This window comes from Ambystoma mexicanum, chromosome 7q, assembly GCF_040938575.1.
Source record: "Ambystoma mexicanum isolate Mex_15411 chromosome 7q, UKY_AmexF1_1, whole genome shotgun sequence".
Lineage (NCBI taxonomy): Eukaryota > Metazoa > Chordata > Amphibia > Caudata > Ambystomatidae > Ambystoma > Ambystoma mexicanum.
In genome coordinates this window covers 699,681,836-699,826,014 of record NC_090941.1, presented here as the reverse complement: position 1 = coordinate 699,826,014, position 144,179 = coordinate 699,681,836, and positions in this window count along the sequence as shown.

The window sequence follows — 144,179 nt, the reverse complement described above, 5'->3', positions numbered from 1 at the left end:
CAGTTAGAAATGTCTGTGGTACAGTAGAGGGGATGTGATTGTACATGCAATCTGGTAGTAAGTGAGTAGAATCGATTCATATGTGCCAGAGGATTTGGTGCATTGATTGCAGACAGGGTGGTCATGCCAGATGGGTGGAGTATGCATTATGATGTATTTGGCCATCCATGATCACATCATCACATGACATTATGACATCATCAGGACAGCGTCTCTGTGTCCACAAAAGTGTGCCATGGGACCATGGACATTGGCACCTGGCTACTTACAACGTTACATCAACTCCTACTCCTCCCAGTTAAGTAAACATTGCAGAGGCAGCATTTAAACTAGGTAGATTTGCATGTCAAATGACATTTCTACTAATAGATGCGATAAGCATGCATTCTAACTTAATGGTTACCTTCATTCAGCTTAGAATGTAGGAGGTCCTTAAGATGGATTAATGCCTGGCTGGGAGTTGCGGGGGGGGGTGATTTGCAGCCTCCCAGCGAATGAAGCGGTAGAACCCCCACTCCGTGCCTCCTTGGAAGCGGGAGGCCACCATTTTCCCTGCCAGAAATGAAGTTAGTGTGCCCACGCTCCCTTTCCCCTCTTTCACACCACCTCCTGACCTCAATTTCCACATTTCCTGGCCACCCGCATCCCTCCCCACTTACCTTGCATTCCTCCACCCCTCGCCGCCACGGGAAACAATGTGTTCCCAGCGCATCTTCTTCCTGGCAATGGCAGCCATCTTGGTTTGCAGATTCTTTTCAAGTTGAGCAATGACAAGCACACCGTTTCTCAACTTGAAATAAATCTATTAGAATCCCAGTACAACACACCGGGATACTAATAGCAATTAGCCCTTTGCTGGGGTGGAGGGCATCACTAGAGCAGGTAATGCCCCAGGGCTAACTTTAAAGCACTTACTGCGCTTGGGCTTCTAACTTACCCCCGGGTCATTACCTTACCCGGTAATGCTCGGGATCTGTTGCTTAAATCTGAAGAACTCTTTGGAGGAAAATAAATCATTGTATTTGGCAATTTCCTACAGTTAACCCCTGTCAAATGCCAATCTGTTTTGCAAACATTAGGTCAGAAGAATGTTGTACAACACTTGAAAGTATAGGGAATATAAAACTCGACGAATACCGTTCACTACAGAGAACAATGCCCCAGTCAAGAGACCCTAACTATGATCAAATACTGAAGAGCATCAGAATTGGAGTATGCACCTTCTGAGAAAGCTTTCAAAGATATTTTATTTTGGAAAAATGGAATAAAAGCACAAAATTCAAGAAACATGTCAAACATCGCATTATTCCTGTATCGGAAGAATACCATGAAAAGTTAAAATGACCACCATAATATCTATCTTTGGTCACACTATGACCCACTTAGAATGGGTTTGTTCTACTTCAGCGACAGTCCCAGTGCAAAATCATTGGAAGACTCCATCTGGCGACAAAATGGATTTTGAAGCGAAAATGCTAAAAAATCCTAGACACGTATATTTAATCCATTTTGTTGTTCATCTTTGATCAAATCGAAGCATGTCTTTTTAACCCTTGTCAGCAATGTGTCGTGACATAAATATACATGTATGCAAGTTAATGAAAATGAATACACACCATAGGATAACAATTCAATGAACACTTAATAAATAAGCCATTCCATTAGTACTATTCATTTATATAAAATGCAGATCCATCCAAAGCATAGAATCAAATCTTCACTCATGTCTACACAAGGGTAAAATTCTAAAATCTAAAATTCGCATTTATTTTTCAGCTGCTTTCCTTGTTTGTAACGCAGAAAACGTTTTACTGCTATATCTGGGATCTGCAATGAAAACATCAGATCCAACTTGCACTGGGACAAAATAGAATAAAATGCCTCACAGCTCCGTAAATCATGTGGCAAAAGGGACATGAACTTGTTAGATCTTTTTGTTTTTTCCACAGTGCCAAGGTTCGTCCTAGTTGTAGCAGGTTTAACCGAAAACATACTAAATTATATGTGTCCTGCGTTCTGGGAACTCAATTTAAGTACTGTCCTTTTGATCCATAGGCAGCGATTATAAAATATAATCTGTTGGCATGTTTGTCATTTCTTTCTCCTCGCATACATATTCTGAAGTTGATTAAGCCTTGAAAGAATGTTGTTCTTGACCTGCGTCACAAGCGTCCTTGGATTAAAATATGTGACATCAAGGTTAATTTCTTTGAGCGTCTTCTTTATACTATTAATTCAAGTTTTTTTTAACTGGATGGTCTTTTACCAAAATATTGTGCAATATGTGTGTTGTTAATTTAGCTGAAGGATTTGTCCAAACAGGATTCTGCATGGCTGTAGGTCTGAGTCTTAATTCATCAGCTATATAGCTCATTGTGTACAGCAAAAACAGGGGTGGACAGCGTCAGCGGTAGACGTAAGAAGCATTTCACAAAGTCCTCCCCTTTAGCTTGCAAATAATATGGTCCTCAAAGCCCCAAATCTCTGCTCCATTTAGAGCAGCCACTTTAGGATTCTCCGTATGTAGCCTCATCATTACTACAGTTGACTGGTTAAAGGTTTGTCATCTGCAGAGTATGTGAAGGGGGTTCCCAATGAGCCAAGGTGGTCAAATAGCAGTTTTATGTAGATATTTTAGAGGGTGGGGGAAATGAAGGAGCCTTGCGGGACACAACAGGAATTGGGAGTGGGGATGACAGCAGCATCATCTGTGAAGTCTCTGGATGTTCTGTTGTCAAGGAAGGAGGATATTCAACTGGCAGCTTCAGGGGGGAATCATGTGACCGAGGTCAGGTGGTGGCATAAAATCTTATGGGCAAAGAGGTTGAAGGCCCCTGGTAGGTTGAGGAGCAAGAGGAGGGTCAACTTTCCTGCATCAATAGCATTGTGAAGTTGTTTTTTTAGGTCGAGGAGGGCTGTTTCCGTCCTATGTCTTGGACAGAACCCAACCTGGAGAAAACTGAGAATGTGGTGTGTTTCCATAAATTTATGAATTTGGGTGTAGACACCTCTGTCAATAACTTTCAGGAGGAGAGGAACGGTGGTGGTAGGTCTGTAGTTGGTGTGGATGGTTGTGTCTAGTGAAAATGCTTTTAGCATTGGGGATGATCCAGGACTCTTTAAGACAGAGGGGGACAATGCCTGAGGCAAAGGAGGAGTTGACGATGACGGTGATCAGTGGGAGAAGAGGCTCTTAGCATTCTTTTTACCAGGGTAGCAGGGAAGATGTCCCATTTGAGCCCTTTCATGGGGTGGAGGGGGAAAATGGGAGATTCCAGTTCACAAAGGATGGTCAACAGATCTCAGGTGTTCGAGCAGCCTCTGCAATCCTTTTGTTGTAGGAGGTTGCTTTGGTCGCATGATTGGCTCGTTTGTATCTCAAAGATACGTCTCAGAAAACCAATTTGTTGGTGGAGGTAGGGTCCTTCTGCCAGGCAGCTTCTGCTGCTCGTTTTTTTTCACGTAATGCTTGGAGTTCTGCGAGCCAGGTGTAATTGTGCCTAGGATTTTTTGTTTTGCGCCGTTTGACAGGGGTGAGGTACTCAACAGCATTAGCTAACATGGAATTGTAATGCTCCACCAGAGAGTTGGTGTCATGGTGAGTATGTATATGGGATTTAAGCGGGGGAGAAAACGGTCACTAGTTAGGTTGCAGGAGCTATGTGCTAGGGTGAGGGTAAAGGGGTGAGAGTTTTGGTACATTTATTTGGGATGGAGACGGTGAATGTTCTACTGTGGTAGTCGGTCCATGGACAAGGTATGTTTGAGGGGATAGAAATATTGCAGTTGTGGTCCAGGAGCCAGTCCAAAGTACGGCTATGTGAGCGGGTATGGTTGAGGATACATGGAATGCAGCCAAGGGCAGATGTAGCTTTAGTGAGAAGTGAGACGTCTGTATCTAAGGGGTCATTGTATCCTAGATGAAAGTCTCCCAGGATGATGAGCTGAGTGGTGGGTTTGAGGTTGGCAGAAATTAATTGGGCAAGGTCATCTACGAAAGTAGCGGAAGTTCCGGGGGCTCAGTAGATGAGGTAAATGTTGATGGAAGAGTTGAGTGAGCAATTGAGTTTGGTGGAGATGGATTCGCAAAGTGGGATTGGAATGGTCGCAATAGAGCGAAGTCGAACGGAATTCTTCTAAAAGAAGGCTATTCTGCCTACCTTGCTAGAGGTCCTGTCTTCTTGGAGGATGACCTAACTGGAAGGTACCTTGATAGATAGTGCAGGGCCAGCTGAAATGTTGTGCCAGGTTTCAGTGATGGCCAGGATGTCAATGTTATTAGAGACTATAGGATCATGGATGTCGGGAGCGTGGGCAATAGTGTTGATCAGGATGAATAAGAATTAAGAAATTAGTGAAGGGCTGGGGGCAAACCAGTAAGAATTCGATATGACTGATTGTGTGACATGTGGGGATGTGGGTTGTTGGAGGAGCAGTGGGTAGAGGTCTGGTAACTCAGTAATGAATTACATGTTAGGGTAATGTGAGGGAGAGCCTCTGGTGGCTGGTGAATGAGTGCGGGTGTTAAGCTGGAAAAATCTGTCTAATCCTGTATGTGGCATAGTGGTTGTTGTATGGCATGCAGGGTGGCCTGCAAGTGTTGGCACTGGTAGGAGGGGGCTAGATTGGGGCGTTAGGTGCATGGAATTATCTTGCCCTTGGAGTAGTGTGGAGACTGGCATATGACCGGCAAGGTGGCCTTCGCCCTTCCTTCGCACTTCCTGTCTGGCACTTACACAATCTGAATACACCTTACCCAGTACGTTTGTTGTCTGTCTGTTCCTTGGTCTCCCCTTGCCCCCCCCCCCCCTAGCATTGTGCACCTGAATCACTTGTCATAGTGGCACATTATAAATGCACAATAGCCTGCTCATATCCCCTCCTAGCCTCACTGCTTGTCGCACACTTGCATTATAGCCAGATTGTCATGCCTGTACCACCCTCTCCTTCCCCTCCGTCCCTGCCCCCCCTACTTCCTGTTACACACTAGAATTAGCAGAAATGTTGTCAGGCCTAGTATGCTTATAATTATTGTATATCATTCTGAAATTACCAAGGCCTTATGAATGATTGTATCCCATGTACCCCTCCCGTCTTGGAGTGCTTTGAAGCACTCATTTTGTGTATACGTGCTTTACAAATAAACAATAAAATACAATACAATCTGGCTAGATGGATTGAAGTCTCTGTCTTTTCCAGTGGTATTGGGCCTGCCTTGGCTCTTGTTTCATAAACCACATATTAACTTGGAGACTAAAATGGTCATTTGTACTTCCACTCGCTGCACGACAACTTGTTGTCCACCCAAGTCCATTTCATCCTTGTCCTTGCTTCCACCTCCTCGGGAGGACACCTGCTCTCAGTGGGTATGTACCCTGCAGACCGTATCTACTGAATACCATGCCTACGCTGAACAGCAGGCATTCCTCTGCCTCCTCACCAGCCTTTTGAACGTTCTGTTGACCTTGTTCCCGATTCCGTCATACCTCATGGTATAATCTACTCACTAACACCCCTAGAGAGAGGGGTTCTCCAACAATAGATCAAAGATTGGCTGGACAAAGGTTATATTGCGCCTTCCAAGTACCCTGCTGGTTTTCCACTGTTTTTCATACAGAAGAATTGAACGACATCACCCGAAAGGACAGATACCCACTGCCTCTTATCCACGACAACCTGGAATCATTACATTCAGCCCACTTTTTACCAAACTGGACCTAAGAGGGGCCTACCACCTGGTGATGATAAAAGAAGGAGACAAATGGAAGACGGCCTTTAAGACTTCCTCTTTCTAAATCTGCCTGTCTCTACTCTTCGACCTTTACAACTCATCGAGAACAGAACTGCAAGACTTTTCCTTGGCCTCAAGCTGGGATCGTATCTCTCCAGCTCTGAAATCTCTGCACTGGCTCTCTGTGGCTGCAAGGATCAAATTCAAGACCCTGTGCATCGTCCACAATGCTTTCTGGTGCCTGGGACCACACTACCTCCAACTTTCTCTTCATAAACATGTTCCTTCTCTAGCTCTCCACCCATCCATCTCCAATTCTCTGAGGGTCAGATGCTTTTCCAAGCAGAGAAGGGGGGCAGATCTCTTTCCTTGACTAGGGCCTCCTTCTGGAACAGCCTCCCTGCTTCGCTCAAACTTCAGCAGAACCACCTCCGGTTCCGGAAGCAACTCAAGACCTTTCTTTTCTCTTCCGCTTTCTCTCTTCCTCTACCCTGCTAATGCCCCTGATAGTTCCGTACACTGGTCCCCTGACCACCCCTGAACTCAGGCCCAGGCTTCTGCATGTTCAGTTACCCTTGCAATGCCTCTGGGCACTTTTACTGACCCCGCCAGCCCCCCTTGACACTTCTCCCCTCTTCCACGCATTTCTGAATGACACAAGGCCTAGTGAGATCATTGTTTGTCCTCCTTCTGTTTCCCCTTCCTTGTCTTGTCGCGCCTAGAAACACTTGTGTACAGGCGCGTTATAAATGACTTACATCATATCATATCATATCATATATATTTTGGAAAAAATAAGCTCTGTTTTGCATTTGATAGATGGTGCTACAGGAGTTCGTTTCACTTTTTCCACGTGTTATATTTGGAACGCAATGGAGGTCATTTTGTAAAAAAGAAAAGGACTTGCAGGGGACGACCTACATTTGCACCGATGTGCTGCAGGGACCCCTCATGTAATTTATGTTGCTCTTAAATTGCAGAGTGAAACTAAAGGGTATAATGAAGCGCGCTTGCCTTCACTCCTCAATTTTATTCTCCGCTTTGAGTGATATAAAACACCACCAGCAAATATTCTTTGCAGGCATGATTTTTTAATGGATTCCAATGGAATCGGCCTGTTTATCAGGTCATGGTAATGTGATGTATATTCCATTGGAATCCTTTCGTGTTATGCGTGCATGAAAATCTCATGCAGGCGTAGAACAAAGTGCCCCCTCTAAGACCAGGGGTGGACTGGGAACTAAAAGAGGCCCTGGAAATTATTTTCAAAGTGGCCCCATGTTAGACATTTTGAGCAAGCACCAGCCCTTTCCAATAAGAACATCTCAGGAAAAGAGACCCATCAGGCAGCGAGTGGCCCGCCAGGAAATCTCTGGAATTCCCTGTATGCCAGTTCACCCCTGCCTGAAACGGAGGAGGAAAGGAAAGCGATCTCCGATGTCTGATTCGGTGCCCTCCCACGCCTCAGGCCAGCTGCAAATTGAGCAGGAGCGAAGAACAAAAGCGTAAAAGCAATTTTACGCTTTCATTTTCTGAACTGCACATTAGAAAATGAGCCCCCACGAGTGTATGCTAAATGTACACTCAAGCCTGTCTCTGTTTTTAAAGTCTTTCTTTTCCAGTTGACATATAAGACAATTCCCTTCTTTGAAATAAAAAAATAAATTCGCCTTTGTGGCCTTATAGCGATCAGACCCGTTTATGAGGGTGGACAGGGCTGGGGATGAATCATCAGCCACAAGGGCCGCCTCCATGTGTGTTTAGGCGTGTTGCTGCCCTGTCTGCTCCTGAATGCAGGGGTCATCGCTATAAGCACCCTGGGGCTTTTATCTGGGATGCTAAAAGGTGCTTACTATTCCCTTCCCTGGGAGTCCAGAAAGAGGCACCAAGGGCCTGTAATGAAGTAAAGCGGGCAAGTGGGGCTAGGAGGCGGAGCGGGCACAGGGTGGTGTGTAGACATTGGGCCTCATTACGAGGAGGGCAGCCACGGAATGAATGGTGGCGGTAAGGGACCGACACCATTCATTACGGGCCGCCCTATTACGACGTCTGCAGCGGGTCCCGCTCTGGAATGCCTGGTCAGACCAGGCGTCCTTGGCGGGACCCACTAGCATCCTCCCCATTCCCTTTGAGCCTCATGGGGGCTTAAATGGGAATGGGGATGTACCGGGTCCCGAGAATGGGAATTACCGGGCCCGCCAAAGTCGGCATGGCCCGGTAATTCCCTATTCCTTGAACCCGGACCCGGTACCCGGTATGGGGGTAGCCATGCTGCTAAAAGGCATGGCTACCTCCATACTCGTAATGAGGCCCATTAGGTCCAGAGAGGGGTCTCTGGCTGGTCGGTGGAGGGTCTGTGCAAGATGGCTAGAGAAAGAATAGGGCAAACCTGTGTGGATAGGTAAAGATTGCCAGGTAACAACACAGACCATTACTTGTGGATTCCGTCTGCGTCCCCAGGCTCCTGATTGGCCTGCGCCACTCCTCCAGGTGCTAATATTGAAATCATGCATCTATATCGTATAAGATGAGGTAAACAGAATCTTCACATATAAAGTCTGTAGAACAGATGATTCATGTAATAGGTGACTGGCTTCTCCCCACGGAGCTCTCTGCTTATTGCATCCAGAAAACAGTGTGTCCTTCCCCTCACCCTTTGCCCTGTTATGTTCTGCCATCCTCACTCACGATTCAGTCATAAAACTGTTATCCTGCCTCCTTCAATCAGCATGCATTGCTTACCCCTGGCCCCAGACCTAATATGGCAGGTAGTGGTTTAAAAAAAGAAAAAGAAGAACAATTCAGACAGCCTTGATGTGAGAAAGCAATGAGAAGCAGTGTAATGGTTTGAGTTTGCCGGTATAGAAATAAGGGGCCGGTAACAACGTGTACCAGCACCTTTCTGGTCGACAAACTCCAAGTCTGCCGATACTGGCTGTGATCTACTGGCAGGCCTGACCTGCCGGTAGCCCCCTACTGACAGACAAGTGCCTCAATCACTGGCATCGCTATTATCAGTGCCGTTGATTGTGGCATCCCATAGCATGGACCGCAATGGAACTCCATGGAAATGGGGATTTCCTGTCATCTCCGTCACCTGTAATATCCTGGTAATACCGGGATATCGAGCGGCGGAGACGGTACGGTAGTCTCCCGGTATCCTGCTCAGGGGTGGACTAGGAACCAAAAGAGGCCCTGGAAATAATTTTCAAAGTGGCCCCATATTACACATTTTCAGCAAGCCCAAACCTTTTCCTATGGGGACATTTGGAAATACCACACAAAAGAGGCCCAGGGTGCAGAGGCCTACCGGGACATCTCCAGAGTTCCCTATAGGCCAGTCCACCCCTGATCCCGCTGGCATTACTGGCGGGATACTGGGGGACGTTTATTGAGCCCCTAAATGTTGATGGAAAAAAAAAATAAACCTAATTGGGGGTAATTTTGAAAAACTCGTAAATAGCACACAGGAGACCACCTACATTTGCACATACATGTTTTGAAGTCTCCTGCAAATATCATCACTTAAATCTCAGCATGAAAATAAAGAGCCAAATGAGGCGAAATCGACTTTAGTCTGCTCTCTGCTTCAAAGATATAAACTACAGCCTGCATATCCGCTTTGCAGATGGTGTTTTATAATTCACCTGCTCATTAGCAGGTGCTAATGTGAGCCTTATTTCCTTGAAAACCATTTATTTTACACCTGCATAAAAATCTCATGAAGGCATAACACAAACTGCTCACCTGAGACGTAGGATGACAGCAGAAAGGAGATGCAATCTCTGCTTTGCGGCCCTGCTCCCCCTCAGCATGGCTGTAAAATCGGCTGCAGTGGAAAATGAATGCGTAAAAGCAATTTTACGCTTTCACTTTCCGCACCTCTCCTTGGGAAAAGAGCCCCATAATTGAGCTCATATTGGAGTTCTGTGAGTATTAAGTGGAGGGGACCTGTTACGTTTACACTTTTGTGAAGGCAGGTTCCTTCTGCCCAATTGTCCATCTTTGAATGGCGGAGTGCAAATGTGGAGCATAAAAAGTGGTGTGCACGCTTGTACGCCACCCTTTTGCCTTTTGCTGTGCAAAATGAGTAAACGCCACAAGCCACTTAAGTTTAAATGCCAGGAAGTGTTTACAATGGATTCCTATGGAATCCACCTGCTACTTGCAGGTGTAAAAAGCAGGGGATTCATTCCATAGGAATTCACAGCATTTACGCCACCACCCAAATACATTGTTAAGGCTAGATTCTGGAGTTCTTGCATGGCGGAGAGGAAGAGCGAGGCAGAAGTGTAACTTATGATCCGCCCACCCTACAAATGTTTGAAAAGAGCTAGTTGCAAAAGTCTTACGCAGGACTTTTACGCATTTAATTAATGATATGAGCCAATGAAAATAAGGTCCAATGCATTTCGTTTCGAGAGTGCATTATGCATAGAAGGAGACATAAGAACTCGCGGAGGAAGCACACAGAAGAAATAACCAAAAGCAATGGAGAAACACTCTAGTGTTGGCTCTAAAAAGTGCAATTGATGCTCTTAAAGCTGGGTGTGATACAGGATTGGAGCTACCTTTATAGATGGTGCTAGAGATAAAAACCTCCCACAGCAAACATGAAGGCAGGGATTATACATTTGGAATCATTTTGGGAATCCCAGAGACTTGAAATATAGCCACCATATAAGTATACTTTCTGCAACATGAAAGCAGCATTAATTACCTCTTCCACACACTATTATTTTTCTGCAAAAGTTATACTTGTAAGGCCTTTTTGAGCAGTAGAGTTGCATTGGGTGCTCTTTCCCTGCAGCTAGACGGTAATAAGATTACACTGGTCTAGACATGTAATGCCCAAAAAGAAAAATGTGTGGATGAGAAATAACATCTTTTTTGTGGTGCAAGCACTTTGTGCAAAGTACACATATCATGCTCCAGTTCTGTTTTGTATCGTCAGTTGGCAGAGGGGGGGGGCTGCGCGGGAGCAGCCCATAACACCTGCTCTAAATTAGACATGGGAAGGAGATATGAGCAGCGACACTGAAAACCTGGTATCCTATTAGTTGGACACTCACGCCCTATATTTCAATTTAAAGTTTCTCACACGCGCGCGCACAGACACACACACACACTCTCTCCCTCCCTCTCTTTCGATCTATTTTTATTGGCTGCACTGTTGTCTCTTACATACAGCAGTGCTCGCGTCCCTTGTGTTGTCTGGATAGGGCAATCGGAGCAGAGCTATGATTATACACAGAGCACGATTTAAGAAGGAGCAGCGGTGGTAAACGGGCGGTGGCTTTGGCACTTGCTCCTCGGCAGACACATTTTCACCTCAGAGACCCTGATATGCAACAGTTCCTTGTGAGGTGTCGGAGTGGCTGGCATATGGCGAGGTGACCTGCAGCTAGTCCCTCCATGTATAGATGTCCGTCGCATACCGACCCCACCTGGGTCATGGGCTGGGATCAGGCCCTCCTCTTGTCTTCTCAGTGAAGACATTTCCAGTGACACGTTTTCATGTCTATCTCTATTTGGGATGTGAAAAACATTCAATAGAAAAGCTTGAGTCAAACATGAGAGTTTCTATTTGGAGCAGGAAAATGCTTCTACGGTTCCTCACAGGTGCCTGCCAGAATTGAACCTTCCTCCCCATTCCTGGTTTACACATAGAAGATCAGAAGCAGGAAGCATCCTGATCCCCTTGACTCACTCTATGAAAATGGAAGCCATTTTAGTAAAAGTTGCCATTTCCCCTCATCTTAGCCACCATACTTTGGTGGTTTATCGACCTCCTGTGATCTATTTGTTTTAATGTATCTCTGATTTAGAACTCAGATATCCGCACCTGATTATCACAGGCGAATTTAATCAACATGTTAACTTTTTTATTTTTGTATTTATTGTGCACTAGCCAATTTGACTTTTAACACATTTCAGCGAATAATAAAACAATATACAGTCCAATTATTTGTTTTACATATTCTGAATACAGTAGCGACAAGCATCCTAAGTAAAAAACAAGAAAACAAGAATTCAAATCACTAGTAACAATTCAATCTAAAACTAACTTCAGTTCCCTTAAACACCTTGCAACCTCAATTGATAACGCCGACTCATTCCCAGAAGATAGTCTATCCCAAAAATCCTCGGAATTGATATAGGACTCATCATGAACAAATCTACTAAAATGTCCAGCCCTAATACTCCAGGTCCCAGAGCAACTAGATAACAAATGCTTTATAGTCTGGAGTTTGTTACTAGGGAACCTATCACAGATAAGTAAAGTCACCCCTCCCTTATCTCTAATAGCTAGTAATTCTAAGGTGGGAAGTAAATTTAAACGAAATCTCAAGAAAGTTGACCTAAACCGAGGATTTGGGGACTTCTTTAAATAAGGCGGCAAGGTTGAAAGACATTTATCTAATACTGTCAGAGAGGCTGATCTTTTCGTTTTTCGCATATCATCAATAGTGTCTATCCAATCATTCAATTTCATTTTTTCTTTCACTTTTAAAGGGTTCTGTAAAAGGAACTCAGCATCGCAGTCACAGCCAGACAAGAGTTCTAAACATTTTTGTCCCAATCTACATAAGAAAACATTGTTCCCTAGTTGGTACTCAATAGCAGTTTCCTCAAATAAGGGAATCTTTGGAGGATCTAAGATTAGTCTGTAAAGAGTCAGCCACTTCCATTCTCGCCATGATCTAAGTAACGAGAGACCAAGTTCATAGCGCAAACTAACAATTGGAACACAATCTGGCAGACCTAAAGTGCGTTTCCAAGTCCTAGACTCTATTACACCCCAATCTATCTCCAAGGCTATATTGCTATAATCCAATCCATGAAGAATTATGGGAACTACCTTCCCTATGTAGAATCTTACAAGTGGGAGAATAGAGAATTTGCCAAATTTAGAATTGATTTTTTTCATCTGAGCACATAATTACTCTGTGTAGGAAAAGATCTTAATACAACTCCCAGATATGTTAATTCTGAAACAACCTCTACCGGACACTGATCCAACTTCCAAGCAAAATTCTTTACTATTTTGTTTGGTCTCTTGAAGAATAGGATCTTACATTTTGAAGGGTTAATATTTAGTACATTGCTCCTTGCATAGGATTCTAAAGTGGTTAGCAGTCATTGTAGCCCCACTCAGGAATAATCCAGGACTACTATGTCATCCGCATAAGCTAACCAATTTATTTTAATGTTACCAATATATGGAGATATTAAACCAATATCATGCATCCAATTAGTTAGATCCACCATAAAGAGGATGAAATGCAAACGAGCAAGTAAACAACCTTGTCGTACCCCTCTAGTTATCCTAATTGGATTAGAGAGTAAACCCGATCTACCTAATCTGACCCGCATATAGTTATTAGAATGCAACTCTCTTAATATAGAAAGTAAGCCAGAAGGGATTCCCCAGGCATCAAGTTTTTTTCAAAGTAAATTCCTATCGACCAAATCAAAAGCCTGGGAAAGGTCAATCCAGGCTCCAAAAAGGGTAGGGCCACCCTTGGTAAATGACTTTACAGCCAGGCAATTTAGAACAAGCCCATTCAATGAAGTAGATAGACCCTTCCTAAAACCAGATTGCTGCTTTGGGATAATTCCCTTTGTTTTAGACCAGGCTTCCAATTCCCCTAAAATGATGCCCCAAAAGATTTTACTATCTGCATCTAACAAAGAGATAGGGCAGTAATTAGAGGCCCGAGACCTATCACCCTTTTTGTAGATGGGTATGACTATGGAATGTTTCCAGGAGTCTGGAAATCTCTTCTGTATAATGACATTATCAAAGAGTATTTTTAGGACCTTCGCCCAGGTGATTGAATGCATTTTCAAAATCGAATTACTGAAACCATTCGGACCAGATGCTCTAGAGGCTGAAGATTTCTTAATTAACAATTCTACGTCCAGGACATGGAAATCCAAATCCCAATTAGGTGTTAGAATCTTCATCCCACATTCTGGGGCCTCAGAATCATAAACCTTGGTAAAATGATCAAGCCAGACCCCCCCCCTGAATTACTGAGTCCTGTTTCTAATGGTGAACTACCTCATTCATTCCCACCATTAACCAGAAGTTACGGGAATTCCTATGAGAGAGAGCAGAGAGCATTCTCTCAGCATCCTGCTGCAGCACCAGATGCTTATGGGCACAAAGCCAATTCCTATAGTTGTTCTTTAGCTTAACTACTTCTGCCTTATAGGCTTCCATACATAAACCTGAATTATTTAGGATAGATCTTTGATGCCTCATCTCGAGCTTTTGGGTACTGATTTGAACATTAAAAGAATGTTTATAGATCTTATGGGGTTTCCGTGAGACGGACTCCACTGGAGTCAAATCAGATAAAAAATTCATAGAGAGCACTGGCATGCACGACTCGGATAATTGCTGAAATGATAGATCACTCACCCTATTTCTCAGGTCCTCATTTAATAGTTGACCCCTTTTGGGAAACTTTCTAATTACAGTCCCAGCATTATTAATGAGGAGCTCTTGACCATAGTGGGGGACCTCCAAAGCACACTCATAGACTAGAGCCACCTTCAACATAGCATGGTCATCAATATTACCATCCCCAACAGTCAAACTACGACAACTCTCAAAAATATTTCTCGATGCAAAAAGATAATCAATCGTAGAGAAGGAAGAGCCTCTATGCCAGGTAGCAGAATTTGGGATGTCCTCCCTGATGTTACCATTTAGCATAAAAAGGTTCCAGTCCTTCATAAACTCTGACCATATTTTGCCATTAGTGGACTTCTGTTTAAGCTTTCCCGACCTAGGGTCCTGTGTAGAGATACATTGAGAATTTAGATCCCCGGCAATAAAGATGTCATCTGCGGGAATCGTAAGGAGCAATCCACTTAACCATCAGACAGTGCATGCAGAAACTCTTATAGCGGACAGGCATCATGATTCCAATATAGATTTACCACTATCCAATTAGAGCAATCTGAGGGACCTCTTCTTGACAGTGTCACTATTAGAATCCCCTGGAAACCGTCTGCAATAATAAAAGAGGATTTAAAAACGTCATTACTAGAGGCCACCAAGATACACCCCCTTGGTATACCTACCCCCGAACCCACGGCCAACTGCGGAAGAATAGAGAAACCATCTATACCCACCATGGAGGTTAACAATGTTTCTTGAAAAAAAAAAATCAAAAGATTCAAAAATATCAGACTTTCTGGGCTCCTCAGAGAAGGAGACATAACCTCTAGTATTCCATGATAAAACGTTAATCTGGGTTAAGACAAACTTGTGAAATAACTTCGGGGAGCATATCCCACACATTCAATTGAGTAACTGCAGGAACGACCTTAAATGTAGCTCCCCTAACTTGCTCTAGATTCACTGCCTGATGTAAGTGGGCAAAGACAGGTACCGGACAAGATAGAGAGAGCTTCAAACCCCTCTGATCCCAAGCCTCCTCTAATCAACATGTAAACAGTCCTGGGACTATAGCTGAGTAACAATTCTTTGAAGCTATGATCGACCTTGGCTTAATAGAATTAGTGTCAACCCTGGTGCACTTAGCCGATAATACACTGAATTTGGTTTTTGCCAGAAACTCCTTAGCCACTGTCTTCTCTCCCTTCCCTATTCTGTGGTGGGACCACTTTGTCCTCCCCTTCTTAATTCAGGCCCAGGTCACTCTGATCCCGGCTGAAGTAAAATACCAACGTTGCCATAATTGGAAAAACAATTCAAACACTGATATTATCTCCGGCATTCAGACTCACTGGCAAGCAGCTGATTCAATACGTTTTTCTACACTAACTAAAGTTTTTAGCAGTGTAGCTGACACCTTAGCCCCACTCACTCTTCGGAAGCTAAGAAGCGGTCCATCCTAGCCTTGTTCGCGGATGAGCTGAAGGCTCTACGAGCTAAAAACGGCAGGCCGAGCAAAAGTGGAGGAAAACCTACATTGCTGGTGCCAAGTTAGCTTTGTCCTCGATATTTAGCATTTAGCACCTGGCTATTCACTCAGCTAAAAGTACCTATTATACGGGTACAATTGAAAATGCTCTTAATCAACCTGGGGTATTATTCTCTATGATTTGTTCTCTTTCCTCCCTCCTAGACTCTGCCCCGCAGGCTGAACCTTCTGAGGCTTTCTGTGATGATCTGGACGCTTTCTTTATTGTTAAAGTTAATGTGATACGAGATAAGATTTGTTCATCTTGTGCTCCGGGACCGGCAACCGGCCCATAGAGTCTGGGTTAACCCAGAAGCACTGTAAGAAAAGATAGCAGCACCCTTGAGATGGATTGGGGTGTGGCTTAATACTCCAACACCAAATTAATAATGACAACTCGATGGTTTGGCAAAGGGAGTTTGTTTAATGACAAGTACAAAAAACGGGGAGTCTCATGAATATCCACAGATGTGTGATCTTCTCTCTCGCTTCACAACTGCTACAAACTTCATAAAACACATAACATTTATACTGAAAGCTCATCATCATTGACGTGTAACACTTAAAAGTTGGCATGCACTTCTATTGGTTCAGGAAAGGTAACTTTATTATAGGTGCTATATCTGTATATGGTAAAGGAGTAAAGGGATTGGATAAACACTGTGAAGTGAGACATCTAAACCCTACCTTCAAAATGGCTACTCTAGACGTCACTAAAAGTACGATGTCCCATTGGTTCTACTAACTATAGGACCCTAGATTACTTAGTCCATTATGATTGGGTTGGCACCAAATCCCACTTTGCCTAGCAGCACGCAGGATGGTCGACCGGGTGAAGGGTGCCCCTTAGCTTCCCGGCCTTCCTCCAATTATTGTTACAATCAATCATCACTTTAGTGGCCATGTGTCAATTATTTCAATGTGGTTGGCCTCGAGACTGCATCTTCTGCCTAGAAAAGCTCTGATATCTTTGCCTGGCCTGCTGCCATGCGTAGGTGTGAAGTCTTGCTTCTTCTCGCTCGGCTGGTCACGTGATTCAGGCACCCTGAATTTGCCTCTTCTTTATGTAATTTGTGTATTTGATTTTCGTTTCACCCACCACCTGCCTCCAGTTTCTAATCTTGATCTTTCTGAATCAGGATATTCTGTTCTTAGTTTCAATTAATTGTAGCTACTGTTCGTCTCTTCTACTGATACGACCTTGGCTTTTCTGGCACAAGGTGTCTCTGCTGAGTTTCGTTTCTGCCGTCTATTCTCGAGTTTGTTGAATACGAAGCTCTCCTCGTGTGGCCTTTAGTAACCTTTGGTTAATTCTGCTTCTTGTGAAAAGTGGAATTATACTTTTATAATGTGCTTCTTTTGAGGTAGATCTTTCTACTAAGCATAGCAAGCTGCATAGTTTTCTTACCTTTCTTGCGGTTCCAAGCATATGTACATGTGTAAACTGGTCGAATATCTTCATCATGCTCATGGCTTAAGCCTCTCACATTTGACATCGTCCTTTCATTCTAGGTTCACGATGTTCCTTGTTCATGGCGTTTCGTCTCTTTACGTCATTCTCTGGTCATCATTTCTTCTATATGTGAGTCAGTTCGGGTTCCCGTGTCGTCACCATTCGTCTTCCATTAAGATCTTTTTGGTTTCTCCAGGGACTGTACTTAGACAATCTTCATTTGTTTCATTTGTTGATATGGCTTTCTCAATGGTTACCTTACTGTCCATGGTTTCCTTTGTACTGGTACTTCAATAGGCATTGTTCTTCTGATGGGTACTGTACAGAGCCCCACTGCGTCTCTCTGCTGGTTTATTTGCTCATCATACGCTCACATATTTTGGCGTGAACGTTCCTGGTACTTCAAAATGGACGGTTGGAGTGTGGGCTGTACTTGGGCCCTCCTCAACACTCCCCCCTCTGGGCGATTCATCGACCACTTTCATCTTTTCCTTTGGATCCATCTTCTTTGGTTCTTTGGTATTCCCCTTCACTTCATCGCCTGGGTCCATTCTCTCATCATCTTCTGGGTCTATACATGATGGTTTGAAGAAATGTCTCTTTGGGGTCCATATCTTTATGACTCCTTTTAAACTTCCTGCTGTTCTCATGTGTTCGTCCTTGTTCCACGTCATCAGTTGACACTGTCCATTTGGGCTGCAGTAAACCCATCTTCCTACGTATTTTCTATGCTACTTTGGATATAGAAACTTTGTTCCTTCTAGTGCATGAATGCTGGCCTTCACAAAGTTTCTTATTTCTTCATCAGTCAGGTCTTTGGGCTTCCATCTTGGCTTGACATCAATCATGATCTTCATCCCTATGGCTTTTTTCAAAGTTTTCTGGCATTGAGAGATTATTATCTTGATAACACAGAATCCTAGTAATATAATCACTAGCAGGGCTCCGAGGAACTTGAATGCATCTGCCATCCATTGTGGACCCATGAGAATAGTGATACAAACCAACTGTCATCATCAACCTCTTCAGTTTCATCAATCATCTGATTCTGTAGTTTTGTCAGCATACCTATGGCCTCCGTTAGAGTTCTATTTTCTTCATCCTGAGATGGTATAAATGTGCAACATGATTCTCCAATTTTTGTACAAACACTTCCATCCATAGCTGTGATCATGTCAAGTACATATCTGTTCTGGATAGTCATCAGTTGGACTGCCCTTAACTCTTCTTTGATTGCGTTGAATCCCTTTATGGTTGTGTTGATGGTCTGCAGTAACTCCCATCTGGTTATCTGCAACCATTTTGCACTTGCTCCAACTTGAAATCTTGGCATGAAGATTGTCGTGAACACTGATGAGGTGAGGCTGAACAGCCTGTGTTCATATGGGATTGCATGAAAAGCTTCTTCTGATTTGGCAGAAAAGTAATTATCTCTCTTCATTCGATTCAGCAGTTCCACATATCTCTTCTTCCTCAGGTGAGCATCTGCTTTCGGGAAACTGTCAATGTTCAGGTCACTTTTCGGGATCACCAACGCTGGAATGTGACATTCACTATTGTGCATATACCTCCCCAGTTTCTTGGCAGTCTGATGTATGCTTTGGATCCAAATGCCCAATAATGGTCCATTATTACTGCAGTTCCATGCACCATTCCTGGAGCATCAAAAATTCATTCACAGTTCTGATTCTCTCCCATTTTTCTAGTGCCATGATTCCTGAAGCACAATTTTGAGCTTTCCAGTGGTACAATCTGCAAAGGTCCTCCTCCGTCTTTGACCCATGTCAGCAGCTTTGCAAGCTTTGGTCACAATTGTTTGCATAACCTTTGCACATTTTCAATTGCTTCTTTGCAGGCCTCAAGGACCATCCATGCTCTGCAAATCACTACTCCTTTCTCCCATTCATCTGGTGAAAGCACTGTTCCCCAAATCTGCATTTGGCCTCTGTTTTTCCAATTTTTAGCTTCTTCTGCAGTTTTTCCTTGGACGTTCATTTTTTGATTTGCTTCTCTTCTAATCTCCGCTCCTTTAACTCCAGGCTTCTCATATCTGATCACAATGTGTTTTGTCTTTCCACTGTTTCTTATCTTTATGTCCTGGACGTAATCGTCTGCATTTTGATCGGTTGCTTCAGTTGCCCATTTCAGTGAGACATCACTACCCATAAACTGGCCTCTGGTCTTGCACATTACCACATGTGAAAGACAGTGCACTGTCTGGACATCAATTTCTACAGCTATGAATATTTTGGACTTTCCCATTCTGTATGGTAGGAGTGCACAAACAAAACATTCCCCCTCTGAACTTCATCTTCCAACTTCTTTCCTGTGCTGGTACCAAATGTTGTTTCCCAAATGTGTTGTGCTGTCCAAGTAATCTTTTACTTCACTGTCTTCTCCGCGTATGCTTCTCTTGATTCTTAAAGTTTTCATGTAGTTTGCTACAACTATATCCCTGAATGCATCCGTATGGCTTCTTCTTGCTGGCAGATTCCCGGGTATCCTGATCCATGATGTAGATATCTTCATCTGTGCCAGTTAAGTGGAGGAAAGTCTGGCAATTCTTTCTATTTCCCCTTGCCTCTTCCTGGCTCTGGCTAATGATGGCCATATGGATATCAGCTGTGCTCGTGACATTTTCTTTGAGCTTGTCTTTGTCTCCATCATTGTAGTACCATAGGTGTTCATTAGTGTCACTTCTGTTGGTTTCTTCTCCAACTCCTCTTGTCTCTTCAGGAGTTCAGTTTTTTCCATTTGTCTTATCACCTCACTTGTATTGGAACTTCTCATAGTAGGCAGTCTCTTCTTCTCCCATGCTTCGGATTGTGGTTCTGCAGTCATTGACACTAGGCCTGGTGTGTGTGCATTCAATGTTTGTATGCGTGTGGTTGTCAGTAACCTTTTTACATTCATACTCTGCCGACCTTGTCTCCAGCTTTTCGATACGCTTGTTACCATAAGTGAGTGTGTGTCATTGTTAGTCACATCCATCTCGAGTTCATTCATTCCACCATCAGATCTTCTAGGGACAGGAATGACTATGTAAGGTCTGGGTGCCTTTGTGGGATTCCTGTGTGCATCATTAGGTGGGTGCACTGGAATTGAAACACTTTGTGCACCAATAAAAAATGCAGTTCTAATCGTCAGTGACAGTAAACCAATGAGGAATATAATACATAAATACATAATACCCCTGTAAGTCAATCTACAACATTTACTTCCAGAAACGTACGGACGTCTCTCCTCCCGAGGGAGGACGAGATTGCTGCTCTGGATCCCCATCTCGATCATCCGTTTAAAATTTGCTAACTTTTAATACAACTTCTAACCAATGTTATCTTTGGATTCTGTTTGTGAGTTGCAGGAACTAAACAATTGTCCCCCTTTTGTCTGAACAATGAATTGCCTATTATCTCTGGATACAGTTCTCTTGCTAGGCTATGGGAATTGTCCAATTCAGGCAATAATCCAGTAGGTCTCTTTACTGTGCATGTTCAAAATATATTAGCTCGCAGTCTGTGTCTCTAATTTGCTTCATTCCCGAAGACATGCTGTGTCCTTCTCAGTGTAATAAAAGTGAAATCTCTTGCACGACTCTCTCGATCGGTCCCTCGGCCGAAAGTTTTAAATCTTCTCAAATAGTTCTGCTGATGATTTGAAAGTTTGACTGTGTAGAATTAGCTGGTTCACTGATGAATGTGAGGACGTCAACATCGACAGGTCTACCAACAAGTTCTGGGAATTGCTCGATTAGGCGAAATAAAACATTACTTGCCAACCTGCTGTCTTCTGGTGAAATGGACATTTGTCCTGCCTTTGCTGAAGTTTAGAACTGTTGCTCTCACTCACTGTGAACACTGTGTACAATTTCGGTGCGCGTGGAGAGCAACTTTCATAACTATTCCATTTAGGATTATACTCAAACTTTCTGTATTTGCTGGATCCCGAAGAAATGTCAATACGTCTATAAGTTCTTCCAATAAGATCTGGACAGTCTTCAATTAGGCGAAAGAACAGTATGTTGATAAGCCTATTTGCTTCTTCCTCCGCTTGGGACATTTGCTTTTACCTCGATGTATTCCGGAAGTAGGAGGAACTGTTCAGCAATTACAGTAAGCAGCCTCCTTATAGTCTTTTCGTTTTCAGGATCTTGAAGAAAGTCAGTGATACTGGTGAGCCTCCCCACCAGTGACAGGTACGATCTTAGCACTAGATCGAAATATGTCAGTACATCTTTGGTGATGTCGCTACTGTGGGACACCATAAGTGACTCCGAACAAGGTCTTTGTGTGGGAAGAATCTCGATACTGTATTTTCTTCCAATTTATGTGTCCTCGAACAAAATTTGACACATTCTTTTCTAATCAAGGCTTCAGTGTGCCTTAGTTCTTCACCCTGCAACTGGAATGAAAAGAGTGTCTGTTTGTTTCTGAGGAATGTCCAAAATGAAGCCACAATTTTTGCACAATAGTTCTTTGTCTTTTCTTTGCTGCTGCTCATGCGTCCTTCTTCCTCGTCATAGATCTCGTCTGCACGTGCTGTGTTTCTTCCCCATCGTCCGTAGTCTTTTCACAGTGGGGTGCAGGCAGGGGGCCTTCTCTGATGTATGGTTTGATGTCACCCAAAAAGATCTAAGCTCTTCTTCCTTGTAGTTCCACTGCAGAGGGAGCGCAGTCTTCCACTGTAAAGGGACCATTAAACCTTGGCTCGTCCCACTTCTTTCTCGTGTGCTTCCTTACCAGGATGGTGTCTCCAGGTAAGAATGGTGGAAGACGTAGTCCTTGAGCTGTGTCTGAAGTAGTATCTCCTTCTGTGTTCTGTGCTGCCCTGTACCCTTTTTCTGTCGTCGCTGCAGCTGGCCTGAAATTACAGTAAGACAAGATGTCATGCAATTCAAGTAATTTTGCATTTCAGACTCTAAGATTTCTCTCATTGGCTGGGCATCACATCTGGCTCTGTCTCAAGGTGTCAGGGGAGTGCGCATTCTTCTTCCTGTGACTTATCTGTGCGGCGTAAAATGATGGTCAGAACCGGGTTGGTTTCTGAGTGCATACAGTGCCAAAGGAAGGCAGTGTAACCATCCCTTTCTTAGAGTAAGCTTCAACTTGGCTATCATCTCCTTTGATAAACTGTTGAGCTTCTCACATATCCCATTACCTTGCGGGTGATACGCCAATGAGAACTTGTGCTTTATACCAAGCAACAAGCTAATCCGTTCGAAAACTTCATTTACAAAGTGAGTCCCATTATCTGATCTCATGACTTCACATACTCCCCACATGGGAAATACCTCTCTCACTAGAAATTTGGGCGCACAGGTAGAGTCTGGGTGTGTACATGGACCTGCTTCTATCTATCTAGAGAATGGATACACCACAACAATTAAATACCTGTACCCGTTACATACTTGAATCATATCGACGTAATCGACATGCAAGTGCTGAAAAGGTCCATTGGCCCTTGGGATGACTCCTCTAATTACTTTCAGTGTGTACCCAGCCGTGAACTATTGGCAAATTATACAGTTCACCGTAGGAAATGTGACATGCTCCGCTAAGTTCAGTATGAACCAGTCCTCAGCGAGCGTTGTCGCTAGATTCTCTTTTGTCATGTGCGCTGGATAGTGTAACTGCTCCAGTGCTATTTTTAACAGGGCTATAGGCATTCCTGGCTGTCTTGTCACCACAAGCTTTTGGAAGGGTTTAAAGAACACCTTTGCCGCTTCCAGAGGTTTTTCTCCTCCTGTGGTGCCTCCCCTTGGAGTTCCATTAACTGTCTTTGTCCCATATTATTGTAGTTCTCAGGCTCAGACCCAGCTCATTTTCAGGCTACCCTTGGCCTCCTCCTCTCATTCCCTCATCTCTGGCTGTCTGTCTGATATCCAGGAGTGGTGTGCTGCCAATGACCTCTGCCTTAATGCCAGTAAGACTGAGATTTTACTCATTGGCACACTCACTCACTCCTTCCCTGCAGCTCTCTGGCCGGCCTCTCTAGGCCCTCTTCCTGCTCCCACCTGCAAGCCTACAAACCTTGGGGTCATTTTCAACTCCACACTCTCCTTCTCTCCTCACATCTCTGATGTCTCTAAGAAGTCACACTATCAGCTACACCTCCTCAGAGGTATTCTTCCTTTCCTCTCCTTCTCCCAGAAGCTCACCATCTCCAGAGCCCTGGTTCTCTCTAGGCTGACTATTGTAACAGCCTCTATCTAAATCTGCCTGCCTCGACTCTCCGCCCTCTGCAACATATCCAGAACAGGACTGTAAGACTTGTCCTTGGCCTCAAGCCCAGGGATCATATCTCTCCAGGACTGAAATCTCTGCACTGGCTCCCAGTGGCTGCGAGGATTAAGTTCAAAACCTCTGCATTGTCCACAGGCCGTCTGGGGCCACAATACCTTCAACTCTCTCTTCCCAAATATCTTCCTTCTCGAGCTCTTCGCTCATCTGCCTCCAACTCCCTCAGGGTCAGTCGCTTCTCAAAGGAACGAGTTGGTGGTAGATCTCTCTCTTCAGCAGGGGCTTCCTTCTGGAACAGCCTTCCTGCCTCCCTGAAACTTGAGGAGAACCATCTCTGGTTCCGGAAGCACCTCAAAACCCTCCTCTTTGCTTCTGCTTTCTCTCCCCCTGTCCCCTGCTGAATTCCTGGTTGAAACTGCACCTAACCAAGAATTCACCCTGGCCACCTTTTTCTGATCTTGGGCCCAGGCACCGTCAATTGCACACCTGCACTACCTCCCTGGCAACCCCCAGGGTTATTTATTCTACTATCCCATGTACTGCACTTTCCCCTCTCCCTTCACCCATGCACTTTTCCCTTTCCCCCTTCCCATGCACTTGCGCAATCTGAATGACACCTTGCCTAGTAGGATTGCTGTCTGTCTTCCCTCTGTTGCCCTCCCTTGCCTCGTCATACCTCGAAACACTTGTGTATAGGAACGTTATAAATGCCATATCATATCATATCATATTATATTACTCTGTGCGACAATCATTTTTTCATGTACATTTGTGACTTCTACATCCATGATCATATCGTTCTTGGATGCCATACGCTTGGCTTCTGTGTCTGCTGCTTGATTTCCACGTGAGATAAAATCTGTCCCTTTCGTGTGGGAGGGGCATTTCACAACCGCTATGCCCACTGCAAGCTGTAGTGCCTTAATCAACCTGTCCAAGAAAGCTGCATGCTGCACTGGCGTGCCATCCGCTTGGAGGTAGCCCCTCCTTTTCCAGCGCGCTAAGCATGTATGCACTGTCAATGTCACATAGGCATAGTCACTGTACACTGTTACTTCCTGATCTCTGTGATTCTCAATCCCGAGTATCAACGCTAATAATTCTGCAGCCTGTGCTGAATAATGAGATGGTAATTGTGCACTAAGAAGCACTCGAAATTCTCCATTTGCTGTGTATTTTATTACAGCAGCGCCTGTATATCTTTGTCCATCGATTTTATCGATTCTCGAGGAACCGTCAACAAAGACAATTTCTCCTTCTGCCAATGCATTTTCTTTCACTCTAGGAATCTCATCATAGAATTCTTCATAATTTGTACAGTCATGTATTGGCTCTCCTTCAGTAACTGGCTCTGCTATAAACATAGCTGGGTTCACTACCTTGCATCAGACTATTTTAATTGATGGATTCGATATAATTACTTCATAAGCAAAAGCTCTCTGAGATGTCAATGTGCCTTTCGGTTTCTCTAGGATAGCAAATAGCGAGTGCTCGACATACAATGTCATTGAGCATCCCATCACAATGGTTGTAGGCTTCTTGATGGCGAACACCGCGGCAGCTAAACTTTGTTCTCAAGGGAAAGGACCTCTCATCACTGGGTCTAAATTTCCACTATAATATGCCAGGGACTTGTACCCCAATGTGGTTCTCTGTGTGAGCACTGCCGTCATAATGCTGGCATTTGTGTGTGAAAACAGGTAAAATTCCTCTGCATAATTGGGAATACCTAAAACTGGTGCCATGCAAATGGCTCTCTTGAGTTCAGAAAATCTTTCCTCCATGGTCTCAGACCATTCAATCTTTTCTTTCGTCACCTGTGCCTTCTTTAGGGCCTGTAGCAATGGCTTGGTATATGAGCTGAAGTTGAAGAACCATGCCCTGACATAATTGCAAAGGCCTAAAAAACTCTGCATCTGTTTTATCGTGTGTGGCTTAGACGTGTGCAATATGGCTTCAGCCCTTTCTGGGGTAACCCTTTTCCCCTCATGTTAGATCAACTGACCTATGTTTATAACTTCTTGTTGACAATATTGTAATGTCTCTTTGTCAACCTTATATCCTTTTTCAGCCAATGTAGTTAATAGCTGAACAGAATCATGTCTGCATCTTTCCTCTGTCGTGCTGAAAATTAAGATGACATCCACGTATTGTAAGACAACACTTTCTAATGCAATATTGCTTAAGTCCATCTGCAGGACTCTGTCAAAAATAGGAGACTCACAGTACCCCTGAGTTAGTCTCGTGCTTTTCAGACGCATTTGTCTGAACATAAATGACGTCAGATCTTGCGAGTCTCGGTGCAATGGGATTGAGAAAAAGGCATTTTTCAAGTCAATCACTGTGAAATATTTTGCCTCAACAGCTATATTACATAGAATTGTAGCCGGGTTAGGTACTAAAGGGAACTCGGCTTCAACAATATCATTTATCGGTCTCAGATCTTGGATTAGCCTCCAAGACCCTCCCATCGATTTTTTGATAGGGTAAACTGCAGTATTGCATGCAGACTCTGATGTCACTAAAATGCCCTGCTCCATCATAGCTGAAATTGTTTTAAAAATTCCTTCATCTGCCTCCCTCGACATGGGTTAATGTTGTGCTTTTGGAAGAATTGCTCCTGACTTCAGTTACATTTTTACTTCTCCGACTCCTTTCAATAACCCTACGTCATAGGGGCCTGTGGTACACACTGAGACAGGCACCTGGGCCATGTCATCCTCAAAATATTCAGGACAGTTCTGTGCCAACATCATTCTCTGAGCACTTCTCTTTTGATCATTTTCACCCAAAAAAGTGAGGTTCACCTCAACTGCTGTTTCTCCCCCATCTGCTTGCTCGTCAAACAGATTGTCATTAGTGACGTCAGTCAATCTGTACCCTTCTTCAATGGCGATAACTGTGCACCATTGTCGGCCTTCATCGTCAGACCCATCAATCAAAGCCATTTTCCCTTGTATCACAGCTGTGTGTATCATTAAGGGAAATACTTGTCCCTCTTCCTCATGCATAGGTATTCTTGGCCTAAGTAGAAATTCATCTGGAGTCCTCATGGTTTTCTCAGCAAGTCCTGGCAGCCCTGCCATTAGACCACATATTTTATACGCAAATATTTCGGGCTCTTATGGTATAGCCCTCATAGCTGTGTGTCCTGCGTATGCTCTAATCATTTCGCATATGTTCAAATAGTGCATTCCTGCAGTTGAACATACTATGCCCTCCGTGAATGAGATTGTCATGTTTAACTTCGTCATTAGATCTCGACCCAAAATGTTTACTGGGGTTTGCCGGAAATATAATAAAGGTACATTCATATCACTTTCTCCTATAGTAACTGGAAGTGCATCTGTAAAAGGAACATGACTTGTAGCTCCAGTGAAACTCTGAGTATTTATAGCAACGCCGGAAAAGGAAAACCTACCTTCACGTATACACGAATGTGTTGCACCGATGTCAACTAAGAAAAAATCTTCTTTATCCCCTATAAAGACATCCACCCTTGGTTCGTGGTGAGGCTCTGGTGTCACTGATAGGATAGAACACATCAGGGTTGCCAGTCAGCTGTCCTTGTCCATATATAAATTTGTCCCACCTTGCGCGAATGGCCTTCCCCCATCACAAGTGTTACTCCTCATTCCAGGGTTTGCAGCCTGTCCTGCACTTACTGTCTGTGACAGTTGCATAGGTGACTATTGAGACTGTCCTTGTGGAAAACTCATTGAATTCTGAGGTTGCAAGCTTTGCTGTGCTCTTGGAGTTTGTTGTTGCACTGTCTGATTCATGCAACTCCATTTCCTCACTGCTGTAAAAACACAGGCGGATTCACCATACCTGTTCTTGTTCCTTGGTCGTTGTGCATCATGCCCTGATTTCTGCATGTGCGTACTAGATGCCCTGTCATGCCACACAACCAACCTAATGGCGGTGGTCTGATTATTTGCCCATTTGACATATCTTGATTGCCATTTTGCATGTTTTGAAAACCTCCTTGATTATTCTGAAAACCTCCCTGATTGCTCTGCCATCCTCTTCCCTAAATCCTCTTCCCTTCGGGTAAAACCCCGTATTGCCCTGATTATTCTGCTGTGGATTATTGGCTAGCGGCATGTCCGACCCATCTGTGCTAGTTATCATTGCCCCTTCAAGGGCGTATTTTGACAATTTCTTCTGCACTAATTTTGCCTCTTCACCCTTTCATGCAGCTTCTTTTTTGTGATTCTTTTCTTGCAGTGGCCTACAATAGTGTGCAATGGTCAGCTACATTTCCGACCACGGTTTAGCCTCGATTCCTAACAATTTCTTGAGCTGTTTCTGTACCGGCTCTGGCAGCCCTTGGCATAATATATGATAGAACACGGGTATAGATTTCCCCCCAAGATTCCCGAGTCTCGAGTACCCACGCGTCTTGAAAATTCTGGATGTAATTCAAAGGGTCCTCGGACTCCTTCCTTTTACGTGTCATTATAGCTCCCCTGTCAGATGTATCTGGATATAGCAATCGTAATGCTTTCCATACTGCGGCTATGCAATTGTTAAATGGAGCTCTGTTGTGCGCGGTATTAACTGTGGTCACGCCAGGGTACCCAGCATGTGTCCACACGTCGTCTGCTCTATCACCAAGTATGGTGATTAAAAGACCCTGCATATCCCCTATAGCTAACGTGTTCCCTCCTGTCATTTTTTCTAGCTCATGTATCCATTTTCCAGCTCTTGATGTCAACATTGGAAGCTTATTTTTCATGTTTTCCCAATCCATGTGTGGCCATGGAATATACTGTGGTCTTGTTCCACATTTCTCGAGCAACGGAAATTGGGACGCATAGTCGTCTCTCTCTTCTCTCATTGTTCTATTGCAGGAGTGATGTTCCCGCATTGCCGCCTACTGGGCAATGTCCTTAGCCGGCTCACATAGGGTGATGGAGACCCCACCCTCTGACCATGAGATACTTCTTCGCGTCGGTCTGACGGTGGAGACCCACTAGAATCTAACCACCTTATCCCTTTTTCTCCTGAGAATTGCTTTTCACATCTTCTCTCTTCCTCCTTTTCCTCATGCTCCTCTCGTTCAGCATCAGACATGGTCTGTGCCCAACTTGTGCACCTTCTTGCATCTTCTTTGTTCCTACTGATTTCCAACCTATCTAGGGACAGTTCTCTATTTCCACTACTTCAGGAGACATCCTCAGTATCGTAAAGCTGAGTGCTCTCTAGGTGCTTGTCTTCCCCCTCCCCTTGGGGTACTTGTTCTAACCCCATTTCATCATATATTCTATCGATCGTCTCTCCGATGCTTCTGGTGTCGAAGTCATCCTCAATATTTGCCCTAGACGTGCCTGGTACTGAATCGTACTCAGGAAAGAATTCTTCTATATCTTCCCAGTCTACTACTTGCTCAGGTTTTTTAACCTCCCTTTCCAGATATTCAAGATCGCGTGCTCTTTGCCTTCGCTTATGTTCTACATCGTCATCGAATTCTCTGCAGTTTCTCGCTTCCTCTCTGACTCTTTCTTTGCATCTCTTCGTTAATTTGCCCTTTGAATTTCCTCATGCCTTCGTCTCTTTATTTTTTCTCCCGTATCCTTAATTCTTCCTCTATCCTTCGTTGCTCTTGATCATTGACTGCTCTCTGTTTACAATCGCGTTGCCTTTCTTGCTCTTCGCGATATAACTGCTCTCATCTCTGCCTATCTTTTTTCCTTATTCTTTCAATACCTGGTATGCACAGGGACGTCACTCAGCCTGTTCTGACCTCTTATGACCTCGAACCCTTCCCTGAGTCTACTCGACTGGGGACTGGGCCTGAAACACAGGATTGGTAGAGTTTAACTCCCTATTGTCTCTGTGTGCTTGAACCCCTTCTTCCCCGGGATCCAACCCTTCCCTTTGATCCACAGCTCACCTTGTTTTCTTGGAAAGTGTGCTCTCCATCCTGCTTTCAGCACAGGGGTGCGTTGATTGATGCAGGCTCGTTGCTGCCTAGTTACTTCACTGGCAAGAGTCCGACAGGTAAGTATAATGAGTCTTTTGAACAGTTCTCTAACTTCGTTCCTTTCCTTTCTTAGATGATGGCCGGCATCCGGGAATGGCGACGTGCTGCTGAGATGAGTAGCGCTGAAGGTGAGTGAGAGCGCGATGCGACCCTTTCATATTTTTATTGAACTGAGTTCTTTTTCTGTGTCTTTTAGGTGCTGCAACGTTTTCAGCGTGGATGCCGGTTATGAAGAAGAAATGCAGTGAGTAAGCGCGGTATGCAGCGCCTCTAGATGTCTCCACGCTAACCTGGAGTGTCTTTTCCCTCTTGCAGATGGATGAGAAGTTCCGGAGACAGAGTTTCCCCACAGCGGCTGGGATTCAGGTAAGCGTTTGAAGCTTGTACAGTCTTTAAAAATAAGCAAAGATTTGCTGAATGCTTACTAATGCCTTTTTTCTGTTCTTTTCCCTTTTCCTTAGGAAGCGGCATGCCGGGATGGGAATGACACCATCGAAGATGCCTGCAGAACAGAAGAAGCGATGAATGATGGGCAGAAGCGCTGCAAGGTAAGGCTGTTCCTAACAGTGTTCTAGTTCTTGTAGGAGCTGAGCGCAGAAGAAAGATGCTGGCCTACTGGAGACGGATCTGAACACGGTGAGTGTCACGCTGCAGGTGCAGAAAACACAAAGCATGTTTCTCAGCCTGGGTGTGGCTTAAATAGTCTCTGGGTATCCCAGGTGTCTCTGGGCTGAACCACACCAACAAGACTAGACTGCACATGCAGTTCTGGGAATGTGGGGGCATCTATCTTGTCCCCATCAATGCACTACAAGTCCAATCCCCAATGTTATCCTATGGGAGTGAGTGAGTCTGGTGCCTCAAGTGCCAAGTCTGACTCCAAGTGGGTCTTTGGAGGGATGGAGAGGCCCTTGAGGGCCATGTAGGTGATCGAGGCCTGGCTCCAGCCTGACATCTTGGAGGGCTGGGGACATGAGGGGTAGGAATCATGACAGTCATCTAGCTTCTCTTTTTGTTTCACATCATCTATTCCTTTACCATCGAGTTTCAATAAAATCTGACCTCTCATCCATTTGTTTTGTGCGAATGCTATCTCATCAGTTTTATCCTCATTTCGTTTCCATCGGGACTTTGGAGGTGATATCTCTATTTTTTTCTTTGTCTGGATTTTCGTCGCTACTTTGCGTAGGTGACTCATATGCCGGGTTGCTATACCCTGTGGCTGCTATAAGTTCTCTCAGTGGGTTTAACCCTTCGTCCTTACTGTCTTCAATTTTCATTTCAGACGGGGCAGGTGGTGCTGTGGGCGCCTCATCCCCCTCTGTGCATACATTAAGTATCCAATCTACTGGCGGCTCCTCCTCCTTATCCTGTTGGTACATTTTCCATACTTTTCGTTATTTAAACAATTCCAACAATATGAGCGAGAAAATGTTATATCTTCTATTTTACTCAACAAACCTCAGGTTGTATTCTTCAATATTTTAAGTATCCAATCGCGTAATTTTTATGCTAGTTCCTCGAAGATAATGTCATCCTATGATGTCACAACAAATAACACGTAAGACAGACGTTCACAGACTAGACAAACTCCAGCTGGTTACACAGACCTCTGCCTCTGATATTTACCCCAACATGGAGTTTTAACTCATCCCTTTCATGGGCGTCTTTAAATGCTGTGGTGACCTATTTATTCCTCTTTATTCAGGACTCTGGATGCAAGTTTCTTCTAGCCGCTATATTAAAGCGTAGGAATAAGGCAAATCCTCTCTCTTCTCAGGTGTCCTCCCTGGTATCCTCTCTCTTCTCGGTGTCCTCCACGGTATCCTCTTTTCTGACTTTTAATCACCTTTTCAGTCACTATTTCCTTCCCTATACATCTATATACATTCTACTATACTTCTGACTATATTTTGTTTTCCTGTCTCCCTCCGTTACCTTTCCCTTACTTATTCTAAGGCATGCACTTTTTGCCGAAGCGCTTAGTCTTTTTCACTCACCGTTCGCATATTTCCTCTCTGGATGCTCAGGATCACCGCCTTCGTCACTGCCTCTCCTGCCGTTCGCCCGCTCAGCTGCCCGTAGGAATGGGAAGGGGCTACATGGGGAACACAGGTCCCTTCAGACCTCTGTCTGCAGATTATATTTTTATTCTAACCACTGTCTACAGGGAGCTTCACGGTCTACTAAGCCGGATGGCAAAGGACTCATGGACCTCTCTCTTCTCGGGTGTCCTCCCCAGTATCCTCTCTCTTCTCAGGTGTCCTCCCCGGTATCCTCTTTTACTACTTTTAATCACCTTTTAAGTCACTATTTCCTTCCCCATATATCTATGTACATTCTACTCTACATCTAACTATATTTTGTTTTCCTGCCTCCCTCCGTTACCTTTGCCTTACTTGTTCTAAGGCATGCACTTTTTGCCGAAGCGCTTAGTCTTTTTCACTCACCGTTCGCATATTTCCTCTCTGGATGCTCAGGATCACCGCCTTCGTCACTGCCTCTCCTGCCGTTCGCCCGCTCAGCTGCCCGTAGGAATGGGAAGGGGTTACATGGGGAACACAGGTCCCTTCAGACCTCTGTCTGCAGATTATATTTTTATTCTAACCACTGTCTACAGGGAGCTTCACGGTCTACTCAGCTGGATGGCAAAGGACTCATGGACCTCTCTCTTCTCGGGTGTCCTTCCCAGTATCCTCTCTCTTCTCAGGTGTCCTCCCCGGTATCCTCTTTTACTACTTAAATCACCTTTTAAGTCACTATTTCCTTCCCCATATATCTATGTACATTCTACTCTACTTTTAACTATATTTTGTTTTCCTGCCTCTCTCCGTTACCTTTTCCTTACTTGTTCTAAGGCATGCACTTTTTGCCGAAGCGCTTAATCTTTTTCACTCACCGTTCGCATATTTCCTCTCTGGATGCTCAGGATCACTGCCTTCGTCACCGCCTCTCCTGCCGTTCGCCCGCTCAGCTGCCCGTAGGAGTGGAAAGGGGTTGCATGGGGAACACAGGTCCCTTCAGTCCTCTGTCTGCAGATTACATTTTTTATTCTAAGCACTGTCTACAGAGAGCTACACGGTCTACTCAGCCAGATGGCAAAGGACTTGTGATATGGCCGAGGACCTAGAGTTACTTTATGTCAACGGTCAATGGGTGTCTTATTCTAATCAATAATTGATAAACCATCCAATCTCTGCTACCAAGTGTGCTCCGTGACCCCCAACCAGCCCATAGAGTCTGGGTTTTCCGTGAAGCACTTTAAGACAAGATAGCAGCACCCTTGATATCGATGGGGGTGCAGATTAATGCTCCAACACCAAATCAATAATGACAACTGGACGGTTTGGCACAGGGAGTCTGTTCAATGACAAGTACAAAAAACAGGGAGTCTCATGAATATCAGTGGATGCGTGATCTTCTCTCTCGCTTCACAACTCCAACGAACTTCATAAAACACATAAATGTATACTGAAAACTCATCATCATTGACGTGTAACGCTTAAAAATTGGCATGCAATTCTATTGGTTCAGGAAAGGTAACTTTAATATAGGCACTATGGTATATATATGGTAACGGAGGCACTATGGTATATATATGGTAACGGAGTAAAGGGATTGGATAAACACTGCCAGGTGGGACATCTAAGCCCTAGCTTCAAAATGGCTACTGTCGACACCACTAAAAGTATGCCGTCCCTTTGGTTCTACTAACTATAGGACCCTAGCTTACTTGGTCCACTATGATTGGGTTGGCACCAAACCCCACACATACTTTTCCACTTTGCCTAGCAGCACGCAGAATGGTCGGCCAGGTGCAGGGTGCCCCTTAGCTCCCCGGCCTTCTTCCAAGTATTGTTACAATCAATCATCACTTTAGTGGCCATGTTTCAATTATTTCACTGTGGTTGGCATCGAGACTCCATCTTCTGTCTGGAAAAGCTCTGATATCTTCACCTGGCCTGCTGCCATGTGTAGGTGTGAAGTCTCGCTTCTTCTTGCTCAGCTGATCACGTGATTCAGACACCATGAATTTGCCTCTTTTTTATGTAGTTCGTGTACTTGATTTTCGTTTCACCCAACACTTGCCTCCAGTTTCTTATCTTGTCCTTTCTGAAGAAGGATATTCTGTTCTTAGTTTCAATTAATTGTAGCTACTGTTCGTCTGTTCTACTGATACGACCTTGGCACGAGGTGCCTCTGCTGAGTTTTGTTTCTGCCGTCTATTCTCGATTTGTTGAATACGAAGCTCTCCTCGTGTGGCCTTTAGTAACCTTTGGTTAATTCTGCTTCTTGTGCAAAGTGGAAGTATACTTATATAACGTGCTTCTTTTGAGGTAGATTATGTATAGTGGCACTTGCCACACTATCTTCCTACTAAGCATAACAAGCTGCATGGTTTTCTTAGCTTTCTTGCGCTTCCAAGCATATGTGTAAACTGGTCGAATATCTTCATCATGCTCATGGCTTAAGCCTCTTACATTTGACATTGTCCTTTCATTCTAGGTTCACGATGTTCCTTGTTCATGGCGTTTCGTCTCTTTACGGCATTCTCTGGTCATCATTTCTCCTAAATGTGAGTCAGTTCAGGTTCTCGTGTCGTCACCATTCGTCTTCCATTAAGACCTTTTTGGTTTCTCAGGGACTGTACTTAGACGATCTTCATTTTGTTTCATTTGTTGATATGGCTTTCTCAATGGGTACCTTACTGTCCATGGTTTCCTTGGTACTGGGACTTCAATAGGCATTGTTCTTCTGATGGGTACTGGACAGGCCCCACTGCGGCTCTCTGCTGGCTTATTTGCTCATCATACATCACATATTTCGGTGTGAACGTTCCTGGTACTTCAAAATGGACGGTTGAAGTGCAGGCTGTACTTGGGACCTCCTCTACAATCTGCTTTTCCTACCCCTGAGCAACAAACTTTGCCAGCGGTTTTGGATCACATCTGGTCGTCTTTTCCCACCTTTTCAGTTGAGGAGGTAGAGCGTGCAGTTAGTAAACTTAAATCTGCTTCCCCCTCTGATACTATTCCCCAGAGAAGTTGAAAGATATCGCCCCGCACATATCTAGATGGCTGACAGAGGCGGTTAACAACTCCTGCCGATCCGGCTCAATTGCGCCAGAGCTTAAGCAGGCGGTTGTTATCCCACTCTTGAAGAAGCCCTCATTAGATCCCACAACCTGGCAAATTTTAGACCCATTTCTCTACTCCCATTTTGCATGAAATGAATGGTATCTCTTGTATCTCCTCTGCTTACGTCTTTTCTTGTGTTTTCTTCCTTTCGCAATCCGTTTCAGTCGGGGTTTCGCCAGGGTTGCATGACAGAGAGCGTTCTGATCTCTGTGTACGATGACTTTGTCAACTGGCCGATGATGGCGGAACAGGTGCACTTATTTTACTAGACCTATCAGCTGCGTTCAATACCATAGACCACCAGGTGCGACTAAATCGTTTGGCTGCAGCCGCCCTGTCTGGGCAGGTTCTGGCATGGTTTGCCTCCTTTTTGGCTGACCGAAGTCAAATACTGACTCTTGCCTCCTTCTCAGCTACCGCGATGCTGCTTTGTGGCGTCCCCCATGGATCGGCCTTGTCCCCAGCCTTGTTCAATATCTATATTCAGCCTCTTGTCTTGCTCATCCGCTCCTTCGACTTCAGATGCTACTCCTATGCTGATGATACCCAGATCATCGTCCGGCTGGATTCCTCCCAGCCAGACCTCGCATCTCAGTTTAGGAGTTGCCTTGCAGCCGTAAATGAGTGGATGGGCAATAATTGGCTAAACTTGAAAGGGGATAAGACCGAGGTCCTGGTGGTGCAGCCCCTGTGCGGCCCTCGGCATGCTGTCACTGAGCCCACCCTGTCCCGGTCTCCGGCCTCCTGGCCCATCGAGCTGGGGACATTTCCTCTTCCGGTCCTGGAGGTAAAACATCTAGGAGTGATTCTTTCTGCATCACTGTCGATGAACGCCCAAGTTGGGGCTATTTGTAAGGCAGGTTTTTTTCAACTCTGCATCCTCCGTAGGGTCCTGCCGCTTCTTCCAGCTCAACTCGGGCCCTTAGTTAGGGCCTCGTTAGTATTAAGTCGATTAGACTACTGAAACTCACTACTGCTGGCACAACCTTTGTATTTGCTGCATCAGTTACAACTCCTCCAAAATTATGCGGCACGTGTCTGTACAAGATCTTCCTACGGTGTCCATATCTCCCTCCGTCCTCAGATCATTACACTGGGTGCCAGTTCGGCAGCAGGTGCAGTTTAAATCACTGGTGATAGTGCATCGGGCCTTCTATGGGTCAGGTGCAGAGTATCTTCGGGAGAGGTTTTGTCCCTATTTGCCCTCCCGTGATCTACGTTTGAAGGACTCCTGCCTCGCTACCGCTATAGCCGGTCAAGTGGCACAGCGAGTAGAGAGCTTGCTTTGACATCCGCGCAGAGCCTGCTAACACAGGTTCGAATCCCTCTGCTAACACAGGTTCGAATCCCGGCGGGGTCAAACTCAGCCATTCATCCTTGCGAGGTCGATAAATAAGCAGCGCTCAAATACCTGAGGGTTTGTAGCGCTATATATATGCCAAATTATTATTATTATTACTGGTTTGAACAGGTTGAAGGCTGTTAATTTTCGGTGGCCGCTGCAAATTTGTGGCACTCTCTGCCTGCTCCACTGAGATCTATTGATAATCATTTGGCTTTTCGTCGACTGCTGAAAACCTGTCTGTTCTAGGTTTATTCCTTCCTCTCTTTGTTGATAGTTCTTTTCTCTGGTCTCTGACAGTGCCAAGATGCGTGCACTTTATAAAATACATATTTTTTATTTCTTTTTTATAAAAACACCACAGATGACAGTTCATCTCTATACATCTGGGATGCACTGCCATCTGCGACAGTCCTTCCCTCCAAATGCCCTTGCCCACATTCATAGCAGGCAAATAGGTGCTCTTGTGAAGTAGTGCACCTTCAGGATATGGGAGATATTTTCCACTTGCCTGTGCCCTGCAAACATTAATCCTGGGAAAACCTATTTGGGTAAACACTGAACCATATACATTTGTAACGCATTGGGTCGGCTGAATTGTCCTGAACTTCATTCAGGGTTTGGTGTGGGGGTTCATGCTAATGTGATATTGCAGGGTGTATAAGAGTCCAATGTAGTTGGAGTTTGTGACCAGTTTTGTAGGTAGCGGCAAAGGCAGAGGTAGAGGTGGATTGTTGCAGTTAGATTGGCTAATGTCGGTAGGGAAGGGGCTTTACATGGAGGTACTGTAGGATAGTTAAAGAAGAGGTTTTGCACTAGGATAACATGTTTATGTTTAGAATCCCACAATTGGTTGAAGGCAGAAAATTGCATTAGAGGGTTATAACTTTTTCCATCTTCTGTGACGAGGGAGGCAGATTACCCTAGTGACCATCTTCCATAGAAAACACTCATGCGACATCTGTTGTCAGTGACTATAAATGAGGAAAAAATAACAGAGTTGATTGGAGGCAGTAGATTACAATCAGTGGCTGCAAATGCATATGCAACACTCATGCCATATTGTTGTGACTGTAGAGAATGCCTGTGCCTACTTAGCATGTCATACCAGGCATGTGACATTTGCTGTTAGTGTCCCAGAGTTACCTGTGAATGGGGAGGAGATCCTTGCTTAACTCACAGAGTCACTAGAATGTAACAATTCTTTCATGGTCCGCCACTTTTGGTACTCTTGTTCAGAGGAGAATTGCCTAGCTTTTTGGTGCTGGACTGCGCCTGAGCAGGACAAAAACTGATATGCAGGGATACTTCTCTTTGTGAAAGGGACAGTGAGCTAACAACTTGGTTGAGACTCTCCCGGGGCCATCGTCCCAAGAACAGGTCAATGGGCTATGTTTGTTCCGGTAGAGGGACTCCCAGAACCCCCCTTGTTTTGCATATTAAGTAACTTTTGGTGGCACCCTAAGTTACCAGGGGAATCCAGACGTGGTCCCCTTTCTCACTGTTCTTAGAGAGACACAGCTCCACCTCACTGATGAGGCCCGACTAGGCCAAAACACATTTCCCGGGTTGCTGTTGGTACTCTTGTTCAGAGGAGAATTGTTTAGCATTTCGGTTTGGACTGCCCCTTGGCAGGACAACCACTAATATGCAGGGATATTTCTCCTTTGTGAAAGGGACAGTGAGCTAAAGACTTGGTTGAGACTCTCCCGGGGGCCATCCACCCAAGAACAGGTCAATGGGCCGTGTTTGTGCCGGTAGAGGAACTCCCAGAACCCCACCACACACACACACACACACACACACACACACACCCTACAGACATATGTAATTTGGGAGCACTTGAGAGTATTTTCAGATAGACCGGCTCTGAATATATAGTATCAGCTGAATCAAGAGTTTGGCCAGATGTGACGTCATCTACAGATGGCACAAATGTGACTAACAGCTTTTTATGTGAATTTGCCCCAATAGAATCTGCCAGTACTTATTTTTCCTTATTCGAACGTGCATATTTTGTAATTTCCTGGACATAGGGGACAACAAGGAATTAGGAAGAACACTAAGGCAACACAGGGAATTCACTGTTTATTAGGTGCCATGTACAAGGATTACCTTAGGAGTAACTCAGAACTGTCCATACAAAAGGAAGGGTAATAAGTACAACAAAACAGGATGGTCCTCTCAAGCTGAGTGTCTCAGGTCTCCTTGGCTGTGGCATCAAATCTCAGTCTATAGAGCTCTAAGGTTTTTAAAAGAAATGTATTTATTAACTGATTTCTAAAGCACTTGAGGAAAAGAGATATTGACAACGATAAGGAAGAAAGGTTACACCTCCTCCCTCTTCGATGGCATTTTAGGCTCAGTTAGTGCCTGAACCCTCTTCTTTCCAAGTCTCTTGAAATCCCGGGGGTTTGCTCCATCTACCTATTCTCTGGCATTGTGGGCTTCTGGGGTTCCCAAACCCTCTTCATTGGATTGTTCTAGATGTGGGTATGCTGGGTCTCATACCCCTCGAGATCTACCACTACCAAAATTCCAGAGTGGCTGGGTTGTTGGTCCTGACTGGCAGGAAGAGCTGGCAGTGAGAGCTAGTGAGAGATCCCTTGAGTTGGGTAGCAGACCTTAGTGCCCTTACACGCCTCCCTTCTATACTAACGGTATGCTCCCTGACTCCATAATGCTCCTCCTCCCACTTTCAGGGCCTGCAAAATGTTGTCCTGGTGTGTTGGAACCTGCCTGTTCTGGCTGGCTAAGCCCAGCTCGTCCTCCCAGACTTTCTAGCTCCCAGGCTTCCTCCTTCCCCTCTTTACCCCCCACTCCTGATATTATTATTCTTTCTGTCACACGTATGTACTCTGATGGTCTCTCCTCCTCCTTGACCACAATTCCTGTCACCTTCCCCGAGCTTCTCCTTGTTAAGCCTTAAATTTCGATCTTAGTATTTCATGAACTGCTACAGCTCGTTTATTCTCCCTCTCCAATGATGTTAACATCTACTTCTTTTTCACTTTGTGATAACCACATCTTTCGCCTTCACTCCAGATAGTAGCATCTCCTTCCTTACTGCTTCTGTTGGTACCACCTCCTCTTTCCTCACTGCTGATATACCCTCTTGTTCCATGTTGTTATCAGTTTTACAACCAACACCAGATGATAGCCTTTGCTCTGCTCCCGTTATTACGTCTTCTAATCGACTTCACACGTCAACTCATGCTTCAATTCCTTTTCTATTGTCATCAACTCCTCCGATTCCTGCCCTCCTCTCTTTCACCTCCTTCCACTCCAGTCATGATTTTATTTCCTCCATTCTTTCTACTACTATTTTTACTTGCTCTTTCCACTCTACTCCGGAAATCATTCCCTCTTGCTTCTCAACTCCTTCATATATCACCACCTTCACCTGGTCTCCTCTGCCATCACTTCTTCAGTCTCCTTCACTCTTGCTGCTTCTTGGTTTTAAACTTCTTTCCAGCATGCAGCCTTCTCCAAATATGACCCTTTTGATCCTTCAGCTGGCTTGACTGGACTGGCCAGGTTATACTGGTAAATCCCCACCCTCCTAATGGGCCTCTGGTCAAGTATCTGCACCTGTGGTCCCCAAGAAATGAAGGACCACAGCTTAGCTATCTAGGAAATGAGGTGTGTGTCTGCTATACCAAGCGGAGCGGTCTGCATCGGGGTCAAACCTGGCATTGGGCCTTGAACTGGTAAGGCGGGTCGGGGAGCAGTAGGTGTGTTTTACCTCTACTCTCATGTTCTGCATAGCTTTTACAGGGTTCCTGTGTATTTGCAGGGTCACAGCTGTTGTACATTGATCTGAACCAGCCCACAAACCTTGAGGTACCCGTGAAAGGTGGGATTGTGAACATCTAGGCTCTGGTCCAGCAGCTAGGAGTTATGAGGGGTTCTGTTTTGGTGGTGGTGTGTGATATTGATTGGGGTATGCCTGAAAGGAATTATGGTATTGTTATTGTGATTGACTTTTTCAAGGGTTTTGTTCTGGGGGAGGGTCCTTGTATTGGTTGGCCTATGTTTGGGGAGCTGTATGGTATCACTACTGCAACTGACCCCTGTCAAGTGACCCAGACAAGGGAGGGGGTGCCCCAGAGATCCTACACATTCTGCTCCTCGGCCCATTATTCATGGGCTCAGAGAGGCCCCTGGCCCCCAAAGCCGCGCTCTAAACCTGTCTGCAGAGCCAGGCAGAGGACTTCATCACAAGTCCCTAAGACATGTCAGGAAAGTAACAGCCATGACCAGAGTGCTCTCTGATACTAATATAAAACAAATGCTGAAACTAAGCCTGACTCAATCGCTTGCAATAGAGCTGAAAAGTCTGGATTAAAATTGTCAATCATACCAACATTTTTTGTTTGGTTTGAAAAAACATGGTAGAAAATACTTGTAAAAGAAGAATAGAATATTGAAGAAAGTCCACTTTGTATATTTAATTATTTAAGTGTTTTCCATAGCACACGCTGCATTTCAAGCACTTATGCAGTATTTGCTATCATGCCTGTACATATTTATCAATACATGTCAGTACTGATAAATCACTCCTTCTTTAATATATATGCTCTTATACTAGGTTTAGTCAACTAGGACCTGTCAAAGAAGATGCAAGAACTGAGGTATTTGTGACTATGGAGACATGAAAACCATCTCTGCCAACACCTGAAAAACATGAAATGTTTCCATACACCTGTAAAACAAAAAGGCCCCAAATGTGTAAACACCAACACTCAGTATATACGTGATTTAACACAAAGCAACAGTGTATTTGTGCCATTGTTTCACACCCACTAGCACCCCTCCACAAATGCAACAGTTAAGGAGATGCCTGTTCACAAAACACATATGTGGTCAACGATGCAGCAACATAATTGGTTCTCTTTTTGAAAGAACTACTATGGCAATGCAACTAGAGCACGCAAAAGCACACTGCGCACGTACAAAGCAAGACCAAGTGAAGGCCATGATTACAAACTGAAAGCACAGATACAAAGTGCACCTACACGCGCATGCCACCACCACAGTGTGATAAAGACAAAAATACATGCTTGCTAATGCCCCATTGGCATATACAGACAACACAGAAGGACCATAGAGTGCAATCATATGCATGTAACTATGCATGGAGGGCACTTACCCACGGCTGCCTCTGTGAGTACCACATCGATGACACCTTTCTCAATGCAATTAGTAGCACAGGCAGCCCATGCCGTATGCTTTCCTACACACCGATCACACTCACCATAAATCTGCCAACAAACATCCTACAAACTGCTGGTCCTGAAACATCAGAGATATGAACTGCCAACACGGCCAGGACCTAGTGTGACAAGGACATGGATTTGACCCTGTCAGGGGAGTGCAGGGAACCCTCTCAACTTCGGATAGGGAGCCTAGCAGGATGTAGCCACACCACTGGTCCTGCACTAGTGGTGGTGTGGCAGAGTTGAGATGGACCCTAGCTCCCCCACAGTGCGATAATATGTATATTACTATTGGTACCACTGCCAATGACTCCATGCCTATCAGCCGCTGCCCTGGTCACGTCTCTTTTTCTTTTGCAGAAGACACGAGGACCTGGGAAACCCAGAGCCATCTTAAGCCTGAGAGAAATCCTGAGTCTGGAAGAACTAGACAAAGACCAACAATTCCAGTGCCAGAATGCACCTAGGATCCACGTGGAAAACCCGAACTGGAGCAACAGAAATAGAATAATGACCAGAATTACATAGACTGAGATGTTCCCTCCCAACGGCAAACCAATCCAACCCCAAATGGACCCGAGAGGAATGGTGGTATAACAGAAAATGGTTTGAAACTGGAAAGAGACTGTGCAGGAACAGGGGAGACATAGACATCATCCCCATCCCTGTTTGGAAACAGAACTCAACAACATGTGTAAAGAATCATAAGAAAAACAAGCAGCATGAGTACATGGCTGCCACAACAAGAATGGAGAATGAAAAGAGGGTGGGCTAGAAGCCTTCCGAATGACTTCCAGGGGAGAAGCTAAACTAGAGATTATCCAAGGGGAACAGGTGGGTAGAGTGCAAATGAAAACTGGGAGGAACTCCCCAACAGGGAAGGCCGGGCTATAAAAAGCAAGCAGGTGCAGAACAGGGTGAAAGGTGTTCAGTATAGGTCAGGTGAAAAGGAGGTGGACACAGAAGAAGGTGTGGACCAAGGGACCAGGGATGAGAGTGCACCAGTTAGAGAAGGATGTGAAAGAGACAATTGTGTATGGAAGAGATAGAGAATTAAGATTAGTCTGATGCCGTGGGGGAGTGACACGTGTTGGGCCAGGAGTGAGATAGTGGAAAGAGAGAGAAGGGTGGAAATAGAGAGAGTGGGAGAGAAGCAAGGACAGTTACTGAGTGTGTGGACCGAAGGATAAAGGGAGAGAGGTAAGACTAGGAAAAGGAGTAGAGGGAGAGAGACAGAGATCTGTTGGAGGGCAGAGATAGGAAGAGTCAGAGAGATGTGTAAAACAAGGGGAAGGAGTGTGGAGAGAGAGAAAAACAGAGTGACGAAGAAAGGCAGGGTTACGAGAGAAGAGAGAATACAGGTAATTTAGGATAACCATTGAAAGAATAGAGACAGCACCACCAGGAAAACCTATTTGGCCCCTTAGGAAGTCCCAGAAGGAAAAGGCTAGATAGACGTTCTTTAGGCCGCCCCTTTTTTTGGTAAGGGATAGTAGGTGTAACCCGGAATTAGTTACAGAGGGTTGATAAACATTGGGAAAATTGAGGAAACTTAGGCTAAGGAGGTGGGAGCTCATGTGAAGGTTGAGGTAAGCCGCAGGGACCACCCTTACTTTGGGAAACCCAATCAATAGCCAACCTGTTTTCTTTTTTCATAATTCATTAATTATAATTCATTAATAAAAGTCATTTTATTTATTTTATTGAACTTCTGGTTTGTTATTTAAACCTTTTAGCTACATTAATATCAACACAAAAGCAAAATCAGATTCCTATTGTATGATCTTACAACAAATAAGACAGTTCAAGGAATCTAACATTTAAAACATGATTAAAACAATACCATTGAGACCAAGTGGAAAAAGAGAAACCCTTAGATTGAGGAAAGAGAAGAAAGCAGAGGAAGAAAAAGGAAGAAGTAAAACAAAAACGATTAGCACCAAGCTCAGCATGATTGGCCATCCCTTAATGTCCTAGACCACTCAGGCCGGTGAGATTTCCTCCAAGGTTCAGCCGAGGGTTTCCACTGTCGTTGATTCCTCGATTTTTGGAAATGCCGTTTTCAAAAAAGCCAGCGACGCCATTGTCAGGGAGATCTTGTTCCCCAGCGTTACTAAGGCCCACCATTCTTCAACAGACAGGGACGTTGTTTTGTTAAAGAATTTCCCCAACAGTTGCGTTCTTCTGTCCCTTAACATTGGGCATGCCAAGGTTAAATGCTGCAGGGTTTCCGGTTTTCCGTTACACAGCCTACAAGTAAACGTCTGCAGTTTTTCGATGGACCTCACTGCCAACACCTCTCTCGTTGGAAGCAGGTTTAACCGAAAACGCATGAACTGTCTTTGCAGATGAGGACACAGAACTTAGACACGTAACTTGGTACTGTGCCTGTAGCCCTTGTTTCTGGTAATCCTTTTCCATATATCTTAAGGTTATGTATTGCCTCCTGGGTGTGGATCCAATCAAGGTCATATCATCTCTGCTTTACAAGTCCTCGATTGGTAACCAGGTCATTTTCCTCTGTGTCCGTTGTCATTAGGTTTGAAGTGCAGATCTTCCACTACTGCGGAGAGGGTTCTGCCTCCTCCAACAGAGCCTTCCTCAATATGACAATGTTACCAGGATTCAATTACCATGATGCCTTTAAAGTGCCAGGGTCTTCCTAGTGATGAGGGCTAGCATTGAGATCAGGCCCAGCTATGACCTAATAGCCTGCACTGGTGTGCAGTTAGGCAAGGACAGTACTCTCCTCCAGAAAAGGCCTTCCATTTTCGGCCAGAGGTTAAATGACAGTGAAAACGAGGTCTCAGCATCATGTGTTAATATGTGCATGACCTTCATGCGGTAGTAATCTATCATAGGTAGTAAGGTGAATTTACAGTGACCCATGAGTAGCCTACTTGCTTGAGCTGCCAAAGCTTTTACTTTGATTCGTAGGGTACGTTCTCTGGGTCCGTCCACCCCACTGTTATTCAAGCACATGCCCAGGTAAGGCAGAGAAGCCACTTTAAGAATTTCTTCTCCATTAAGGTACCATTTTTTTCTTTTTCGCGGTTTTTTGCCACCCAGGGTGACGATTCTAGACTTCTTCACATTGATCTTTAACGCATTGGATTCTACATACACCGCCAGTGCATTCAGTTGCTGCTGTAGACCTGTTTCAGTCTGGTCCAACAACACTAAATCGTTTGCGTGCAATAAACGACTTACTGGGTGGCCCACTGTCCTTAGTGGAAAGCATCTCATGTTTTCAAATGCTTTATCGATGTCTGAAATATACAAGTTGAAAACTGCCGGAGCCAAAGTACATCCCTGCTTAAGGCCTTTAAATGTTTTATTAGGGACAGAGGCATTGGAGGCCTCACCCAAACGCACAGACAAGGATGTATCAGAGTAGAAGTCCTTCAATACCGCTCTAATATCCTGTGCACAATCCCATGCTTTAAGTTTGTTCCACAGTATCAAAGGCCTGTGCTAGGTCTATTGAAGCCAAACATATTTTAGATGATTTTGAGGCTTTTACCCTGGTCTTTAAAATATATATCAGGAAGAGGTTAAGGGCTGTGCCTAGGCCCTTGACAAATCCCGACTGCCAACGATCAAAGTGCAAGATTGGATACTCCAGGCCGTCAGTTATTATAATATTAAAAGCACCGAAGGTTTTACCCATTACGTCTAAGAGTGCTATGGGCCTATAGTTTGCCGGGTTGGTCCTATCACCCTTTTTTAAATATAGGCACAAAATCGAGGTTGTCCAAGACAGGGGTACCATGCTGTGGGATTTTTGGAGCTAAGTATCATCCCAGGTAGGCCACAATCATGCTATCCTCCTGAGTCTGCCAATGGCAGTTTCACACAGCATGCGCTGTGGGTCATAGACAAACAATGCTATGTTTCTCACACCTGAAACGCCCCCAATTGACCCAGTCCAAAAAATGCCTGACTTTTGCAAAGAAGAAATGTTGATATTTTCCAAAGAGGAACAGCCACATATTACATTGCCGTACAGTGCAGGGAAAAGCAGTCATGACCACTTCTGCATATAGGCCAAGGCACATAGGAGTGTTGCACAACTGAAGATCAAGTACCATCAAATATACATACCCGTATAGGGAAAGATGGGGAGGAAAAGCGCATCCACTCCTGCAACCAGCCTGGTGTTCAGACTTTGAGCAAACACAGTAGCTGGTAATACATCATTACCAACGGTCTTACCCAAGACCAGCTCTCTGGAATGGCTCACAGCAACATAGATGAACTTGAAACTATCATCACGTGGAGTAGCAAAACAACCAAACGAAAATTTGGAGCAGAGTGAAGCAGCTGGTGGTGTGCTTTGTCTGCTTTCAGTCCATGCATGCCCAAGCACTCGGCCACACACTGGGCCCAATGTGGCTTGCTCCTGACCTAGCCTGTAGCCTGGATCTGACTCTCCTGACTTGGGTGCCACCCTGCATTCCCTTTCTGTGGATGGCACTAGAAGGCCCTGTATGGGCACCAGGGAGTGCTGTGTAATACCAACAAAATGGCCTATGACAGCGACTACCTGAATCTTAGTTTAGACCCTGTTTACTGATGGCTGATCACTTCTTGGTTTCTTGGGCTTTGACTATTATCTATGGTGCAAACTCTAGGAAATAACTGTTGCATGATCATTGCTGGAGCTATGCATACCTCACTCCATCTATGGGACGTGTCCTGTGCTTTCTCCCATCTCACTTTCTGAGAGTCACTTTAAGCTGCTTAATACATCCCTGGGGCAAATACCTCACTTTGGTAGAAGGACATGTTGCTGCTCCACAGATTAAGCTGTCTGGTCTGCTAGAATGTGATTTGCCTGAATGTGATCAGCACTTTCATTGGAGTGTTGCATGGGTCATAGCACTTTCATCTGCTGAACTGTCAAACTACGGTGCAAGGTTTCCCTTCTCTGAAATAGCTAGGCCTGACAATCATGTTGATCTTGTCTACTTTGCTTTGTGCTTTCTGCATGTCTGTGACTGTCGTTGCTGCCTGTCATCTGAGCCTTTTGTCTATTTTGGCCGACCTATTTTGAGTACAAGTTGGCATCTGGACTGTGGTATCTTTAGACTGTGGCATCATTGCTATATCATCTTGCCTACATTGACACATTTGTTTGCCTCCGTCTTCCATGCCAATAATTGCCAGTTACCTCTGGACTTGACTTTTAGCATCCTTTCCCTTGGCGACATGCACCTGATTGATGGAGACGCTCAGCTCCCACTAGATTCATATCTGCTGGCTATGAATATTTTGCTATTCTTTCTCTCTGGCCTGGCTCTTGTCCTGTTTCATAGTTTCTTTTTAGTATAAATTGAGTTTGTATTTCATTCACTCTCCTTTTTCACTATGGCCCACTGGATTCTTACTCTCCCTTGTTTGCCCAATTCTTCTCCATCTCAGCATCAAGCCAGCAACCCTGATAAAATTACCTATCCCTCAATGTCTTCGTCTCTGTGCTTTTTACTATATATATATATATATATATTTATCTTTGGATCACATGCTCATTGTGCAATATAACTTTCTCTGCTCTTCATCTGAATCTCCAATTTATTTGCCTTACTGGATTTCTCCTTTTTATTCTGCTACTCCTGCAATTTTGACTTGCCTGGCTACTTCATTTTCCCATTCTCCCTGTCTGTCAGATAACGGTGGCGCTGCCACTATTCTGATCGCAGACCTTAATCCTATTTCCCTAATGATATTGGCTCTTTATGATTTTTTCTTCTTTTCTAGCGATCTTCTTTCTTACTTCTTCGTGATTTCACTTTATATCTACATCTTCCTTCTCTTTGTGCTCTTTCCTGTTTATTATTGACATCACCTGTCCCAACTACCCACTCCTCTTTCTCATATCTGTGGTTCATATTGCCCTCCCATTTGACTAATTATTTTATCTTGACATTTCTTTTCCTCCTTTCTGACCATCATTTCTTCTTACATAATTACCTCATTATCTTACATAATTACCCCAGGAAGCTCTTCCCCTTGCTCCAACATTTCTTCTCAGCATCATTCTTTTTGTGCCTAATTTGCCTCTTTCTTTACTCATAAGGTTGATCATCATTGTTCCTCTTTTTACTCTTTTCCTCTTTTCTCTCTCTTTCTGAATGCTCATGACCTCTCTTAGTTCAATAGGGTACTCCCATTGTTGCGCCTTTGGATTGTCTTCCCTCACCTCTTACCTCTCCACTCTGCTGCCTTTTTCTTCCTTATCCAACCTTTCATTTCAATTCTTCTCTGATCATTGGCATGTTTCCTTCTTCTTTCAAGCATGAGCAAGTCTTCCTTGACTGTTCTGTCCTTCTAACATTGTCTCATTCCTCTTTCCCTTTCCTACGTAAACTCTTGGAAGGTGTTGTCTATTCCTGCTTCATCATATGTTGAGACTAATATTGTCCTTCCATATCTTCAGTCTTGGTTCTGTCCTACTCACTTTACTTGGGATGATCTTCTTCATGCCACACATTGTCTTGCCGACTCTCTTTATGCAAAGCAATCTTCTCTTTAAATTCCTCTTGTTCTATCTGCTGCTTTTGATACAGTGGAGTTCCTATTTTTTTTCTCCATATCTCTCTAGCCACACATATCTTGTACCATGGGCAGCACATTCCTTTAATTCTCTGCGTCTTCATTTCAGCGTTCCATAAGCTCAGTCCTCGGCCCATTACTCTTTTCTTTATATACTAGTCCACTCTCATTATTTACTATTTCATTTAGCTTTTTCTGTAATTTCTATGCTGATGACTCTTAGATATTTTTCTCATATTCTTCTTTTTCTGACTGCATTCTGCATTCTCACTGTCTTTCAGCTGTTAAACTCTGGATACTTCCTCCCTCACTTCATCTTAATTCTTCTGATAGTCCTTGTTTTTCCTGCCACTTCTCCCCATGACTGTCATCTTCTTTCAACTATTTACTTTTGGCTCCATGTAATTTAATCGCCTGCAATTTCATCCCCTGTCATTTGAACGTGTACATTCAAACGCAAATGCTCATATTTTGTTTTTGCTTTTGGGGGGGGGGTCCCCCCCCTACCCCCCTTCCACACTTATTTTTGGCTATTGTCTACCCGCCCAAACCCTTATCTGCCCTTTCCCACCCCCTCTAAAAAATTCGATGAGCATATTTGTTGTAATATGCACGTTAAAATGCCAGGGGATGGAAATGCAGGCAATGAAAGGACGTCGTACCTTTACTTTTATCTCCACTTTCTTTCTCTGTCTACTGCTCATATTCCACATATTATCTTTGATGCTTCCCATTTTTCTCTCCTCACATTTCGTATCTTGTTGGCGATACCATTATCAGCGCAATAACATTCATAGCAATTGAGCATTTCGGCCCTTTTCAGCTGCAAAACCCCTTATTTTGACTATGGTATCTCTCACCTTGATTGCTCTTCTTCTCTTCTTGTTGAATTGCACTTGGACCTCTCTAGTCCATATTGTATTCTGTGATCTGTTTTGTGTGCTTATACTCTGCTTGCACTCATATCACCCCATCTTTATAGTCACTGCACTGGCTTCCTATTCCAGACCTTCTTTAACTTTGTTTTCTCTATATTGTTTTCAAATGTATCCATTAACTTTCTATTTTTTATCTCTTCTCTAGATTCAGTCTATGGCCCTCATTACAAGTCAGGCGTTAAGGGGTTAATGGCGCCGTAAAGAGCGTTGGCGCCGTTAAACCCTTAATGCCTGATTCACACTTTAACGCATGCTTTTTGCAGGCGTTAAGGTCCAAGGCGCTAAGCGACCCTGGTGCTAATTACGGCACCATAATTTACAGTGCCGTAATTAGCGCCTTCCCCATCCCCATTATGCCCTATGGGGTAAAAATGAGAATGGGGAAGGGCAAATGGTGAATGGGGAATTACCGCCCCACTCACCTTGGAATGGGGCGGGAATCCGGCATGGACCATGGTGCTAATAGCTAATAGCACCATGGTCCACCGCCTGACTTGTAATGAGGGCCTATGTATCTATTTGAACACTATGTACTTCCATATTTTGGTTGACTGTTCCGCAACCCCTCTGTGTGCAATCTTGCTTCTGTAGTTTTGCTTTCTTGGCTCCTAAACTCTGGAGTTGTCTTACTTTTTCTGTTTGTTCTTCCCCTTCACTTTAGGCTTTCTATGTTTCATTCTTCTCATAAGCCTACCGTCACACTTCTTCCTGAATAAAATGTATTCTTCATGTTCAATCAATGTGTACAAGTTACTTTAATTTTGTACAGCGCTTTGGCAAAAGTCCCTGATAAGGGTAAATCAATTTTTAAAAAAATAAAAAAACCATAAGCAAGTGTGGGGTAATGGCTGTGTAATGTTAAAACATTATATGGCCATGTGGGGTGTCATTAGAATCATCTTTATCTACTGCATGCGTCACTTGGCTGATCCCAGCATTAAAAGCCAATGGCATACCATGCGATTTCATGGTCCACTAAGATCACTGAATTTGATGTAGTCACTGGGCTAACAAACATATTGACAAAACATATTGATAAAAAACCCACTAACCCAACTCTAAAACCTCAATTTTACGCATACACTAAGCAAACCGAACTGAAGCCACCAATAGGACATCATAATCTCTCACTTTCCTTTTCCCCTAGACCCCTCCTTTCTTTTGCACCCTCCTTTTAAAATCCGCCAAAGCACTTGGAGACCACCCGTGGTGACAGGGCGCTGTACAAATCTTTAACATTAGCATGTAATGGTACAGTGGAGCATTTTTCACTTTCATGAGTAGAGTCCATTCCACCACCTGCCATCATCCTGCATGCTGCCTCGGGCCTAAATCTTACAGGGAGAGTACAGGCCTTAACGCAAATGTCTCCAGCTAATACGCCCGATGTTTGTGAAGTGAAATATTCCTTTCACTATTGAACAAAACATGTGCAACTCCATCATTCGCTCTCAACCATACAGATTCAGACACCACTGTTACTCCCCGTCCTTAAAGCCATGATGGCGAGGCAGAAGCTATGCTTACAAGCAGTACTAGAGAGGCTACCAATTGTACTGAAGCATCAACATAATGTGACCTGAGTACTGGCAGTGGTGATTTGCACAAGGACATTGGGCCTGCTGCACCAGTGGGGTCTGGATCACTAGGGACCTTCAGAAGAGTCGTCATATTGATGTGTCTGTCTTGGTCTATGGGTACTGACACATGTCATGGTGCCAACATTGCTGCTTCCCCTTGATAGGCTGGAGTGTGCTGTGGGCCAGGTAGGCAAGGGAGGCACAGATGCAGACAACATAGCTCTGGGAGTGGGAGGCAATAATGGCGATGGTGAACCCATGAGGTGAAGAGGCACTGCGGGGGCAGGAACCAGGTAAGGGTGAGGTGGAGAGCCGCTTGAGTACAATAGTTTGAAGACACTTGACATGCTGTGGTTTGGGGCAGAGGACAGGGCATAACAATAAAGTGATCATCGAGAATTGTAAGTGAAACTGCCCAAAAACAGAACAGACAACCTAACATACCAACCATGCCCCGACTCTTTCCTGTATAGAATGAAAACCTATCTATTTTGCACGGTGTAAGGAGCCTATTGCATGTACATTAGGCATCATCCAGTGCCCATGTGCATGACAGGAGTGGGACACATTTGCCTAGGTGCCATGTAGGTCCCCTGAGTATTCAGGGGGTGAGTCCACCATCAGCACCAGACGACTCCAGCACTCAGCGCAATCGGAGATGTTAGTCCAACTGGTGTGGGGTACATGATTCCTGTGACACAAATTGCTACACTTATGACATACACATTTAAAGTCAGTCTGCTTCTGTCACATGAGGTACAGGGCATGATGCTCCAGGTTCACCACACTTTATAGGGACCGGTAATGAAGAAGTAAGTGGCATATGTCTCTAACTGGAATGAAACAGGCAGATGTTGCCAAAACACAGTTGTTGAGTAGGTGGGATATGCACGATGGAGGCCATCTGGATGCTCATGCAGGCATGGAGGTGTGCATTGGCTGTGCTTGGTCTGCTGTCATCTCATTTCCCTTCCTATGGCTCTTCTCATTTCCCCAGCCATTCCTAGATGAAGCTGTTGTGGACATTGTTTGTGACTGCCTCTTTTCAATTAGGTCAGTGGCACTTTTGGCATTGGTAGTGTGTACTATCAGAGAATGGGTAGGTGGGCATATCTGACCTTTTTGTGTACCATGAGGCACACTTGCAGTAGGTTGCCAGTCTGCAACCAAGAGACATGGCGTTGGCATATGATTTGGTGCAGAATGTGAATGGGTCTCTCAAACGTCCTTCTGGTGTTCGCACGGGCCCTGTTGTAACCCGTCCACTCTCTTGTGGAGTTGTTGTATGGTGTCACGAGCTGTGTCTCTAGTATGTGTCCTCTGTCACATGTGAGGGGAAGATGAGGCTGGTGCTACCTCACAGCACAGATGGTGTTTGTAGGTAGGCACCTATGCTTTGAGGCAGGTGCTGGGGTGAGAAGCGGATGCAGTCATCTACACACGTTTTTGTGCTATGACTTGCATCACAGGGCACAGGTCTTGTACCCATACTTTTACATGCACTTTGATATCCGATGGGCCCCCAATATGCCAGCATCATTCCAAGATCCAGGGAAATGTTTGCAGTAGGGTAGGCAGAGCAGTAGTTTTAGCAGATGAATGCCCTGGAGACAGGTTCTTTGATGGTTAGCTATGTGTTGTCAATGGCACAGATGATCATTGGGACCTTGACTGTGCCTGAAGGGATCTTTGGCAGCTCTGATCTTGTCTGGGTAGCATGGAAAAGGAAGACATTACCCCCCCCCCCATTTAGGTGACCCTGATGTGACTTCACAGATTGGTTTTCTGATGGACGATTGGTATATGTCAAACGTGTCTCATTTGGCTCATTGCAGTGCGCCTGTTGCATAATATCACAGTGTAGTGTGCAATTGTTGCTTCGCTAGCATGGCATATGGGGTTCTCTTTTTGGATGTGATGACGACCTCTATCAGGCAGAGGATTTTTTGTACACGGTCCTTATTATGTCAGGCTTTTGTGGTCAGTGAAGCATGCCAGTGTTCTCTGAGTGTGGACCCTGCTGTGCCTGTGCCCCTCTTCCAAGTGTGAACAATTGCCTCAAGTGCTTCAGCAAGCTGCAGCAGAAGGCCCACCTGGGCCATATTGTTACGTTACCCGAGTGTTCTCAGAAGTAGCACAGTGGCATTAAAAACACAGTAGTTGGGGTTGTGTGATATAGGTCAGATTTCCACTGTTTTGGGTGTTTCAGGATCTCTACATGGGTGATGCTGTTAATTCTTTCAGCTGTTTCATCGGGATATTTGTCAGCTGAGGAGATTCCCGAGGCCATAAGGAACTAGCGTGTATCCTTTTTTACATTTCTTCCATGTCCAATATGTTTCTCAGGTTTGATAAATGCTTTTATTTTTTCTTCCATTTTCCTTCTTCAGAGATATGCATTCTTCTCTCTGCATGTTTATGTAGTTCTGTGCACTTCAACATTGGGATTTAAACATTCAGGAGGTTACAACTAAAGCTGTGGAAGTACCAGAGGAGCTGGGATGAACAGAGGGAGCAGGGGAGTACAGAGCTCCAGACAGGGAGAATTTGTGTTAAGTGCAGTGATCAGTGATTGCAGAGATGTTCTTGAAGAGGAGGGTCTTCAAGTTATTTCTGAAGTCTAGCATGGCGGGCGCAGGCTTTTCTGCATTGGTAACATATTCCAGAGAGATTGTACATTGCAGGAAAAAGCTTGCTCCCTGTGTTATTCCATATTACAGTTCTTTCTTTCCCGCCAGACAATGTTGTGGCTTGCATTGGCGTGCTGGCCTCCAGAGATGGAGGGTTTCACAGCTAAGTAGAGTGATATGGTATGACATTTGGAACGAAGGGAGGACAGAAAACGTTCCTACTAGGCCAATTTTCAGTCAGATCGTGCAAGTGCATGAGAAGGGGGAAGGGGAAAGTAGGGCTTTCTTTGTGGTTGCTTTATAGATCTTGTACATGATTTGTGCCTGAAGGGGTAGCCAGCGAACCTCCCTGAGGATTGGTGACCTATCATTTAAATACCCAACAACAAGTAAGCTTGTGCATTCTGCCCCATCCCTGGTAGCCACTTAAGCCGGTTTGCATCTGAGGTGGGGAGGCATCGAGGGCTGGAGGGATGCAGTGCGTGGTGGGAATGAAAGAAAGCATGCATGTCCTGTGGCAATACTGTGCAGGTGCTCATCTGAGAATTGTTTTCCTTCCTTGTTGGGGATTAATGCAGGTCTGGTGGCATCTGAGGATAGGGACATCCATATTTTGGTGAGGCCGGTATGGGTGCTAAGGGCTGCAGGTGATCTAAGGTCATTGCAAGTTGATTGCCATGCAGGTTGGGGGGGCATCGGAGGCCGTGATGGCATGCACTATTGTGGGGGCATTGACAGATTTAGCCTCGTGCATATTTGTTTTGCTACATGTTGCTCATGTGCCACTCTGAAGTGGCAACACGGTCCATACGGCAGTTCTATGTAGAGAGTCTGGTGACTGTGGTCATTTCAACGGTCAGAACAACTTTTGTACATTGTGAATACACTTGCCTTTACTACATACATTTCAGCTGCAAGACTTTGTTTCTTAGGCCTTTGTGAAAAGATTGCAGCAATCGTGTCAATACAGCTTTAAGACACATTCAAATGTTTCACCCACTGCAATGGGTCGACCTCAGTGATTACATCCATCCCCTCAGGAGGGCACCTCAAATGTCATCGTAATTTGCTGTGATGGAAACTGATCCATGCTGAGGGCCACCGTGGTGGCATGTGTATGTGGTGAGTGGACAGAGAAGTTCAACCTATGCACAGAGCAAGGAGGATGTAGGTGTGAGGACTGTACACAAAGATAATGGAGAACTCATCAGGGCAGGTAAATGCGCAGTAGGCTCATGGATGCTTCTATAATGTTGCCAGCAGTGGTCGGTACACAGCTGCCATGCAGATCTTGAAATGTACAGAACACATGTGCACATGCACACATCACACACACATAGGGGGTCATTTTCGGGCCCCCCTGTAACTCGGCGGCTGGGACCTGCTACGTGTCAACTTACAGATCAGGGTGCAGGAAGTGCCTCACTTCAGATCAGGGTGCGTAAAGTGTTCCACTTCAGATCAGGGTGCGTAAAGTGTTCCACTTCAGATCAGGGTGCAAGAAGTGTTCCACTTTAGATCAAGGTGCAGGAATTGCCTCACTTCAGATCAGGGTGTATAAAGTGTTCTACTTCAGAACAGGCTGCATGAAGTGTCTCACTTCCTTCAGATCAGGGTGCATGAAGTGTCTCACTTCCTTCAGATCAGGGTGCATAAAGTGTCTCACTTCCTTCAGATCAGGGTGTATAAAGTGTTCTACTTCAGAACAGGCTGCATGAAGTGTCTCACTTCCTTCAGGTCAGGGTGCATAAAGTGTTCTACTTCAGAACAGGCTGCATAAAGTGTCTCACTTCCTTCAGATAAGGGTGCATAACGTGTTCCACTTCAGATCAGGGTGCATAAAGTGTCTCACTTCCTTCAGATAAGGGTGCATAACGTGTTCCACTTCAGATCAGGGTGCATAAAGTGGCTCACTTGGTAAACACCATCAATGCAAAAGGAATAATTCCTTGCGAAGAATAGTGAATGTTATTCTCAAAGTAAGTATTACTGAAAAAATACAAATTGTGCTCAATGTTATGCACAAATTCGCTAGTTCTTTGTGAATTAACCTGACAAGAATGCCAATATGAGGAAACAAATGAAGAAGGTTGCGAGATTTCCATTCTCTGTTGGGGACAGTATTGGCACAATTAGAAAGGAAACATAAGGGTTCCATTAGCATTCCCTTCACTGAGAGTACCCGATAGCAAACAAGCTGTTATCAAAAAGTAAGCCCTTACAGTAGGTTTCGTCATGCATCATTTTAGATCACTTATATGGGGTCATGGTTGGTAATCAAGACTGATTATAAACTCTTACTAAATGAATTTACATTCCAACAAAGGGTAGCATACAGTCCCTGTTCGCGTCAGCCATTGGATCACTGATATTATGTAGTGCAATGTAAAAATAGTTTGTTCCAGGGAACAAAGTCTTGTGAATGACCTGCTCTCACTGATGCCAGTACCGATGGAAGTGTCGGGTGAGGAGCGTGAAGGATACAAATAATTGTTTAAAGTGCTTGCTAGCAGCAAATGGGGCATTGAATGAGGGGCGTGTATTGCGCCTCCATTAAAACGGAGTCACAGAATTACATATTCCAATTTTGTCTCTTATGCATGTTTGCAGTCCTGTAGTTAGTCCCCCGCACCTTGCGGCGAGGCTTTTCATGAATGTTTACATAGTCTAATTCTGTCTCTTATGCATGTTTGCACTCTTGTATTTAACCCCCACTCCATGATGTGAGGCTCTTCAAGAATGTTTACATAATCCATGTTTGCCTATTGTGCATGTTTTCCCTCCTGTATTTAGCCCCCCGCACCATGAGGTGATTTTGTCTCTTCCCTACCTCTATATATGATGTAGCCCCCTGCACCATGAGGTGTGGCTTTGACAGACTATGCACTTACCTGATGTTGTCTCTTGCTTATCTGTATACCTGATGCAGCCCCCCGCACCATGAGGCAGGGATTTCCCTGACAATGCATCTATATGATTTTGTCTCCTGCTTCTGTGTATACTTGACATAGCCCCCACACCATGAGGCATGGCTTTGCCAGGCAATGCACCTACCTTATATTATCTCTTGCTGACCTGTATGCCTGATGCAGTCCCATCATGAGGTTTGGCTCTGCCAGACTATCCCTTTATCTAATATTGTCTCTTTTATATCTGTATACCTGATGTAGCCCCCCTGCACCACGAGGCGTGGCTTTGCCAGGCAATGCACCTACCGGATATTGTCTATCGCTGACATGTATGCCTGATGTAGCCCCACCATGAGGTCTGGCTCTGCCAGACTATCCCTTTATCTTATTTTGTCTCTTTTATATCTCTATACATGATGTAGCCCCCCTGCACCATGAGACATGGCTTTGCCATGCAATGCACCTACCTGCTATTGTCTCTTGCTGACCTGCATGCCTGATGTAGCCCCATCGTGAGGTTTGGCTTTGCCAGACTAGCCCTTTATCTTATTTTGTCTCTTGTATATATGTATACCTGATGTAGCCCCCCTGCACTGTGAGGCCTGGCTTTGACACACTATGCACCTATATGATGTCTTTTGCTTATCTGTATACCTGATTGTGCCCCCGCCCCCGCCCCATGAGGTAGGGCATTGCGGACAATGCACCTATCTGCTTTTGTCTCCTGCTGATCTGTATGCCTGATGTAGCCCATGGCACCATGAGGCATGGCTTTGCCAGACTATGCACATACTTGATGTTGTCGCTTGCTGATCTGTATGCCTGATGTAGACCCCTGCACCATAAGGTGTGGCTCTGCCAGACTATGCTTGTGCTAAACCAATGCATGTTGCAACCCATTTCCATGGTCTTGCATTTTTAAGAATGTCATCTGCACTTACTTTAACTAGCACCCTGATGCCGGAGGGTTTGGTGCGCTGCTATAAATGTACCAATACATAAATAAATAAATTAGCATTGCACACAACGAACACTTGCTTTGGGCATAACCAAACAAAAGGCTCATAAGAGAACAGTGCAAGAAGGCTATGATTATGAGGAAACAGAATTGATTATTAGAAACTATTTACCTTACAAAGATGTGGCAACACTGAGAAGTGTTTAACACTTACCCCTACTGCAGTCTGAATCACAGAAAAAGCGTAGACCAAACTGGCATTAGATATCATGGATGCTTTTAGCGCACAAAACCCAGAGGTCAGAAAAATGAACAGGATTCATGTTTAAAAGCAATTCGCTGGTGAAGGAAAGGGTTGAGAAGAACAGTGTAACAATTGTTTGTCGTCCAATTACTCAGGATTCCTCCTTCAAGCTCTTAATTCTACACATATTAAGCTGGTATGATTCATCTGAATGGTATTTTTTACAAGTGGAGCGCCTCATATTTTGGAACCCACTATGGAAAAGATGTGGCAGCAATTTACCCATGCATTGATAAAGAATATGACCGGTAATTGGTGGATCCATAATTTACCCTGCCAAAAACGTGTCATAATTTAGTAAAATGGATATGAGTGCCTGGCTTTAGCAGCCACTAAACATGACATGCGATGCTACAGAGAAAACACGAGAAGTCACTATGCAGTGGATAAGAGGGAGGAAGAAATGGCGAGAACATATCTGCCTGCCGTACCCAGGGGTGGGCTGGGAACCACAAAAGGCCCTGGAAATAATAAGTGGCCCCATGTTACACATTTTCAGCAAGTCCAACCCCTTTCCTATGGGAACATTTGAAAATACCACACAAACCGCGGAGGCCTACCGGGAAATCTCCTGAATCCCCTATGGACCAGTCCTCACCTGGTCGTACCTATGATATGACATGATATGGCATTTATAACGCCCTTAAACACAGGGCTCAGGTCGAGGGTACACGTAGGGGGACGGAGTCCTCCCACTTTTTTCAGAGGGGGGACTCAGCCCCCCCCAGCTAAAATGATAAAGATTGAATGTCCTCTTTCAATTTATGCATTGAAGCCAATCACGGGTATCGAAACTACAGTCGCCAGATTTTTAGGCTGGACACTTCACCACTGCACTATATAACCTGATGAAAAATAACAAACAAGTAAAGGTAAACTGTCCAATTTTGTACTGCAAGTCCCAGGGAAAACAGTTGTATTGGTTCCTGGAGTTTAGAACATGAACACCTTTTAACGTTTTCAAAAACACTATTCGAAGAAAATATCCTCTCTTGGTCACATCCCATTGCATTTGATGATGAGTCCCCCCACTTAATTGTTTTGCACTTGTCCCCTGCCTATGCACAAGTGTTTCAAGGCGCCACGAGGCAAGGGAGGGGGAACAGAGGGAAGACAGACAACGATCTTACTAGGCCAGGTGTCATTCAGATCACGCAAGTGCATGTGAAGGGGAAAAGTGTGTGGGGGAAAGGGGAGGGGAATGTGCAGTACATGGGATAATAGAATAAATAAGAGCCTGTAATGGCTACTGCACAACACCTTACGTTAACCGCTGTTAAGAGACTTCAAAACTTGGTGTCCCATTTAAGGAAGGGTAACCTACGTTTCGGGAACTCAATGGGGAAGTGGGAGGGCATGGACATCCATGACAGGGATTCTTCTTGTGGTCAGCTGAGATTGAAATAGTGAGCTGTTTAATGTTCTGCCATCTTTATAATTTAGAGCGAAAACATCTTTTGATTCCATTATGGAAATGGAAGCGGTCTAAGGCAAGGAAGACGTGCTCTTCTGTACATGTTATACCCAGCAGACAAAGTTAGTTGCTGTTTGGTAGCTACTGATAACTCAGTTGCTCTAACTATGAGATCAATCCTCTTGATGGCCTTTTCCACTATGGCGATTCCCTATATAGTACACATATTATGAAATCTATGTATTTGACGATTTATGAGGTAAGATTGAGGATGGACTGCTTAATTACATGTATTGAAATTAAAATATTGTGCATACTTCGATATGTATTTTCCTCTTACAACATGTGTACTTGCACATATGTTGTAGGAAGATTATTTGCGTTAAATGTATTATGTTCTGAAATGAATCATACCTGTGACTCTCACTATTGAAGGGCAACACGCTGTCAAGATAAAGTTGTAGGATGCTTTCATTACCTTAAAAAGCAGGACCACAAGCAGCTGCCATTGAAAATCCCTTACACATCCAAGCCGATGCTCTTACTCCCACTCACAGAGCTCCATTAAATACATCTCTACCACCTCCATAACTGCAGCAGCCGGCACAGGTCACTCAGGCCTGTAACATCTGACTCGTCTGCCTTTATGCCTTTCCATAGACCCACTCCAATTGAAGGATTTGTCCAATGCAAGGCCTTACAGGAATCACTGAGATCCAGCGGAACACCCAGTACACAATAACTCTCAGCACCTCTGCAGGTTTCTTCTCAATGTAGCCAAGGAACAGATGATTCAATTTGTCATTATATTGAGCCCCCTTTCACCGTGAATTTGACACAGCCAATGGAAGGATGACATTTGACAATCATTCTACACACATCCAGTACTATTCTGTACATATTGTGAGTCTTTGCCTTTCTCTGCCATGCTCTAAAGGACTAGGAGAAGCTGTAAATTACCTCAAGCCAGTATTCAAGCAAGCATCTGCTACATGTAGTAGCTCTTGTGCCAACGACTCTCCCCTCTACCATCCAATTTAAAATCTGCCATGTCCAGTGAACATACTATAAAATGTAGTTGTTTAACATCTTCATATTGACTCTTTTGTAGAAAACAGAGAATATACTAACTCACAAACACAGCATCTTTAATCTACTAACCTCTGAAAACCCTGATCTTATCTTCATCACTGAAACCTGGTTCTCGGACGACCTCAAGTCTATCCCTCACGAAGCATTCCCACTTGACTACTCACTCACCACTCACAACAGATCTTCCAGCGAGGCAAATTAGCCATTGTGTACAAGCATCACATCTCCATCACCTCCACCCAGCAAACAGACTGCAAACAGACTGCAAATCCATCCTAGTCATACTCTCCCTCTTGCCTTCTCTCTCACACAGCTTCCTACTCATCTACAGGCCCCTGGGCTATGACAGACATTTTGCCAATAGCCTATGCTACTCACTAGCAGCTATTCTAGTTAACCAACCGGCACTCACCCTACTGGGAGACTTTAACATATGGTTCGAGCTGCCCAACAATTCCATGACTCTACCCCTGGTCGACAGCCTAGAGGCACTAAACCTCACCTAGCATATCGGAGGAACTACACATACTGTTGGCTACACCCTCAATGCCGTCTTCTGCTCTTTCTACCTCAACTCCATGTCCAGCCCCCAACCCCTCATCTGGACAGAACACTCTGCCATACCTTTCTCCATCCTCACACCACTGCCACCCCCAAGCCATTCTCTATCCCTCGATCCCATTTCAAGTGCTGGAACAAGGTCAAGGTACTATCGGACCTGGCCGAGCCGCTGCTAAGTGCCCTCCCATTACTCTTGACCACAGCTAGACCTTTACCTATAGAGCTATTTGACTCCTGGCTGAACAATTCCCTCATTCCCCTAACACCCTCCATGTCTGCTCCCTCCCACATAAGACCTACAACCAAATGGTTCCCCCCCTTCCTGAAGATTCTAAAAACCCATAACCGCTCCATGGAGCACAAATGACGAGCTTCCAAAAACCCTCAAAGCAAACCAGTGCTCGCCCACCACCACAAAAACCACAGAGATTCGAAAGGCCAAAAAAAGCATATTATAATAAAAGGATACTGAACTGCTGTAGCGGCACCAAAGATCTCAACAGGAACATCACTGAATTCCTGAACCTACCCTGCACCACACCCCTGACTACCCCCTCACAAATGCTGTGCAACTCCCTGTCTGAACACTTCCACAATACAGCCCTGGACAGGACGCGGCCACTCTCAACACCAAACTCTCACTCTTGCCCACCCGCTCTACACCTGATCCACCAGACCCCCCAAGAACCCTTCTTTCTGCTCTTTCAACCCAATCTCGAGCGAGGAGTTTGCAGAACTACTATCCATCAGCCGTCCCTCTGTCTCTCCCCTTGACGCTTGTCCCGCCTCTCTCCTCAAAGAAATCTTTACCTCCAACTGTGCAGGAGAATTGTCGAGATCCATTATCAACAACTCCCTCACCTCGTTGGCATCTTCCCAGACTCCCTAAAAACTTTGCATGTCAAACCTCTGCTTACAAAGCATCCCTTGACTCTCTATTACCAATCAACCACATGCCAATCTCAAACACCAGGTTCCTGGCAAAACTCATTGACCGCACAGCGTACTCACAGCTCAATAGTTAAGTGGAATCAAACAACCTCCTAGACCCCACACAATCAGGTATCTGTCCATGCCACAGAACAGAAACCACACTGATCTCTATCTGGGTTGACCTCAAATTGACAGCAGACTCCGAAGGTTGTGCAGCTCTTATTCTTCTTGACCTCTCAGTAGCATTTGACGCCATCAACCACACGATCCTCGTTGACAAACTGCACTCCTCCCATCTCTCTTCTGGATTGCCTCATTCCTCTCCAATAGACAGACAGCAAATCACCCTTATCCCCCCTTTTCTCTCCACTGCACACCCAGTAAACACTAGAGTACCCGTAGGCGCCTGCCTCTCTCCCCTTCTCTTCAACCTTTGCTTGATCCCCCTGCCCAGGATCTCCGCTCACATAACCTCACTTGCAATAACTATGCGGATGATACGCAATCTTCCCGCAAATTCCTAAATCGACCTCCTACCCCGGCCCTGACCTAGCAGCATGTCTCGCAGAAGTTGACCGCTGGATGAACACTAACCATCTCCTTCTGAACCGAGGTAAAATGGCGATCATGGTATGCAGAAAAACAGCTCTATTCCCCCAACTGACTTCTTGGCCACTGTCACTCGACCTCCTCCCGCGACCACCACCACTGTCAAAAACCTTGGCTGCACAATGGACTCGGACCTCACTCTCAAAACAAACACTTGTGTATGAGCGCGATACAAATAAAGTATCAATATCAACAATACATCCAAAGCCTGTAATTTCCACTTTAGGCTCCTTTAGCATATCTTCCCTTACCTCACCTACCCAAACAGACTGGCTGCATTTTTGTCCATTGTCATACCCAGACTTGACTATGCAAACTCCCTCTACCTGGGTGCACCAGCCTACCAGTTAAACAAACTGGAAAGAGTACAAAACCCAGTTGCCAGACTGCTTCTCGCATTGGAATGAATGGATCACATCACACCGGCTCTCTGCACCTTACACTGACTCCCACTGCATGCTAGACCACCTTCAAATTCCTATGTATTACCCACCATTCGGTGCACAAAGCAGGCCCCAAGTTCCTATAAGAAAAGATTACGCTTTACCACACGATTTGCACTAATAAGGTCAAGCACTGCCCTCCTCCTTGTGGTCCCCATCTCCAATTTGGCAAGGATTGGTATGTCAGCCTACTCAACCCTGGTGCCAACTTTGTTATACTCACTGCTTCCTCGCATTAGACACAGCAAAGACTACATGGCTTTCTGGAAGGCACTCAAAACCTGTCTCTTCACCTAGTAGCACATAATGGTTTGCAATGAACCACCTGACCTACCACTGCGACCAACACCATGCATGGTACCCCGCTGATTACAAACGCTGACATAGACACGACCTGACGATATCTAACTCTGCTACCTAGAGCCTCTTCCTAGACTTGAACTTGAAACCCGAATCGTAGCGGCACCCATGTACCTGACAGAATTGATTCTTCACCTCATCTGCAGGAATGCCATACGCTGTACTAGTATAGGCAGTGGCGGTCGAGTTGACTTGTTTGGCAAGGTTGGTATTAGCATCGAGGTAGAAGCCAAGAGTTTTTACATTTTTGGCAACCGGGATAGTGTTACCATCGATTATGATGTTGGAGTAGTTGGGACTTAGTTTTTGTAAGTGTTGGGTGAACCAACAATGAGCAGTTCAGTCTTCTCGTCATTCAGGCAGAGGCCATGTCTGGCCATCCATGCCTGAATGACGGAGAAGACTTCATTGATCCTGGTTACATCAGTTTTGTAGTTGCCCGAGATAGTGAGGAGTATCTGGGTGTCATCCGCGTAGTTTGTGTAGGTGACACCCAGACGGTCCAGTTTATGAAAGAGGGGCTTTGTGAAAATATTGTATAAGGTCGGTGAAACACATGAACCTTGTGGGACACCGCAGGTAATGGGGATAGGGTCTGCTGCTGCCACCGGAGAGAAGACACTCATGGTTCTATTGGCCAGGAAGGACTGTATCCACGCGACAGCAGAGGGGGAGAAGTGAGCGGCAGAGAAGAGGTGATTGCAGAGTATCTTATGGTCAACCAGGTCGAAAGCGGCTGAGAGATCTAAAAGGAGTATGATGGCAGCCTTATCCTTATCTTTAATTTCGTCAATCTGGCTTTTAAGATCAACAAGGGCTGTGTCTGTACCATGCTGAGGCCGGAAGCCAGGCTGACAAAATCCAAATAATTGGTTAGACTCTAGGTAATGCTGAATTTGCAAGTAAGCAACTCTGTCAAGGATTTTTAACAGGAAGGGAACGGTTGTGATAGGCCTGTAATTAGTAGGGATGGCTGGGTCCAAGGTCTGTTTTTTTAGTAGCGGGAGGACCCATGACTGTTTCAAGTTATTGGGTACCGAGTTAGTGGTGAAAGACATGTTTATGAGCTTGGAGATGAAGGGGGCGAGATCTCTTGCTGCGTCTTTTATAATCTGTACAGGGCAGCTGTCCCCTTTGCAGTTTGACGGTTTGAGGGAGGTTATGATTTTTTGCACTTCTAGACCAGTGACGTTTTTAAAGGTCAAGCCATGGTTAGTGTTAGGGGTGGTGTGTGGGCTGGGGATAGGGGGGCTAGGGGTGGGGCTGCTATTAGAGAGTTGTAGTCTTTTGTTTTCAATTTTAGTTTGTAGGCCAGGGATTTTGTTCGCAAGGGCATCTTGGATGCTAGTTTACCAGAGTTGGTCCTTCACGGACGTGTCCTTGGGTGGATTAGGGTTTTCTAACTCCTTCAGGATGGTGAATAATTCTTTGGTACTGGAGCTAGCATTACTTATTCTTATGTTATAGGCTTCCTTTTCTGTGCAAATTATTTCTTTTTTATAAGGGAGGATGCATTTGTGAGATTGATTTTATGTTCCTCTGATGGGTTCATTTTCCAAAGGGCTTCCATTTTGGACTTTTTATTTCTTAGTATTTTAAGTTCAGGTGTGTACCAGGAGTTGAGATGTGCTTTAGGTTTACCTTTACGTAGTTTTAGAGGGTCGACAAGGTCGATAGCTTTGATCATGGCATTGTTGTAGGTGTCTACTAGTAGGTTAAGGTCCGCTGATTTGGGGATCATATTTAGGGTGGGTAGAACCAATGATATGAGGGCTTCAGCGGTGATGTCCCACTTATTTCTCGTCAGGCATGCTGGTGTGGGCACGGTATATGGTGTGGGTTATTAGTGCTAATGTCAAATGAGAGGAGGAAATGGTCGGTCCATATGAGTGGTTGGGGGTCCTTACAGATAATGTTGCAGTTATGGGCAGCGAGCCAGTCTAAGGTTCTGCCTTTCTGATGTGGTAAGGTGTTAAGTTGAATGTAGTTCTGTTCGCCAAGTGCATTGGCAAGGGCAGATGCCGGAGTGTCGTGAGGGTCGTTGTATCCCAAGTTAAAGTCACCTAGAATAATGTTCTGTGATGAGGGTTTGGATTTTTCAGCTATGAGGGACAAATCTTCCTCGAAGGAGCCTATGGGGCCAGGAGGTCTGTATATTAATTATATGGTGATGGTATTTTTAGAGGTAGTTTGAATTTTAATGGATAGGTGTTCACAGGAGTTTAGAGGAAGGGAAGTCACAGATCTAATATCCAATGAGGATTTGAATATAAGTGCTACACCTCCTCCACAGGCATTAGGTCTGTCAGCCCTAAGGATGAAGTAGTTGTCTGGAACCGCAAGGGTTAGGGAGGGACCTTCTGCGGCATGAAGCCAGGTTTCTGTGACGGCGAGGAAATCCAAGTTTGCTGAATGGATGATGTCGGCAATTTCCGTAAGGTGGGCCACAAGGGATCTGACATTGAGTAAGGCTCCTTTGTGTGGTATAGTGTTTGCAATGATGTTTTTGTTAGTGGCTTTAGATGTATGATAATTGGACATTTTGTTAAGTAAGGTAGGGAGTCTACAGCCTAGTCTGTTGTTGCGAGTCATAAGGTTGGGGTGGGCTGTAGGGCGAGGTTCGAGCAAATTACTTGCGTTCAAGATATTGTCAGAGTAGTTGTCTGTGACGAGGTTAGGTGGAAGGTTACCTAAAGTAATGCTGATTTTAGTGCTTTGGTTTGAGCAATGTGGGGGAAAGGAGGCTGGGAGTGCAGGAAAGGTGTGGGGCAGGGAATGGGGTGGTGTCTTGGACAGCCAAGCTTGGCGGGTCTATTGCTAAATGGGATATAGCTATTTGTGCTGCATGGTGTGCAATCGGGCAAGATGCAGAAGGGTAACATGATGAGTACTAGCCAGGCTGGCATGGTTCAGATATGGGATCGGGGCGGGATACTAGAGGGATGATGGAAGTTGTAGGCTACGCTAATGCTTGTAGGCCAGGGGCAAACAGGCTAGTTTGAGGTATTGCTAGATTTGGGATTGAAGCACGCTTACAGGTAGCTTGTGAATGGCACGATTAGTAGGTAGGTTTAGAGTAGCAGCTAGCTAACGACCATGAGGCATAATACAATCGAGTGTGGTCTACTAGTGACCATAAGGCATAACACAATCAAGTGTGGTCTGCTAGTGACCATAAGGCATAACAAAATTAAGTGGGGTCTACTAGTGACCATAAGGCATAACACAATCAAGTGTGGTCTGCTAGTGACCATAAGGCATAACACAATCAAGTGTGGTCTACTAGTGACCATAAGGCATAACACAATCAAGTGTGGTCTGCTAGTGACCATAAGGCATAACACTATCAAGTGAGGTCTGTTAACGACCATGAGATATACAAATGAGTGGACTCAGACTGTGAGTACACCTAGATTCGATTTTCAAGAATATTGCAAAATTAACAGTGATTGACCGTGGCTGAATGGATTCAGACTGTGAGTACACCTAGATTCAAACAGGATTCAAATATCAAGCGTGTGGCCAAGTGTGCAGAGGTGCCTGCTAACTGACCTAACTGCGCAGTGCTTCTGCAGGAGGATAGGTAAATACATTTGGATTAGCATTGGTGAGCATGATTTAGCTAATACAGATACTGTAAAGTGTTAATGGCTCCAATCAAGCAGTCCCACTAAGTCAGTGCCTTGTCTGGGATTGCTCAAAGGAAGCCCTTACTTATATATTTTTATGTCCAGTTCGTGTACTCTGGATGATAACCCTTATATAACACCCCTCTCTTAGAATCCCCCTGACTCCACTGAGCCAAGAAGTAAGTTTGTTTTGTAAATTTAAAAGGTGTATTCGAGAATTAAACAATATATATATATCGCACTTTTATAATAGATTAATAATTGATATCACACTTGTGAATATGAGCAGTAATCAGCAATGGATGAGGTGATACTAGCACGCTGGTTTAATTACTTAGGAGTAGTATATAGGATAAGGTAGCTGAGAATGCTTTATATGGTACAAGGAAATGCAAGGGGGAAAGGAAGCAACACAGGAATAAACTTGTTATGATTTCAGCAAAACATAATATAATCACTTTTCCCCTTTTGGCAATTCACCCCCCTCTATGCAATGTAAGGAGGTGGAAGTGACACACACAGTCTTCAGGAATACAATCACAGTACAATCCCAATTCAGTTCCCCCCCTAGCAAGCTTAGAGAAACAGGGAGGATTTTAAACACAGGCAAAGTACTTTAAAGGTGGTATGCAAAGAAGGGAAAATATGCTAAAAATTATTTTAATTCCCTCTAGAGGTTCAGGGTGAGTGATAGCTACTTTAAATTAGTTCAGGATCACTTTAGCAATGCTCTATGAATGATTGTCAGGTGGCAAACGAATTTCAGCAAAGGAAAGCAAGGAGCTGCTATTTTTCCAAGTGAAGAAATTGAGCCAAATCGCAATTCGCAATTTTTCCGAGTGTGTCAAGCGTGATTACGGAAGAGGTATAATGAATAGAAAGTCGGTTCTGGATTCGTTGGAAAGCCCAGAATCTTAGCCTTAAGATGAAAGTTACATTTTGTTCCTAGGACAAACGGTTCCGGAGATACGGACGGTTTCGTGAAGGTAGATTCTCAAAAGAAAAGTCAAGCTCAGAATGACAGATGACAGTTTTCAGGTTTGAGATCACAGAAGGAACACAAGATTTCTAGGATGCAGTTCTCAATAGGTTAAAATAGTTTGAATTAGATTATTTTAAACTAAGAGATTGGGTTTTGCACAATTCTGGCGGTACTCACACTATATTTTGGACAGGAATGCGACTTCGCCACGGATCGGGTCAGGATTGGACTGCGGTTCCCTCGCCACAGACGGTCTTTGCCTGGTTCTGCTCACAGCGATCTGGGTCAGCTCTGCTAGCGGCACTGCACAGCGGTCTGGATCTCTGGTTCTGTCAAAAGTTCTTGGCACTGCGCGGCGGTCTGGTCTCTGGTTCCGGGTACAGCTCTGCTTTCTGGGTGTTTCTGGCACAGGGTTTTAGGCCAGAATCAAACAGCTGAGCCTGGCTGTTTTACTCTGATGTGCCCCTTGGAAGTCTGGGGTGAGTCAGTTTGCAAAAGATTTTTGAGGCCTGCTGACAAATTCTGAAGTCTGAATTCAAAGTTCTGGTCTGTGTCTGGATTTGAAGTCTAAGTGCTGGATCTGGTGTCTTCTGGCAAAACGCTCCACAAGAAATCAGCTTGAAGTGGGAAGTGAATGTCCCTACCTGTCCTGCACAGTCTCCTTTTATGTGTTTAGAAAGTGGGAGGGTCGGCTCATCTTCTATGCCCAACCCTCTCAACTTATCATTGGCCAGTTCCTCCTCTCTCCCTTGATTTGGGGAACTGGGTTATGAGTCAGAGTGATGAGGTAGGTGTATGGTCAGAGGATCCTCCCCTTGTCATATTGCACACAAATCTATTTCTGGTCCAAATACATATTTATCTATGTACCATTTTTCTAATATTATACGTCCAGTTAACATATTTTCTTTAGCACCAAACCATCCGATCCCTGTCTTTGTAAGATGTTGTGTCCACTTATGACAGAATTCTGCCCTTTTCATCCAGATAACGACCTCTAAACCTTTCCAGAATTTACACAAATGTGCACCAGGGATATGGGTTTCAGATGATAACGTGTCAGATTTTTAACATGCATACATTTGGAGTAACAACCTTTTTTTCCGCTACTATCCCCAAGAACATACCAAAGGGTCCTAACACCTTTTAAAATGTGCACAGAAAAATCACAAGAATGATGATGTTATTTATGAATTATCCATCTTTTTAAAATTATGCTCTGGCCCCAAAGGGGTGTGGTTTTCCAAAGCACATGGTGGAATTTCTGGTTTATCCACTTCCCCCAAGCTCAGCTTGCTCAAATGCAGTGCCCCTCCCCGATTCCTTCCAAGAGGAAGCCATTTACGACCCCCCTAATTTAACATTTGCCTGGGCCAAGGACAGTGCTTTGTTTAGTTTCCTGTAGTCCCCAGGTGCACCTCCCCTAATTCAATCAGAGAGGTGTAATCTCCTTTTGGCAGGGGCAGCAGAATGCAGCCAGGCCTGGGAACAGTGGCTGAGCAAGTTTCAACTCCTGTCGGGGGTAGTTGCCGGGCAGAATTCACTCTCTTCAAACCAGGCTTCAGCTAAATGTCACTTTGGTACCCAGTTTTCTACATTCAAATCAAACTGACAATGTTTACACATGCAGCTAGAACGCTGATTCTAAGTTCAAAACTATGACATTTCAACAGTTGCAAACTATGTGACACTCAACAGTAGGTTACTCATTTTTTTTTAAACATTTAGATTGCTGGTGTGCAATTCCCGTGAGGAGAGGACACTTTCTTGCTGCTGCTGCTGCATTTGTCAACGTGCGCTGGGAGTTCTAAGAACTCGCGCATTTCGCATTTTCAACTCACCTGCTCGCTCGCTTCCAAGAGGAGGCGGAGCGCTGTGCCGTCACGTGACTGCTCACCTGACCTATCCAGGCACACAAAACAGAGCTCAGCACAGCCAAGCGGCGTGTGCAATTCCCGTGAGGAGAGGACACTTTCTTGCTGCTGCTGCTGCATTTGTCAACGTGCGCTGGGAGTTCTAAGAACTCGTGCATTTCGCATTTTCAACTCGCCTGCTCGCTCGCTTCATGGAGGAGGCGGAGCGCTGTGCCATCACGTGACTGCTCACCTGACCTATCCAGGCACACAAAACAGAGCTCAGCACACCCTTGCGGCGTTAAGCCCGAAGGAGTAAAGGCCACTGGCTGTTGTGCGGCTGTTTGGCGCTGGAGGTGCCTACACCGAGGATATAGCTTCCCTCTCTCAGTGACCAGCTTGAGAAGAGCTGCACAACGATGGGCCGGTTCAAAAGTGAGACCTCAGATTCAGGGGCGGAAGAGCGAGTGAAAACCAGGCAACAGGTAAGGCAGCGTGTTGCTTCTGATCTGGCTTCGGCCGGTGGATTGTCACCGATTGTGGGCGGCCCTAACAAAGGTCTGTTGCCTTGGAGACAAAGCTGCCTTGTCTTTTTAGCAAAAAAAGCCCAGGTGAAGGACCAGCCCCAAGCACCGGCCATAGAAGAAATTACTTCCATTAACTTGGCACACGATGAAGGGGATTCTGGCAATACACTGACGGAGGCCTTACTCAACTCAGACCTAGAACAGATCCTACCTGTGGCGGATAGGTCCCAGGAGGAACAGAGTCAGCACACCCTGCCGAGTGACCCAGGGGAAAAAATATACCCGCAAAACCCTTTAGAGGCAGGGTCGTCCCCACACGGGTCTCATTGCCTAGAAATGCCCGGTGGGGCAGAATCCTCGGAAGGGGGGCTAGACACACAGAAGGAGAACCCGGTTGCGGAACAGTCCTATGATGTGGCCCCAACAGGTATGGCTATGGGAGCAAAGGTAAAAGGGTCAGATTTGTATGATGCAGTCCCACCCATGAACAAGGAAGACCTGAATGATCAACAAGGGTCTGTACTCCCCAGCATACAATCAGAGAAAACTAGGGAAAATCTGGATATTATACCAATTCAGAAGGAGGTGATCACAGAATTTCCAACTACAGAGAATGATCTGCCTCAGATGTATCCTGCCACTCTGGAGAAATCTCCCAGCCAACGACAAATCCATATAAGCTCTGGAAGCAGTTTCACCGATATAGATCTAAGTGTCGGTGACTGCAGGGAGCACAGGCCTGGATCTTCACAGGAAACCTACCCTCAAAGTGCTGGCATGGACAGGGCCTATGAAACCCTTAGTAATTCAAGCCTCGCTTCCAAATTAATCCAGGATATCTCAAACCTCACGGGCAAAATAGTGAGAGAAAAAAGGAGGAGTTTATCGTTCATCAAGGATAAACTAGCTGCGATTGACGATGAAGTGGATCAGTTTCCTTCGAACTCCTCACAAATAGGGGGTAATTTACATCAAACCCCAGGAAATAGACAGAGGGATTACAGAAGCCAAGCCACCCAAGGGGAGGCGAAAACGGCCCACAAGCTGGGCATAGATGACATCGCCCTTGAAAAAATAAGTGATCTGTGCTTGAAGGGGATGCAGGATGACCTAACTCATATTCAAAATGTGGTGATGGCATCACTAAACATTACGCTTGCTCCTTTTTTGAAACTTTACGAGACTCTGAATGAAACCTTGCAGTTATTACACCTGTCAACAGTAAAAACTGAGGAAGGGATGGGTGAAATAGTTAGTTTCACGAAGCAATTGGATATGAGATTACAAAAAGAGTGGGACCGCTCACATCAATGGCAAAATCGCCTATGTGATTTTGCACGTCAGGAGTCCAATGATAAGCAACTACTGATGGAAGCCATACTGGATGATCATAAATCGATAAGAAAATTAAATCAGCAATCCGCCTTAAGATCAGACCCAAAGCGAAGCCCTATAAGGGACCGGGACCCGGTAGATCCTAGGAGGAAAGACCTGGAAGACCGTAGAAGGACAGACACGGAAAAGGCCAAGACAAAGGAAAAAGTTGGTGGTCCCTTAGTATTAGGGAAGGGCATAAAGATGTCTAAACCTACTAATCCGGACTGCATCTTGATAGTAGAGGATGAGGAGGTAAAATCAAGCTTTGCGATCTTCAAAGAACCCCCACAGCAATCGGGAAAAAAGTACACTAGCGCAAAAGGCCCTCCCCACAAAGACCAGAAAGAAACAGGTCAAAAGAAAGCAAAAAAACAACAGGCATGCAAACGCAAGGCTAATGGATCAAGAGCCTTCTTAAGAAACATCAACTTGCCTATTGAGGAGCTGGAAGAGCCGTTACCTAAGAGGCCCAGGAGAGAAATTAACTTGTTAAGTGTATCGAAGGAAAAAGTTGTGCAGAAGATACCTCAAGATGGGGATTCGGTCCTGCAAAAGAAAAACGACCGGGACACAAGTGGCTGTCTGAGTGATCTCATTGAAATAATTGAGGAAACCAGAGAGGAGGATATGTGGGACGACATCAGCTTATCAGAATGGCAAGAAATTGATAAGCAGTTAGATGATGTCCCGACAGGAAAAGAACTAAGAACAGAGGAAGGTCAGCGAGTGAATAAGCTCACTGGGAAAATAAGGAAAAATGAAGTCGGTAAACAAAGACAGGACCGTTCTCATTATCTCAAAGACGAACATCGGAATGCTATAAGGAATACACGGGACAGGCATCAAGCAAGTAGATCCCATCGATGGTCAGAACACCGAGACCGCGTCCCAAAAGATGAGAAGGAAAACGCTAAAAGGAGGCCACGGGACAAGTACCGAGAAAATCGATCCCATCGGTGGTCTAAATCGCCATGTGAATCCCGTGACAAAAGGGCAAAAGATCTCAAAGGAAAAAAGATTGACACTAGAACTCAAGAACTACGATCAATCTCACGGGACAAGAAAAGGAGCCCGAATAATGCAACAAAAAGCAGGGACTTATTAAAACAACTAGAAGCCAGACAAATGGCTAGACGTCAAAAAAGCACAGGGAATCTGCTGAGAAAAACCCCAAGATACAGGAGTCCTGAAAAGTCAACAACAAAAGATCAGCAAGGGGTGAGTTGGGATACCCCTGGTGAGTATGGACATTTCCACACACTAAAACTGGAACGGACCTGGAGAGACAGACGAAGGATAGTGCTGAATAGGAACAGGGTGATGTCAATACTTAAAGATCTACCAGCAAGTCGGAAAATCCACACTGATGATGTGGCAATTGTGGAATTCATTGATGAAGAAAAGCCGGACGTGGTCCTACTACACATGACAACAAGAAAATTGAAAGATAGCTTACTGGATGTAAAGAATAACCTGGAGTCTTGGGGATATAGACTTACAGACCCAGACAATAAAAGTACCCGGAGAGAGGCAAATGCCCCCAGACCTGTCGATAAGGTGGAAAAAATAATAAAAACCCTAGAAAGGAAACCCATTAACACGCGGCAAGAAGAGAGGTCGGACCAAAAGTCAAGTACCAGGCAAGATCACCTGGATACAAGGGACCGTAGCTCAGAACCAGTGAGCAAAATAAACAGCTCCCGGAGGCCAACAGATAACCAACTAACAAATCTGAGATTTACGGTTGATAACTCAAGTAAGAAGACAAAACGGGCAGGAGTCAGTAATCAGACACTGACAAAAGTGGAGAGACGAGGACATATGCCCAGTATTAACCCAGAAAAAAGCGACAATAGACCGCCCATATCGGTGTAGGAACCAAATCCCTCTTGGCCTCATGGAACACATGGGGATTCGGCCATCTATATTCGAGAGAAAGTAACTTCCTTGAGAAATATGAACTAATTTGCATACAAGAGAGCTGGATTAGAACAACTCCCGTGTGTGAAGGTTATTTGGTCTATATAAATCCGGCACAGAAAGGACCTTTGGGAAGACCCCGGGTGGGGCTTATAACCTTAGTGAAGGATGACTGTCAACTCCAAGTCTTCGAACATCTGACGCCAAATCCGCTTCTCCAAATACTTAAAATAGTGAAAAACAGAGGACGGTATGAAAAGAGACTCCTGTTAATAAATACATACTGGAATGTCTCAGAACTAGCTACGGAAAAATATCTATCGGAGTTGACGGTGGCTCTTGACGCCTCAATGCTAGAAGACAAGGACCAACTGATTATCATATGCGGGGACCTGAATATCAAATTGCTGGATAAAAATGGCTTGTTGCAAAGAAGACACAATCTCCCGAACAATGAAAAACGCTGGCTGGCAGAAATGGACATTCGAGAGTTGTCAATGTTGAATGGCCAAACAGCAGGTGATATTCCAGGAGCGGACACCTGGTTTGCGAACTCAACGAAAGACTGCTTGGATTATTGCTTTGCCGCAAGAAATACATTGCCTTGGATAAACTCCTTTAAAGTTGTCCCACAGACTCGTAGCGACCATGCGCTCCTTGAAATTGAATTACTCTGGAAAACGGAAGAGCCGGAACATCAAAACATCCCCGAAATGGAACTATCATGGGGACATAACAGGCTGAAAATCAAAGCAAGGACAATCCCTCAACTAGCAGTGTGGCTTACTCATAACTTTGAAGTTAACCATGAAATAGCGGAATATGGCTGCCTACTAAAGGAGTTTGAGATTAAAAAGGGATTAAACAAAAAAAAAAGATTTTACGAGGAATCACGCATACAGCAAAATCCTGGTGGAAAAAAGAAGGGAACCTCGTGCAGATTTGAGACATCTCCAGAAAAGCAGCCACACTAACAAAGAGGAACGTATAAGACACTGTAAACAGTCTTATAAAAATTGGCTAAAATCCACTAGGATTTGGCGAGCACAAGCAGATGCCGAGAAAATGATGGCAGCAATAACTACATCTAACTCTAGGTCCCTGTGGGAGATAATCAATAAAGGGGATGATTTTCAGTCAGCCCTGACATCCAGTAACATCTCAAAAAAGGACTGGGTAAAGTTTTACAGTGATCTCTTTCAGGAGAACGGCCCAATAAAGACCAAGAAAAGTTCGGGGAACGAATGGCGTATTCATATCGACAGGGATGACATTCTAACAAGAATTCAAGAATTGAGCTCATCGCGAGCTGCCGGTCCAGACGGCATCTCAAATTCGATGCTGAAGGAAAACAAAGAAGAGTTGGCAGATTTTATCCTGGTACTATTCCAGCAGATATTAAAAACAAGATAAATCCCACACTCTTGGAAAGAGGCCCTAATTGTACCCATATAAAAAAGGAGACCGTAACAATCCAAGGAATTACAGGCCCATCGCCCTCCTAGATTCCATAGGAAAACTGTTTTGTTCCATCCTGCTAAGAGATCTTAAAACGTGGGCAATTAGGGAAGGGATCCTAGACAAAAGACAAACAGCTTTCATGAGTGGCGTCGGAACATCATTGAATTTATTCATCTTGAATATGCTAAAGATGCGGGCACTAAAACAAAAAAGGAATATTTACCTGGGCTTCGTTGATCTCGAACAGGCATTTGATGGGATCTGTAGAGAACTGCTTTGGTCCAAACTCAGGAAATGGAATTGCCCGCAAGATCTGCTAGAGGCCATTCAGGAACTGTACACCAACACCTCAGTTCAGATAGTGGTCTCAAAAGGAGGAGATCTGACAGAGAAAATCTTAACCACCAAGGGCATAAAGCAAGGGTGCGCCCTGGCACCTTTCCTGTTTGTTTTGTACCTAGCAGACATGAAAGAATCACAGGAACACATCCGTGCATTCCCCCCTGTATTTCAGGAGGAAGCCCTCTCATGGATCGTTTATGCGGACGACTTGGTATTTATGGACCAAACTCCCATAGGTCTGCAAAGACGCATGGTGGAATTCAAGTCTTATTTAAGCAAAAACCATCTGTCGGTCAACGTAAAAAAACCTATGGTCCTAATAATGCAGTCGGCACAAGGTCATTGGCAATCAACCTCTGGAAATAGTTGACTCAACAGTTTACCTGGGGGTCAGAATAAACAAAAACATCAATGAGCAGGGCCAACAAAATTTTATCAAAGAAAAGCTGATGAAACTCTCTAATCAAGCTCGAGCCCTGCACCGACGCTACGGAACCTTTTCAATGATGCCACTAATTTTATTCTACAAGCAAAAAGTAGTGGCAAGCATAACATACGGAGCTGAATCATTGTTAAATCTTCACTGGAAAACATGGGCGGTTCTAGAGGCTTTTTTCTGGAGATGGGTACTTAGGCTTCCGAACTGTCTCCCTGCATCAATAATAAGACATGAGTTGAGATTACAATCAATGGAGTCAATAGTGCTGTGGAAGACCCTCTCGCTATTTCGAAAATGTATCCTTGATAAACCTCCCATTTCATTCGAATTACTGGCGAATAAAGAGGTAATCAATGCAGATCCGCATTTTAATGCTTGGAAACAGAACTGCTTTGAAATTCTGGAACATCATCATATCAAATTGGACATGCTAAAAGATAATCCCGAGAAAGCAAAGAAAAAAATATGAGAAAATGACTGGATAGCCACTGACAATCTAAAGAGGGAGAACACAAAGTGTTATTATATCATCTGGGAGCGCAAGGCACTGAATGATCCTCCACCTTATCTCCGAAGATTTCCCTCTTCAAAATATAGGGATCTCTTGATGATAGTCAGATTTAACATCCTGCCAACAAGAGAAGTGCAATATTTAAGGAAACAAATTCTAATCGAAGATGCTAGTTGCCGTTTCTGCAATGCTCCGGACATATTGGAATCAGTAAAACATTGGACGCATTCTTGTCCGGCCTTAATCCCCCGAAGGAACTTATACCTAGGAGATTGGGTGGATAACATAAATACATTGACAGATGAGGATTATTGGGAACGAGTTCTGACGGTCCAAAAACTTGGTCCGACCCTGGAAGCACTACGATTCATAGAATCGATCTTAAAAGGTCTCGAGGGTAATGATGAAGTTGAAGAGGAGGTTGAACCTTCGTAAGGATGGTGGGGCCTGGAAAAAGACATTGACTATTTCTTGTGTCTTTGTTAAAGGTTGAAAATGTATTTAACCAATAAAACATTAAAAAAAAATAAAAAAAATTAGATTTGAGTGTCTTTCAGTCCAATTTCACTTCAGCTGCTGATATCCACAGCTCAGCCAGTTTTGTTATAAACATTGTTTTGTGCTCTTTCTCTTTCCAGATTTAGTATGCACACAAGAATACATTCTGCCAAATGTCTGCTGGTGTTCATTGAGATTTTTGAATATCTTGCGATGTTTAAAATAGGCATTTTTAGCTTGCATTTCAGAGGAACAAAGGTGATTTCAAAGCACTTTTTTTTAGCCACTGGCACTGCTGTTTTTCCTTTGGCACACATTTCACTCATGGCACTCCTGGCCCCTCATGCTCGCACTGGTGGGTGGCAGGTGAGGGGACCATTTTGCTGTGCGCACAACTGCACGGTTCTCCAGGATTCTGTCGCAAATGTGGGCTTTTCTGCCCTCTTGGATTTCCTAAGCCCACAGCACCAAGTGTTGCAGCATAATAACTTGAACGTGGGCCAAGACACCCAATAAAAGACATGCTAGAAGTACACAATGTTGTGCCATGATGATTGTATTGAGCAATAGATGGGTCTGAAGGCTTCTAGTGATGTAGTATCTCTCAATAAGTAGAGGCGTTCAGAATAAGGGATGGTTGCGTTTAGATGGTGAACAATTAGTACATAGCTAGGCACGGGTCAAACTTGTTCAACGAATATAAGATTGGGGCAGCGTCACTTAACAAATAGCGGGCATCGTAGCTAGACTTTTATAGGGAATGCAAATATAGAAGCATTAGATAGTCTCACTCAATGTTCGTGGTGGGCATAGATGACACGGGCAGCATGTCGGCTCCTAGCTCCTATTACGCTCTGTCAGCTCGGTCAGCCTTGTTCGCAGCCTTAGTCGCTGGCCGGCTGTCGCCTGTCGGTGGCATGTGATTGGCTATGTGGCAGAAGGCAAAGCCAATCCTGAAGCGAGGATGCACTTTCGGATTTAGTTGGCCGGATCAAAATGCGGCAGCCATCTTTGAGGTGGTAGAACGTTTTGCAGGCAATGCTGAGGCGAACGAAAAAGCCTTAGGAAATGGACAAAAGTGCCTCGTAGCACTCCGGATAGGGGTCGAGGATGTACCCAAAGTGGGGGTATGATTTTAGAAATGCGGGCATGCAATGTTGCAAATGATCGTGGGGTCGCACCTTATCAGGTCTTCTGGTGCCTAATGTGCGTCGGAGGGCTGTATGTAAAAATTGAAGCATTGTTTTTTAGGATTGTGAATTTGGAAGAAATTCCTCCTTATGGAAATGTATTCTGTTTGTAAAGTTCTATTAAAGGTTGAGTTTTCTCAACCAACAATAATACAAAAATATTGTTCTTAGTCAGCAAATAATGCTGCAGGATCTTCATGAGAGGATTCAGTCAAAATGGCCGAATCCAAATGACCTACACCACCAAAAGTTCTAAAATCGATACTACTAAATGTCCTACTGACTAAATGTTTGTAGGACATTTTGTAGTATCCATTTGGTGGTGTAGGCCATTTGGTTAAAAAAAAGGGAAAAAAAGGCTGCAGGGTTGTCCCCCGCAACCCCTGCTCACTATACTATCCAGTATAGTGAGCGGAGTTTGCGGGGGACACCCCTACAGCTGACCCAAACAAAAAAAAAAGAAAGCGACCCTGCAGCGCCAGTTCCCGATCACCAAAGTGAAAGGGAACCAGCGTTGCAGAGACACAGCACGTCACAATGACAGCTAAGTAGGGTGGTGTGGGTGTGTTGGGGGTTTGGGTGGGGGTGTGGGCAGGGGTGTGGGCAGGTGTTAGTGTTTGGATAGATTTGGGGTTGTTTTACCGTGGATGCAAATGCACAAACAATTTTGTGTAACGTACATTGCCCATGTGGTCATTTCCGTTGCAGACATTTCATCCGCGGTAAAACAACCCCAAAACTCATGACATATACCAGTGTCTGACCAAGTGGGATTTTGTGGACAATGCAAAGAGTCATAATTGTGTTCCTCCCTAAATAAGTAGCTGGTGTAATACCTTAATGCTTCAGCGATTGGTGTGATCAATGTGCACTAATCTAGATGCCAGTATATAGAGCATTACTGTAAGCTAGTTGATAGATCACTTCTGCAAGGACCAGGGCTAGACTTGTATTTACCTGCTGAGCAGAAGGATCCCTCACAGTTATAGAAGGTGTTGGAATGCGCTTTATTGGCATGATTAACCTATCGAGAGAAAGAACGTGAACAACAAAAGATTATCTTTTGGTGTTTGACTTTTTCCTCTGTTATTGGAGGATGACCCCAAGATTCATGCCAGTCAAATGGCAGGGATTTTGCTTCACCAGGCCCAAGATTGGTATTTGCATCTTAGAGTGTTGTATCCTGCACTCTCCATCCACATGCTCACCTCTGGGCGTGCACATATTTAAGAATGCCTCATTGTGACACCACATTCCAGGCAGAGAACACTTGCAGATTCCGGGATAGACATTCTGTCAGGGGCAGCTACTGGAAGCCTACAAGTTGTATAGACCTGCTGCTGGACCAAAAAAGACGTTTTAACCAATTCCCAGGCCCTGCCTCATCACTACCATTTGGCAACGAGAGTAGGATGCACGGCCACACAAGTAAAGCACAAAGCATTAGTATATGAATGCTGAGGGCATTTCTGCAAGTTCTACAAAGTTCTAGAGTTTCAGAGAGTCACGTCTAGACCCAAAGAAGTCAAGTTCAGGCCCAAAGAGAAAGTGGCAACCATGCTGGAAGAAGATGAAGGTGGTCACGGTGCGATAGAACATATTTTGCCAAGCATACATTATTCCTCCTCAGGTGTTACATGGAAGAGAGAACTTTTAGAACCTACAGAGACCCATCGTCCATGCCAGGATAGATGGAGTCATCTTGAGGATAATTGAGTCTTTCCATACCACCATTCCAATGGAATTGTATAAAAAGAAGTTGCAAAACACCATTGACAAGTTGAACTATACCGGCTTGAATCCAGGTGCATACTCTGGGCAAATAATTCATATGTTAGGCACCTTCAGAGCCTGCAGGACCTACAAGGTCTAAACTATTGAAGGGCTGACAAGAATGGCAAGAGTGGCAAGGATGGGCCCCGTAACTTCAGTTGGAGTCACTAATGGCCTTTGGGATGACTCTTTTATCAGTCATCCCCAGAACAAGTACTTCTAGTGGGCATGTTGGAATGTGTTTTTCTTTTATGAATTTGTGTATTGAACGTGTGTATTTTATATATTTGCTCAGAACACGACCCCCGCCCTGACCCGAGCCTGTTTTCCATAGTCAACAGGCAGTATCGTGTCTTGGTGCTGCTCATCAGTTTATGAACCACAGTAATGTCCCAGCTCTGACCAAAATCAAAAAGTGCTCTCACCCCAAAGTAGGTTGACCAGTATCTAGTTCACTCCCCATAAGTATGTTTAATTCTGACATCATAACCACAGACTTGCTCAATCACAGCCACTTAGTGCGTGCCCTCTGCTTTCAGCCGAGTGTCTCCTGCGTGAATGTTACTTTGCAGCTGCTCAACGAACTATGTACTGGGCAGTAAATAGGGGACACAATAATGGGTGTTGAGCACCACAATCCACCATTTTGTTACGAATATCTATTCGGTAAAAGTGTCACGCGTCTGTTTAGCAACTGCATTTGCAATTTAAGTGAAAAGTATCATACATTAGATGTGAATTGGTCATCTAGATCAAAGTTAAAAACTGTGTTCACCCAAGGTTCTCTGATCCAATATTACTCCTTTGCTTACATCTTTTTTCACTGATAACATCTCTTTGCTGGATAAATTGATGGTGGAAATTAGGCCAAAGTAGATTCAAATTCTGATACAAGTCTTAAGCCAAAAAACGGTTACATAATCTTTCTCTATTTATCTCTCGTACCAGGAGCCAGGTTCCGCAGCTTGTTTGGAACAGCAAACAAATGGGTTACCCTCGGGACAGTGTTTAGCAAAATCAGTACAGCCTTCTTTTTTGAGGTATCTTAAAACGCTTACCCAATGCAGTTTATTCTTCCAGACTGTCTTGTTCTTGTGCTTTGGAACTCAATAACGCAATAGTCGGTCCACAACTATGGAAGACTTAACCTAAACTATCCTTCCTTCCCTTTTACTACATGTAAGCCTATTGTACACATTCTATGCCTTCTTTCCATAGCCTTCTAACTGTGTCCTGCTCAAGTTACACTTAAATACTACTGCCCACACATTGTAAGGCACCCACAAATGGAATGTTCTGCTGCTGCTTGTGAACATCATCTCGTGCATTATTGCTGTAAGAAGTGCCATTCTCACTTCATAAACATATTCACACAAGTGTTTTCCTTCTCACGGCGCTCAGTCTGCTACTAGCGGGTCCTCAATGGGGTGTGGTAGGAAAACTACTGCCACTGACTATAACAAACAACGTCCTCCTGAAAACACTGCTCAATAAATAACAGTTATTCAAGGTAAAACAAAATACCCCAGGCGCTCGATCTTATTGTGCAAAAATGAACATTTTATTCAAGGCTTATTAACTACAGCAGTATAAGTGCAGGACATGGACTTGCAAAGTAAGTAAGAATTTCCAAGACGCAGCTACTACCACACGTTCCATCCCCCTGCAGGGACTGTTAGTTTACAGATTAAACTTGCAAGTTGTCTTTTATCTCTGGGAACGATTTAGATTATACTATTCCGTGATCGTCCAAAACATGATTCCAAAAATTCTACCAACACGGCAGCCATCTTATAGTGCTGGTAAAACCAGCCGTTATGGTGGGAACCCGCAAAGGGACCTCGTAATCAGGCGCTAAGGCATTACCGGTACCGGTACCCTTACCGGTACCTGTAATCCCTTAGCGCCAGGGTCGTAATGAGGCCCATTGTATGATATTTCCTAGTGTAAAAAAAGAACCTTAAAGAATTTTTTTTTTAATAAATAATGAACTAGAACCCTTTCTTCTGTTGTTCAAATTCATTCCTCCTTGGTTCTAGTTTAAGGGACACCTGCTTTTCCGTTTATCTGTTACACCTAAAGGAGCCCATTAATTCTTCTAGAAATCTACAATGAGAAGTAGCTCTGCAAGATTATTCATGAAATTCTATGTCCGTGAGAGCATAGCATAGCTGCACTTCTCTTCCACCCCAGTTACAACAGAAGAGAAGTGCAGAATATGTGTACTCTCCCTGCCCAACCTGAGTCGACTCCCCTTCTCCAAAGGTAAAGAGAGGCCAGTGGGACAGGGCGATCAATGGTGCACAGTGCTCCTCTCCCTCACCTCTATGCTAGCAGTGGCAAAGAAGCACAGTGTCCCTGGCCACTTCCTGTCCACTGTCACAGTCATTGGCCATGGAGGTAGCTTGGCAAGAAGGGAGTGGGTGTTTGGCATTGCTGCTCTCTCCCTGCTGCACCCACTTGTCAGGTGTGGCCTTCCGTTGTGGCAGTTAGGGGGCACAGGAAACAGGAGTCATGTTCCTTGCACTCCTGTAGGTGAATGCTACAGGAGACCCATCTTTCTTCTGCTGCTGACATCCGGCTGTGACATTGGCAGTAGTTGAAAACACTCCGCATGCAGAGTACTGCAAGGGAGGGGCTCCAGTCATTCCTCATTTCCAAGAAAACCAGGAAAAGATAAGAGAGGTTATTTGTCTGCTTAATATGCAAAGGGACATGAAGAACAATAATCTAGTGTTTATATACTTCTATGTGATCTGATCGAAATGTTTTCAGCAATATTTTTTTTTACTCGTAGATTCGGCAGCAAATATGTGCAAGGGACACCCCTGCAGCCTCCCCCTTAGCACCCCCACATTAATTACTCCACCAAACCCACCACCCATATATATTTGGGGCAAAATCCATTGTAAAACATGTGCTTCATTCTTCGACGAAATCTTCTATGGCCAAAACTCTCTATCCCCTTTATATAAGACCACTGACATCTGGGGGATGTAGTGCAATCTCATAAAAAATAACAAAGAATGCACCTTTTCCTTTATACACCCTGGTTATCACCTAAACACATACACGCAAAAACTAAAAATGAATATGCACTGTCTGGAGCATTTAGAACTTATTTTGGGGGAGCCATGGATGACATTGCAATAGTCCAGTTTGAAAATGATCACTTTTAATGCCAATATTTTATATGAGGGACATGCATCAGAGTAAGAATCCCTTGCAGTTGGCATAGGTGAAAGACTTGGGTGCTTGGAGAATGACTGAAAAGTTGCTTTGAAATAGTATGTCAAAGTTACACACCTTATTTCTCTTGGTAGCAATCCTTGTAGGTCTAACCAGCTAAAAAGTACTAGTGTGGGTTTTGCAGGTCTCGTGTGCAAGATCCCCACTGTTTAGATATTGAGGTAGTCTCTACTAAGTTGATTCCTGGGAATTATACATTTACTGTTATGTTATGTTATGTTATTTTGCATTTATATAGTGCCTTATATACCATTGGTATGGTCTGAAGGCGCTGGTAGGTTGAACGCCCTTGGGAACCGAAGTTCGAGTCAGTAGAGAGAGTAGAGAGTCCAAAGGTGCGTGTGCGCACCAGGTATGTGTGCAGCTGGTGCGGAATTCGTGTAGTAGCTGCTTCATAGCGGTAGGTGTGGTGGTTGAGATCAGGAGTATGTGTTCGCTCTGGCAGGATTAATCCAGACCGAGTGTGGCTGCGTTAGGCCTGAGGAGAACGCCTGGCTGGGGGGGGGGTGTAACCAGCAGTGTTTATATAGCGTGATGGGGAGTGAGCATGAGATGTTGATATGAGAACAGTTATACCGAATGGTGTCATAGTATTTCTGTGTTCTAGTTGAGTGGTGGTGTCAAGAGGAGAGTAAGCGTGGGGTGTGGTATGATGGGATGTATGCTCTTTCAAATGTTCCCTGCATTCCAAGGCAAATCACGTACGTCACGCAATTCTGTGCGATCAAGTCCGTTCTATGCACTTTTATTCATTTCAGGTGTTCGAGATCAGGCGTTTCACTCATCCGCTCTGTACACTCATCCGCTCTGTACGCTCATGCAATCTAAACACTCACCCATATTCCACACTCACCCATATTCCACACTCATCCGTACTCCACACTCATCCATACTCCACACTCATCCGTACTACACACTCATCTGCACTACACACTCATCCGTACTCCACACTCATCCATACTACACACTCATCTGTACTACACACTCATCTGTACTACACTTTCATCCGTACTACACATGCATCTGTACTACACACTCATCCATTGTATACACTCATCTGTTTTACACACTCATCCGCTCTACAACTCATCCATTCTACACACTCATCCATTCTAAACACTCATCTGCTCTATACGCTCATCCACTCTCCACACTCATCCGTGCTCCACACTCATCCGCACTCCACACTCATCCGCGCTCACACTCTTCTGCTCTCACACCCATCTGCTCTCACACTCATCCGCTCTCACACTCATCCGCTCTCACACTCATCCGTTCTCACACTCTTCCGCTCCCTACTCTCATCCGCTCTCTACACTCATCCGCTCTCTACACTCATCCACTCTCCACACTCATCGGCTCCCTACAGTCATCCGCTCGCCACACTCATCCGCTCTCCATACGCATCCATTCTCCACGCTCATCCGCTCTCCATACGCATCCATTCTCTACCATTATCCACTCTCCACAATCATCCGTTCTCCACACTCATATGCTCTCCACACTCATCTGCTCTCCTCACTCATCCGTTCTGCACACTCATCCGCTCTGCATACTCATCCGTTCTGCCCACTCATCCGCTCTACACACTCATCCGGATTCCAACGTTCGTCTGGTCTATATGTTCGTCCGTTCTGTATAGTCATCAGTTCTATGCATTCCTGCGTTCTATTCGCTTCTCTGTATTTACGCACTGTGACCACCGTTCCTCTTAGTCGTGGTAATGGGGGTCAGCAGTGGCAGGCGTTGCGGGGGTTGCGGGGCTTGCGGGGGTGTCCCCTGCTTCCATTAAACGGAGACCGGGTGAGAAGAAAGATTTAGGGAAACAAAAAAAAGAAGAAAAGGGGACCCTGCATCGAGCCACATAAGTGGGTGGGAACTGACGCCGCAGGATCGAGGGAAGTCTGAGGCACACTTGCGTTTGTCCCGCGATTGGTAAGTGGCTGCGGGGAGTGGCGTAGGGGGATGCGGGCCACAGTGGCTATCTGATCACTGCGCTGCGCAGTAATTGTCGCTGACATTTTCGTTGCCGGGATTACGGGCAGTGCAGTGATCACATAGATTCGATTACTGTGCAGGATTTCCTTCAGGAAATGGGCAATTGATGATGGTCACCAGATGTTGCATGTAGTTTAACGTACTTCTGTGTGTCATCTCGGCTGAAGAAGCAAGGCCTTGTGTGGTGCGGTTCAAGTTTGTTGAGGGTGTTTGCCAGGAGAGACACAGAGAGATTGGAGAGGATTATCCTGAAGGTTTACCCACAATAGTAAGAGTGATGATAGAGTAAGAGTGATGATAGATATTGGGCTAATTGTGTGGGGAGGTATGGTCAAGACCAACGCCTGGTATACGGGCAATCGCCTATGAAGGCCCGTACTAAGGCCCCTGTTTGCCCCCTGTTCGCACAATGGAGCATCAAGGAGCAGAAGAAGCCCCCTGCGCCTACTATTGCCACCTCTACCCTCCTACCCATGAGCTCGGCAATGCAACATATCCCTAGTAAGACTTTGCATAAGGTTGTGCCTTATGGTCGCCTACAGACCACATTGATTAGTGTGTTGTGCCTTATGGTCGCCTACAGACCACATTGATTAGTGTGTTGTGCCTTATGGTCGCCTACAGACCACATTGATTAGTGTGTTGTGCCTTATGGTCGCCTACAGACCACATTGATTAGTGTGTTGTGCCTTATGGTCGCCTACAGACCACATTGATTAGTGTGTTGTGCCTTATGGTCGCCTACAGACCACATTGATTAGTGTGTTGTGCCTCTGGTCACTAACTAACCACACCTGCTACCCTGTGTACTAGCAACACCCACATCATGTATTGGTGCTTATCAACCCTCCTCCACTTACTGTATACATACAGCAGATATTGGACTAGCCAACCCAACCCTCATCCAAACCAAGACTCCTACACTAGCTCATTTATGGGAACTACCACCCCTTCCTTGTGGCTCAGCACCATGACACCTGCGAATCCGTACCTGGATGATCCAGCACTTTGGATACGCCACTTCACTACTAGACCAACACCTAACCAACCTTGTACAACTGCTATGAGAAACACCAGATTGAACTCAAGAACCAGCCCACCCTCCTCTCCTGTCTCTCGCCAGCCCTTCAGGCATACCTGCCATGATATCATCAACACCTACCCCTGCACAATTCTCAGTAGAAACTTGAGGCTTGGTTCTCGCTTGCGCCTCGTATCACAGTACCCACTCGCTGCAACAATTAATACAGCCACTGGCACTAGCTACCACGATTCGCGCCCCACCACACCTCTAGCCTACAATCCCTCTAACGACAGCATACAGGCTCACCACGCTACCTCAGTTGCTACTACCCAACCTAGCCTACCTTGTGCCTTATCAATCAGGAACCACAAATTAGCATCTAGATGCACACATTGGTCTTACCACACTACCAGCCCTGCATCAGGCAACACCTGCAGTTCCAGCCCTCACAAACCACAACACCTTTTTACTCCTACCTCGAATACTCAATAAGACAACGTTACCACGGTCCCTAAGCTCAAAGGTGCTCTTATAAACGCACGTTCTATCCAAGCTCACGCCCTTGATATTGCTGATCTCATTGTCTCAGACAACCTGGACCTACTTGCAGTCACGGAAACTTGGCTGCACGCAGCCTCTGGACCCTCTCTGACACTCGCTATCCCTGACAACTACACCATAATCAGGTGCGACAGAGATACCAACCAAACTAAGGGCGGCGGCTTAGCCGTCATATTCAAGAATACGCTTAACATCAGAATTGCGGACAGCCTTCAGTTACACTCAGCTGAATCGCTTTCTCTCAAACTATCTATCTCGCCCAATCACACAGCCACTGTTCACCTAATTTACAGGCCTCCTGGACCCACATCTACCTTTGTTGAAGACATCTCCTCTATTCTAGCATCCAGTGTGAAGCCTAGTTCCCAAATCATCATCCTGGGTGACTTCAACCTGGGTTACTTGGACAAGAATGACACCAAAGCCTCAGATCTTGCAAATGTCCTGACTGATTTCGGCTTCACACAACATGTCACAGAGCCCACCCACATCAAAGGTCGTACTCTTGACTGGATTGCCGACATGAACTGTGCCCTTAATGATATTACTGTTTCCCCCTGCGCTTGGTCTGACCACCATCTTATTTCGTTCTCTATTAACACTAGCCCTCCTGAGGACACACAAAACCTCGCACCGCCCACGCGCACACGGAATAAAAAAGACATCACTGTTGAGAAACTCTTACCACTCATCCTCCCATTATTGCACGCAGCTTCAGAGTCCTGCACTGACCCCACAGCATTAGTAGACACTTATAATCGTGTTATGCTAAAAGCCCTTAATACTATCGCCCCTATCAAACTGCATAAACAAAAACCACGGACCCACTTGAACTCTTGGTTCACTCCGCAACTACGTGACCTACGCAAAGAAAAAAGAAAAGCAGAGGCCTCATGGAAAAGTATCCCCTCCCTGGCCAACAAAAATAATCTTACGCTAGCCACCCTGGCCTATAAAGAAGCCATCCTTGCTGCCAAAAAGGAAGCTTATAATAAAAGAATCACCCAAGCCCGCTCTAACACTAAGGAACTGTTTAAGATACTTAAGGAACTGGAGTCCCCTATCGCTCCTCTCAATAAGTGTACCCCTGACACTGATTGGTGTACAAACATCCAAAAAGCTTTACTAGACAAAATCACCACTCTCCAAACTAAAATCAAAGCAAAAAAAAACTACCTCTCAAGCTCAACGAGCACCACCCTGAATTATAAAATACAAGCACTCAAACACAACTTCAAACCATTCAGCTTCTCTCCCCTCTCCATCAAGGAAGTAGAAATCATTATATCTAAACTAAAACCTTCCAATTGCCAAGGTGATGCATGCCCCGCTGTCATCATTAAGGAAGCCGCACCCAAGCTCGCCCCATTTATTACCTCCTTCATAAATGCCTCCTTTGAATCAAGCACCGTACCTGACAACCTTAAGGATGCCTGGGTCATACCATTAATTAAAAAAGCCAATCTTGACCCCAGCAACCCTTCAAACTACAGGCCCATCACCACTGTGCCTTTCCTGCTTAAAATCCTTGACCGCGCAGCCTATCTCCAAATCCAGGAGTATCTCGAACGCAACAATCTACTAGGGCTGAGACAATCTGGTTTCCGTCCCAGGCATGGCACTGAGACAGCTTTACTGGACCTGAAAACCCAAATCGAGGACCTGAAAGACAAGGGCAAATTGGCACTCCTGCTCCTCCTTGATCTCTGAGCTGCCTTCGACCTGGTTGACCACCAAATTCTCTGTCATCATCTCAAAATCGCCGCCCACTTCTCGGAAGCAGCCACTTCTTGGATCAGTTCATTCCTTGACAACAAAACCATGAGGGTCTTCTCTCCACTAGCAGCGGCTGACCCCTCCCACGTCCCCTTTGGAGTCCCACAAGGATCCTGTGTATCTCCCACCCTTTACAATGTGTTTACTAAACCACTCTTTGATATCCTTGATTATCTGGGTGTCTCCTACACTAATTATGCGGATGACACCCAGATACTCATCCCTATCACTGGTGATTTTGTAACCGATTCAAAATCTCTTAATACGGTCTACTCCGTCATCCAGGCCTGGATGGCCAATCATGGGCTCTGCCTTAACGACGAAAAAACAGAGTTAATCATCCTGGGCTCCCAAACTAAACTCGCGAAACTTGACGCCAACTACAATTCCTTCACTATTGACGGGATTGACATCAAAGTGGCCAATGTCACCAAAACTCTAGGAATCTACCTTGATTCTACCCTGTCCCTCACACGACAAACCAATGCAGTTGTCTCTGCATCGTCCTACACCTGCAAATTGATTACAGCCTGCAGGCCATTCCTGACTCCAGACAATTGTCTGACCCTCGCGAGAACCCTCATCTTATCCAAAATAGACTATTGCAATGCCCTATACCTTGGGACGAGCCAAAGAAATCTGGACAAACTACAGGTCACACAAAACAACGCCATTAGGGCAGCATTCAACATACCTAGACGGAATCATATAGCCACTATCAGACGCAACATCCAGTGGTCACCTATCTTGCACCGCATATCACTCAAATCACTTGTGCTCACACACAAGGCTCAGAACAATGCAGCTCCAGCCTACTTAATATCACGTTTCTCGCATCACACAGCCACCAGACCCTTGAGAGCTGCCCAGGTGCACACTTTGGACATCCCCAGCTTCAAATTACGCTCGGCAGGAGGGTCAAGTTTTCCGGTCCTTGCTGCCAAGCTCTGGAACTCACTCCCCAATGCACTAAGGAACATTCCGCTTTGCCACGTATTCAAAACCAAAGCTAAACTTTGGTTACGGGAACAAGACATCCTGTAAATTTGTAACTGCTCACAGCGCGTACCCTTCTACTGTAACCTTGGGTACTGCTACTTTGTTGTTATTATCTATGTCATTTTCACCCGTTATGTTATACTGTATCATTGTCATTTTCACCGTTCATGTTATACTGTATCACTACCTATGTAACTGTTAACCTCTTCTCCTGGAACCTGTAACTTCTCCTCTGCAACTTGTAACTGCCTACTAAACATGCGCCCGCAAGCCTCCGGGCAAGGTGCGCAATACAAATAAATAAATACAAATACAAATACAAATAGACTTTGCAGTTGAAGGATGCAGATCCATATAAGATGGATCCCAGTTCGACTTGCTGGGTATGGTTGGTCAGAAATGAGAGCCAAAGTACAGAAGCCCTTAATTCCAGTGAGCAAAGCGAGGCAGATCCTCAGCATGTTGAGACCAATGGTGTTGATCGCAACTAAGAGGTCCGGTACAATAAGAGCTCGTAATTGATGGTTGTCACCTGTGAAGAATGGATTCTCTCGGATACTGATAAGTATTTTCCAGGCCCATGAATGTCTACGCGGAATATATTTGTCACCATGTGAAAGGAGTGGTGATTGTTTACCACAATAATCCACATCTTTTCAAAGCAAGTCTAGAGATGTGGGTAGCTCGACAGGGATTCCAGATCTTCTTGGGTATTTTCCAGAGAGTGGTGACGGCTTTGTGCTTGGGATTGTCATGGGCATTATTGGGGTGCACAGCCATGAGAGCATTCAGAATCACTTGTGCGAATCAGTGCAACCAAAACATGTGAGCGTTTTCTCCACTTGCCCGTGTCCAGCGTACAAGTGGACAGTGGAGTAACTTTGCTGAAAATGTTGGGGGGGACATGACATCTGATGAAAAGGTGCCCCAGCCAAATGAATGGGGACAAAATGGTGTGCCATGAAAGTTGGGGGGGAAACACCCCTGTCCCCCCCTAAAATTACGCCCATGGAAGTGGAGAAAACATTTGCCTGCTAGAATTCATCGTTCAGACTGTTGTGAAGGGTAACTATATTCACAGGTGCAAATGTCAGACAGAATTGCATGTTTCACGCTACATTGGAACTGTTGCTGTTTATGAGCTATTGTTTCTTGGGTACGGCAGCAGAATAGCTCTGTTTTGAAGCGTGAGCCGTATTAACGTGTTCTTTGTACGCAAAGCTCTGTCAGAGGTGGGCACTGAGCTAGCAGTTTCGAATTCCACTCCGCTTCTCCTTCAGTAATTCAGGTCGAGGTCTGTACCTTTGCACGCATCACCTGCCAGGACTGTGAGGTTCGGCTGTGCATTGAAGAACAGGTAGGTAAGCTGAGAAGAATTATGATTTACACAACATTTTCAGCACTGGTGATATACGCCAGGCGGGTGACTTTTAGAACCACCAAGAAGCAAAGAAACAAGATCAGGCCTAGTGGAATGTGTACCCTGCTGTCCTTTCTGAATACACTGTGAAATAACCCCACACAGTTCATATTTTGTGTTTCCCACGGTTTTTAGAGCCAGTTGTTCAATATGAAAGGGGGAGACAGGCCCTAGGCGCCCCCTGTCTATTATTGGTGATCTAGGAGGCGAGGGGAACAGTTGACTTAAACTTTGAAGCCTCAGAACGCGCCACCTCTTCAGTCACTACTGCGCAACAGGTCCCAGCCAGCCCCTCAGACACCATTGCCTGCACGCACCGGGAATGTTATTACATGCATTTTGCACCTGCACTGGTATTTATGCAATACTTAAAGCAAATTGCTATTGCAGATTCTCATAATGTTACGTTTAACTACCAATTTCAGGCCCTCTGTGTTTTCCGTCTCCCTTTGTAGCGGGTATACAGTCTGTTATTTTTTTAATATGCAGTCTGTAAATGATAGGCCTTTGGATATTCTTCAGAGCTCGCTGAGCTACAAAAACAATATTGTTTTAATTGTTTCAGTTTTCGTCTGGTACCCCAAAGAAAAATCTTCTAGAACACTGACAAGAAACTGAAAAGTGAACATTGTTACATTAATACAGCAATGCTTTCGTTAGCAATAACAACTACTGATTTTTTCATGTGCAAGTATTTCCAAAATATTTTGCCCCATTGGTATAGTAAAACTTATTAGGCTTGATGTGCTTGGCTGGAAAAAGCCGTGCTGTGGCCAGACCCGCATTGTCTGAAGTCTGAAATTGTAAATTATAATGTTAATTGAGATGGCGCATTGAGTCTTTTGTAGGGCACGGCGTGACACATGAGGTCACCTTAACTCTATATGCAGGTGTGATCCCAGAGTCTGCCAGTCTGAGCACCTGGTTCCAATACGCATCCTGGCACAGGGCCAGAGGAGCCCACTGCGCTACTTTAGCAGAAAACGAAAATGATATCACATCCAGGTCCTCTAGCGAAAATCCTTCAGCACCTAGAGCCTTAGTAAAACAAATAACAACCGTATGGCAAATTCTCAACATGTCGTCTTTTTCCCACACAGTTGGATATCATTTGCGGCCGTATTCGAATGATTGAGGTACCAGCTGTGAAAGAGAAGCGCACCATTATACGGACCCACTATGTAAGAAGAATCTGTTTTAATTCAGTGTGGAATTAAAATATATTTTCTGTGGCTTCGTAGATAGGTTGGAACAGTAATTCGCTGATCGCACCATATTTTGCATATTTGTGATATTTGTGATATTTTCTTGTAGTAGCCAGTCCACTTTATTCAACGCTCTCACGTGTATTTTCGAATCTTTCGACAAATACCGCGGACGACAGAGAAGAAATACTGTGTTTTATTTCAAATCTCTCAGTGCTGCCCAGAAGCAGGCAAAGAAAAGAAACGCTGTACAACCGCGCCCACCTTCCATTCCTATGCGAACTAGGCCATGACACTGTACACCAACGAGATCTATGCTATAACCACACTAACAGCAGCGGCAAGGCATGGAGCGTGTTACGAAACCTGGCGTGCGTGCCATGTAATGTGTTGGCGCTAATAAGGGCACTGGCACGGGTGTAACCCATGCTAATGTATTCATTTATTTTGTTATTTATATAGCGCGCCTAACCCAGAGGCATCTGGGCTCTTTTCTTACATAGGACGTTACAGCAGTTACAGTGTTACATAAGTACAGGTAATCGTTTATATTTACATTGATTTTACACTTTACATTTATTTTTCTGTTGGCTTCATGAAGGAGGCTATTACTATGTAGGCCTCGAGACTGTGGTATGCATGCAGGGTGTGCAATGTGTGCGATGCTATTCAGAAGGGCACATGTTAAATGTCTCTGGCAGGCTCGCCCTTGTCGAGTGTGGTGGGACTATGCACTGGCAGAAACCCGAGGATAGAGTTGCCCTCTATTAAACATAATGCAACTTCCCTGAAATGGCGCCTGGATTGGTGGTCTTGCTCAGCACGGTCATATTCTCTGAGGATGGGAAGTTTCACATAGTCCAACACAGTGAAATACGTCATCTAAGGGAGAAGGAGTGCAAAGGATACACGAGTGGCCTTTTCAATGTCCCCCTGAAGGCCATGCTTTGGATAAAGGTAAATGATGGTGGCTCGAGCACTTGGTAGTCTAGGAGTTTGACCTGGACAATGACGCTCGCGCAGAAATGGGCACAGTTCTTGGGGGGCAGAGAGTAGATTTTGGTTCGAGAGGTGGGTGTGGTGGTTTATGTAAGCAGAGAGGTACTCCATGACACGTGCGCTGTAGGAAGGGGTTGAGTATTGGGATTTTCCTTTCCAGATATTGGTCCAGATGCAGCATACTGGGAAACATGGAAATGGGAGACCTATTGCCACCAATCTCAAATGGTTTTGCTTTTGCAAAACCAGCACAATGTACGCAAACCCAGTATTTTCAGAGTGCAAAGGGAACAGGCAGAAAAAGCTTGCCTGGCACAAGTACTAATCACAGCCTGATATTGATCCACCCAAATGATTGCATAGCAGCAGGCTCGCCCTTTCAAAAACTGCTAAGGCCAGATACAATACATCTACAATACCTGTGGCAGCAAATCAAAGCAGAGCCCTTTCTCAAGCATCAAACCTTTGCTGTGATCTGCTTCCTGAAAAACATGTTCCACATTCAATCGAAAAATGAAAAGCCTGCACATTTCTTTTATCTTTTACAGAACACTGTACACATCAGAATGTACAATGATGACATTGTTCTCTCTCAAACAGTACCTCTGCTGATCACACCGCTCGAGGTACAAACACGGTGAACATTCAGGCCTATCTTGGCTGACCAACTTTCTGTCCTTTTTATTCAACCACGGTACACCAAATATGAGGACGACATTCTCTCCTCATCCTCCTTCATGAAGCGCATCAATGGCCAAGTGCCATATTCTCAGTGCGCCCCTCACTCAAGGAAACTTCAGCCACGCTCTCTGAACCAGCTTAATATGCCCACTTCCCCTAAAAGAAAATGTGGGCACAAATGACCTGTTGCCATCCTTCCACCTTTGGCAAAGGGGGGTCGCCAAAACAGTCTTTCTACAGTTACACTTATGGACCAATAGGGCTCAGGCGCAGTTGCAGTCCAGAGACAGCAACCATACAGCATCAGTGATGTCCCAGACATAATGGGTGAAGGAGACCCATTCTTCTGGTACTGCTCAGTATCTCAGCAGCATTGAGCACAGATGACCACACAGCTTCCTCACACTTCAAGTATAGATAACCACAGATGACGGTCCTCTCCTGTGACTTGCAGGATACCTCAAGGATCAGTCCTATCACAACTCATCTTCACCACTGCAATGTCTCCTTGATGATACCAGCATTACTTTGCATCATTAGTCAGTTGACTACCAAAAAGTGAAAGACATTTTTTTTAAAGATATCTGACGGCTAAAACATGGCCAAGTACTAATTCAGTCCTTGGTGACAGACACATATGTTAAGGTGAACCCCACAAAAAACACTGTAACATCCAGATTTGGCTAGCTAGCATTGGCCCTCAAACGCTTCTTGCTGATTTTAGCTCTAAGTGTCAGATCACAAGGTTACACTGACAAATGCAGCCTTTCATTCAAACTTCACATCACCACAGATGTCATGGTATCATTTAGCATCAATGTGAAAATCAAGCCTTTTCTGTTGGCCTTTGGTTTGTCATGCCTGGATGGAGGAAACACCGGCTCTCTGGCACTCCCAAATCTGCCCGCACACCCCTCAAAGCAGTAGATCATGACGCAGCCAGACTGATCAGCAGCATCAAAAAGTTCGATAACTTCTCACCCAATCTGAGGGAGCTAGACAAGTTACCACTACCATCCCAAATAATCTTTAAGACAACCTGTATCACTTTGAAGGTTGTGATAATGCACTCAACACTGTACTGGAAAAGCTGGTTATGTTTGTAGGCCAACACAATTCCAGAAGCCGCATTGGACTTGAAGCACAAACAAGTTGAACATAAAATAAATAGCACACAGATCTTCTACTGCTATACACCAGCAATGTGCACCACCACCCCCAGCAGATAGCTACACAGTGCTGTCACTCCTACAGTTTAGGATAACACTACAAACCATGCTATTTAAAGAATTTCCAATAAAAAACTCATTGCACAATCAAATACAAGTCATCTGGCAGCCGGCCTCATCCGGGCCACCCCTGGTGTTTACTTAGCCACTCTTGAAGCACTCCATTGCTTGCTAGCTAGGCTTCCGCTACATCATTCCTGTACATACATACTTGTTTCTTTGCTTCTTGATGGTTCTAAAAGTCACCCGTCCAGGCGTTTATCACAGGGACAGAACATTGTCCATAAACCATAATTCTTCTTGGCTTACTTACCTGTCCTTCAAACCACATAAAACATTAACCCATTGTGTAAATGATATCTTAAAAGTGTCAGATATCATCATTTCGAATTGTATTGACAAGGGAGCCCTTAGACCAGGGTTGTCCAACTCCAGGCCTCGAGGGCTGAATCCTGATGAATTTTCAGGATATCCCTCATTAATATTCATGAGAAAAAATGTGCATACATTTAGAGTCATTGTATGCAAATTTATCTATATGAAAACCTGGCATGGATGCGTCCCTCGAGGCATGGAGTTGGACAACCCTGTGATTAGATGGTAAGAATGACTCAATTTTCAAACTCAAATATCTTTATATAGCATAAAGCTTTCACTCCATGAAAAAATGCATGCCCTAGAGGTTATATGAATAGAATTATTCTCTTTAATCTCCTTTGCCCTGACATAAAGCCAACTCTGACTAATTTTATGTAAGTTTGACGACTCTAGTTTTTAGAAAATTTAGAACCTTACCCAATCAACATCCAAGAAGGTAAGTGTTGGAAAAAAACGTTTGCTATGCCAACCTGGATCACCCCAGCACTACTCTCTCTACCACCACCCACACACCCCAAGCCTACTCTGTTTACCCCCAGCCACTCTCTTTATCCCCACCCCGCCACCACTCTCTCTATCTCCACCCTACCACCACTCTCTCTACTCATACCCACCCAACCCCCACTCTCTCTACCCCAACCAACTCTTAATTGACCTTCCCACGCTGCCCCCCCTCTCTAAGCCCACCCACCCTACCCCACTCTATCTCCAGTCACCCACCCTACGCACACACAGTAGTGGCCCAAAATGTCACCCTCGCAATTGCAACGGCCGAAATGCCCGACTTATTATTTTTTTAAACACCCCCTTTACACCGCAAATATATGTGGGGGATATGGGATATTATAGTAATATGCGTGAGGGCTGCAGAGGTTCTCCCCCTGCATATGTATGTGGTGTAAAGTGGGTTTAATACAAAAAAGAGAAGTCGGCATTTTCGATAGTCGCAATTGTGTGTGGTCGCAGTAATCACATAGATCCCACACACACTACCTTTCCCCAGCCACCCATTGTACCCCCATACTTGCTGCCACTACCCACCCACCCCATGATCTCTACCCCCACACCTGCACCGCTTATTTGATCCTCCTTTAAAACCTTTCACTCTCCTCCTCCAGGGATGTCATTTCACCAAAACGCCAGAGGTAGCAGAAGTGACATCACATGACCCTTGACCTTTGATGACATTACAGGAATGAAAGACCAAAGGAAATATCGAGGCTTAGTACCACCAAAATGAAATACGCCAATCATGAGTTCAGAGTTATAAGTATACTTTTTAATCAAAGTACAGATAGCTATCTGGCTCTCAAGCACCTCAGAGTGTGTACCAGCAGACACCGTGAGGGGAGAAAGTGCTGGACATCACAAAGCATGCATTATTTATACACAGTCCTGGTCATGGGCCAGCCCTTCTCCAAACTAATAAGTTAGAAAAAGGGTTCATGCCCAGTTCACATGACAAATATGACAATATTGTTTTTAGGTTTAAGACATGTGTTTCTATACATAGAGTACAATGGTGGCAGACTTTGTTCTGTTCGGCCATGTAGATCTTTCCTTGTTCTTGAGTTTAAAGTAAGTCCAGTTTCAAGAAACTAATTCATTGGGTTTCTGCAAAGGCACATAGTTTTAGTTGTGAAACATTCAGTTCCAGTGTTTGTATAAGGATGAAGCTATTGGTGCAGACAACACTTGAATTGAGGTTCAATTGGACTCCAAGGTCTCTTAGCACAGGACAAACAATCTGCTCTCATCAGCCTCAATGTTGACATAGTTCAAAGTTCATTGAGCTCTGCTGCAGCTGAAAACAAAATGGACCATTTTAGGAAATAAAACAGGAGTCAGATTCAAAATGGCAGATGGTTCTAAGATGGCGGCGAAGTCAACTCTAATCAAGTCTGTTCAAGCGCGCTTTTCAGTACAAATGCGAATGCGCTTAGGCCAATGTTCATGATCAGACGATATTATCCGAATACAGTTTGACAAACTCTCCTTTTGGACTGATCCAAGAGCATATTTCAAACATTTTGGCTGAACAAAGACCAAGGCGGTCATTACGAGTTTGGAGGTAGCCATGGTGCTATTAGTGCCATGGCTGCCTCCAAACTAGTGCCCGGGTCCGGGTTCCTTGAATGGGGTCATTCCAACCTTGTAGGACCTGGTAAGTCCCCATTCAAAATAACCATCTCCATTCCCATTCAAGCCCCATAGGGCACAATGGGAATGGGGAGGGAGCTAATAACGGGCCCCTGGTCACTGGTCTTTAGCGGCTCCCACTAAGGGACCTCATAATGCAGCAGTAAGGGGTTAACAGCACCGGCATCCTTACCGGCGCGGTTAACCCCTTACCACCACACTCGTAATGACCCCCCCCAAGTTTCGCTATCAGAACACCCTGAGTCGCTAGTTTCAGAGCCATCAATCGCCATTAACTCTTTGATAGCTATTTCCTACATTACTAAGGCATTGGTTGCTTTTTTAGGCATTTGTATCTTAGGTCCTAGTGTACCTTTTATTTGTGCACAACATTCTCCTATCATGGAACAGATGACAGGCAGACATTGTATACAACAACAACAGAACATAAAAATATGAAGGATCACCATTAAGACAGCAAATATTTTCAAACCCCAAAACAAATCCCAGAACAATGGACTCATACTCCAGTTTCCCCCGGAAACATGTACTTCAGGGCTTAGAGTATGTAAATTCTGAATTGCCTTAAATATGGTGGGGGAGGAGTGGGGTAAAAAAACACAACATGCAGATCCCACCATTTTTCATACTCCACCACGCTCAACTAAAATGATGTCTAACACCATTCTATTTTGGAGGGCTACTAGTCTAATTGCCTTTTGCTCTAGCGGCATGTTGTACGAACTATCAGTGGTCCTATTGATGGTTTTCTCTAATACCCTTGCTAATCTTCTGATATCCCCGGAATTCATTATCTGTCCCCAGATTGGCACGAAGGATTTTGCAACATCAACCAAGACTTGTGAAGGAGTATCACCATTCTCATCCCGCCTTTGACGAGCTCTAGAAACTTCGGTGGTGGTGGCAATATATAGTCCTGGTAAGAATATCTCCAAGTAACAAGTACCCTGCCAATCTCTGGGTAACCATGGATAGGCCTCACTGCTGCAAACAAAGTAAACAGGATCTCCTACATACAGAGGTCTATCCTCACTAGTTAACACTGCAATATTCGTGCATCCCTCAAATGTACCCATTAGTCGGGAACCCTCTCTCTGTATGCAGAATGAAACATTTTCTGGACTATGGTTGATAGTATAAGAAGGAGGCATGGCATCGCTATTAACTACGGGAGCCATCTTGAAGGTGACTCATGATTGAAAAGGTCTAGAAAATCTGCCAGAAGGCCTAATAGAAGTAACATTGAATTTTCTCCTATTTGCAAAGAGGGAACATCCTAAAGGTGTTAAGACTCGTTTCTCAAATTAATTTAGATTATTCCCATCAAAGTTCCCAGAAATGCTGTCATTCCAACAGCCAAAGAAAAGTGCCCTGAGCGAGACATAGCAAGCAGTAGTTAAAGGGAGAGGATGACTATACCAGCCTAGTCCCTTTTTCCCATGTTGTGGCAAATGCGAACACACCCCGCAATTCATTTTGTTTGGAATCTCATGGGTAGCATCATAATCATTAAAAGAGTGTTATTTTGATAACCTCCTCTGTGTTGGAGGTCTCACGGAGGACGAGTGTGCAGATGCACATAAGGCAAAGGCACAGTAGGGATACTTGCAGTCGGTAATAAATTATCAAGCGGATGCACTCTTTCTAGATACCAAAACCCAAATGAAAATACAATAACTAAACAAACTGCTATTGTGACCAGTAAACATTTGGTCCTTGGGGACCATAACCCTTGATGGGCAGATTCATCATGAGAGAAGTGATCAACATTCATTTTCGTTTGAGTGGCTTTAAAATTAGGCATTGTTTCTCAGAGTCCGTTAAGAAGCCTCTCCGTTAGGCTTTTTTAGTCCCCACCTCTTATTTATTTTCAGTAGAAGAGTGACGAGGGACTGGCTCAATGATGGTCTCTTGATGGTACAGCCGATGCTGTACTGTAAATTCGATTTTGTGGTCGCAGATCGTACCGTAAGTCTCCAGGTACAGTGTGATCTGCAAACAGAGTGTTGTCGTTTCCTGAAGGCAATGAAGACAATGAGGAAGGAGAAGCAAGCTTGCTTGATGGTGAAGAAGAATTCAAAGAAGAAGCAACAATCTCCCCAGGCCCCACAGGCTTAGTAAGGTCTTTCATAGACAAAGCAGCAGTCTCCCCAGGCCCCACGGGCTCAGGAAGGATTTCTGGGACACCCTCAGTGTTGATTAGAGCAGGCTTGTTGTGAGCATCAAGATCACCAATTCCCTTCTCCTTGCCTTTGTCATAGGCCAGAGGAAAAGAAATACTCTTCACGTGCATCGCTTGGATCCATTTCTTCTTGTCGGTGACTTAGACAGCATCTGTGTGACCAAGAGGACTTGGTGTGGTCCTCTCCAGCAAGGTGCGAGACAGGAGGCTCTTTCAAAGGCTTTTAGTAGAACCCAGTCACCAGGTCGAAGTCGATGACCTGGACCCTCCTATTTTACTGGGAGGGCTTCTCGCACCTGTTGATGAATCAAATACAAGTTTTGAGTTAAATGGTCCCAATATTCAGAAAGAAGTACATGCTCAACATCCTTCGATAACTTGGGTTTTGCCATCTTCCATATGTTGGCTGGTCTCCCCATGACAATTTTATAAGGAGAGAGCCCTGTCTTTGATTGTGCAGTTATCCGCATTGGTATTATACCATACAGGATCTAACAATTAGCAAATCTTTTTGGCACATATGTGTGTTGGACCATGAGCCATTGTCACCATCGCAGTTTCATAGTCATTGGGTATCATCCATTTTTGTGTTTTCATTATCTTTCCAACAACCCTCATCATCTAAACTTGCTGGACCCTCGGCCCACTGTTTAATTTCATCTGGAGTAGCATCAGCCTGAATTTCTTTTATGCAACCAATTCCTTCATCTATCACACAAGTGTTAGTGACCCCTTTTGTTGCATCCAACACAGACATTTCGGAATGAAAATCAGTGGCAGTCTGTTTGGCTATTCTGTCAGCGAAAGCGTTTCCTTTTCCCACATCGTCCGTTACTTTCTGGTGTGCTGCACACTTCATTATTGCTATCTGTGTAGAAAGTGCAAGTGCTGAAAGTAGCCAAACTATTAGAGTGCCATGCTGTATCTTAGTTCCATGCAAGGTCAAGGAAACCCTCTAGGCCCATAGTCAACCAAAGTTTGAACCACTCTGAAGGCATATTGGCTCTCTGTGAATATATTCACACTAAGCCCTTCAGAAAGTTCACAAGCTCTAATCAATGCAATAATCTCTGCGGCCAGCGCAGAATTATGCGGAATTCATTTGGTATCCATCATAGTGCTTAATGTAGTGATTGCGTAAGCAGCAGTGGATGTACCATCCAGAAGTTTGAAGCAGGAGCCATTGCAAAACAGCTCCCCTTGTGGATTTTTTAAAGGTGTATCGCTTAGGTCAGTTCTGCGATTAGTCTCTTGTTCTGTGGTATAGACGCAGTCGTCTGATATTTTGTCACTGCAATCAGTTTCTTGCGGAAGAGGCAATAGTTTGGCTGGATTTAATGAGCAATATCTATTAATTTGGATATGCAGTGCAAATAGAATCAGCTCTTACCTAGGTGGTCGTGCTGATGTGAGATGTTGCGTCTGCGTTCTGTTTAGTAGAACGTCTACAGAGTGAGGTACCATCACAGTTAAAGAGTGACCCAGAACCATACTCTAACTTTTCACAGTTAAAGAGTGACCCAGAACCATACACTCACTTTGCTTTACAGATGCAGCGGCAGCAGCAACAGCTCACAAACATCTTGGCAAAGTGCATGCAACAGGGTCTAACATGGAGGAAAAATAACCACATGGTCGATTTTTACCCCCATGTTCCTGCATTAAAACAGCCAAAGCACATCCTTCACTTTCATGTACATATAATATAAAGATCTTTTCATAATTTGGTGTGCCCAAAACCGGCGCTGAACACAACGCAGACTTCAGCAGATCAAAAGCTTTCTGGCAATCCATGTTCCATGGTAAAGGCAAAGAAAAGCCCTTCTTTGTCAATGCCAACATAGGTTTTATCATTAATGAAAAATGTGGGATCCACTGACCTCTTGATGTGTATTTGGGACAGGCATGCTAGAGATGCTTTGTTTCCGTTCAGGTGTCAGTCTTCTTCTCTCCTTTGACAGGAGTTAGCCTAAATATGCGAACTTCTGTTGACAATACGGAAACTTTTTTAAAGAAGCCTTATGCCCATGTTCTGCTAAATGAAGAAGTAGCAACACAGTGCCCTCCTTGCAAGCAACTTCAGAATCTGCAGCTTTAAGCAAATCGTCTACATACTGTAACAACGTGCAAGTAGAAGGTAACTCAAGTGTATCAAGCTGTTCCTTCAATGCTCTACTATAAATGCTTGGACTCTCAGTGTACCCTTGTGGCACACAAGTAAATGTAAATGAGCATAATTCTAGGGTAAACGCGAAGAACTATCTACTGTCAACATGTACACGAATGCTGAAAAAGGCATTATTTAAATCCCCAACACTAAAATGAGTAAATGAGGCTGGAATCATGGTCAATTTTGTAGTAACATCAGGTACTATCGGAGACTGTGGAGCAACAACCTTATTAATAGCACGGAAGTCAATAATGAAGCGAAAAGGAATCACATTATCCCCTTTCTTATACACAGTTAGAATCGGATTATTACACACGCTCCCTGCAATTTACTCAATCACACCAATGTGTACAAAATCAGAAATAATACTCTTCAAAGCCTGCTCACCTTCGACCGAAATCTTATATTGCGGAATACGTGGTAATGTAACACCTGGTTTCAATACAATTTTAACTAGTTCAGTTTGTAAAATGCCAACGTCATTTTCATTAACTGCCCGTAGACATGTCGGAAATTTATTCTATTAGGGTGGTAAGGGTCTGGACAAAAATTCTGGAACAGAAGTTTGTTGAGGCAAAATTGTTAAATACACTCCATCCGGAGAACAGAAAATTACAGCATTCAATTCTTTCAACAAATTCAATCCCAACACATTTTTTACCACAATTTGTCGTCAAGAGAAATGGACATGAATCAGAAAATGACCCCAGTAAAATCGGTACCGGCTGAGAGACCGGACAAAGCACTAGAGTACCAGAGCACCCTACAGAAATGTTGCTCTGCCCTGACATTGGAATATCTGAAACTTGGAATGATCAATAGAACACTTCTGTGCTCCTGTATCTATCAAAAATAGATGTTCCCTATTCCCCACCTTCATTTCAACGTAGGGCCCTTTCTGGTCAATGGGAATAGGTACCGGTTCCAGACCCTGCTTTGGGCTGTCCTAATGGAACAGTATATCATCAAATGCAAGATCCATGGAAACATAGACAGTGGAAGGATTATCGAATATGTTCCCACTATTAACACTATGTTGCTGAATATCCTGTGAAGGTGACTGTTGATTCTGAGCAAACTGACTTCTACCAGGACCCTCTATCCCATGACGGCCTCTGGATCGTCTACCCATGACACATATGTGCTATTCAATCTCTGGTGAAGGATCGGGCATTGTGCTCGCCAATGACCTTCTTGTCTGCAATAGGCACATTGGTTCATTTGTATAGGACCCAGTTGCATATTACTCTGTGGTGTAAATTGGCCTCTAAACTGTGTATTCTCAGCTCTGGCTCCGCTAGCGATCTGCTGCAACAGGACGCTAGTTTTCAAGTCTCCCTTCTTCTTCTCCACTCTTTCCTTCTCTGAATTAACTCTATTTTCATAGTACTGAGCCATACTTAAAATTGTGATTTTGCTTGCCAAGCCCTTTCAGAAGTCATTATCTGTGATTGAATTTCAGGCAAAAATCTGCGTACACACTTGTCTAAAAATAGCCTTTTCCCTGACTCCGTACTCAAGTCTTGACTACTAAAGTCTGAAAACACTTGCTCAAATCTGTTAAAATACTCAGTTGCACCCTCTGACTTCAATTGTACACAAATCTGAAAACACTTGCTCAAATCTGTTAAAATACTCAGTTGCACCCTCTGACTTCAATTGTACACAAGCCATATGATTCTTTTCTCGGAAACCAGAGTTTTTAGTTTAGCTACCATTCTCTCTGGCAACATAAGTATCACTTGTGGCGGTTTCTCACCAACATTCCTTTACCCATCTATTCCCACCAAGTTAACCGATGTATCACTCATCCCTGCCTGATCATCTACTGCTCTAATCTGCTTCCATAAATCAGAAGGAAGGATCACGGGAAACATCACATCTATATCACTCAACGTGAAAACTGATGAATGCAAGACAGAATCAATTTCTTTATAAAATCCTTTTGGATTCTTCCTAATATCTGGAATCGTTTGTCTAATGGTATTCACTTCCTGTCTAGAAAATGGAAAATGGACAAACTGTGAGACATAGGGCCTCATTACGACCTTGGCGGTAGCCATGCCCTTATTAAGGGCATGGCTGCCACCAAAACCGGGTCCGGGTTCCCTGAATGGGGAATTACCGGACCATTCCGAGTTTGGAGGGCCTGGTAATTCCTCCTTCAGGGAACCCGGGCCCGGACCTTCCCCATTCCCATTTGAGCCCCCATAGGGCTTAATGGGAATGGGCGCGGGAGCTAACAACGGGCCGATTACGACCAGCCCATTGTTAGCTCCCTCGTCCCCTCGCAGGACCCGGTAAGGACGTCTGGTAAAACCAGACGTCCACATCAGGTCCCGCGAGGGAACCTCGTAATGAGGCGGAATGGGTTTAACGGGTCCGCCACCATTAGCGGCACCCGTTAATCTATTCTGCCAGGGTCGTAATGAGGCCCATAGTGCGCTTCAATAGTAGTAGCTGGTGTGCCTGCTGCAGCATTAGCTGGAATTTCTACTTTCTGAACAAATGTCAGAGGAAACTCCCTCATCGGCAATTGTAAGGTAGGCAATTCTGAATGCTTATTAATCAACAAAGCTAAATCAAGTAACAAAGTAGTCAAAGCAGTATCGGGCGAGAATGCTCTTTTATCAATGGCCATCAAATCTACGGGACAACAAACCTTTCTCTTCAAAAACTCATCTTGTAGATACTCTACCATCACCTGTAACACTTTCCTTTGCATTGCCGGAGCATACTGACTAAACGTGTCATGCACTGCAATGGGAGAAATTTGAAACATCCGAAATCCATCTAAGAGCATCTCTTGTGCAAACCTGCATTTCTTCACTCATTGGTTTCAATGGAGGAAGAAATTGCCTCTGCACATATAAGGCCTCCAGGATATTACTATCTAATTCATGTTCTTGTAACCGATCTAGCTCCCTTTTAAACTCAAATGCCTTCTCAACATGCTCATCTACTTTCTCTGCAGTGTCCCTTGAGCAGGCAAGGACATTCAAATCCCCCAACCCCTGTGGTACATTTATGTCCATCAAATCACTCCAAATATCAGCCATCCCCTCTATCAAAATAGTCTGTTCGGGAATACTTTCTTGGACAGAAATCGCAACTAAAACAGCTAATTCTTCACCCTCTTCTATATATTTTTTAGCCTATGTATATAATTCTCTTTTTCAAGCTTTAGATACAGTACCACGAGTCACTATTGTTGAATCAGCTCCCACCCCTTCAACCACTACAAGTGGAGCAGAACCACTTGGAAAAGAAAGTTCAGACAAATCTTGTTCAATGGGTAGCGGAGACACTACCGCTGGCGGTGGAGATGGAATTAAGGGTATGGCATCTGTCGGTAAGGGTGGAGATGCAGGAGGAGGAACAACAGCAGGAAAAGGAACAACAACAGGAAGAGGAACAACAGCAGGAGGAGGAGGAACTTCAACGAGAGGAGGCGCAACAGCAGGAGGAGGAACATGAGGAGGTGCAGTGGGAACATTTCTTCACTCATTGAACAGTTTATTAATCAGTTCATCTGAGGTATGAAAATCCTGAGACTGATATATCTTCTGCACATCGAGTGAAAAAACCCTATCCATACTTCTAATAGATTTAGACTGCTTCTGTTGCTCATACAATACAAGATGGTGGCAAAGTCAACTCTATTCAAGTGTGTTTAAGCGCAGTTTTCAGTACAAATGCAAATGCGCTTAGGCCAATGTTCATAATCAGACAACCGGTTAGCCGGTTAAGTGGCACAGCGAGTGGAGCGCTCGCTTTGACATCCGCGCCGAGCATGCAGGTTCGAATCCCAGCAGGGCCAAACTCAGCCTTTCATCTTTCCGAGGTCAATAAATGAGCACCACACACCGTGGGTAATAATAAGCAGCGCTCAGATACCTGAGGGATCGTAGTGATATATAAATGCAAAATTATTATTAGACAGTATTATGCGAATATAGTTTGACAGGAGTGACGTCATTTGACCCCACCCCAAAGTGACATCACAGGAAGTGATGGAACACGACCTTTCACCCCTCAACAAAACAGGAAGTCACATCACATAACATTGTTTCTGAGTGGACTGAAAAATATCGTTCCCATATCACTGTAAAGTGATACACATTTGATACAAGAATGGATCACCATATGTATCATTCATTTCAGTGCTTATAGGCCCAAATTACCAAATCACTGTGAATGCAAGCAGACGTCCAAGGCCAAACGATAATGATGTGTTATCATATAGCGCTTACAATTAAGCGCTTCATATAGAACAAATATGCATACAATATCACCCAACCAGTGCTGGTATTCATTTATCAACCTCAGCAGGATGAAAGGCTGAATTGACCTTGCTGGGAGTCGAATCTGCAACCTGCAGATAACAAACACATTGCAGCAGCCAGTGCTCAACCCACTGAGCTATTTTACCAGCTATTGCTATCATGAAACCAGACACTCCAGAAACAAAGAGCCACATGCAGTTGGCCACAGTCCATGTGCCTCAATGTAAAAAAATAAATTAAAAAAAGTTTTTTTTTGTTGATAGTTTTGTTTTGTTATAGGGGTAGCAACGGAGACCTCAGGAGTCGCAGTTAGGATCCCTGGTGACCCCTAAATGACGTCCATGTCCTACTTGCACCCTAGCGCCTATAAATGCAAAATACAAAGGACAGCAGTGAACGCTAAAACGAATGTCTTTGCCAATGCTTGTTTTATCACAGATAGCAGCCACAGCTCTGTGCTGCAAATAATAGCCAAATCAGATGTAGGTATAGGCAAATCTTCCCAAACGCCCTTTTCTAAATCCCTGGGACCTCCACCGCTGAATGTAGGTGAATCAAAAGGAATATTGTGATGGCTGAGTTTCTTGCAAACGTGGGATTTAGGACTTGTGCAAATATTCAACTGAGACAGTCAGGATCACGTGGGATCTGCAAACTCTCGCAGAGATTCAAGTGTATTAGGTGAGAAAGAAATGCTGAAACTTGTGTATGCAACCAGTAACTTCCTGCCTCCTTTGTGGGTTGTGGTGGCTGCGGTAGGGTACTATTGATACTGGGAGAAGTGGGAGATATTTCGGAGGGTGTATACGCAGCAATTTAATTTCTTGCTTGGTGTAGGGAGTGTATTTGTGTTGTGAAATCTTAGTTATTTTAATTTGGTTCTCATAGAATCTGATGTTGAAGTAAAGAATCGAGGAGACTTTAATATGCGGAATGAAGATTGCACGTGTGAAGAGCACTGCAGAAAATGCAAGCTGTTTTATAACTGTACAGATGCTTTAACGCAAGTAGATTAAGTAATCATAAAGGCTGGCTATACGTAGTGAATAGGCTGCAGGTGGTGCCATTATTATATAAAATTCTGGACATCAGTGTCACATATTTAGTAAGCTCAGACCCGTGAGAAAAAGAAGGATCAGAGGGCTATGTGTCGCAGCAAGAAAACAGCTGAAGATCGAGGAAAGGCCTGGAATAGCTGTCTGGCCTGGGGTTAAAGGATGGAGCAGCCAAGAACCGGTTATCTATCCTTGAAGAACAGTGGACGTGAGAAGCTGAATCAGCCCTTGTTAAGGAGCGAGGAAAGCACACCATGGGTGCCAAGTTTATGAATTCAAGACAATTAAATGCAGGCAAAAATATGGTCTCCGGTTTCACGTAAATTGAGGATGAAAATAGGAGTGGATTTGCAGACCTGAACTATGATAAGGATGTGCCTCTACTCTCTTTTATTCTCAGGAGCAGTGATACTTTGCAAGGCCAAGTTCAAAGACAATCTGAATGGCAGAAAGCATGTGCGATGAGAGACGCAGGGCTAATTGGGTGGGGAGACACAGTGATGTCCCCCCACCAGCAACTGGGGTACCAGCTTACGTGCTGCTAGTGATCCGAATGTTCCAGAAGGGCACGAGCATGCCAACGAATTGTAGAAGGCCATATAACGAAGGGCCTTATAGTTTGAGAGCCAATGGTGCATTGTGTATCTAGTATCTGATGAGGATAACTTGCACTAGGGGTGGGCATAAGTTGTCCACCTGACTGTAGGGACCCAATCACAACCCGATCCCTTAAAGAAAGTATACTTAGATGTTCCTCTTGAACCTATCACAATCCCACGTAGGTTTTCTTAGTTTGTCACGTATTATGATGTCACTTATAACAAATCTTTAGTACTTAAGTGTTTTTATGCAAAATGATTGAGAGCACGTTTGAACATACGTTGATGTCTGTTGTAACTCCCTGTTTTAGACAATTTAAAATAAAACAGATGGAGGAGACATTTTGCCAAACTTCCTGAGTCAGTCTTATTATTTGGTCTAAGAGTTATTCTGCATCCCCATCCTTGAATGATGTGTTACTGATTTAAAAGGGCCCATTTGTGGGTTCACGTGGTAGCATTGTCAGATGGTTAAATGGAAGACCCATCGACTTGTAGACTCCAGAGCTTCAGATGATCGTACATCCTTCGCAATCTAGCCGGAAGATCACAGGTTTTCCTGTGAAGAGCGGCCGAACAGAAAACTTGCGAGTAGAATCAAAAAGGTGGGCAGGGTCCCTCTTTGACGAAATCCCTACTGGTTCCCACAGGCACTTTGTGGATGGAAGGCAAAAATGGTTGATTGGAGGAGGAAGTCGATACCGAAGGTTTCGAGCCGAACAAGTGAAGGGTGAGTAAACTAAGGGGAATGGCAAACTGAGGGGATGGAATTGTGACAGTTTAGAAAGTAACAGGAAAGTAACTGAAAAAGTAACAGGAGTAATGGGAGATTTATTTTGTATATAAAGAGAGAGATAGAAGAGAAGGCCTGAGAGTCCTAACCCAAGGGGTTTTAGAAGAGATTGTCTTACACTTCAGTCGGAGTAATTTATGCTACGTGCAGAATAGGTCTGCATAAAACGACAATATAAACTCTGTAATCAGTGTATTATATGGGGTAGAGATTAAGAGTGATCACTAAGGTTTATGTTAAGAGTCGACTGTCTGTCTGTTTATGTATTTGTGTCAAAATGAAGGTGTTGAGGAACGACACAAACTGTTGTATGAGAATTGAGAGAAGGTTAAAAAGTTATACTATCTATCTAGGGGAGCAATCGGTACTGATTCGGAGGTAGGCAGAAAAAATTGAAGAGATAAAGGTTTTGAGAAGCGTTTGTTGGAGCGTGCTCATATTTGTTGTTTTTATAAAGGTATTTTATAAACACTGGTATGTATTGACAGTCAATTGAGACTTTTCTCAATGGGAGATATTACTCCTCTGATGCATTTATGTAAGACATTGCCAAAACACATGCCCAAGCTCAAACAGTATAGTGCGGAATGGGTGAAAGGCACGGTAGATGAGATGCTCATGACATGGCCACCAGGGGAATATTGTCGAAAAGCAGTATTGCAACACATGACCACATACTTGCATGCTGCGTACACAGAAAATCAGTTAGAAAAAGGTTAGCTATTCTAGAGCTTTGGAAGATGTACCAAGAAGAAAGGGAGGATCCGCCACCTGAAGAGTGGATGTTTAATCAATGTAAGGCGGAAGGTGCTGAGCCTTCTGCTCCCCTTACCTTGCCGGAAGTAAATGGCGATAGTATGGAAGACGTAGGATTGTATCCTTTAAAGCAACTGAACGTGGCGACGGGATATAGTAATCTGATATACGAACCACATGCTTATAGCAGAAAGTAAGAGAAAAGAGGAGATCTTTAAGAGCCTACAGGACAAAGGGGATAAAAGCGAGCGATCAGATATGTCGACAGAGATAGAATGAGAGATTAAGAGATGGAAAGGAGAGAAGGATAAACCTGAAGATGTAACACTCATCCAGAATGAATGGATGAGAGGACAGATATTGCTCAAGATAGATGGTAAAAGCATTGAGGAAGCAAGGCAAAGAGATGATCAGGACGAACAGGATAGAAAAGACAAGAAACGAGAAAAAAGATTGAAGGAAAATGAGCTTAAAAGAAAAAGCAGACAGCGGCAGGAACAGATGTATCAGTAGGAGCAACAAAAGAAAGAAGAGCAAAGGAAGCATGACAACAGGCAGCGAGCAATAGAAGAACAGGATAGACAAGAAAGGAAAAGAGAAAAGGAGGAAGCATGGAAATTAAAGGATAGAAGAATACAAATATGAAAAGTAGAGGAAGAAAGGAGAGCAGGGTCAAGGAGAGAGGAGAAAAGACCGCAGAGCGTGATATTGATCGCATTCAAAAGGAGCTAATAGAACCAAGTCCAGTAATAACATGAGGCAGTATAGAGGAGTTCCTCCCGTTACAGGGAGCAATGTCAGGGCCATCCAGAGTAGCCTTAGAAGTGAACTTTGATATAGAAAGCAACGGAGATAGGATCGATAAAGCCTATCATGAATTAAGGGAAGGTAGTAAATCAGGAAGTCTGGGGAAAGGAGATCACACGTTGGACTTCTAATCACAAGGCGAAGAGGAAAATCCATTTAGCTTCGAGCTTAGAGGCTAGAGCCTTATCCTTAAGTAGACCCAGCAACATTTGCTGTGGAATTTCCTTAACCTCTATTCTGATTCAATATGCAATACTCATTTCGAATACTACTTCATCATCTGTTGTATCATCTCTGAACATATCTTTGTCTGTGACGTCAGACCCCTTCCCCAATAGCAATTACCGTTCTGCATGACCTGCCTTCATCATCGGTTCCTTTGAGCATGGCCATTTCCCCTCGCACTATGGCTGCATGTAACTCGAGGGGAATAGTCTGTCCCCCCCTTCGTCCATAGGTATCTTTGGCCTGAACAAGAACTCATCAGGTATTCTCATAATCTTCCCCACTCGGTTGGATAGCCAAGTCAACCTCTGTCTCTAATGGCAACCCTTGCAGAGCTTTTTGCCCTCTAAATGCATTATAGATTTGCCCATGTTTAGATAATGGGCCTCATTATGACCCTGGTGGTGGAGTGATAACGGTGCCAGCAGTGCTGCCGGCGCCGTTTCACTCTACTGCCACATTATGAGTTCTGATTGCGGGGCCGCCCTGTATGCCTGGTCAGACCAGACGTTCAGAGTGGCATCCGCTAGCAGAACAGCATGATAACAATGGTCCCGTTAGTAACGGGACCATTGTTAGCATCCTCCCCATTCCCATTAAGCGCTATGGGGGCTGAAATGGGAATGGCGACATACCAGGTCCGGGTCCCGTGAATGCGAATTACCGTGCCCGCAAAGGTCAGAAAGGCCCGGTAATTCCCATTTTTCGGGACCCGGACCCGAGTTTGGGGGTAGCCATGCCGGTAAAAACAGCCCAATGTGTCCCTGCAGTTGAACAAACTATGCCTTCATCGGTAAAAGAAATCATCATATTTAGCTTTGTCATTAAACCTCGGCCCAAAATATTAACTGGTGTCTGCCTTGAATACAATAGTGATACAGACATGTCACACTCTCCTATAGAGACTGGTGATTCATTTGTAAAGGGAACTCTGCTTGTAGCTCCAGGGAAGCCCTGAGCATTCATGGCATTTCCCGATGATGGATATTTTCCTTCTCGTGTATAGGAGCGAGTTGCCCCAGTGTCTACTAAAAAAGAAAAAGATGTGCCTCCTATGGTAACTTAAACCCTTGTTTCATCTTGGGGGTTCAGTGTCACTGATAGTACTGAAGACATCAAGTCACCCTGTGAGCTGTCCTATTGTGGGTACATGCTTATCCCCGAACCCGTAAAAGGACTTCCTCCCACCACAGTGACACCCCCGACTCTAGGTGTCAGTAACTGTCCTGTGTTTGCATTCTGCTGTATCTGCATTGGTGCATGCTGGGACTGCTGTTGCAGTGGATTCAATGGTGCTTGCTGTGGTTTCAATGCCTGTTGCATTTGCGGCACTTGTGCTTGATACACTGTCTGATTTTGGAGAAACCCATCCCTATTTTGTGAGCTATATGCTGGAGGATAAGCTGTCCCCACTCTTGAGAATTGTCCATTCTGTACACACCCTTGGCTACCACATGTTCGTGCAATGTGCCCTGTCATTCCACATGTCCAACATATAGGAGGAGCTCTTCTAACTAGCCATCCTTGCACATTTTGATTATCATTCTGCATATTTGGTAAACCACCCTAATTATTCTGGAAACCACCTCTTCCTCTGTACCCCAATCCTCTACCTCATGGCGTAAACCCATGCCCTCCTTGATCCATCTGACGTTGATTATTTGCCTGCAATGTACCCAGTGCTTGCTGCGGTCCCAGCCCTTCTCCGCTTGTCAGTACTGCCCCTTCTATGGAGTACTTGGACAATTTCTTCTGAACTAACTTAGCCTCCTCAAGTTTTCTAGCATCTTCATTCTTCTTATTTTTCTCTTGTACCAATCAGCAATGATGCGCAATAGTCAACTGTATCTCTGCCCACAGAATGTGGTAAAATACTGCCACTGATTTCCTCCCTCGTTTACAAAGTCCATCATTCCTGAATACTTTGAATGTAAGCAAGCGGATCTTCATCATCCTACATCTTATGTGCCATAATTGCACCCATATCTGACGTATCAGGATACTGTACCCTGAGTGCTCTCCAAACATCTGCTCTGCAATTACTAAATGGCGCTCCGTCATGGGCTGTGTTCTGTGCCATGACACTTGAGTAACCTGCTTGTGTCCAAATGTCATCAGCTCTTTCCCCAAGAATGGTTGCTAGGAGACCCTTAATCTCCCCTATAGCCAGAGTATTTCCTCCTGTCATTTTTTCTAATTCATGAATCCATTTTCCTGCACCCGCTGTTAAACTAGGGAGTTTACATCTTAAATTATCCTTGTCCATTTGGGGCCAGGGGATATACTGTGGTCTGGCCCCTCCTTTCTCCAATAAAGGGACCTGTGTGTACCCAAATCTGCAATCGGCTCCCATCGTCTGCCTATCCATAGTAGGGACAATGGTTCCTGATTGCCTTCTACTTGGCAAGGGCCTCAGCCTGTTTACATATGGTGGCAACTCTCCCTTCTCACTATGCGATCATCCTTTAGGTTGCTCTGGGTACTCCATGGGATCTGGCATCCTATCCTTAGGTTGCTCTAGATCAGACCATCGTACTTCCCTGTCTGTCTGCAGACATCCCTCTGGACCACATGCACTTTCTCCCTCCTCCCCACGGAAGGATTCCGTTTCTTCATCTGTCATATCTTATCACCAACTAGTATGGCTCTCTTCTCTGTCCCCCCTGTCTAAGGTCAACCTGTCTAGGGACAAGGCTCTATGCTCGAGACTAAACGGGCTTCCTTCTTCCATTTGTGATTGGGTGACTATATATCGATCTCCTTTTCCCCTGCTTCCCAATTAATTTATTGCCTTCATCTCTTTATAGGCTTTTTTGATGTTTCCTAGCTCAAAATTCTCATCTAATGTAACTTTTGATGGCCCTGACGTTGCTCCCTGAGACGGGAGGAACGTTTCTATGTGGCTCCATGATATCATAGGACTTGGTTCCATTAACTCTTTCTGAATGCGATCAATACTGCGTACCGTCAGCCTCCTTTTCCACTCCATTTCTTCTCTAATTCCCTTCGCTTTCTTGCTTTGCGTCTAATCCTTTCCTCTTCTTGTCTTTTCTCTTCCCTTCTTTCATTGGCTCTACACACGTTATCTTCCCTTTGTCTTTGCATTCTTTTATCCCATATTCTCTGAGCTCCTTCCTCTTCTCTAGCCTATCTCATTCTTCGATTGCTCTTTGCCTGTTGTCATACTTCCATTGCTCCTCTGCCCTTTCGTCTTTCATTTTCTGCACCTCTTGATATATTTGTTCTCGCCTTTGTCTCTCCTTTCTTTTGTATTCATCCTCTTTCAATCGTTTCTCTCCTTCCCTGTCTTTTCCATCCTGCTCTTCTTGATCTTCCCTTTGCCTAACTTCCTCGATACTTTACCCATCGAGCTTGAGCAATATCTGTCCACCCATCCATTTGTTCTGTACAAGCGTTACCTCAGTTACCTCATCAGCTTTATCCTTTTCTCCTTTCCATCTCTTAATCTCTCATTCTATATCTGCAGTCACATTTGGTTGTTTGCTTTTCTCCTCATCTTTTGTACTATCGCCATTTACTTTGGGCGAAGTAAGGGGAGCAGATGGCTCAGCACCTTCCTCCCTACACTGATTAAGCATCCAGTCCTCAGGAGGTGGATCTTCCCTCTCCTCCTGGTACATCTTCCAGAGCTCTAAACTAGCTAGCATTTTCTCCAATTTCTTCCCTGTGTATGCAGCTTGCAAGTATGTGATCATGTGTTACAAAACAGCCTTTTACAGCGATCCCTCTTGTGCCCATGGCATGAACATTGTGTCTGCTGTACCCTTTACCCATTCTGCACTATACTGTTTTAACTTGGGTGTTTGTTTTGGCATCCTTTTGCACAGGTGCATCAGTGGAGTAACATCCCCCTTTGCGACAATTCTTAATTGACTGTCAATACTTACAGTTGATTTACACAAAGTACGTTTCAGAAAAATATGCACCAACCTCACCGCTCAAAGTCTCTACTTCTCAATTACTTCAATCTACCTTTTCAATCGGCGCTGACAATGACTAAAAAGACAGATAACAACTTTTTCCTTCTTTAACCTCATAAGTTTACATTTGTCTCTCCTCAACACCTTTCTCAATCTCAAAATACAAAAACAGACAGGCTTGTCGACTTTGCATATATCTCGTCATGACACTCCTTTTCTCTCAGCCCCTAAAATACTCTGACTGGAGTTTGAATCATTCCCTATCATAAACCTTGTTTATTTGCCGCATAAGTACCCACTTAGCTTTTGAAATGACTCCTTCTATAGCTTCTTGAGCTAGGACTCTGGGCTCTTTTTGAAGCTCCTTGTCATATATCTCTGACAGTCTTCGTCATAAATTAATCAAACCCCCGTTACTTTATTCTTTTAGCACAATCCCCATTCCCTTATTTTTCCAGTCCCCTCAATCTACACACCATTCACCTTTCAGCTCCAGACCCTTCGGGAATGTCTCCTCCTCCAATCAGCCACTGTCGCCTTCGGTCCTCTCAGCGCCTGTGAAAACCAGGAGGGATTTCATGAAAGAGGGACCCGTCCCACCTGCATCGTTTTTCTTGCAAATGTTCTATATCGGCCGCTCTCCACAGGAAACCTCACGATCCTCTGCCTAAATGGCAGAGGATGTCTGATATTCTGAAAATGCTAAAAGCCTACCAAACAACAGATGTGAACCATCCTCTTTCTGCTACCAAGTGAACCCATAGGCCCTTTAAGATGAGGTAACATTATCTGAGATGGATGGGATGCACATCTTACTCATATATGAATAGTCAGAGTGACTCGTCTCAATGCATTACATAAAAAAACACAACTTTATACTAAAAAGTTGTCATCACTGACATGATACTACGTGGCAAAACATGAAAACCTACGGGGTCTGTGATAGTCTTAAGGAGAACATCTAAGTATACTTTCTATGGGGTATGGGATCGTGATTGGATCTCTAAGGTCAGGTGGACAGCTATGCCCACCCCGAGTGCGAGTCATCTTGCGTGCCAGGGGGGGCGTGGCTACGAGGGCCATGTAGGAGGACGTGATCTGGAGGAGCTCCCGAGATCCTGTAATGATCCGGGCAAAAAAGTGCGTAATGATGGGCCGACAGCCGCTGAAAATACACATGTCGGTGTGTGAATGATTGGGCCATGCGTGGTGAACTTCTGGATGGTGCAGGAGGAACGACGGCAGAGATCGGTGCGGAAAAGATAAGGAGCGCCGGAGACGAAAGACGACACAAAATGGCCAACCAATGTCCGGAACAAAGGAAGAAGCAGGCCGCACATTGACCTAGCGAAAGGGGCGTACTGAGTGCACATTTGTGCAAAATACAGGTCCTCTGGGTCATGTCGAATAGAACGGTGAGGCCGAAGGCGAAACAGCCCACCTTAGACGACTTCGCTAAGACGTCCCCGGGTCAAGACAATACCAAGAGCAGGGACAAGCCGCCTGCAAGCGGCATGACGACTTCGGGCGCTAACCAAGAAGTCCTAGCTGAGATTGCGGACCTAAGGGCGGCCTGGGAATCTAAACTCGAACTAGCCGTCACTGAACTGAAAACGGCACTGGACCTCAAGGTCGGAGAGGTGCAGGAGGACGTTAATCTACTCCGACAGGATGTCAGGGCCTTGGCGGAGCACACGGAGTTCCTTGAGAAGGAAGTTAGCCCGAATACTGCGGATTGCGCCTTCCATAAGGCCGAATTGCATGCCCTGATACAAAGAGTGGGCAACTTGGAGAGCAGAGCGGAGGAGGCGGGAGGACGAGCCCGACGAAACAACATCCGTATTGTGGGCCTGCCGGAGGGATTGGAGGGCCACGATCCCACGGAATTCATTGAATCCATGCTACTGCAAGAGATACCCGGAGGAGCCCTATCCCAAGGATTTGCAGTGGAAAGGGCACATAGAGCTCTAACAAGGAGGCCGCCGCCGGGGAACCCGCCTAGGCCGGTGATAGCCAAAATTCTTAACTACCGAGATCGGGAGAGGATATTGGAACACTTTCGTAAGGGAGGAACGATCACACGAGGAGCGGCAAACATCACGGCCTACCCGGACTATACCCTGTCTGTGCAGCGTAGCCGCATGAACTTTGGGACGGTAAAGCGGAGATTGAGAGAGGCGGGCCACAAATATATGTTACTGTATCCGGCAAAATTGAAAGTCATTCATAAACACAAAACTTTGTTTTTTGAGACCCCGGAGGATGCCATGGGATGGCTCGATGCGCAAGGATGTCCCCAGGAGTCAGAAGTTCAGACGGAGGAAGAGCACGGAAGAGATAAGTAATGCACAATGAAGGTGCCACAAGATGGCGCGGCACGTGGGACTTGAATATAGTCGCTTGCGCAGCCTTCAGTAGAGAAGGTCAGACTATTGCACTAAATGTTATAAGCACTGTAGTTAATATTGAATTAACGGGAGCCTTACAGAGCGGTTCTCTTTACCCCACAACAATTTTAGTTAAGTGGCCATTAGGGCGACTTCACCCTACTGAGCTCTGTGCATTGTTTGGTGCTTGCAGGGCTAGATGTGGGGGTGCCTGAGATCCGAGAATGGAGCTGGGCAGCAGTTGGGGTGTGTGATGTTGGGGAAGGGACGGGTGGGGGGAGGGGAGGGAAGTTGGGGATTTGCCGTGTACATAGTTATGGGGAGTTTGAGCTGGTACGAGAAGCTACAAGCAAAGATGGAGGGCTGTATCTGTATCACATGGGCAAAGGGGAGTCGCTACATGGAAGGCAAGAAGACACTCATGAGCCATGGGTGACCTTAAGATCGTAACATGGAATGTCAGGGGACTTAACAGTTACTTAAAGAGACAGAAGATTGATATTGCGTTGCTGCAGGAAACACATTAGACACAGCAAAAATTGGAACTGGTGGGGAAGAAGTGGAGAGGTACTGTAGTAGGCTCTCCGTACTCTGCCTACGCTAGGGGAGTGCTGGTCTGGGTGGCACCGCACGTTCTGCTCCAACTTACACAAGAGGTGGTGGACACGGAGGGGAGGTTGGTCATATTAAAGGCTTTGGTAGAGAATAGAGAGGTGTGCATTATAAATACGTATGCCCCCAAACAAAACACTGCGACGTATTTTAGAACCCTGTGTACTCATCTGGGCGCGTGTATAGGAGGAGCGGTTATCTGGGGAGGGGATTTCAACTGCGTGCTCAACCCAAAGGCAGACAGATCTGATGGGAAGATTGATAGGCCCACCCCAGCGGCCAGGGTATTGCAGATATTACTAGATGAACTGGGCTGGCGGATGTTTGGAGACTGAAACACCCTAATGAAACACAGTACTCGCACTACTCAGCTCTGCAGCACCTGCACACGAGGCTGGATTACTTTTTTGCCACGCCAGATGTGGCGATATAGACCACCCAAATAGAATATAGAGCAAGGGTCCTGTCGGACCACTCGCCTCTGGTGCTGAGCTGGCAGTACTGCCGCCCCAGGGCGCGGATACCGACATGGCGCCTCCGGGCGGCGGCGCTCCGAGACCCAGTCTTCAGGGAAGATATCAGGGATGCGATCACACAGTACTTTGAGGTAAACAGAGGCAGCGTAGATTCAGCATGCACGCTCTGGGAAGCCTTTAAGGTGGTATTGCGGGGTGCTGCTATTGCTAAGTCAAAAGGCCTACAGGGTGGGGTCCTAACTGAACTAGAGGAAGCGGAAGAGAAACTGGAGCGCGAAATCAACAGGGCGGGAGGGGACGCAGAACTTGTACTCGAGTTGCAGCAAAGGTGCGCAGAGCTTTGGGAAAGGCTCTGCAACCTTAACTACAAGAAGTATGTCGAGAGGCAACATGCAGGTGGGGATAAATCTGGCCGTTTGTTGGCGTGGTTATATAACAGCGAAACCCCCAAGCCCCCGATTAGGACAATAACTAGAGAAGACGGGGAGGTGGTTGACACCCAGGAGGGAGTCAACGAGGCATTCTTGAGCTATTATAGAACATTATATGAGGACAGAGGAGGGGATAATCGGGAGGAGATTAGAGAAACACTAAAAGACATGGAATTACCTAAGATTAGTGATGAAGAAAGGGAGGAGCTGGACGCACCGATTACCTTAGAGGAATTAGAGGAGGTGGTGAAGCAGCTGCCCACCTGCAAGACCCCGGGTGTGGACGGATTCCCTGGCGAGTTTTACAAAACATATAAAGTGGAAGTACTCCCCCCTATGCTAGAGATGCTCAATGAGTCTTTTGAGAAGGGTCGGCTACCGGAATCGCTCAGAGAAGCACTAATTGTGCCGCTCCTTAAGCCCAACAAGCCAGGGCATAGCTGCGGCTCCTATAGGCCGTTGTCAATGTTGAACCAGGATAGCAAGATCTTGACGGCGGTCTTGGCCAATAGGCTGCGAAGGGTTATTAGCAAACTGATACACCCGGATCAGACAGGTTATGTCCCCAACAGAAATATAACCCACAACCACAGGCGACTCCAACGGGTGATTGAAGAGGGAAACAGGAGCGATGGGGAAGTGTCCCTAGATGCAGTCAAAGCTTTTGATTCAGTGAGGTGGCCATGGTTGCTGGCGGCCCTGGAAGAATACGGGATGGGGCCGGGCTATGTTAGGTGGGCAAAATTACTATACAGTGAACCACTGGCCAGAGTACGCACAGGATAGGTGATATCTGAGAGGTGGCAACTCAGTAGAGGCACCAGACAAGGGTGCCCCTGGTCCCCGATGTTATACATTCTAGCCCTGGAGCCCCAGGCAGTGTACCTCAGACAACAATATGACATGGTCGGTATTGAGGCAGGGGGAGAGAAACACCTAATATCCTTGCTGACGATTTACTACTGTATTTGAAATATCCGGAAGAAAATCTTCAGTATATTCTAGAGGTCATGGAAAAGTATGCAGAACTGTCCGGCATAGCGGTAAACCCCCAAAAATCGAGCATGTTCCCATTGGTGAGCTACATAGGAGCCCCTCAGGAACGGTTGCCAGTGTTGTCCGTACCTTGGGCGGCTGATTCCTTCCGCTACCTCGGAATAGATGTGTATCATACGGCGGAGGGGGAACACTTGCATAATACCGAGGTGGCTGTGAAAAAAATCCGAACAAATATGAAGTTTTGGGAGAAGCTGCCGCTGGCGATGATGAGACAGGGGGCGATGCTCAAAATGGTGGTCCTGCCCAGGCTGTTACATTTCTTCAGTAATATACCATACTTGATACCCAAAAAGTTTTTTGTCAAACTGAACAGCATGTGCAGGGACTTCCTATGGCACGGCACTCGCAATAGAGTGGCGCTATGGAAGCTACATAACTTCCATGATAGAGGGGGCACTAAGCTGCCGAATTTTGAGGCCTATTATGTAGCTAGTCAGTTGCAATATGTAACCAAATGGCTCTCTGATGAAGAAACTCCTGAATCTAGGCTGTTTGGGCAGGACTGCACCACGTTTTACCTAAAGGAAATTATCTGGGTGCCTAGACTCGAAATGAAAGAACGCCCGGGTATGCTGTTGCTTGGGTGGAAGATGTGGCACAGAGTATGCCAACTGATGGAGAACCCGTGCCCGTGTTCCCCACAGGTGCCACTAGTCACCTTAGCTGGGGGAGACAACCAACTCAGGATGATAATCAGGACCTGGTTGGGCTGGTAACATTGGGAGATGTATGGCAAGAAGGGATTATTAAAGATTTCGAAGAACTGGGAGAAGAGACAGGTTTGCATGGAGGCCAATATGTCATGTATCTTAGGCTAGTGCAGACTATTCGCAAAACCTGGCCAAAGACTGTACTGGCGGAGGAGCCAGACGTCCTAATGGGAACAATATATGACATATCAGAAGGAGGGCACAAGATCTCTAGACTGTATGAGATGGTGATGACCCGGGTGGGGAAGGATTTGACTCATTTGAGGCTGGACTGGGAAGCGGACGTGAGGGCACAGATGACTGATGGAATGTGGGAACGTGCTATAGGATACCACAAGAAGGTGTCCAGAAACACCAGATTGCACCAGATACAGTTATACATAACGCATAGAGCCTATATGACCACGAAGAGAATATCTAAGTTTGCAAACGCAGGAAGACAAGCATGCCCAAAATGCGATGAAGAAGATGCTGATATGGCACACATGTTCTGGTCTTGCCCAGTGATTGAAGCTTTTTGGGGGTAAGTGGCACGGAAACTAGCGGATAAAGGGGTCACGCTCAACATAGATACGGCCTGGGCCTGCCTGTTGGGAGGGTTTCCCAGACCACGGAATACTAAACATCTTGGGAAACTGAGGGACCTGGCACATGTGCTTGCTAAAAGAAGGATTGCCATGGGCTGGAAGCAGTGCCACAAGCCACGGGTTGAGGTATGGTGGCGGGACTTGCAAAAATGGGCGGAGGCTGAAACGGTGGTGTGGCAGGAGGCATGTAGCAAGTGCGGGGAAGAAGTGAGTAACCTGATGGCTTGGAGAATGTTAATAACAGGACTGTTTGGCACAGTAGTGGATTCTGCAGCTTCGGAAGGAAGCGATACCCAGCCACACGCAGCGGATACAGAACGAGAAACGCAAATAAGCTCTTGAGGGGGGGGGGGGTTGGGGAGCAGTAATGTGCGTTAATTGATTGTTTTCAAAATAAAAATCTTTAAAAAAAAATAATCTTGCGTGTCATACTAATACACAACGTTCTATTGGCTTCTCAAACTATAGGGCTCTTTGCTATGTGGCCCCTTATGATTGGTTGGCATGCTTGTACCCTTCTGAAAATGTCCACTTGCTAGAGGCACATAAGCTGGTACCCCACAAGCTGGTGGGGTTGGCTTGGTCATGCCTCCCCACCCAATTAGCCCAGCATCCATCATCACTCCTGTGGTCTGCCATTCAATTAATGTCTTTGAACTCGGCCTTGCAAAGGCTCACTGTGCCTGAGAGAGCATGGCCTTATCTTCTGTTTTTGGTGTAGCTCGCCCCAAGGTCTATTTTCATCTGACCATGTGACTGCAGAGCACGTTTTGAGCTCCTTTGTTGTATTTAATACTATTAAATTAATAACCCCTGGCACTCCTAGTGTTTTTCCATTACACCTCAAACAGGAGCTCAGCTCGCTTCTCACGTTCATTGTATCTTCTCGAGTCAACCCTTGACACTGGGCAGGCAAGCTTTCTCGACTCTTCCATCGCTGACAGTTGTTTTATTTTACTGCGCCACACTTTTAACTATTCCATTCAAGGGGTCCAAATTTGCTAAAATGCGTCATGGAACATCCAGATTCTATACACACTTACATATATATTCACTACGTATAGCCAGCCTTATGATTACTTCGTCTAATTGTTTTACAGCATCTGTACATTTGCGAAATGGCTTTGAATTTTCTTCAATATTTCTCTGCACGTGCAATCTTCATTTTGCTCCCAAAATGTTTGATTCTTTACTTCACCATCAGATTCTATAAGGTCTATGCGCTTTCTTCATTGGCATCTCTTCTGGGTGTGTTATTTCTGTTTCATGTGACGTCACCAGTTTTTCTCTTTCACTCATCTTCACACTTCTTCTGGAACTTCCTTCAAGAGACTGTCATTTCTCAGGGGGTACATTATATAGGGTTTTCTCAATGCATACCTTGTTACAAGGACTTTTCGAGGTATCGGTACCATTATTGGTTTGAGCATGTTGCAATTTCTGGCTGCCAACATATGGGCTCCTCCTCTATAAGGGGTATGTATGTATCCACAATAAGGCAGCTCACAGGTTGACTTAATGTGTTCATTGACACCAGACCCCCAAGAGGAACCAAGGGTTGATGTGACTATAGAAGACAAATCTTTTTTGTTTTTAGTAGACAATGGGGCTACTCGTTTATGTATACGAGAGGAAAAATATCCAATGTTGGGAATTGCCATGGATGCTCAAGTGTTCTCTGGAGCTATGAGTCGAGTTCCTTTTACTGATGAATTACCAGTCTCTATTGGAGAGTGTGAAATGTTTGTTCCATTGTATTCACAGCAGACACCAGTTAACATACATTTTGGGAAGAGATTTGATGACAAAACTCAACATGACGATTTCTTTTACTGACAAAGGAATAGTGTGTTCAACTCCTGGAATACACTATATGAATGTAGGTGAATTTATGTTGGCATTTACAGGGCAAATGGCTCTGCAAGGCGTTGCAATAGAGCCAGAGGATTTTCTTTATGGGGTGAGCATTCTGTTAACATGGTTACCTGGCTTACTATGAGAATACCTGATGAATGTATGTTTGGACCACAGATACCCATGGACGAAGAGGGGGGCAGACCATCCCAATAGAATTAGATGCAGCCATACTACAAGGGGAAATGGCAATTCTCGAAGGAACGGATGATGAGGGTAGACCATGGGGAACAGTGATAGCTATTGAAGAAGGGTGTAGGTTGACTGACATCACTGACGAGTACATGTTTAGAGATGACCTACCAGATGATATAGTGTTCTTCATGAGCATCACATATTGGATTAGAATAGAGAAACGAGAGATCCCATAGTGCATGGTGATAATGTGGCAGCACCCAGCATTTTGTGATGAGGACTTGAAGAAAGTGCCAAGTGCCTTATGGACTACATCCCTTATGACATAGGCCTATTGAAGGGGATAGGGAAAGTTAAAATAAAGTTGAAGCCAGGAGCAATTTTGCCTCGAGCAAGACAGAATCCAATGTCTGGAGAGGTGGATGGAAGTATTTTTAAAAGTATCTCAGCACTGATGGAACAAGGTATCCTGGCACCGTCAGAATTATCGTACAACACCGCAGGGTCATGGAGATTTATACAAGATATGAGACCGATTCACCAGATTGTAGAGGCAGAGTTTCCTTTAGTTCCTAATCTGGCGATGATACTATGCAGTATCCCAGTAAAGCTCAATATTAAATAGTGATCGATTTGAAAAATGCATTTTTCCCAATCCTGTTGCACAAAGACTCACAAGAATTAACTTGATTTACGTTTTGCCAGACTCATCTGAAACACACTAGGCTGCCCCAAGAGTACTCTGAGTCCCCATCGATCTTTAACAGAGTCCTACAGATGGACCTAGGCAATATTGATTTGAAGAGTGCTGTGATACAGTACGTAGATGACATTTTCATTTGTAGCTCCACAGAGGAGGAGTGCAGGCAAGACTCAATTCAGTTGATGACTATCCTAGCAGACAATGTAAGGTAGACAAAGAGAAGTTAGAGTGGTGTCAAGAAGAGGTGTTATACATAGGCCAGTTGATCTCGCATGAGGGAAAAAGGGTAACGCCTGAAAGAGCTGAGGCGATTATGAAGACTGCAAAACCGCACACGGTGAAGCTGATGCAACATTTCTTGGGACTATGTAATTATGTGAGAGCCTGGGTATTTGACTACAGTTCGTACACACAGCCCCTTTTGCAGACTTTAAAGAAAGCATAGGTGAACAAGGAGAAAATAGAATGGACTGAGGAAATGGAGGGAGGATTTGACGAGTTAAAGAAAGCAATTTGTACAGCTCCTGTTTTAGGAATTCCCAATTATGTCAAGGAGTTGTTCTTGTTTTCGCACACAAATGGAACAGTCATGACTGCATTGCTTACACAGAGGACTACATTGGGGATAAGCCTCTATCATATTATAGTGGGATTCTAGACACTGTTATGAAAGGACACTTTCCTTGTGAACAGTCATTGGCAGCCGGTGCGTTCGCAATTGAGAAATCCACAAGTATTGTAATGGGCTGCTACATGATGCTTTTTGTAGAACATGCTTTGTTTGCCATATTAGCGAAACCCAAGGGTACATTGACATCCCAGAAAGCTTCACCATACGAAGTGATGATCTCAAACCGAGCGATTAAAATTGTCAGACATAAAATATTGAACCCTGCCACATTCGTAGCTGTGACAGTGACAGAGGGTGAGCATGTGCAGGACTAAGCAAATTATATAGCGTTTTATGATGATATACCGTGCGTAAAGGAGAACGCATTGTCAGGAGGGGAAATTATCTTTATTGATGGTTCTTCTAAATATTGATCAAACAAGTGGAGAAAGGCATTCAGGCACAGCTGTAGTGAGACACAGAGCAAATGGCGAGTTCGAAGTTGTAGCAAGTGCAAGACTACCATCTCACTTTTCACCACGAGCGACAGAATTGGTAGTGTTATTGTCACACTCAAAATCATGCAGGGCAGGAAGTGACTGTGTACAGTGACTTAGCATATGTGATGCTAACATTACACACATGGCTAGCATGTTGGAAAAGGAGGGGCTACCTCCAAGCAGATGGCACTCCAGTGCAGCATCCATTTTTATTGGACCTGCTTATTAAGGCACTACAACTTCCAGTAGCCATAGTGATAGTTAATTGCTCAGCGCATACTAAGCAAACTGACTTTATGAAGGTAACCGCAGACGCAGAAGCCAAAATGGTTGCGTGTTCACCAGATTATTCAAGTTTTGTTACTCCAGATGTTAAAGACAAAGTAGTTACGATCATGATAGTGAAAGAAGGATTTAATTATTACCAAGAACACAATTAATGGAGATTCAAGGAAATGCACCACAGGAAGAGCAGGAATTGTGGAAACACATGGGGTGTTCTTTATCCCCCGCTGAGGCATTATGGCAACAGGCCAGCACTGGAAATCTGGTGATGCCAGTAGCTTTGTGAAGAGTAGCGCTTGAACAGCTGCACTACCCGGTGCATGTAACTAGGAAGAGTCTTGCTGCAACAATTTCCGAAGACTGGTTTGTACCAAACCTGTTAGAACACATTTCATTTTATGTAGTAAATTGCATGGTATGTTAAAAGTTTACTACTGGCCACACACTGTGAACAATTAGAGGAATAATTCCTTGACCGATGCTCCTTTTCATTATTTACATATCGATTTTGTTGATATGCTGCAAGTATGTAGTGGATTCCAGTATTTGATAGTGGTGGTATGTCCCTTCTCTAGTTGGATCAAAGCAGGTCTGTGTACACACCCTGATGCCACTTGGGCAGCGAAGGTTTTAGTACATGAAGTGTTTCCAAGATGGGGAGTGTGTGAAGTGCTGAGATCCGAAAATGTGACACATTTTGTTAATGAAGTATTTGAACAGATAGGTTTATTGTTGAGTATTAAGCACCCATTTTCTTCTGCTTATTACCCGTAAGCAAACAGGATATGTGAGAGACTCAATGTCCTCCTTAAAGAAATGATTGCCAAGCTCAAGTTGACACTGAACAAGGGATGGCTATATTGCCTGCCTGTAGCTTTATATGCCCTAAGGAATCAGCCTGGTTCCGACCCTCACCTCACACCCCATGAACTAGTGGCAGGAAGAAGAATGAGAACGCCTTTAACTCCTCCATCGTGGAGAGAAGTGATGCCCAGAGTAATGCAACATTGTTAGGAAATGAATTACATGATTATTTGACATGTATGATCACTAGTATCTCTCTCATTTCAGATCAAATCAAGTGCCAGGGGGGTAAATTTCAGAACACAGAGGAAAACCATTCAGAAACCAGATCTTCAGAACTATTATCAGTGCCTAAGCTCTTTGCTGGCAACACTGTGTTGATAAAAAACTTTACTAGGAAGTGGCCCAAGCCAAGGTTTGATGGACCTGTAGAGGTGGAGCCAAGCACCCCCCCCCCAATGCTCCTCTCCCATGCTGCCTATATGTTGGGAGCCAGAGTGTGAGACACATGCAGTACCTGTGAAAATACTGATACCAAAAAGGATCTTGGAAGTAAGATTCCCAATGAGGAAGCCATACAAGCATTCATGACAATATGATGGCCATTTGAATGAAATCCCAGAAGAAGTGTGAAAACTGAACGAAAGAGAAGCCTGGTGACGTCATACTGAGCAGAGCTGACACACTCAGAAGAAGAGGCTGAAGAATATAGACATTCTGTAGAAACAAAGGAGAAGGTGTTAAAGATGAGCAACATTTCAGGCTCGGAATGAAGATGCTCATGCTACAAGAAATAATTAAGAAGACATCAAGTCATTTTACAAGTGTACAGATGCAGTAATGCAAGTAGACAGAGTATTCGTAAAGGGTGGCTATGTAGTGAATAGATTGTGGCAATGCGCCAATGTATATCTATGGGACTTTATGGACTATGGATGATTCCACAACGCATTTTAGCAGAGCTAGATCCAGGGAAAAGAAAGACTTTCTGTGTGTCGCATTTGGAAAAGCAATCAACATTCAGATGTGAATTGAAAAGAGGCTTGGTATGCCCAGCACCAGGAAGTCAAGGCCACTGTGAACCTGAATGTTTATGCAGCAGTTACAGAACATGTGAAAAGAACAAACTTCTGCCTTGGATAAGGAGTGAGAACATTGAAGACGTCAGAGGTTCATCATTTGATAGTATTTTAAATACAGAAAGACTCTGAAATATGGTCTGCAGTCACGTGGATGGATAAAAATAGATACTGAGTTGACCTGTATCGAAACCGAGAGACAGAGTATGCCTATACTCCCTCTTATTCTCAGGCACAGAGAACATTTCCAAGGCAAGTGTTCAAAGGGCTAATTGACTGGCAGCCTGCAAGAGTGATGATTGACGACAGGCTAATTGGTGGGAAGCTATGGTTATGGCCAGCCCACCAGAACCTGGATGTTATCCGGCGTGCTGCTTGCATAGGTGGAATCTTTCAGACGGGTACAAGGGTGCCAACCAATAATAGAGGGACACGTAGTAGAGAGCCCTATAGTTTGTATAACCAATAGGACATTATGTATTTGATGACGTTCGTAGAGACCTGCACTAGAGGAGGGCTTAGTGGCCCACCCCGATGATAGAGACCCAATAACCTTCTCAACAAGTATGGGACGAATACGTAGAGGTTCCCTGTAATCCTATCACATCCCCAAGTAGGTTTTTGTAGTTTGCAACATAAATTGACGTCAATGATGAGGAATTTTTAGTATATAAGCTATATTATTTATGAAATGCATTGAGTTAAAAATCAAGTGAGTTCATTGATGTTCGTCATACTCCCCGTTTTAGATAATTGATATTAAAACAGACACACTTTGCCAACGTCCTTAGTCAGTTTGAATATTGATGTTTGAGTATATTCTGCACCCCCCTCTATCTGAATGTATTATTACCTCGTCTTAAAGGGCTTGTGTAGGCACACAAGTTCACGTGGTAGCATAGAGAGGATGGTTAAAAATCCATTGACGTAGTTAGCTTTGGGGTCCTGGAAATATCGGATGTCCTCCACCATTTAGCTAGAGGAATGTGAACCTCCCTGTAGATAGCGGCCATTAGTTAAACAATCTTGCAAGTATAGGTGGGACGGATCCCTCGTTTTGAAGCGGAATCCCCTGCCAACTTCTACAGTAAGCTGAGTGGACCAGAGGCTGAAAAGGATGGTTGAGGAGGAGACAAACCCGAGGGTCGGAAGTTGAAGAAGCAAATGATGAGTAGGCTGAGGTGGCAAACTGAATGAGCACTGATTGGGGAAGAGTGATAACGGGGAAAGAGTAACGGAGGGTTGGTTGGGGTATTTTATTTTTGGTTTAAGACGTAGAGCATCATGGTTAAGAAGAAGAGCGTCATAGTTTAAGGTATATGGACGAGGAGTGATCTATATGATAAGCACCGAATCCTACGTCAAGGACGTTTAGAAGGAACTTGTCCTAGAGTCCAAGTAGACGTACCTAGGCTAGGAACGATCAAGGATCATTAAAGAGGACAGTTCATACTCCGATCTAAGTTATTATTAGGGGCAGGAATAAAAGTCACGAGGAGCGTTGACAGAGATTTATATGGGATGGACAGTCTGTCAGTTTGTCTGTTTATATATTGTATATGATGTATGTGGTGAAGAAATAAAATATTGAGAAACAAAGAAGAAATAGACTAAGGTAGAGAATACCGAGAGTTGAAATTTTATTATGTATTTATTAGTTGACCAATTATGATAATTGAATAGGTAGATTTAAATGAAACGTGATATAGAGGCTTTGAGCTGCGACGATTGGTGCATGCTCATATTGTATTATTTTTCTGGAAAGCATTTATTTGTGTCAAATAACTGTAAGTAGTGACAGTCGATTCTGACTAAGTCATGATTGAGGATATTACTCTGCTTATACACTTGTGCAGACAGTTTCCAAAACACACACCCAAGCTCAAGCAGTACAGTGCAGAATGAGTTAAGGGCATGGCAGATAAATCGTTCATGCCATGGGCACAAGGGGGATCACTGTCTAAAGCAGTTTTGCAACACATGACGACATACTTGCATGCAGCTTACACAGGAAAAAAGTTAGAAAAAAGGTTAGCTAGCTTAGAGCTTTGGAAGATGTACCAGGAGGAACGGAAGACCCGCTTCAAGAAGACCTGATGCTTAACCAGTGTAAAGAGGGGGGTGTTGAGCCTTCTACTCCCTCTACTGCACCTGAAGTTAATGGCGATAGTCCGAAGGATGAAGGATTATTTCCTTTAAGAGAGTGTAAGGCAGCGACAGGGTATAGCAACACGACATATAAATCGCCTGCTTTTAGCAGCGACGAGAGACCAGAAATGACTCCAGAAACATATTTGAACCCTAAAGTCCCACTGGACAAGGAGAGAAGTGATCAACCAGGTATGTCACTAGATATATTGAGAAAAATGAAGAGATGGAAAGGAGAGAAAGACAAAGCTGACGAGGTAGTGCTCATACAGAACAAATGGATGGGAGGTCAGATATTGTTAAAACGTGATGGGAAGAGCATCGAGGAAGTAAGGCAAAAAGAAGATCAGAACGAACAAGATAAAAAGATATAGAGAGAGAAACAATTGAAAGAAGAAGAGGCCAAAAGAAAGAGTAGACAACGACGGGAACAACTGTATCAAGGTGAACAGTTGAGAAAAGAGGAAAGAGCAGAGAACAAAGAAAATATGATAACAGGCAAAGAACATTCTAAGAAAAGATAAAAAAGAAAAGAAAAGAGAAGAAGAGGAGGAACAGAAATTAAGAGATAAAAGAATGCAAAGACTTAGAGATGAAGAAGTGCGTAGGGCAAATGATAGAAGAGAGGTGAAAAGACAAGAAGAGGAAAGGTTCAGGGAGGAAGCAAAGAAATGAAGACAGTTTGATGAGGAGATGGAATGAAAGAGAAGGCAAAGGGAACGCAACATTGATCGCATTGAGAAAGAGTTAATGGAACCAAATCCAGTAGTAGAATGGGTTGGACATAGAAGAATTCTTCCCGACACATGAATCAATGCCACAGACATCTAGAGGATAATTTTGATAAAAGAAGCATTGGAGAAAACATCAATAAGGTTTATCATGAAATAAGGACCAAAAGTGAATACAAAAATAAAGGGAAAAAAAATGATCCATTTGAAGGTGCTCAGACACGAGGCAAAGAGGTAGTTTTTTGTTTTTTTGTTTATGGTGTAATATAAACCTTTACAAAAATGTAATTTACATTTAAGTATACATTTCCTATTAATCAAAACATAATAGACCTAAATAAATTTGCTAAAATTATATCAAATTAAGATATCGCACAAAACGTACAATGGCTGTCTGGATCCTTATTTCTCTTGTCAAGAGCATCAAATTCCATAGTTCTTCTGATGCCATTATAGGACAATTCATGAACAAATGTTTGAAGTATAAAGTACTTTTGTCTCTCAATTTTGGGCACTCGCTTATCAAATGTTGGAGAGTTTCTACTGCAGAACAGCCACAGGTAAATTGACAATTACTGTCCATAGGGTGCATTTGTTTCCAACGTACTTTTATTTCTCTGGTATACAGAATATTCAGGCAGAATCGTAGAATAGTTTGTCTGTAATCTGCACCTGGGGCTTTAAGCAGATAGCCTTCTGTATCTTTCAGCTTCTTATCACTAAAAATGATAGTATGACCACATTTGTATCTTTTTGCTTGAGTTGAAGTTATAATCCATTCGCACCAATCAACCTTCTTTTTAGCACGAGAAATTCTTCGTTAATATCTGTTTCTTCAAAAATCTATTTTGTTGTATCTCTCCAAGTCTGTGCAGGGAGGTTTGTTTTAAGCACAAGCACAGAGCCTTGTCTTTGGATAAACTAACGTTAAATGGAGATGAGAAAGAGGGAATCCAAACTGGTTTGGGGCAAGATATGTCAGATGAAGACAGAGAAACCTTCAGTAGGGAGGAGGAAACTCGTGCATGTAGTCCTGAAGGGTGTTCTCGACAGACAGGGAAGTTAGATGGCCAGATTTGAACTTACCTAAACCTAGGACGCCAGAGCCCCTGGCACGGCCAGATCGACCTAAAGGGCGATCCCATAGTGTGAGGAGGGACTCGCCACCTTATGTGAGCAGGCTAAGGTCACTACCGAGATGTAGACAGTGTGGAACCATTGTCCCAGCTATGGATAGGCAGACAATGGGAGACAAGTGCGGTTTTGGGAACTCACAGTTCCAGTTGTTAGAAAAAGGAGGAGCCAGACCACAGTATATACTGTGGCTCCATATGTATAAGGATTCTCTAAGGTGTAAACTCCAGAGTCTGACATTGGCTGCCAGAAAATGGATCTATGAATTTGAGAAAATGACAGGAGGCAATACGCTAGCTATAGGGGACATTAACGGTCTTCTAGCAGCTATACTTGGGGAGAGAGCTGATGACATTTGGTTGGGAGCAGGATACGCAAGTGTCACTGCCCAGAACACAGCTCATGATGGAGTGCCACTTAATAATTGTAGACCGGCAGTCTGGAAAGCGCTTTGAGTACAATATCCTGATACATCAGATATGGGCACTATATTGGCAGGTAAAATTCAGGAAGGAGAGGATCTGCTTGTTTACATTCAGAATTTCCAAGAGCAATGGAGCTTGGAAAAACGTGAGCCTTGGGGAAGATCTGTGCCGGTGTTCTATCATATATTATGTCAAGGGCTACCAGACAAGCTGCAGAGACAGCTTAAGAAGCAGGTGGATATGGAAGCAAAACCATAGGCAGAAATACACCTGACCATAGTACATCATTGCCGATTGTTGCAGGCGAAAAATCAAAAGAGAGACGATGGTAGGAAGATTGAGGTCGCTAAGTTAGTACAGAAAAAGTTATCGAAATATGCTATAGAAGGGGCAATGTCACCTAGTAGAGAAGGGTCAGGATCGCAGCAAGCAACAGGTATGCCACAGGTGAATAACCAAAGACAGGTCGATCAAGGAGGGAATGGATTTATACCACATGGTAGGGGAATCTTCTGAGGGAGAGGAGGCTTCTGAATAATCAGGGAAACTTTTGGAGTAACCAAGGTGGGTTTCACCCTATGCAGAATGATAACCAGGGCATGCCGGGAGGACAAGTCAGAAGACTCTCTCCTGTATGTTGGACATGTACAATGACAGGGCATAAAGCATAAACATTTGGGAGCCAAGGGTTTTGTGCAGAATGGGCAATTCTAAAGAGGGGGGGTCTGCTTATCCGCCTGCATTTAGCTCACAAAGTAGGGACGGGTTTGCCCAAGATCAAACAGTGTATCAAGCACAAGTGCTGAGTATGCAACAGGCTTTGCAACCGCAGAAAGTGCCATTGAACCCTCCACAAGGGCAGTCGCAACATGCACCCATGCAGATACAACAGAGCGCAAATACAGGACAGGTACTGACTCCTAGGATAGGGAGAGTCCCTATCGAGGGTGGGAATCCTTTCACGGGCACAGGAATAAGTATGTACTCACAATAGGACAGCTCACTTGGTGACTTGATGTGTTCAGTACTATCAGTAATGCCAAATCCTCACGAGGAACCAAGGGTTGATGTCATGATAGGAGGCAAATCTTTTTCTTTTTTGGTAGACACAGGTGCAACTCGCTCAGGTATATGGGAGGGAACATTTTTATTATTGGGTAATGCCATGAATGCTCAAGATTTCACAGGAACTACAAGTAGAGTTCCATTTACAGAAAAATTGCCAATCTCTATAGGAGAATGTGATATGTCTATCCCATTTGTGTATTCAAAACAGACACCACTTAATATACTGGGTCGAGATTTAATGACAAAGTTAAACATGACGATTTCTTTTACTGATGAAGGCATAGTGTGTTCAACACCAGGAATACATTATTTAAATGTGATTGAATGTATTATGGCATTTATAGGGCATATAGCCTTACGAGGAGTACTGTTAGAACCAGAGGACTATGAGAATACCTGATGAATTTCTCTTTAGACCAGAAATTCCCATGGACGAAGAGGGGGGACAGATTTTTCTCTTGGAGTTACAAGCAGCTGTAGTACGAGGGGTCTTGGTCATGCTCATAGGATTTGAGGATAATGGCAGATCATGGAGTACTATAATTGCTATTGGAGAGGGTTACAGACTAACTGATGTCACTGATGAGGACATATTTAAGGATGACCCATCTGATGACAAGGTAGTATTCAAGATGAGTATTACATATTGGGTTAGGGCAGAAAGACACGATGTTCCACAGAGGATGATGATAGTGTGGCATCGTCCCACATTTTTTGATGAGGACATGGCAAATGTGTCAGATTCTTTATGGAATACGGGCCCTTCTAATGTAGGCCTATTAAAAGGGGTTGGAGAAGTCAAGATTACATTGAAACCAGGAGCAATTTTACCTCGAGCATGACAGTATCCCATGTCACAAGAGGCAGACAAGGGTATTTTTAAGACGATATCCGCCATGATGGATCAAGACATTTTAGTGACTTCAGAGCCACCATGCAATATCGCAGTGTATCCTGTACAAAAATCTAAGGGAGGGTCATGGTGTTTAGTGCAATACATGCTCCCAATTAATCAGATTGTAGAGTTCGAGTTTCCTCTAGTTCCTAATCCGGCAACGATATTATGGAATATTCCCCTAGAAGCATGATATTTCATGGTGATTGACTTGAAAAATGCATTTTTCTCAATCTTGTTGCATAAAGATTATCAGGATCTGACGTCATTTACGTTTCATCAGACTAAGTTGAAAAGCACAAGATTACATCAAGGGTATTGTGAGTACCATCGATTTTCAATAGAGTCCTGCAGATGGACCTAAGCAATATTGATTTGCCAAGTGTTGTTTTACAATATGTAGATGATATGTTGGTCTGTAGCATATCACAGGAAGAGTGCAGACGTGACTTGGTTCAACTAATGATTATTTTGGCCGAGAAAGGATACAAAATGGACGAAATTTTTTTTCAGTATTGTCAAGAAGAGGTGTTATGCATAGGTCAGTTAATTTTGCATGAAGGAAAGAAAGTCACACCAGAAAGGGCTGAGGCAATTTTGAAAACAGCGAAATAACACACGATAAAGCACATGCAGCAATTTCTGGCACTGTGCAATTATGTAAGAGCATCGGTATTTGATTATAGTTCATACACAAGGCCATTGTTGCAGGCCCTGAAAAGGGTACAACAGAGCCAGGAAAAGATTGTATGGACTGAGGAAATGGAGGAAGAATTTGATGAGTTAAAAAAGGCAATTTGCACAACTACAGTTTTAGGGATTCCTAATTATTCTGAGGAATTGATTATTTTTATTCTTGCATGTGAATGGAACAGTTATGATGGCGTTACTCATGCAGAGAACTACATTGGGGTATAAGCCCTTACCATATTACAGTGGGATTCTGGACCCAGTACCACCACATTCGCTATTGAGAAGTCTGCTAGCATAGTAATGGGGTATTCCAGGAGGTTGTTTGTTGAGCATGCATTATTTGCTGTTTTAAAAAAACCGAAAGGTACACTGATGTCCCAAAGAGCTTCGGCTTATGAGGTAGTTATATCAAATCCAGCAATTAAAATAGTAAGATGTAAAACAGTAAATACTGCCATGTTTGTAGCTGAACCACTGGCAGAAGACAAGCATATGCATGATTGTTCAAAACACGAGGAATTCTATTATGAGATCCCGAGTGTGAAAGAAAATGCTTTGGCAGCTGGGGATATTCTCTTTATTGATGGTTCTTTAAGGATCGATCAAAATGATGGGCAAAGATATTCAGGTGCCGCTGTGGTAAGGCACAAGGCTAATGGGGAATTTGAAGTAATGATGAGTGCACGACTACCATCTCACTTTTCAGCACAGGCTGCAGAATTAGTGGTGCTGATTGTCGCGCTTGAGAAGCACGCACAGCAGGAAGTAACCGTATACAGTGACTCTGCTTATTTGGGAAGGACTTGTGCTTTGGAGGGGTGTCGGTTGCTGGTCACCTGAACAGAAAAAAACGTTTTCACTACAGCTACCAGAATACTTTGAGTCTAATTAGACACACCTGCTCAACAGCCTCCCTGATGATTATTTGAGATAAGAAAGCGCTAGGAGGAGAACAACTACAGACCATAGAAATGCAGCCGAGGGATCTAACCCTGTTATTACTGAGTACCTGATTTGCAGTAAGGGATCTAACCCTGTTATTACTAAGTACCTGATTTGCAGCAGAAGGGATCTAACCCTGTGAATTTTTGTCCATTTTGGGATTTGACCCAGCTACTTATTTTTTACAACAGGTTCAATTGACCAGGACCGGGAGTGCGCGCCTCACCCACCTTCTTTTTTGTACTGAATGCTATGGGAGTCCCGGGCTCCAGAGGCAGCGCCACGGTGTGACTGTGCCCCACTTTGGAGAATCATAAAGATGGTTCTCTCCCCTCCCCCAAATTTGGGAAGGACTTGTGCTTTGGAGGGGTGTCGGTTGCTGGTCACCTGAACAGAAAAAAACGTTTTCACTACAGCTACCAGAATCCTTTGAGTCTAATTAGACACACCTGCTCAACAGCCTCCCTGATGATTATTTGAGATAAGAAAGCGCTAGGAGGAGAACAACTACAGACCACAGAAATGCAGCCGAGGGATCTAACCCTGTTATTACTGAGTGCCTGATTTGCAGTAAGGGATCTAACCCTGTTATTACTAAGTACCTGATTTGCAGCAGAAGGGATCTAACCCTGTGAATTTTTGTCCATTTTGGGATTTGACCCAGCTACTTATTTTTTACAACAGGTTCAATTGACCAGGACCGGGAGTGCGCGCCTCACCCACCTTCTTTTTTGTACTGAATGCTATGGGAGTCCCGGGCTCCAGAGGCAGCGCCACGGGGTGACTGTGCCCCACTTTGAAGAATCATAAAGATGGTTCTCTCCCCTCCCCCAAATTTGGGAAGGACTTGTGCTTTGGAGGGGTGTCGGTTGCTGGTCACCTGAACAGAAAAAAACGTTTTCACTACAGCTACCAGAATCCTTTGAGTCTAATTAGACACACCTGCTCAACAGCCTCCCTGATGATTATCTGAGATAAGAAAGCGCTAGGAGGAGAACAACTACAGACCACAGAAATGCAGCCGAGGGATCTAACCCTGTTATTACTGAGTACCTGATTTGCAGTAAGGGATCTAACCTTGTTATTACTAAGTACCTGATTTGCAGCAGAAGGGATCTAACCCTGTGAATTTTTGTCCATTTTGGGATTTGACCCAGCTACTTATTTTTTACAACAGGTTCAATTGACCAGGACCGGGAGTGCGCGCCTCACCCACCTTCTTTTTTGTACTGAATGCTATGCGAGTCCCGGGCTCCAGAGGCAGCGCCATGGGGTGACTGTGCCCCACTTTGGAGAATCATAAAGATGGTTCTCTCCCCTCCCCCAAATTTGGGAAGGACTTGTGCTTTGGAGGGGTGTCGGTTGCTGGTCACCTGAACAGAAAAAAACGTTTTCACTACAGCTACCAGAATCCTTTGAGTCTAATTAGACACACCTGCTCAACAGCCTCCCTGATGATTATTTGAGATAAGAAAGCGCTAGGAGGAGAACAACTACAGACCACAGAAATGCAGCCGAGGGCTCTAACCCTGTTATTACTGAGTACCTGATTTGCAGTAAGGGATCTAACCCTGTTATTACTAAGTACCTGATTTGCAGCAGAAGGGATCTAACCCTGCGAATTTTTGTCCATTTTGGGATTTGACCCAGCTACTTATTTTTTACAACAGGTTCAATTGACCAGGACCGGGAGTGCGCGCCTCACCCACCTTCTTTTTTGTACTGAATGCTATGGGAGTCCCGGCCTCCAGAGGCAGCGCCACGGGGTGACTGTGCCCCACTTTGGAGAATCATAAAGATGGTTCTCTCCCCTCCCCCAAATTTGGGAAGGACTTGTGCTTTGGAGGGGTGTCGGTTGCTGGTCACCTGAACAGAAAAAAAACGTTTTCACTACAGCTACCAGAATCCTTTGAGTCTAATTAGACACACCTGCTCAACAGCCTCCCTGATGATTATTTGAGATAAGAAAGCGCTAGGAGGAGAACAACTACATACCACAGAAATGCAGCCGAGGGATCTAACCCTGTTATTACTGAGTACCTGATTTGCAGTAAGGGATCTAACCCTGTTATTACTAAGTACCTGATTTGCAGCAGAAGGGATCTAACCCTGTGAATTTTTGTCCATTTTGGGATTTGACCCAGCTACTTATTTTTTACAACAGGTTCAAATGACCAGGACCGGGAGTGCGCGCCTCACCCACCTTCTTTTTTGTACTGTAGCATTATTAAGCTTGGCATGGAACAAGTACACTACCCTGCGCATATCACTAGGGAAAGTCTCACAACAACTATTGCAGAGGAATGGTTCCTACTGAATTTATAAGAACATGTTGCTTTTCTTGTAGTAAATTGCATTGTATGTCAAAAGGTTACTGCTGGGCACACTCTGCGAACAGTCAGATGAGTTATACCTCGACTGAATGGTCCTTTACAGCATTTACATATTGATAATGTTGACATGCTGCAGGTTTGTAATGGTTATAGATATCTGATAGTGGTGGTTTGCCCCTTTTCTAGGTGGATCGAGGCTGGTCCATGCACACACCCAGATGCCACTTGCACTGCAAAGTTTTTAGTCCAAGAAGTATTTCGGAGATGGGGAATATGTGAGGTCTGGAGATCAGATAATCGCCCACAATTTGTGAATGAAGTGTTAGAGCAAAATAGCTTACTACTCAGCATAAAACATTTGTTTTCTTCTGCTTATCACCCACAAGCTAACAGAATATATGGGAGACTCAACAGTCTGCTCAAGGAAAGAATAGCTAAGCTAAAGTTAACATTGAAAAAAGGATGGCTGCATTGCCTGCCGCTTGCATTAGAAATCAACTGAGAAATCACTGAGAAATCAACCAGGCTCTGACCATCACCTCACGCCCCATGAACTAGTAACGGGGAGGTGAATGAGAACGCCCCTCACTCCTTCACCGAGGACTAGAAGTGATGCCCAGACAACAGCACAATTGTTAGGAGATGAGTTAAGTGTCTACTTAACATGTATGACTACAAGTATCTCTGTCATTTCAGACCAAGTCAAGAGGACGGGTTATCAGGCTCAGAACACAGATGAAGACCATACAGCAACTAGAACTAAAGAACTATCATTGCCAAAATTGTTTCCTGGAGATCAAGTTTTGATCAGGAATGGCACCAACTCAGATTTAACGGTCCTTACATAGTAGAGGACATAACTGCATTGGCAGTGAAGGTCCTAGGGAGAGTCGCTTGGTTGCACCTGGGAGGCATGAAGTCTACGCTGGAGAGACCCCCCAGACGCCCACTCCATTCGTAAGCAAGCCACAGAGAAGAAGTTCAGCACATACTTCATCCAGGCCATAGTGAAGAACACTGCACACTAAGCGCCTGTTGTCTATTTAGATCCCACAAGCCGCATTCCTGCTGGTGAGGAGGGGAGAGTCCGACTCCTCTACAGCACTAACTAAACTTTACAATGCCTGGGATCTGACATTACAAATCTATTCAACTAATAGTTAATTGCGCCTATGTATCCTTCTGTAGACAATAACTACCTTTTTCATTGCTCGTTTATGTCTATGTGTATGTGATTATGCTTGCATGATAGATCCTTCCCAGTTCTCCTCCTCCCCTCTAGTCCATTATAGTGCCTTGAAGATGTCTTGCCTAACTCTGTAGCGCTTGGGGGTTCTGGAGGACCTTGGTTCCTTCCCAAAATTGGTTATCAAATCTATTCAAGGTAAGGCAACACTGCATCTGTCCACCTCTATCCAACTCTATAAGCCTTCTTGTAATCTCTGCATTGCCTCCACGAATCCCCTTGTGGCTCCTCGCCCTCCCTGTGCTTCCTCTGGCTTCCGCTCTTTCTCTCTTCTTACTCCACTTGCATGGAATTCTCTTCCCCAGACATCTGAGAAACAGTTCACACGGATTTGTTCAAAACCAAACTAAAAGCCTACCTTCTCGCCTCTGAGTTACCTTCTTAACTACCTCTCGTCTGCCGGCTAGCTAAAATGTTTCCCTCACCTCTAATCTTCCTTTGTTGCTCACTACTTCTGCCCCCTTTCTAGCACTTCACCCATCATGGTCAAATCCTGACCACAGCTGGCCATAACGCCTGCCTGCACTTAAAAATGTCCAATGTTCGTTGTCCTTAATTTATGTATGTCCACTTATGTATTGTCCCCAGTGACTGTACCATTTACTCCCCTCCACACCCTGGTCAGAATGTCCCTCAAACTCACCTCATTATAAGAAGCTCACTGCTTTCCTTTCTTATCTACTGTACATTCTCTTGTGATGAAAAGAGCATTGTGCCTCCTGTATGTAAATAAATAAAATAAATAAAAGAATTAATAAATAAATAAAATAAATCCTGTTACACACATGCATTCGAAAACTGCCAATCCATACATGTATTTGAAAGGTGAAGATGCATCTCACACTGTGAGATTTCCCCATGTATGTGCACCATGAGCTGAGACCAAACCCTAAGGAAAGTACTTAAAGAACATATGACAAGGTTAACGTCTAGATATAGAGCACCTTTTTCAATTTTAATATTCTGACTGCCAATGAACAAAAACAAGTGGCCCAGATATGTGATGCCATCAGTGATGTCATCAAGGACATTTGTGATGTCATCTGTGATGTCCTGGGTGTTAGGCTTAGCAATGCACGGTGGTGGTGCAAGTTATGGTTGTTTAGCGTACCATAACTGGTGAATTTCAGGGTTTTTTCGGTTTTACTTGTAACCATAACGTCCCTTTAACAAACGTTTAACAAAGTTTTGTCAGTGAATTTCATAGGTTTTTATCAGTGCAACTTAACCATAACATCCCTTTAACAAAGTTTTCATTGAATTTCGTAGGTTTTTATTAGTTCAACTTAACCATAACATCCCTTTAACAAAGTTTTCAGTGAATTTCATAGGTTTTTATCAGTGCAAGTTAACCATAACGTCCCTTCAACAAAGTTTATTCATTGAATTTCATACATTTTTATTAGTCGAACTTAACCATAAACGTCCCTTTAACAACGTTTTTTCAGTGAATTTCATGGGTTTTTACCAGTGCGTGCTATTTTTCTACAATTTACTAATATCATACTTACCCAATATAGCAATATTTGTCTCCAATTTAAAAAGTGTTACCTTAAAACTCTGCCATTTCTCACCTTCTAGAATAATTTTTAACACTTCTATGCACTTTTTGCAAATGTTTCAACTAGTTTGGCATCCATAGACGTCTACGAACATCTGACATCTTTGCTGATCTTCTGGACAGTGCCACATGACCACACGCTGGCGCACGGCATGATGACGTGTCCGAGAACCTGTCCGCCCTATACAATAAGATCCATGCTTTGCGGACAGTTCGGAACTGCATTTCTACTGCTTTAGGAAGTTTCAACTTCAAAATTTCCCTTGCACAGCTCCAACAGCTATTCCTACTCATTATCCTTTAACAATCTAATACACAGTACATACTTTGAGCAAAACTGCTATTTATCTTAAAATGGCATCAGCTAATGACAACCCTCCTCCTCAAGAGCCACCGCCACTGCTGTAATCAAGGAGCATTCGAAACACTGATCCCTACCTTAGAAATAACACACACGCAAGATTTTCCCATGTCCACCTGCCCCTCCATATTAGTGTTTGGTGCTCTTCCCTCATTTCCTCCTGACCTTTCATTCTTAGCTCTCCTGCCAAAAAAAATACATCCAAAAACAACAAAAGAAATGTTCCTTTAGGAACCACCTTTCACAGTTAAAAAATAGAATTAAAAAAAATGTATAGACTCCATCTACTTTATATTTCTCAGTAAAGTACATACACTCAAGAAGATTTTCCAACATTTCCATTTGCATTTTGTGTTATGCTAATGGGAATATTGTGGCGTTCATCCTCTGTTCTTGTCATGGTCACTTGCCCTGGATCACAGGAGCGGCACCATAAAGAGGAGGGAGCAGGGGGCATCATGGTTCACGCACGTCCCTTTGGGATGTTTATACATGGGGGTCTGGTTGGACACAGTCTTGGCACCATTGGCGCCAGGCTCATGGAATACTTAAACAAGACATTTTCATTATGGGCAGAAGTGCTTGGAATGGAACAGGAACTCTTTTATTATGGGCAGAAAAACTCTCAAGAACTCTCATTTGTGTTTAACTAGTCCAGGTGTGGTCTCCATCTGCATCTTCATGTGCAACTTCTAGGAGTGGCAGTGTGTGGTATGCAGGACTGTGCTAGGGGGTGTGGCCTTAAGAGCTCAGCTATAAAAGCCAACCCAACTCCAAGGCACACGCTTTGCGTTATTCTGTACCGCCGTGCACCGTAATGCTCAGCGTCGCCTGGTATACATCTTACCTGTAGAGATCCTGCCATCTTCATCCGTACTTACCATCTGGAGGATCCTGCTCTCACCTGTACGCTTCATCCTGGCACCGCGGCTGACCTGCAAACATCTCGGAGTGCAGACATCTTCTTCCTGACACCGCGGCTCACCTGCAAACATCTTGGAGAACAGACATCTTCTTCCTGGCACCGCGGCTCACCTGCAAACATCTCAGAATACAGACAGCATCATCTAGGCACCGCGGCACGACACACTCCATCTGAACTCGCAGCACCTGCAAAAGAAAGGCAAAAGACAAAGTTAGACACTTAACAGACATTACATTAAGGGCGCGCTGCCATTAAAACCTTGCGCCTTCCCTAAAACCATCACTCACCTGCTGCTGGACATCACGGTCACATCCATCTTCCGCTCAGCCCCCACTTGACAAAATCCATTCAGACTTTACGAAAACATTTACATCTAGATCTATAATCTTTTTGCAAACCTTTGTGTAGATTTGCCAAACGGCACCACATTTATAAGCCTTTACAATATTTTGGGACCCCCCCTCTTCTAATCTTGACCTCTCTTGACAGAATCCCACCAAACTTCGCAAAAATATTTATATCTTAATCTATTATCAGTTTGCCAAATTAAGTGTAGATTCGTCAAATGGCACCTCACTTATAAGCCTTTACATTATTTTGGGACTCCCCTCTAAATTTGCCCCCTCTTGACAGAATCCCATCAAACTTTGCAAACACATCCGGAATCAGGTCAGAAACATAATCACAAAATTGCATGCAGTTTCATTGAGTGTTGCCAAAGTTATATGCCATCCAAAAACTGCCCCCAAACATCTGTAGTGTCCCCGAACTTCCCATGACTGTTCGTGAACATACGAACTGTTCGCGGACTTCTGTGGCAAAAAACACCTGTTTTATTGCTTCTTGCAGCCATATCCCATCCCATCCTCATCACCCCTCACCTCCCCAGAGATTATTTGACAAGTTTCACAAGTGCAATGTTGTGGTTTTTAATATGTTTTTACCGCGATGTACGTGGACACCGGCCGCTGTCCGCGATTCTAAGATGGTGGGCATTTCCAAAAATCTGACACACTTCACACTTTTCACCATCCAATCAGCGGACACGTCCGATGTCCGCGGACACCACGTTGCCATCTAAGCCAATCAGAGTCCTGTCCACGGACTGAACAGGGAAGTGTGTCCATGGAGCTGACCTAGATATCACTAATATTTCAGGACCTACTTTTTAGTTGTTTTTAAAAAAACTACTGGACGGATTTCCACCAAGTTTACAAAAGCATGCTTTCGGGACCAAGCCGCTGCTCCTGCCCCAAATTTGGTGGAAATTTGGGCTGTAGGCATGAGCAAAGTTTTTTCTCCATTCAGTCTATGGGAAAAAATACATTTTGGGACCCCCCCGATACCTTTGCCCCCCCTTGACCAAACCTCACCAGACCTCGCAAAGAAAATCAGAGTCGGCCATATACTTTTTTTGCAAAGTTTGGTGAGGATTCGTCCAGGGGGAGCGAAGTTATAAGCCGCCCAAAAAGTGCTTTTCCTAACTACATGGCCTCTACTGCAATGGTGAATTTGGTGGTGTTTTTGTGTGTTTGAAAAACTTGAAATCATCAACATCTATAGCAAAATAGATGACTGTAATTCCAAAAAAAGGTTGCAATGCATTTTGTGAATTTCTCAGAAAAATCTGATTGCCAGCATAGGTAAGATGGACTCCATCTCTGCAAAAAATGTATGTGCTACGAAACAAAATATTTTCATTGTGAAAAGAGGACATGCCAACATCTCTTAGAAAGGCACAAACAGCCTTATTGACATTGCACCTTGCTTTCTCCATTTGTGGACCAAATGAAGAAGAACGCAGCCACATTTGTCTTTGTGCAATACGAGAAAAAATTATTTGGGAATTTGGAAACATGTCCATGACCTTCTAAAGTCCCTCTTTCATTGCAAATTGCAAAGAAATTCCAGATACATGTCCTAAACTGTTCCCGCCACAATGAATTATAATTACGTCTGGATGATGCTCTATCTCTAAAGTAGCACAGAGAGGTACAAAGTCCAGCCACTTCATTCCACACACTCCATGCCAGTGCACTTCCACATGAGGGAATCCAAGATCTGCAGCTACTCCACAACGTTCTGCATGCACCTCCAACCAATGTATCCATGAGTCTCCCAAAATCCAGATAATCTGTTTTCGGAAACACACAGCCATCGCTATCTATTCTACTCTCAGTAAAAAGACGTTCTAACAAAATCTCTCCTTACACAACACACCCAGTAAACTTTACTGACCAATCCCTAGCTCCGCTCATTCTTATTTGCATGCCTCTCCACCCCAGAATCCCCGTACGTAATACTTGCTGGCCACAGACTACCGCCATGTCCACGGACATTTCGGAAATCTCAGCGTGGTGAATGTAAATTTAAATTGTGTGCCCCATTTCCCCTTTGAGGTTCGCTCTTTACTACTAAAATATTCACATAACCTTCTCCAAAGCAAACCTTACATTACAAAACAGCATGGCCTTTCCCAAAAATGATAAGGAAATGCCATCTTCTTCAAAATAAACCACATTACTCAAATCAATATTCTCATTATTACAGAAAAACATACCACCTCTAAGCATGAAAGCAGACATGCCTCAGTTGACTGCACACCCAGCAATGTTTTGCGGAGGACAAAAAACAGAACTATTGTCGCATATTGCCCTAGGTGTTAATTCAGAAAAAATTACTTTCGCATTTGGAAGGATGTTCATTACTGCTTGAACCAACTGTTCCATGTCTGCCAACAAAGTAGTGGCACTGACGTAGCCCAAATGGAAAGCACCATAGTGCAAAACTACCAGATGGGGACTGTTCATCCTGCCCATATCTTCACAAACTTGTAGAATTCACTATACATTGTAATCAGGCACAGCGCTCCACACCACCTCCACTCCTTTAACATCGACATTTTTTGCCACATGCCTACATTGAGCATACTGCAGTAAAGCATGCACAAAGATATCTCTGAGCACCAACACCCTGACTTTCTCCACCTCTGCCATCTTCACTACACACAGTCTCTTTCTACACAAATCCACAACATCAACATCTGATTGGCTGATCCCTACAGTCCCCTTTCCATACTGGATTTGCTGGAAACCCCTGGATGTGGCACGCCCTATTCACGAACATTCGCAGTGTCTGCGCGGTGCGTAACTCTTACCAGCCCTTCTACCCTTTCCACATCACTCTCGGTGCCATTTCCTCATTGGATACAGCTAAGCAGTCACACAAACATCCACCAATCACATCCAAGACCTCTACATCTAACTCCATCATCAGAGTTCCGCACTTCAAATGTACTGTTGATCACTCTGAGTACAAGTCTCATATCATTGGATAGCACCTGTTACAAAAACTACTCTACAAGTCTCCAAGATTTCTGCTCACAGCTGCATTCATATCCATATTCATGAATACAAACTACAATTATACATATTTTATTCACAGTACATGTACAACTCTTATGAATCCATAAAAAACAGAGTAACGCCACTAAACCTGCATAACCTATGCATACATGCCAGCCCTCCCGATTTAGGTGTGAGACTCCTGATTTTTCATTGAAATATCGGAATATTTTTTACTGTCTCCCGCATAACCTATAAATACATGCCAACCCTCCCAATTTAGGCGCGAGACTCCCGATTTTTCATTGAAAAATCACACTATTTTTAATTATCTCCCACCTAAATTAATGCTAGTCCCAATGCAATCCTATGGGAAAAATAAATGTTCCCGATATTGTATTCACAGTACATGCACACATGCCAACCCTCCCGATTTAGGCGGGAGACTCCTAATTTCTTTAACAAAAATGTTGCTGTTTTATACTACCTCCCTCGTAAAATAATTCTAATCCCAATGCATTCTAATGGGGAAATTCAGCTCTCCCGATTGCTCAGAGAGAATCTCCCTCCCAGCTGCTACAAAATTTTGGCATGTATGTGCATGTACAACTCTTATGAATGCATATAAACAGAGTAATGCCACTAAACCTGCATAACCTGTAAAATGAACTTATTGAAATTTTTCCCATCTACTAAAATCAACTGTCACTTCCAAACCTGTCTGCTATCTACAACACACCTTTAA